The following is a 144179-nucleotide window of genomic DNA, read 5'->3' on the forward strand; positions in this document are numbered from 1 at the left end:
GGCACTCAGAGGGTGTGCTTTGGTTGGCGTTCAACGCCAGCTCTGTTAGCTTATTGGGCGTTGAACGCCCTTCCTGTTAACGCCAGTCCTTCTAGCATTCTGGGTGTTGAACGCCCAGCAGGGATGTCCTTGCTGGTGTTCAACGCCAGCTTCCCTGAGCTGGTGGGTGTTGAATGCCCGGTGAGGGGTTCCTCACTAGTGTTCAGCGCCAGAATAGCTGCCTGGTTGGGCGTTGAATGCCCATGGAGGGGTTCTTCACTGGCATTCAACGCCAGAAAGCCTTCCTGTTTGGGCATTGAACGCCTAGCCAGTTCTCCCTGGCCGGCATTCAATGCCAGCTTTTCTGCCAGGATGGGCATTAAACGCCCAGTGAGGGCTTCCTCACTGGCGTTTAACGCCAGGCTTGCTGCCATTGTGGGCGTTGAACGCCCAATGAAGGCTTCTTCACTGGCGTTCAACGCCTTTCCAATCTCCTCTGTTTTGGCCTCAACCTCCATGGTTATGACCTTACACTCTTCTCTAGGATTAACCTCAGTATTACTGAGAAGAGTGTCTGGAGGAATCTCAGGGGTCCTCTTACTTAGTTGACTAACCTGTACCTCCAAGTTTCTAATGGAGGACTTTGTTTCATTAATGAAACTATGGATGGTCTTAGTGAGGCTGGAGACCAGAATGGCTAAGTCAGAAAGGCTCTGCTTAGAGGTCTCCATATTCCCTTGAGAAGATGGGAATGGTGGTCTATTATTGAACCTATTCTGGTTCCTACCACCTTGGTTGTTATTGAAACCTTGCTGAGGTTTCTGTTGATCCTTCCATGAGAGGTTAGGATGATTCCTCATGAAGGGTTGTAAGTGTTTCCATAGAGCTCTCCCATGTAATTCACCTCCTCCATGGTAGGTTGATCAGAATTATAAGCTTCTTCTTCAAGAGAAGCTTCCTGATTACTGCCAGCTGCAGTTTGCATCCCAGTTAGATGTTGAGAGATCATGTTGACCTGTTAGGTCAGGATCTTATTCTGAGCCAGGATGGTATTCAGAGTCTCAACTTCATAAACTCCTTTCTTCTGAGAGATTCCATCGTTTACAGGGTTTCTTTCAGAAGTATACATGAACTAGTTGTTAGCAACTATTTTAATGAGTTCTCTTGCTTCTATAGGTATTTTCTTCAAGTGGAGGGATCCACCTACAGAGCTATCCAATGAAATATTGGATATCTCAGACAAGTCATCATAGAACATGCCTATGCGGGACCATTCTGAAAGCATGTTAGGAGGACATCTCCTGATCAGCTGCTTGTATCTTTCCCAAGCTTCATAGAGGGATTCACCTTCTCTTTGTCTGAAGGTTTGAACTTTCACTCTAATCTTGCTCATCCTTTAAGGAGGAAAGAACTTAGCTAGAAAAGCATTTACAAGATTTTCCCAAGAGTCAAGACTCTCTCTAGGTTGGGCATCCAACCATAGCTTAGCTCTGTCTCTTAAAGCAAAGGGAAAGAGCATCAGCTTATAGACTTCAGAATTAACTCCATTAGTCTTTACAGTATCACAGATCTGTAAGAATTCAGCTAAGAACTTATGTGGATCTTCCATTGGAAGTCCATGGAATTTGTAGTTCTGCTGTAGAAGAGAGACTAACTGAGGTTTAAGCTCAAAATTGTTAGCTCCAATGGCAGGTACAGCAATGCTTCTGCCATAAAAGTCAGAGGTAGGCATAATGAAGTCACCAAGAACCTTTCTGGGCTCCTCTTGTGGTTCGGCCATGTCCTCTGTTTCTTGTTCAAAACTTTCTGAAAGGTCTCTTCCGGAGTGTTGTGCTCTAGCTTGATGTAGACGCCTCCTTAGAGTCTTCTCAGGTTCAGGATCAGAAGTCAAGAGGGCCTCTTTATCCTTGTTCCTAGTCATAAACAAGAAGAAAAGAAAAGAAAGAAAAAGAAGAAAACTTTCTGTACCAATAGGCAAGAAGCTCCTCCTTAGAGTGAGATGTGAAGAAAGAAGAAGAAAACAGAAAAGAAATAAAAGAAGTAGAAGAAGAATACTTTGAAAATAGGGGATAGAAATAATTAAGAGAGAATGAAAGATGAGAAAGAAGAATAGAGAGGGGGGTAGAGTTCGAATAATATAGATGTGAGAAGAAGAGCAGAGGTATAAATAGAAAAAGTAAATAAGAATTAAAATATTTTTGTTTTTATTTTATTTATTAAATTAATTAATTTTCAAAAATTAAGTTAATTAAATTAAAATAATTTAAAATTTAAATGCTAAATTTTTGAAAATAGATGAGAGAGAAGAGAAGAAATTTCCGAAAATAAAGAGAAATGAGAGTTAGTTAGGTAGTTTTGAAAAAGAAGAGAGAGAAGAAGGGGGAGTGTTTTCAAAAATTAATGAAGAGAACAGTTAGTTAGGTAGTTTTGACAAAGAAGAGAGAGAAGATAAGATATTAATTAAGAAAAGATTTTAATTTAAAATAAGATAGAAAATAAGATAAGAAAATATTTGAAATTAAAATTTAAAATTAGAAAAAGATAAGATAAGATTTTTTATTTTTGAAAAAGATTTGATTCTTTTTTTAAAATTGAAATTTGAAAAAGATAAGAATTTTAATTTTGAAATTTGAGATTTGAATTCTTAAAATTTGAAAATTGAAAAAGATAAGATTTTTGAAAAAGATATGATTTTTATTTTTGAAAAGATTTGATTTTTGAAAACTTGACAACTAAGATAAGATAAGATAAAAATTTTGAAAATTATGTTAAAATTAAGTTAGAAAATAAATTTTTTATTTTTGAATTTTATGATGAAAGAGAAAACAAGTAAAAGACATAAGACTTAAAATTTTTAGACCTAGCACCCTTGATTTTCGAAAATTTTTGGAGGTAAACACAAAGGGAAACCAAACTTAAAAATTTTAATATCAAAACACAAAAAAGACTCAAGAACACTTTGAGGACTAACAAGAACATGAAGAACAAGACTCAAAAATTCAAAGAACACAAGAACATGTAAAGAACACCAAACTTAAAATTTTTTTTTAACATCAAACATAAAATTTTCAAAAAATTGAAAGAAAAATAAAAGAGAACACCAAACTAAAAGATTTGATAAAAGAATTAAATAAAGAAAATATTTTTAAAAAATTTTTGAAAGAAAGATACCAAAAAATCGAAAATTGCAATAAGACCAACAACAAAGACTCAAACACCAAACAAAGAATTGAAACAAGACTCAAACCAAGAACAAAAATTGAACAAAGAAAAGATAAATATTTCTTGTAAAAGGTTTACGAAGAAGTTTTAAAATTTTTGGAATTGAAAAACAAGAACATGCAAGACTCAATACCAAAAATAAGGATTAAACAAAGAAAAGAAAAATATTTTTGAAACACTTTTTTTATTTTTTTTGAAAAATTGAAGGAGAAGAAAATAAAAAAAACTCAACAAGAATACAAACAAAGAAACTCAACCAAAATCAAAGATTAAACAAGGAAATTAAAAATATTTTTAAAAAAGGTTTTTAAATTTTTCGAAAATTTAAGGAAGAAGAAAACAAAAATTAAAAGGCTCAAATATGAATGATAAAGAAAAGAAAATAAAAATTACCTGATCTAGGGAGCAAGACAATCCTTCAGTTTGTCTAAACTCGAATAATCCCTAGCAACGGCACCAAAAACTTGGTAGCATGAATCCCCACACCTTCGTACTGTTGTACCAGCAAGTACACTGGGTCGTCCAAGTAATACCTGAGCGAGTCAGGGTCGATCCCACGAGGATTGTGATTTGAAGCAAGCTATGGTTATCATGCAGGTCTTAGTCAGGCAGATCAGAAAGTTGTTGGATATGGAATTGTATTAGGACTTTTGGATTCAGCAATAGGGATATGTTGAAGGATTGGAGTTGCTTTGTCTTTCTGAATTAACTCCGGTACTACTATCTTCTCTACTTGTGAATGATCTTCTTCTATGGAAGGTTGTATGTGATCAACGTCATGGGCTGTGGTCATTGATCTCCTCTGCTATAGATTGAACGCCATTGGCCGTGGTCATCCAATCTGATGAAGGGTGAAGCGCTCAGTAGTCCATTCTCTTGGCGATCCTACTCAAAATGCCACAGACAAGGTCGACTCTTCCGGATCAGAGGATGCTACTTCTTTGGATTCTAGCCTATACCACGGAGACCTTAATCTCCCCAGAATTCGGCTGAACTGGTGTCCCGAGAAGTCCCCAACGAAGTCGTGGATTAACCATCTAAGAGATGTATAAACATAGCTGTTGGCTCGTGCTTTTCAGTCACGTATTCACACGAACCCAAGTAGACGCGGGTGTTTGTCAAGCACGTTCGTCTTAATGTGATGAATAGAGCTAATTTGTCATATCATCCTATTCACCACGATGAAGATCGGATATACATCTTAAAGATAGATCAAACATAGATCGGAGAAGAAATAGTAATACTTTTATTAATTCATTGGACTCAGCAGGGCTCCTTCCCTTAACCTAAGAGGTTTAGAAGCTCATGCTGACGTGAAAACAATGATGAAATCGAAAATATGATCCAAAATCTCCAAATTACATAAAATAAATCCCTTAAGTACTAAACAAATGACTAGTTAGGGTAAAACAGTTTTTTTAGTGCTAAAATCTACTTCTGGAGCCCACTTGGTGAGTGTTTGGGCTGAGCTTCTATGAGATTCACATGATATGAGGTCTCTTGGGTGTGGAACGCCAGCTAGGGGGTCTTCTTTGGGCATTTGTACATTGATCTCTGCTCTCTGGGCGCTGGACGCCTGGAAGGGAGCAGGAAGATGGCGTTGGACGCAAGTTTTGGGCCTTCTAATCTGTAGCAAAGTATAGACTTTTATATATTGATGGAAAGCTCTGGAAGTCAGCTTTCTATAGCCGTTAAGAGCACTCCATTTGGACTTCTGTAGCTCCAGGAAAGCTCTTCCAAATGCAAAGGGGTCATATCCAGACAGCATTTGCAGTGCTTTCTTTGTCTCTGAATTGGACATCTGCTCCAGCTCCTCAATTTCATCCAGAAATTATCTGAAATTATGTAAAAACACAAAACTCATAGTAGAATCCAAAAATATGAATTTAACACTAAAACCTATAAAAACTCAATAAAAACTAAACAAAAACTACTAAAAATTATATGAAAATGATGCCAAAAAGCGTATAAAATATCCGCTCATCACTCACTTAAAGCCTTTTTTCCATTGAAAAAATAATAAAGATAAACACTAAAGAACAAAAAATTTAACGTAAACCCATGGAGGAGAAGAAGGGATAGCTTGTAAGCTATGAGAACCCAAATTGTGTGCTCACTCCTTACTTCAATTTCTTGCCGTTTATCATTTTTAAAAAGGAGTAAAGCTTCCAAAAACTTGAAATTGGTTTGAACACCTTTGACTTATTCTTCTTTCCCAAATAACATAGTAGCATTGCAGAGAAGATATGGGACAACAGTAGCGATTAAAGTTGATCTGCAATCTTACCTAGCTGCTTCTCTTTCTTCCTTTTTCAATTTTTTTTTAGGGATCTGAGCCATTCATCAATTCTTTGGCTCCAAGTTTTGTTCTTGACCCTTGATTTGTAGCAGAGATTCATAACCTCCCTTTTCTTCAATTTTTTCGAATGGTGAATGCAGGTGGAAGGCATCTTTAACAAGTTAAATAGAAGTACAAAGATGAAAATACTTTTCTGATTCACCCTTTAATTTGATATTTGCTTTTGTGACTTAGCCTCTGACTTTTCTTCTTCTTTTTTCTTTATTACTTGATTTTAGTAATCACCTTTTTCTTCTTGATTTGAACCCTAATCTGAGCTTCCTTTTTTTTCTTGTTCTTGGAGCTAATCACGTGGGTTGGAGAGAGAAGAGAGAGAATGAGTTTAGTTGCTTTGGCTTTGGTTCAGAAGTGAGAGTGTTGCTTTTGTTCTTGAATTATGATCAGCAATTATTTTCTTGGGCCATCAAAGAATGGAATGCCTTTTGGTTTTGGACCTTCTAAAACTAAATTAGTTTGTTATTGGGTCACTTATTTTATTTGGCTTGTTTTTTAGTAATATAAATTTGTGCATAATGAACAAACAATTTACACACAAAATTGGGCGTTTGACCTAAGATGATAATGTTAGTCATCATCAAATTATTGTTCTTATTTTTTCAAACTCAACAATCTCTTTCTTGATGACAAACATTATAAAATAAATTGTAAATAAAATAAATGAGAAGAGTTTATTGAAACTTTCCTTTGATGAATCAATCTTCAAGTTTAACTCCCCCTTTCTTCTATTTTCTTGGCTCTCCCTGAATGTGAGCTTTTTCTTAACCTGTGATTGTCATTCAAATATTAGTATTTCTGTAGAAAATTATACTCACATATAATGCCAAATACCTAAGATTTATCCTTTTGATTTAATCAAACCAATTTGAACCAGTCTGATAAATCAATTTTCAGAAATCCTCAAAATATCACAATTCAGCATCAACCAACCATAAAGCAATTTGAACAATCAGAAAAGTGAACAATAAGCAATTTAATTAATTTTAAACAGTTCTAAATTAGCCTAAAATAGCAGCACCAATTCATGAATTAAACAGCCTAATTCAAATGCAATTCATTTTACATACTTCACTCCCTCTTTGTTATCAAGGAGGTATAATATGTCATGCACACAAAAAATGTTAGGCACAAAGAAATGTATCAATCCAGAGTTAAAGATCTAAAGTCACTATTACAGTCATCCATTAAACTAAAGAGTATCAAAATATCAGAACATAAATATCAGAAACAGTTTTCATCATCGGCAGTAAAAATAAAGAGCTAAACATCAAATACATCATTCTCAGTTTCCAAGATTTCTTTTTCTTCTAGATGAGATAGCATTGGTTCATCTTCCAAGGATTCAATATACGTTAAAAGTACTTCAACTCGGCTTTAAGATTTCCTTAATGAATTCTCATTTTGAATGGCTAGTATCCTAGCTTGCTGGCTCGAGTTGATCATATGCTTGGTCAGATTCACAAATGCTTGTAAGACATCTTTCACAGTGCCATTTACCAAGTACTTGTTGGATGATAATGTACTAGCAGCAGATGAAGGAGGGATGCTTTCATCTTCTTCTTCTTCCAAAACCGTGTTTCTTGTAGCCTTAGTCCATTTCCCCTAGTCTGTTTGACTACACCAGTGCCTTTAAAATATGAAGTTCTATTCTCTTAGGTCTCATTATTCATATCAACACTAAAATACTCGAAAAGACAGGTTAAAAATATGCCAATTGATAGACTCCATGAGGCTAATCGGTGTTGATGATGATGAAGATTGGCTTCTCATCCTCTATATTCAAATGTCGTTCTTGTTACTAGGGGTGGCAAACGGGCCTAAACCCGCCGGGCCGGCCCGCGTAACCCGCCAAAAAAGGCGGGCCGGGCTGGAAAATTGGGACCGCCAAATAGCAAAAGCCCGCTTAACCCGCACCGCTTAAACCGCTGGTTTTGGCGGGCTTTGGCGGGGCGGGGCGGGCTTCCCCGCCGGGCTTAGTCTTTTTTTAGCAAGGGGTATTTTTATAATTTTTTTTACCAAAACCCAACATCCCCAACCCAACTTACAAGAGAATGAAGATGAAAATTGGGTGTTTTAGATTATGTTTGTTTTGTTTTAGAGACAATATTGTTAATTATATTTTGGATTATGTTTATTTTGCTTTGGAAACAATATTTATAATTACAAAGACTTTAATGTTTGTGAATACAAAAATTATAATTTGTTTATACTTTTAGAAATTATAATAGTTAAAAGTAAAAAATAAAAGAGATTTTTTTATATCTTTATATATATTATTTAATAGTTAAAAGTAAAAAAAAAAAAAAAAAAAAAAAAAGAGGATATTTGGCGGGCTTAGCCCGCCGGCCCGCCAGCCCGCCGTTAGGCGGGGCGGGCTAGGATTCTGGGACCGCCTCACTAGGCGGGGCGGGGCGGGCCAGCCCGCCAAATGGCGGGCTTCTGGCGGGGCGGGGCGGGGCGGGGCGGGCTTCCCCGCTTGCCACCCCTACTTGTTACTAACAACCATAAACAAGGTTTCTCCCATCCACCTGCCGCCAATGTTTCGTGTGGACACCATACATGAGTGAAATTAGGGTGGCCATATCCTCAACTTCCTCATCAAGGGCATAAGTGAACACATATTGAAAATGAAAAAACCCGTTGATGGCTTCCTTTATCCTCTCATGATTGTATACTTTTATGAATCCACACACAAAAATAAGTCGGTGGATATAATCCATGGACCACCTTGGTTACAGCACTGGATTAAGGAGTTGCTACTTGAGAGGATAGAAGATGAAATTAAGGGTCATATGTGACGGAGGAAAAATGTTGGTAAAGATTTTTCACAAAAATATCGCGTTGCAAGTATAGTTCTAAACCAACAATTAAACCTCAATCAACGTTTAGATTGTTTGTCACAAATACAAACCAAATAAAATTAACCGAAGTATTCAAACCTCGGGTCGTCTCTCAAGGAATTGCAGGGAAGTGTATTTATTATTGGTTATGAAAAAGCAAATTTTTGGGTTTTGTAATAAGAAACAAAAAAGTAAAATGGCGAGAAAATAAATTAATGACTAAGAACACTCTTAGCAAGGAAAGAGAATTAGAAGTCCTATCCTCATTATCATCGTCAATTGTGATGGTAAATGTGAATTGCCTTCACTTAGTTAACCTCTAACCAATGGAGGAAGGTCACGTGCATACAATTAACTTGAGTTCACAAGTCCTAGTCAACTCATAGTGAGAAACTAGCTTTGGTGAAGTTCAAGCTAACCGGCAATCTTCAATCAGCAATCAACAAAAGACTTTTGATAACTCAAGATTCACTAATTAATCAATCCAAGTCAAGAGCATAAAAATCTAATTTAAAATCCAACCAAGCATTTTATCAAACACTTGGAAGGAATAAAATAAAAACATAGAAAACTAACAAGACATAGCAAAATCTAAGACTAACAATTGCGAGAGGAAACAATAACAACAAATTAAAGAAAGCAATCATAAACATGGAATATAAATTGCATTAATATGGATTAAAGGAAACAAGAAGAATTCATAAGCTAAATTGGCAACATAAAGAAATCAATGAGAGAAATAGATAAACTAAAGTACTAGAACAAATAAAAGTAGAAGAGAAACAAAATTAAAGTAAGGTAGAAATCTGAATTTGAGAAGAAACAAGACGAAAAAACCAAAAACTTAGAGAGAAGAGAGAGCCTCCTTCTCTAGAAAACTACATCTAAACTTAAAATTGTGTATGAATGAGAAGTGAATGATTCCCCCTTCCAGCTTCACTCTGCAGCCTCTAATCTGTATTTTTAGGCCTGAAACTAGGTCAAAAACAGCCCAGAAATCGCCCCAGCAAATTCTGTTTAATGCAGCACGTGACGCTCGTCACGCGTACGCGTCAGCCACGCGGACACGTCGCTGGACTTTTCACTGGCCATGCATAGGCGTCAGCCACGCGTGCGCGTCATCTGTCGCATGCACCAGTCATGCATATGCATCGTCTATGCGTGCGCATTGCTACCAGATTCTAAAATCCTTAATTTCTTGTGTTCCTTCCACTTTTGCATGCTTTCTTTCCATCCTCTAAGCCATTCCTGCCCTATAAACCCTGAAAACACTTAACAAATGTATCACGGCATCGAATGGTAAGAAGAGAGGATTAAAATTAGCAAATTTAAGGCCAAAGAAGCATGTTTTCAATCATAGCACAAAATTAGGAAGGAAAATGTAAAGCATGCAACTTATATGAATAGGTGTGAGAATAATGGATGAAATCCACTCAATTCAATACAAAATAAACCATAAAATAGTGGTTTATCAATATGGTAACTCAACAGAATCCTTTCTTTAATTTGGTGTATTTGTTATATATATATATGATGTAAACTAATGTTTTACCTGTTTTAAAACATTGCCAAGAGGGCACAACTGAAAGAGAAATTGACGAGAATGAAAGAGGAAGAAAAGAATGAGAAAAAGAAGACACTTCTTCAGAAAGTGATAGTGGTACTGACTCTTTGTCTGATTCTGAACAAGACTCAGAGGAGGCACCAAAAACAAGAAAACAACCAACAAGAAAAGTAAAAAAGTAAGTATTATTTTTCGGTGTATTTTGTCATTTTTACTGTGTTTATTGCGTCGTGATTGTTTGCTGTCCAGGATGGTATCCAAAAAGAGGAAGCACATTGTTCAGGATTCATCTTCGGAAAGCCAAACTGAATCTAATGATGAATAAGATTCTAAAATTATCAATGGAATGCTATGTTTTCTGTTTATATCAAAATTTTATGTATTAACAAAATATTTTCAATTTATTTTCAGAAGTGAAGAATTGGAGCAAATAATAAAAGAAAAATCGAAGAAAAAAGTTCACATTCCTACAAAAAAATATGCATTGCTTTCGGGGGTATTTTATCAATTTTGTTGTGTTTGTTTGCCAGATAATTCTTTGCTTTCCGGGATGCAATAAAAAAAAGCACATTATTGAGGATTCATCTTCTGAAAAAGAAACTGAATTTGATGACGAGTAAGATACATTGTATAGCTATCTTTTCTTTTTCATCAAAATTTTATTTGTTAACATAATCTTTTGCATATATTGTCAAAACTGAACAAATACAAGAATTTTTAAGAAAAGAAAAAAAGAAGAAATCAAATGACAAGCATGCACAAAGGTATGTTATTTTTCGGTGTATTTTGACAATTTTACTGTATTTTTGTTGGCTGATGATTGTTTTCTTTCTCAGGATGCAGGAAAAAACGACAGATATACCAAAAGGTGGGCTCCACTCCACAAAAGCTCATTGTGATGCTTTCCTAACGTAAGATTCTTTATTTGATAAAATTTTCTAAATCCTGATATAATTAATTACTCTAGTTTTACTGAATAATGTTTATACTGAATAATATTTAGGTTTAATTACTCTGTTGGTCCCTATAGTTTTACCAAATTTTTAATTAGGTCCCTATACTTTTTTTTCCCTTTTAATTGAGTCCCTACACTGCTTTAATTTTGTAATTAAGTCCTTCCTAGTATAAAAAATATTAGAGTTAACTGAATATTTTTTCGTAAATTGAAGGTACTTATAATTAAAAACTTAATTAAATCTTTGACCGCATGTATTTTGGTAAAAATATTATGTTAATTTTAATATTTTTAACATGAAAAGGACGTAATTACAAAATTAAAAACACTGTAGGGACCCAATTAAAAAGAAAAAAAGTATAGGGACCTAATTAAAAATTTGGTAAAACTATATGGACCAATAGAGTAATTAAACCTAATATTTATTTTATCCTTAGAATTCTGGATGTGAACTTGGCAAGTAAAAATGATCCTGTGTTTCAAATATAGACAGATCAGAGCAGTATAAATAAGCCAAGTGATAACATGTAATTTATGTTTCTATTGCCATTTTCTTAATTCTTGTATTACCATGTTCTGCTTTTGATTTCATATATATATATATATTTTTTAGAAAAAAAATCCTTTACTATTTTATTCAAAAAAAAGGCAGAAAAAAAAAGAAAAAATACATGTATGTAAGTTCTCATAAAATAGAAGTTGTATTTCTACTCAATGCTTGAAGTGTATTGCTGAGATGATTTCAGTGTATTTTAGGTTCGGGGAACAAGAAGAATCGTTAAATGAACCGGCTGAAGAAAAAGTAATTGTTCTTCAGAAAGAGACCTATTCACAATCAGGACCACTCAACATGTAAGTTTTTCAACTTACTTTCAATCTTCTATTCTTCTATTTTAAGAAAGTTTAATAACTTTTTTTTGTCTTCATTATACTTTCACTTGAAATATGTACACCTCTATCAAAGACAACAGCATCAAGCCCTCTATAAAATCAACCAACTACTGCAAAGTCTCCTAGCGAGGAATTTACAGAGGAAACTATTAATGTGTAAGGAATAATACTTTTGATGAATTTGGTTTGTTTTTGGGCATATTTGTGCATGGTTTAATGGGTTACATGTCTTTTATATATAGGTGTATTTAGTTCTTATTTCGGTGTAATTCTTATAAATTGAGGTGCCATTGATATATTTAATTTAATTTCTTTTTGCAATCCTGCAACACTCTACAACCCCATGAACTTGCTGAAAATACACCAACAGAGGTAGCAGCTCCTTCTAAAGTGTAAGTTCAACACAATATAACTCTCTTTCAATATTTTTTGTCTATTCTTATACTATTTTATATGTCACCATGCAGTCATCCACCCCCTCAAGCCACTGCTACATCAATGATGGTTGCGAAGGCAGCATCATTTGTAAAGCATGACTTTCCTGCGCCATCGTTCAGCCTTGGCTTTTCTTAATCGAGTCAGGAAGATACACTAACTCAGGAGGGTCAACCAGCAGTTGAAAAGGGAAAAACTCAAGAGAGTCCGATATTGGTTAAAGAATTAGAAGAGCTGGTAGAGCAGGTTGTAAATACTGGAGTTGTGGCAGCGTTAAATTTTGTTGAGGATAAAAGTCCCTCACGCTAAAAGGTGCAGCCTATGAGCTTTGATGGCAAGTTCAAAACTCCTTCGAGGCAGAGCGAAATAACGGGAAACCTTAAGAAAAAATACTATCTCTGAGCCACAACTCTCAAGACCTATGATGATACAAGCAATAATGAGTGGGACATTGATGAGCGGATATTTAATACGCTTTTTTATGTCAATTTCTTAATGTTTTCAGTAGATTTTGTTAAGTTTTATTATGTTTTAGTAGGTTTTATTGCAAAATTCACTTTTTGGATGCTACTTTGAGATTTTGTGTTTTTTCTATGATTTTAGGTGAATTTTGGGTGAATTTGGCAAGTTTTAGCAAAGTCTGATTCAGAGGCAAGGAAAGCATAGCAGATGCTATCAAATTCTAACCTCCATGCATTCAAATGAGCATTTCTGGAGCTACAGAGGTCCAAATAACATGTTCTTAATGGTGTTGAAAAGATAACTTCAAGGGCTTCCCAGCAATATATAATGGTCTATACTTTTCTTTGGATTATATAGCCCAAAATGGGCGTTGAACGCCCAGACTACCCCCTAGTGGGCGTTCAACGCCCCAAGAGGACCAAGGCTGGCGTTGAACGCCCAAACCTGGCATTCAATGCAACAAGGGGAGCAAGTAAGCAGCATGGACACTCCCTAGTAGGCGTCCAACACCCACTTCTTCAAGTTAGAAGCCAAGCTCAACCCAAACACTCACCAAGTGGGCCCAGAAGTGGATTTTCGCACCTTTCTGTTTAGTTTATTTCACTTTTGTAATTTTTAATTATTAGATTAGTATATATAGGCGAAGATCACCCATGCTTAGGATCTTCAGCCCTTCAGAACACAACACACATTACTTTCTATATAGTATGAGTAATTAAACCTCCTAAGTTAAGGTTAGGAGCTCTGCTAATTCCTATGGATTAATGCAATTACTTTTCTACTTCAATATATTTTTGATTCTATGCTATGATGCATTGTCATTCTTCATCCTTATGAATCTCAATTCTACATGAGTTCCGTACAAGTCTTGACCCCAGATAGTATTGAGCTACAGCTTGAGAATGCATTACGGGTTCCAACAAGTTATCTGGGCTAATTGAGGTAGCTGACATAAAACCTCGTTAGTCAGGGGTAATTGAGGTTCCTGTAGCTCTAAGGGCTAGAATCATAGAGCGTCAGTATCTGATCCGGATGATTCAACCTTGTTTGTGGTGTTTTGAGTAGGATCATTAAGAAATTGAATTGCATGCGCTTCACCCTCTCCCAAATTGATCTAGCCTGTTCGGGTGTTTGGTTTGGACCTGAGGAGATTAATAACCACGACCAATGGCTTAATCACTTACAACTTTGCCATTGAAGGAATCATTCATCATTGGAGTAGTGAGTATAACATGTTAATCCAAAAGAAGAAGCATTTTTGAAACCTTAACTAATCTTTTATTACTGTTTCTACGTGTTATTATTATTGTTTGCGTATGCGCCTACTACAAACAACAACTATCTTTCCATTTGCCTGACTAAGATCTGTAGGATAATTACAGCTTGCTCAATCCAGCGATCCTCATGGGATTCAACCCTTACTCACCTGAGGTATTAGTTGGACGACCCAGTGCACTTGTCGGTTCAGTTGTGCGAGTCACAAATTTGCACACCAAGCTTTTGGCGCCGTTGCCGAGGATTGTTTGTGATTGACAAACTAATAGTTGTCTAGCTCCTTAGATTAGGTATTTTTTACTAGATTTCTTTTATTTTCTTTTCTTGTTAATTTTCGAAAATACTTCCAAAAAAAATTCGTTTTTAGTCATCATTATTTTTCTTTTAGTCTTGTGTCAAGTTTTAAGTTTGGTGTCACTTTGGTTTTCATCTCTTTTCTCGAGTTTTTGAAAATTATTCTTATTTTTCTTTCTTTGTGTTCGAAAATTTCTTGGTATTTTTCTTTGTTTGATTTCAAAATCTTTAAGTTTGGTGTCTTTTAGTGTTTTTCCTTTTCATTTTTCGAAAATTAGTGTCCTTGATTTCAAAATTTTTAAGTCTAGTGTCCATCTAGTGTTGTTCTTTTCTTTTTCTTTTTCAATTTTTTCGAAAATTTTTCGAATTCTAATTTAAAATTTTAATTTGGTATCTTGGTTAGTAATCTTGTGTATCTTTAAATCTTTATCATATCTTTTCTTTATTTAAATTTTAAAATCTTCTTATGTTATCTTCAATTTGATTTTATTTCAAATTTTAAAAGTTTAATATCCTTAGTTATCTTTTTTTAAAATTTAGAATCTTTAAAATTTTAAAATCTTATCTTATCTTTTCTCTTTCTATTGACCTTTTGAATTTCAAAATCTTTATTTAACTTTCTATTTTTCAAAACTTTTTAAAATCAAATCTTTTGTCTTAAATTTTAAAATCTTATCTTATCTTATTTCTCTCTTTTAACTTTCTCTTTCTAATTTTTAAATTTCAAAGCTTCTCTTCCAACTTCTTACTTTTTAAAATTTCAAATATTTTCAAAAGTCAAATCTCTTTCAAATCTTTTATTTTATTTTCAAATCTTTCTTAGTTAGTTACCTGTTTGTTTCATTTTAAGTTTAAAAGTTTGATTCTTTCTAATTCTTCCTTCTCTCTTCTATTTTCGAAAATCTCTAACCCTTTCTTCTCTCTTCTTTTTCGAAAATCCTCTTCTTCTTTTCTCTCTCTCTTATTTTCAAAAAACTTTCAACTTATTTCTCTCTTTATTTTCGAATATCCTTTTTTAAATTAAAAGACATCTTTCTTTTCTTTTCTCTTCATCTAACTCTCTCACAAGGACCTCTACACTCTGACATAGAAAATCCTTTCTTCTTTTCTTCTTGACTTCTCTCTTCTTGTTTATGAACAGGAGTATGGATAAAGAACCTCTCTTTGACCCCGATCCTGAACTTGAAAAGACTCTAAGGAGGCGTCTGCAACAAGCTTAGGCTAGCAGAGCCATAAGGAATCTTACAGGAGCTATAAAACAAGAAGTAGAAGAAACAATAATGGCAGCTAATCCAGATAATCGAGGTGATGTAAGAAAGGTCCTAGGATCTTACACTACACCCAATTTTGACTTCTATAGGAACAGCATCTCCATTCCTGCCATTGGGGAAAACAACTTTGAGTTGAAGCCTCAACCAGTCACTCTGGTACAACAGAATTGCCAATTCCATGTACTTCCATAGGAAGATCCAAACAACTTCCTATCTGACTTTCTGCAGATATGTGACACTGTCAAGACTAATGGAGTAAATCCAGAAGTCTACAAGCTCATGCTCTTCCCCTTTGCAATAAGAGACAGAGCAAGACTATGGCTAGATTCTCAGACTAAGAAAAGCCTAGAAACCTGGGAGAAGGTAGTTAATGGATTCTTGACCAAGTTCTTTCCACCTCAGAAGCTAAGAAAGCTGAGGGTGGAAGTACAAACCTTCAGACAGAAAGAGGAAGAATCCCTCTATGATGCTTAGAAAAGATACAAGCAACTGATCAGGAGATGTCCTCTTAACATGATTTCAGAATGGACCATGCTAGATATCTTCTATGATGGCTTATCTGAGGCATCCAAGATGTCTAGACCACTCTACAGGTGGATCCCTCCACTTCAAGAAGACGCTTGAAGAGGCACAAGAGCTTATAGACATGGTTGCCAACAACCAGTATATGTATACTTCTGAGAGGAACTCTGTGAAAAATGGGACTACCCAGAAAAGAAGCGTTCTATAAGTAAGCACCTTAGACACCATCTTAGCTCAGAACAAGCTCATGTCCCAGCAAATCAACATGATCACTCAGCACTTGAGTGGGACGTAGAGCTCTGAGGCTTACTGTCCAGAGACAATCTATGAGTTAGACGTAGGTGATTACACCTTGACGACTGACGTTAGGATTTTTGCCAGTAAAGAATGTCATAAAAATAGTCGCGTTGTAGATATAGTCTCTAAACTGACAAAAATCCCTTCGTACAAACGTTTTGGTTGTCACAAGTAACAAACCCCTTTGAAATTGATAACCGAGTATTCAAACCTCGGGTCGTCTTCTCAAGGAATTGCAGGGAGGTATGTTCTTATTATTGGTTATGGAGATTGTAAATTTGGGGGTTTGAGAAATTTGGAGTTTGGGCAATGTGCACAGGTATATTTAAATGACAAGTAAAATAAATTAACAATAATAAAATCTCTTGGCAAGGTATGGAGAACTGGAGGTCCTATCCTAGTTATCCTTATCAATTGTGATGAGAATTGGATTCTTCCCCCACCTTATTAACCTCTAACTATGAAGGTAAGTTAAGTGGACAAATTAATTCCAATTTTGAATCAACAATGAGTTTGATAACTCAAGAGTTACCAAGGTCTCAACCAAAGCCAAAAGAGAAAAATCTAAATTATTTATATAATAAAAAGGAGCAATCATAAGTCTGAAATACCTCAAAAATATATTAAATAGAAAATCAATCTAAACATAGAGAGTCATAAACAAAAGTGAGAAAATAAATAAAAATAAAGAACCTGGGATTGAGAGTCACTCCTAAAACTAAGAGAAATCCTAAATCCTAATCCTAAGAGAGAGGAGAGAACCTCTCTCTCTAAAAACTACATCTACTCCTAAAATTGTAAATTATCAGAGCCTCCTCATGAATGGATGCATTCCCCCACTTTATAGCCTCTAATCTGTGTTTTCTGGGCCACAAACTGGGTCAGAAACAGTCCAGAATTCGCTAGTTTTGAATTTTAATGCGCTGATTTCTGTCACTGCGATGTGGCCGCATGGATCACGCGGTCGCGTCGCCTAGCGTCAGGGGAACTATAACATAATATATATCAAATCGAAGCCCCGGACGTTAGCTTTCCAACGCAACTAGAACTGCGTCGTTTGGACCTCTGTAGCTAAAGTTATAGCCGTTTGAGTGCAGAGAGGTCAGGCTGGACAGCTTAGCAATTTCTCCAACTTCTTGCATTCCTTCCACTTTTGCATGCTTTCTTCCCATCCTCCAAGCCATTCCTGCCTTATAATATCTGAAGACACTTAACACACATATCAAGGCATCTAATGGTAATAAGAGAGGATTAATAATAAGCAAATATAAGATCAAAGAAGCATGTTTTCAATCAAAGCACATAATTAGGAAGGCAAATGTAAAACCATGCAAATAGTATGAATAAGTGGGTAAAGAGTAGATAAAAACCACTCAATTGAGCACAAGATAAACCATAAAATAGTGGTTTATCAACCACCATAGAGAAGGTGAACTACATAGGAAACTCCTCAAGAAACTCCAACAACAATCCCTATTCGAATACTTTCAATCAAGGATGGAGGAACCACCCCAATTTTGGGTGGAAAGATCAGCAGAAGCCTCAACAAGACTTCAATAACAATCAGGGTGGAATGAACCAGAATAGGTTCAGTAGTAGAACCTATGAAACTTCTCAGCAACAGTTGGAGACACCCAAGCAGAGCCTCTCTGACTTGGCTGCCATAGTCTCTAACCTCTCCAAGACCACTCACAATTTCATGGCTGAAACTAGGTTTTCCATTCAAAAATTGGAGATACAGGTTGGTCAGCTGAGTAAAAGAATCCCAGAGATCCTTTCCAACACTCTTCCAAACAACACCGAGGTGAATCCCAAGGAAGAGTGCAAGGCCCTCATGGTGGAGGTGGTGACTGAACCTACTGAAGAGTCTGTTGTTGAGGAGCTCAAGGAAATCAGAGCTTATGAGGAGACTGATAATGTTACCTTGCATGCCCCTTTTCTGAGAGAGGAACCTAAAGAATACTCTTCTTCAGACGAGGACGAAGAGTACAAGGAAGAGCAAATTGCTAGATACCTAGAAATCCTCAGGAAGTTAAAGGCCAACTCTTCTCATGCAGAGGCGTTGGAGGAGGGAGATGAGCCTATAGTACTGGCCAAAGAGTGCAGTGCCCTGGTTCAGAAGAAGCTTCCTCAAAATCTGCCAGGTCTCGGAAGTTTCCTGATTCCCTGTACTATAGGGACCATCACCTTTGAGAAGGCACTATATGACTTTGGCTCAAGCATCAACCTCATGCCTCTCTCTGTAATGAAGAGGCTAGGAATTTTAGAGGTGCAGCGTGCCAAGATCTCATTGGAGATGGCAAACAAGTCCCAGAAAAGGGCATATGGCATGGTAGAAAAGGTCCTAGTGAAGGTTGAAGACATTTACATCCCTGCTGATTTTGTAATCCTAGACAATGGGGAGGATAGAGATGAATCCATCATTCTTAGAAGGCCTTTCCTAGACACTGATAAGGCCATTATTGATGTGAAAAGAGGAGAGCTAGTCTTGAGACTACATGAGAATTGTATCTTGTTCAAGATACCCAACCCTCATTCTCCCTCTGACAGAGTTGGTACCACTGTACAACACATAGTATTTCAGCCTTCTCTCTCAGTGCAGAGCTTCACTGAGCCCCCAGACACCAACTCTAAGTTTGGTGTTGGGCAAACATCATCAAGCACTGAGAAGGAAGGTACTAAGAAGAAGGTACCTAAAGGCTGGAGGGACAAGAAGAACCCCACTGAAGGCCTCTCACATGGCATGAGAGTTGTCTTCACTAAGAATCCAGTCGTTTCACACACAGTGAACAGGATCCTGTCTCTAGAGCATGTGGAGCTCACCCATAAGAGCACAGGAAGAAAGTTCATTGTTAGGGGTGAAGTTCTGAGCCCCTAACTACCTCTGTAATGGAGCTGTCCATCAAGCTAATGACGGTAAAGAAGCGCTTGTTGGGAGGCAACCTAACCATTCGCATAATGTTTTTATTAAGTTTGATATTTTAGTTTTTCTCTTTTGCTTTTTGACGTTTGTGATCATGTACAGCACTTAGAACAGTGACAGAGACACTCAGAAGTGGAAATAGAACACCCTGGAGAGATCCCCTTCCTGGCGTTGAACGCCAGACAAGGAGGAAGATGGGCATTCAACGCCCCTCAGGGAGTGAGGACCTGGCGTTGAATGCCAGAAAGGGAACATTCTGAGCGTTCAACGCCCCAAAGGGAGTAAAGCTGGCATTGAACACCAGTCAGGGAGAATGCTGGGCGTTCAACGCCCCAAAGGGGGCAGCAGGCCTAACCATTTGATCCCCTATGGGCGTTCAATGCCCATTTCTGGCATTGAACACCAGATAGGGAGCAGGGAATTCGAAATTCCTAGCCTCTCAGGATAATGGGTCCCACAGAATCTCCACCTACCCCACCTTCTTCTCTTTCTTACTTTCTAAACCTTGAAACGCACACCCTACTCTCCCTCTTCCCCATACACCCTCAACCAATCACATCCCCATCACCTTTTCCCCTTCCCAAAACCCCATAATAATTTCCATCATTCAATTCCCACTAACTCTACCCACTTCAAATTCAAACCATTCCCACCATATTCTTCCCTCCCATCCAACCAAACCCTAACCCTCCCACCCCTATAAATACCCCCTCATACCTCTCTTCATACTCACACCTTCTTCCCACTCTCTCTCTCTTACCTTATACACTTTACACACTCCTCCCCTTCCTCATCCCCCACTTGGCTGAAGCCTTCTCTCCCTTTCCCCTCTATATTTCTTCTTCCTTCTACTCCCTTCTTTTCTTCTTGTTTATATTTACTCAAGGACGAGCAAAGTTCTTAAGTTTTGTGTTGCAAAAGCTTGCTTTTGACTTTTCCATTCCTAAGTATGGCACCAAAGGCCAGGAAATCTTCAAGGAAGAGAAAGGGAAAGGCTCCCACTTCCTCTTCTGAACCATGGGAATCAGGGAGACTCCTCACCAGAGCCCACCAAGATCAATTTTATGCTGTGATGAGGTACAAAAGGGTGATTCCTGAGGTCCCCTTTAAGCTCAAGGAGGATGAGTATCCAAAAATCCTTGAAGAAATCTGGAGAAGGGACTGGGAAATTCTAGCCCATCCTATCTCAGCTATTGGCACACTAATGGTGCAAGAATTCTACGCCAACGCTTGGGTCACGAAGGGGCATGACACTAGTGTGAACCCACAACCCAAAAACTACCGCACCATGGTCCGAGAGCAACTCTTGGACTTCAGCCTGGAAAGTGTGAGGTTGGTATTGCAGTTGCCTCAATTGCAAGGTAACCCACACTCCTACACAAGAAGGATCAACTTCGATCAGAGGTTGGAGCAAGTGCTCGCAGACATCTGCGTAGAGGGAGCCCAATAGAGGCTAGATGCACACGACAAGCCCTACCAGCTGGGTAGGCTTGACCTCAAGCCAGTGGCTAGAGGATGATTGGAGCTTGTGCAACACTCCATCATCCCTACTAGTAACCAGTCTAAAGTGACTATTGACCGAGCAATAATGGTGCATTGCATCATGCTCGGAAATGAGGTAGAGGTGCACGAAGTAATCCCTCAAGAAATATACAAGGTAGCCACGAAAGCCTCCATCAAGGCAAGGCTAGCCTTCCCGTACCTCATCTATTGCATGTGCAATTCGGCTGGGATTAACATTCCAGGTGACGCCCTCATTGAGAAGGATAAGCCCATCACAAAGATAAGGATGGTGAATGTTAAAGAGCCAGCACAAGAGCCTGAGATGTCTCAAGGGATGTATTTTCCTCCCCGTGACTATTGAGATCAACTGAATACCTCAATAGGGGAGCTGAGCTCAAACGTAGAGCAGCTAAGGGTGGAGCACACTGAACACGCCACCATCCTCCATGAGATTAGAGAAGATCAGAGACATTTGATGAAGGAACAGCTGAGACAATGGCGTGACATAGAGGAGATCAAACACTCCATTGGGTTCTCCAGGGGAAGCAGCAGTCGCCGCCATTGAAGTTGTTGAGTCCCATTACATCTTCCTCTATTTTATTTCTGTTTTCACTGCACATTTATTTATTGTCTGTTTTCTTTTCTAAGTTCATGATCACATCTAGTAGTTTGTTCTTTTCTAGTTTATTTTCTTGGTTTTATTTCTATTTTAAGATATCCTTTGTATCCGCACCATGCTTAAAAGAAAAAATTATTTGAAAAAAAATTAGTGAGATACATAAGTTTTAAGTATATCATGAGTTATTCCAATTAATTTGATGTGGTGACCTTCCATTTATCTTCTGAATGTATGAATTAACAGTGCATGATTGATATTGAAGTTGAGTGTATAGACTCTTGAAAGAACAAAGAATTTAGAGAAGTATTATTGACTCTCTGAAAAATAAAAAAATATTAATTCTTGAAGCAAGAAAAAACAGCAGAAAAAGAAAAAGAAGAAAATAAAAAGAAAAAAGAAAAATAAAAAGAAAAAGAAAAGAAAAGCTCAAAAGAAAAATCAAAAGAGCAAGGATCCAAGGCTTTGAGCATCAATGGTTAGGAGGGTCAGAAATTGGCCTAAAAAGCTCAAATGAATTGCTATCCCTAACTAAATGCTTGTGGTGTGAATGTGTCAAGTGAAAAGCTTGAGACTGAGCAGTTAAAGTCGTGATCCAAAAGCAAAAGAGTACGCTTAAGAACTCTAGGCACCACTGACTAGGAATTTAAGCAAAGCTAAATTCGAACCCAAGGGGTTCCCCTAGTTAAGTGTCTGTGGCGTTTATGTATTCGGTGGTAATACGGGAAAACAAAGCGCTTAGAGTCACGGCTAGGTTCAAAAAGGTGCAAAGCACCAAAAGAAGTTGTGTTCAAGAATCAAGAAGAGCTAAACTAAGAGAATCAATAATACCATCCGAATTCTAGTTCCAAGGGATGTAAATATTTCTGAGCTTCAAGGGAAAGTGAGATGCCAAAACTGTTCAGAAGTAAAGAGCTATTAGCCCCACTCAGTAATTGGAGCTGAGCTTCACTTTTTGGTCCTACTTTGTTTTGGTTGCTTGAGAACAAGCAATATTTTAAGTTTGGTATTCTGATGAGCAGATATTTTATACACTTTTTTATGCCAATTTCTTAATGTTTTCAGTAGATTTTGTTAAGTTTTATTATATTTTAGTATGTTTTATTACACAATTCACTTTTGGATGCTACTTTGAACTTTTGTGTTTTTCCTATAATTTCAGGTGAATTTTGGGTGAATTTGGCAAGTTTTGGCAAAGTCTGATTCAGAGGCAAGGAAATCATAGCAGATGTTGTTAGATTCTGACTTCCATGCATTCAAAAGAGCATTTTTGGAGCTATAGAGGTCCAAATGACACATTCTTAACGGAGTTGGAAATCTAACTTCCAGGGCTCCCCAGCAATATATAATGGTCTATACTTTTCTTTGGATTGGACAGCCCAAAACGGGCATTAAACACCCAAACTACCCCCTAGTGGGCGTTCAACGCCCCAAGAGGACCAAGGCTGGCGTTGAACACCCAAACCTGGCGTTCAACACCATAAGGGGAGCAAGGAAGCAGCATGGACACTCCCTAGTGGGCGTCCAACACCTACTTCTTCAAGTTAGAAGCCAAGCTCAGCCCAAACACTCACCAAGTGGGCCCAGAAGAAGATTTTTGCACCTTTCTGTTTAGTTTATTTCACTTTTGTAATTTTTAATTATTAGATTAGTATATATAGGCGAAGATCACCCATGTTTAGGATCTTCAACCCCTCAAAACATAACACACGTTACTTTCTGTACAGTATGAGCAACTAAACCTCCTAGGTTAAGGTTAGGAGTTCTGCTGATTCCTATAGATTAATGCAATTACTTTTCTACTTCAATCTGTATTTGATTCTATTATATGATGCATTGTCGTTCTTCATCCTTATGAATCTCGATTCTACATGAGTTCTTTACGAGTCTTGACCCGAATAGTATTGAGCTACAACTTAAGAATGCATCACGGGTTCCAACAAGTTATCTGGGCTAATTGGGGTATGTGACATAAAACCTCGTTAGTCAGGGGTAATTGAGGTTCCTGTGGCTCTAAGGGCTAGAATCATAGAGCGTCAGTCTCTGATCTAGAAGATCCGACCTTGTCTGTGGCTTTTTGAGTAGGATCACCAAGAGATTGAATTGCGTGCGCTTCATCCTCTCCCAAATTGATCTAGCATGTTCGGGTGTTTGGTTTGGACCTGAGGAGATTAATGACCACGACCAATGGCTTAATCACTTAATGCCTTACCATTGAACGAATCATTCATCATTGGAGTAGTGAGTATGATGTGTTAATCCAAAAGAAGAAGCATTTCCGAAGCATTAACTAATCTTTTATTACTGTTGATATGTGTTATTATTATTGCTTTTTTATGCGCCTACTACAAACAACAACTATCTTTTCATTCACCTGACTAAGATCTGTAGGATAACCATAACTTGCTCAATCCGGTAAGACTATAAGGACTTCATCCCATATCTGGACAAGCAAAAGTTGGCATCTCATCCATTTGTAAGTTTTCGTTTATAAAGCTTCTTAACACAATTCTTTTATTAGGTGTCAATTAAACTAAAAAATTGTTCTCTCTGGCCAAACTTAAGATATTTACCCTAGTTTTCTATGCGGATCATTGGTGGATATGGATGGCGGATGTTAAAAACAAGAAATTTCATGTTCTTGGCCCATTTCACAAAAAGTCTCCTTCGAAAGATAGAACAACACTTAATAAATTTGTTAAAGTTGCTTCTGTTTTCTCTAAAATTCCTTAGTTTCTGTCTGTTGTTAGCAATATAAAAACTCAGTGTAGTTCTTTTTGAAATAAGGTCTACTATTAGTTCATTCGGTGTAATTTGGTATTAAATATAGTCTTTCTTATATTTTGCTTTTTTTTGTTTTAAGAGTTACATGATTTCAAGAATGAGGGTATTTGCCGAAGGACAACCTCTAACGAACAAGGATGATGAAATTGAAGCACCATATGTTAACATTGCCGGGCAACATATCAGGTATAAATCTTTCTGTCTGAGAAATTTTGTGTTTTCTCTTACGTTCTATTTTATTTTGCTAGTTTTTCTTTTACTTTTAGCTTTGATTGTGCCATTTATGTGATGAAATGGCTTGAGGTAATTAAACCACAAAACATCAAAAAGGACAAATATGAATGAGAGAATTGGACACAGGTAGAATAAAAGAAATCAACGGAGTTTAATAAAAGAAATTTCTTTAAACTGTAGGCAAAAGCGGATCATTTCAAAGTTGAACATGCTTCACTGATTCTATTTGATGAAATCAATCGACATAGAGATAGATCCATCCAAGAAAGTGAAGTAATCATATTATCAAAGCCATCTACAGCATTATTGAGTCCTTATTGTGAATTGCATTCAGAAGATATCGACAGTGAATAGTTTGAATGTTGTAGACTGTTAAAAATTGTGTACTAAATCGTCTATTTGAACACAAACTTTCTATAAATTGTATAGTTTGTGAATATTTAATCTAAACTTTTTATAAATTTTCTTTGCAAAAATAAACTTCTATAAAACTGTCTATGCTGTTTTCAAATACTATTAATCTGAATGAATATAGCTTCAACAAAATCCAGAGAAACAAGATAAAATTGACTAATACACCGAATTCTTTTAATAATACACCGAAAACTAGTCAAAATACACCGGAAATGCATGTATACATATTTTTTTGTAAAATTTAACCAGGAGATATGAGAATTTAAAAATTTGAATTGTTGCCCTCCTTAAGTATTGAATTGTCTATCTATTATATATTTAAAACAAACAAATCCCTTCAGATAGTTCAAAACACTAATTTCCAAATAAACAGTAACATGTCAAAATATGAAAAAACAAGAAATATAAAAAAAAGGAAGAGCATGCAGAATACACTGAAAAATATTCATTGGTAGACTGAAATAGTGTCACGCTACACCGAAAAAAACTATCCTATGCTACTGAATCTCCGAACTGATAATTCATAACATATCCATTATATTGGCTGAAATTTGATTGCACTACTGAACCACCATAAAAAGGTTCAATTGCAAAAAATAAATCACATATTAGCAAAACTATTAACAAAAATAAACTCAATTTTTCTTGTTTAAAGAATATCACTTTTACCTCGCTTAGAGCTTTCATTCTTTTTCTTTGAAGCATTTGTAATATGTTTTTTCATCTTTGATCCCAGTCTATTTTTGGGATGTCCTCTTGTTCTCACGCGTCGAGGGTTTGAAGCTTGTTAATATCTTCCAAAGAAGCATCTTCGTGAGATAACGAACATTTTTCCTTGCTTTTGGCTTTGTATTCTTGCATCGCAACCATAGCATTATCGTAAGCGCGGTGCAGAATCGCAGTCGGCTCCTCAAATTCTGATGCAAATTCACAGATATTTTGTGACCGAAACACCAAATCGTCAAATCTCTTGCTTCTTGGCTCCAACAGAGGCTCGTCGTGGCTGCTCTTGATATGTGTGTGCTTCCTCTTTAGGTTTTTACTCCATCGTTCTAATATATATCTCGGTGACACTTTATTTACTCGCTCAAAGCTTAACGCGCTCAGAGAATGACGGCACAATATCCCCTTGACTCGAATAATAAGCATTGGCATTTAACTTCAGCTAATACCCTATCATATGTAACCTCAAACTTGTTGAATGTTGAGTTAGAAATCTATTCTACAACTTTATATACCATGTATCCTAGAGTGGAATGCGTTGATCTTGTGATGCAATTCACCTTTCCTTTGAATTGTGCTTGGACTTTCCTGAACTTCTCGTGAATATACACGTGTTGAAACTGAGCTTCTATTGAGGATTTTGTTGCACATAGTATGATGGTATGAAAATCTGCAGCATCTGATTCTCTCTCTCTGCTCTCTACTTCCTAGGCAATTATCATACAATTTGATGAATTAGATAAGTGAGCTATTGCGCGTAATGAACTTGTTAAAAAAAGCAGGCATGCTCTTGCTCCTTTGCGTGCTTCTCATCCTGGCCCAGAAGTGGTAATCGAGATAAACTGGAATCCATAAATGATGATCTTCGAAAAACTCTGCAAAAACACCTAAATCAGAACTAAAATACACCGAAAAACATGCAATTTACACCTCTACTACACAAGCAAAACACATACTGAAATTAACAACATCACTTAATCCTAATAAAAAAAAACAACATTACCTGAAAGCCACTTGTTGTCCCCAAGACCATACTTCATTAGAAAATCATTCCAATTCCTATCAAATGATTCTTTTGTAAGAGATTTTCAAACAACATGACTCATTTCGTGTTCAATTTCTTCATGTCACTTGTTGCCATTTAATTTACTTGGAATCTTCTTCATGATTTGCCAAATACACCACCGGTGAATTGTTGTGGCCATACAAGCCTCAATAGCCATTTGCATTGATGCACATTGATCGATAAGAATCCAACATTCAAATAACCATTTGAATGATTGAATATCCTCGTTTTTCATCAAAGCACATCCCATAAGTGTTGACTGGCCGTGGTGATTCACCCCAACAAAAGAACCAAAACCAGACTATACCTGAATACGACGACATAGAAACAAAATCGTTAATACACCGAAATAATATCTCTTTACACCAAAAATGATACCAAATACACATAAAGCAGAACAACATATTACCTATTTGTATTGTAAGTGGTATCGAATGAAATAATATCTCCAAAATACTCACAGGAAGCCCTGCTTCTTGCGTCGGTCCAAAAAGCAATTAGTCTGCAAGGTATGTTGGATTGAGCTTTTGCCTTGCTTTCCGTTGCTACCTTCTTGTCTAGGTGAACCTATGATCGCCCCTCTATCAAGACGCGTAGGCACCTCTATTAGAAATGGCTTTCTTCATTTGGTTGTTCCGCGGGATTCGTTCTGTGTGCCTTTCTTTGCCCATTTCTTAGGGCTTAGCTTCATCTCATCTTAGAATAGCTATTCCGCTCGCTAGCATATTCGGTCTTAATGAAAAAGAGGAAAGAGGAGGAAAGTGAAAAGGCAATCAGACTGGCTTACAGGCCAACTGCTTTAATCAACTAATCAACCTCAAGTTCAAGCTCGAAAAAGAAATTCTGATTCTTTTCTTTCATTCTTAATAAGTATTTGCCAAATTATTTTGCATTATCTAGTTCCAAAACATTCCGCACTTCTCTCATGATGTAATTTCTCACATTTTTTTCAATAAAACTTAACTCACGATGACCCCCTGCTGCTGCTGCGACAAATGATTGGTATGTTTTGTTTGGTCTGATTCCAGCTTCCTCGTTATTCTCTATTGTACGTCGTACAGACATGCTCAATTCCATGTGCTGTTTAAGCATCTCTACATTCTTTGCACAGTAGGGATGTGAATGATGCAACACAACCTTCGAAATGATCCAAACACCAACGTCCTTCAATATGTGTATATAAATTCTTGTAGGACAATTTAATCCAACTGAAGGATTTGTCTTCTCAGTTGGAGATATGTTCAATTTCTATTTTTCCTCCCTGCTACATGTAATCAATTGGTTCTTAATTTCATTCCCTTATTATTTGTGCTCCGAATTTTTGTAGAAAAACCTGCAACATTCGAATAATCTTTGTAGAATTTTACAACATCTTCAAGCGTGTTAAAATTCATCCCAACCTTTGGAACAAGCTGCTCATCTACATCGCACAAAAACTGTAAAATACACCGAAAATAGTCCACAATACACCATATTAAAAGCTAGCCTACACCGAAGCTCATCATCAAAAATAATAAAATCAGATTCAGACTCATCATCAAACAGAAACTAAAATGATTCAATTATATATAGAATCATAAACTACAAACAAACTCTATTATCTAGATTCAAACCACACCTCACTACTTGATTCGATTCAAAACAATAATACAATTCACCCTCGTTCAATTGAAAAGTCTGAACCTGTAAATACACCGAAAAGTTTTCACAATACACCAAAATAGTTCTAATATACACCAAAATGAGAAATGTAACAGATTCATCAGAACTCCTACATTACATTCAATTCAAACCATCAACGATGAACAGCAATTTTCACAAGTAAAAATAACATTATTCACCTATAGAATCATAAACTACTAACGAAAATATTAACTAGAATCGAACCACACCTCAACCACTTCATTGGATTTAAAACAATAATCCACTTCGTTCTAGTTCAATTGACAATTTGAACTTGAATCATTTATTATCTTCAAAACTGTTCAAAACTGATTTCAGAGCTTAATTTTAAAAACAAACGTAGAGAACAAAGAAAATTAAAAAAAATGAAGAGAGAAAATGCACAGAACGAAGGAAAAAAAACACAAAAAACATAAACATAGAAGATAAAAAACGCTGACAAAATTTGAAAAAAAAAAACAAAATTCTTTTGAAAAAGATATATATATATATATATATTCGCGCGTTGATTGAAAAATTGATTAGATTAATGACGCGTAAGGTAAATTAGATTAAAGAAATTTGTATAGACTTATATCAAAAAATAACTTATATGTTACTAAAAAAATTCAAAAGTCACGTTGATCAATCTTCTTTAATAACTAAATAATTTGCTTACTTATACTCTAAATAGTCATGTACGCAAAACACACAGATGTTAGACACATGTAAACAATCCATTATAAAATATAAGTGTATTCTATTATATAGTTAGTCCTATATGAAAGAGAATAGTAGAATGGTCTAGTCCCAAAATTATATTGTAACTGATTAGTTTTTTATGGTTCATGTCGTAATCCGTATGTACAGATGGGCCAGAAGAGAGGGATACCTTATCCACTGCTCAATTAAATAGAGAGATCCAATGGACTGGAATTGAAAATTAAACGATGAAACAAACTAGGTCAAGACAAGAAAATCAAGTTTAAGGGAAAGAAATTGCATTAAGATGTGACCAAAATTAATGCTTTGAAAATATACAAAATAAATATTTGGATATACATGCATTGAAGAGATTTTTTATACGCGTAGAATCTCTCACGTTGAAAATAATAATTCTGACATGGAAATAGAAATGGAAGGGATAAGAGAATATTACAAATATTCGAAGTGCTATATTTTATTCCAAGGGTAAGGGATCAAGAACAACCGATTCGCATAGTCAATTCACGCGCTTACTAAACGGGTGTTGGTGTTCGAATTTTACCTTAATTTATTAGATAATAATAAATTTTTAAATTTAAAAAACATAATTTTTAAATTATCGAATTAAAAAATATTATAATAATAAAAAATAAAATAATAAAAAATAAAAAAACTATTTTATTTTATTTTAAAAGATATAATAAAATATATTTTTTATTTTTAATATTTTTAAAAAATTTTAAAATATTTTAACATTTAATTTGTTTTTATTTTATTCTTAACATATTCAATAAAATTTAATTTTATCTATATTTTTTTAACGGTCAATATGTGATTACTATTTTTAATACTAATAATAACAAAATTTTTTAGGTGTTTGCTTCGGTACGACGATAAATTTATACGTACCGATACAGTAAAAATATGGACAAATTAAAACACTATATTTTTTACGTCAATAATTATTTTTGTTTTTTTTAAATACATATCATATCAATGATTTTACTAAATCACCCTTATACTTTAATAAAATTAAAAAATAAATTTTATTTAATTTTTATAAAAAACTTAAATATTCTTTTTTTGTATTGGACAAAAACAATCTTAATTCTTTTAATTTAATCAAAATTCAATTAACTTTAATTTTATAATTTTAAATATGAATCAATTTAAAAATCAATACCAAAATGCATTTCATTATTCATAATTGATTCCACCGTCACCATTGTATCCCTTCGGAGGATTATTCTCCAGTGTCACCAAGGCAGCATTGACAGCAGTTCTCGTGATGTTGATGGAGCCGTCATGTGTCTCTTGAATTTGGCCCACAACTTTGGAGCTTTGAAGGTGTTGATGGCCACGGCGATCAAAAGGTTTGATTTTTGTAATGGCGTTGGAACCATCGCGATGATCGAAGAGAAGATATGGCGGGAGATTGTTGAAGCTGAAAGGGGAGATTGAAAGACTATCAAAAACGTCTTCTAGGATTTGAATATCAAATTTTTCATTATTCATAATTGAATCAAAATAAGGAAATGTATTTTGATTTTAATTTTTAAATTAATTCAGATTTAAAATAATAAAATTAAAGTTAATTGAATTTTGATTAAATTAAAAGAATTAGGATTGTTTTTGTCTAATACTAAAAAAATAATATTTAAATTTTTTTATAAAAATTAAATTAAATTTATTTTTTAATTTTATTAAAGTATAAGGATGATTTAGTAAAATCATTGATATGATATGTATTTAAAAAATAAAAAAATAATTATTGATGCGGAAAACATAATTCACAATGTCGTGTTTTAATTTGTCTATATTTTTATTATATCGAGAGGTATAAATTTATCGTCGTATTGAAGCAAACTCCAATTTTTTATCATTATTTGACAGCAAATAATAACATATATTTTTTTAAAAAAAATAAGAAGTACACCATTTTTAAATTCTGAAGTTAAAATTTTAAATCATAAATTTTAAATTCTCTATTTTTAATCGTAAATTTTACATCCTAAATCTTAAATGTTGAATTCTAAAATTTAAATCTTAAATTTTAAAGTTTTAATTTTAAAGTCTTGTTATATCGAAAATAATATTTTCGATAAAGATGTCATTGAATTCTTTGACAAACCAATGTTCGATAAGTTAGACTTCGATCATTGACAAGTGCCAAAATATTTCGATCAACTTTTAAATACATGTTAGAATTGATTTTAGATTGGAGCCAATTACGTACTTTGTTAGGTATTCTCTATTAATCGATTGATACAAATACGGAAGTCGAAGTGGCAGACTCGACTGAATTAACTGTGTCGAAGAAGAGGTCAGCAATGCAATTTGTTAGTCGAAAAAATAATAAATTGTGAACTTCGAGGTGGAGAATAACTACATTGAATTCATCGAGGATGGTCACTATGACTCATCGAGAGAGAGTGAAGCAACCAAAGGAAGTTAATAGGTGAAGATAGTTGGTGCTAGTTACTGACAGCACTCAAAGAGCGGGAACGGTTACTTATGGATTAATGCACGTGAAAGTTACATTTCAATTGGATTGGTTGAAGAGTCTTATAAATAGGAGAAGACTCAAAGAAATAAGGGTTGGAATCTTTTCAGACTCACACTCACTCACGTCCCCAGCGACTTTCTGAATCAGTCAAGAGTCTTTTTCTTTGAATGGTTCCTTCCATATTTTACTTTTCATTTAAATTTTCTGTCACTTTCTTTTTATGCAATTTATCTTCTTTGCAATGTGATTTTGATTCCTTTAAATTCAACAACTTTTATCCTTTTCAGTCTTTACCTTTTAATTTGCCCTTTACTTTTCCAAACACTTTTTCTTTCTGTAATTTGATTTTCCTTTTATTCAAATCTTTTGTGTTTTATTGTTTATTTCGAATTTCTACAAAGTTTAGTTTTTTCTTCTTCATCATTGTCAAAGGCATAGATTTTGATGCAAATAAAACTGTTACTCACAAAGAGGAGTAGGTTTCGCTCCTAAACCATTAGATATCGAATCACCATCAATTTGCTAAAAATCGACAAAACAAGTCTAAACTCTAAATATAAACTATTGATATAAAATATAATAAATGAAAAACTAAAATTGGTTTAACTGCAAAGAATGTAATATTGCTTAATTTTTTTCAATAATTTTAGAGGCTAAAAAATTTTAATATAGATTTTAGAGGTGTGCTTTATCTGAAAATGGAAGTTTTTGGTGTATATACAGGTGGGTGGACGTTGCAGGCAGGTAACATACTGAATCAACATGCAACCAACGTGTTGGACACGTGACACAATCGCATGCACATGGCACATCCGTTCAACACAAAGATAATGTGTTGTCACATGGTAGATATCCATTTAACACGCAGATAATGTGTTGGATTGCTTTTCTGATACCTCCACAATTTTGTAAGACGCTCTAAACATCCATATTTAAATAAAATATTATTTTTTTCTCCATATCTAAAACATATTTCTGAATTTTAGAACTCACTTGAATCCCAAAAAAAAAAATTGAGAACTACAAACGTTCAAACAATTCAAAAAGAACTTTATTACTCGTTGCTTACTTTTTTGGCAAAATATTTGATGGAACGGTCAAATAGTGCTCTATTTAATAGAGCTTTTAAAAATATTTTAAAAATTATTTTAATTTATTTTATTATATTTAGTAATGAACAATAATATTTTTTAAAATTATTTTTAAACTCCAAACTCAATTAAATAAGTTAATTGCATCTAAATCACTCACTACATCAAAAACACTAATATCTGTTGTCTTTATCTTTGTTCTCAATTCAAAAATAAACAATTCCCAATCAATCTTTATATTTTCTCTTACGCAATACTGTAATAAAAAAACGTTTAAAAATAAATCTTATTAAATTTTTAAATGATAATTATATTATAAAATATTAAAATCACTTAATTAAGAGACTTAATAAAAAAGCTACTCAACCTTATTAGACTTTGTTTTAAGTTTTGTTTTATTTCATATAACTCATGGTCCTTGAAAAATTATCTACGATATCAAATTATTATCTAATTGAAAATACTAATTTAATTCAATCTTATCTCTTTCAAAAAATTATTTTAAACATCTCGTCTTTAAGACTTTAAGAACTAAATTATAAGCATTTTGACATTTATCCCTTACTTGATATAATTACAAAATATATTAATTCTTTTTTACTTAAGTATCATTATTTTATTAAATAAATAAAATATCATTCCTATCTATGAAAATTTTAAACACTAACATATTTACTCATAAAAAAAATTTAAAGTTATACATATAAAAGATGAGTTCTATATGACAAAGTTATCCAAATACAAAAAAAAAAAAATTACTAAAAACCTCAAATTATTCTTTTCCTAACCTTAATCTCAACTTCCTCCACCAAATATCAACCCTCCCTTATTCTTTTCATGAATTTTACCGCCTTCTTCATCACTACCATCACCACCATCACCATCACCAACCATCAGCCTCACCTTCTTCTTTTTCCACTATTACAACCATAAATATGAGCTGTAACACCTTACCACACAGATCTTTACGCTTAAGTCATAAAACAAAGGTGGTGTGGTATTACGACCTCTAAAATAAAAAATATATATATATATATATATATATATATATATATATATATACGTATAATAATTGAAAGAATATAATATTAGAGGAACCTTGAAGGATAGTTGAAGCAAAATCGTGAAATTAAATGCGCAACACTCAGGAATATCGATTACTTGCGTACAAAGAAAGTATAGGTACATATACATATATATATATAATGAGAGTAGAGGGTCAAGGATACAAAATATTCAAACACAAGCTCAGCTTGCGAAGCTAAGGCTGACCGATTACATACATACATAAAAAAAATCCGAGTCCAAAATACACAAAAGAAACCCTAGTTCTCCATGAAACCTCTATGAGGTGCAAAAGTAAAACAAGTTTATAAGAAGAGTTCTATACATATAGATATATATAAACAGAACAAAATATAATATTCCAAAAGTCCCACTTCGCTGCAGAGAACTCCAGACGCCTAGTGAGGTGCCTCTCGACCTGCATCTGAAAAACACAAATATCCGTATGGAATGAGAATCGGAGGTTCTCAGCATGGTAATGGTGCCACATACATAAGATATAAGGTCCCGAGAAAGGCAAAGGCAATCCTAGAACTCCGACACTCAGATTATAAAACTTAAGGATTTAAAACGAAAAACCATAAATGGGGTGGTCCTCTAAGGTTCTTAAACTTAACCAAACCTTAACTAAAACCCTTTCCTTTGCCTTCCTCCAATCCTGCAAACTCTGGTGGAACCACATAGACAAACAAACAGACAAAAGTAAACATAATTAGAGTACAAGGAATGCAAATAGCAAGTATAACAATTAGACATACTAATTCATATAGGCACTCCCAATTAATGCATAAACAAACAAATCAAACGTATGCAGATGATGTATTCCTGCCCTATAGCTGATGAGTCTCATCTATCGGTTATAAAGCCAACCCGACATGTCTGGCTGCTAAACCCTAGACAGTCCCTCGTGCGCGCATCCCCAAGAGTCTATGCATAGCTTTTTCTCATTTATAAATAAATTCTGCTCATTGGGGGAACCTTTCCAGGGTGTTAAAGTGCCCGGTCACTCTTGCGACGTAGGGTCAACAGAGTATCGAGTCTCAACCTGGAGCACGTGGTGGCAGGCTGCTGCTTTTACCCAGGAAAACTTGTATCTTAGATAAAAGAAGTGCATAAGCCACATTATCATTCATATTCATTCATAATCATTCATTATGGCCATAAACATCACATATACATATCTCTGCACTTCTCATACATAATTTACCATATTTCAAGCTAACTTCAATCCTAGGTTACCCCCTTTTTAAAGCTTAATCTCTTCACTATACTTAGGACTAATGCCTAGGATCTAAAAGAATAAAAATAGAGGTTTAGAGGTTCAAAATCATGTTTAAAACACAAAATTCAACTTGCTAAAAGACAGGGCTCTGCGTACGCAAACCATGTCCCGCGTACGCAAACCATGTCCCGCGTACACGAAAGTGTATTTTTCTCAACTCGCGTACGCATCCCTTGTCCGTGTACACGAGTACACTGGACAGAGGCATATGACTACGTACGCGGCCGTGTTCACGCGTACGCGAGTGCCCTATTTGGCCCATGTCGCATACGCGGCACTTGCCCACGTGCGCAAGGGCACCAAACAAAAGTGAATGGCCGTGTACGCAGCCATAAACCCGCGTATGTGCTACCTTCATTTTCCTTAAAAGCTGTTAAAGTGCAGATTTCATATTTCACATCATCAACTTCTGACGTCTATAACTTCTTCTACAAAATTCCGTTTTTCACAAAATTTATACCGTTTTAAAGCTTGTGAAACTATCTTTAATTTAAATCTAATTTCATTCCAATCCAAAATTTGAGGCTCCAGTTATGGACCGCCAAAATTCGTTAAAATCAAGTTTTTCATTTAAAATACCAACCTCTATTTTTACCACATTTTCCAACTCAAACCAACACTCCAAGTTTCCAAACCAACCCCAAACAAACTACACTCAATCTCATCCCTTCTCATTCATTCTATTACAAATTTATATTCATATATATCAATTCCAACCTCAAGAACTTGCAATCAACAAAGATCTCATACTTGTTCATTAAAATAGTATCATTATTCATTCAATACAACACCTCATCAACTATTTACCACATTCATATCATTAACCAACACATCCATTTACCCACATCAAACTCAACACATGGCATTAACTAAACCCACTAATCACGCATCAAACACACAATTCAACTTATCTTAAGTCGTCTAGCCTAAGTTTTCACGACACATTATATATTATATACGAGAAACCAAAATCATATCTTGGCCAATTTCCTCATATAACCCAAAGATAACTCAATTAGGCAAGGTCCAAGTCTCCACCACCAAAATTCAGCACCCAAAGCTCTCACGCAAGCTTCCAATCTTTTCAATTGTGTTCTAAATCTACTTATAAACTACCTAACACATATTATCACATCCATACACATAAAAGCTTGCTAATTCTTCAAGTTAATTTGACCCTAAACATCAAATTAACCAAAAATCTTAACACCCAAAACATAAAATTTTTGAAATTGAAAAATAGAGAATTGAAAATGGAAATGTGACTTTCTTACTGAATTAAGTACTGATCTTTGTAGAGCTCGATACGGTGGATGTATGGCCACAAACGGTGCGACGATCGGAACTCGGAGCGAGAAGTTGTGTGCAGTTTAGTGAAATGTTAGGGTTGGAAGCTCTCCTTCTCTTCCCTTATGATTTCCCAACGTGAAACAACAATGAGGAAGAAGGGGAGGAGCTGAAGCTCGTTTGGCTAAGTGAATTAGTTGGGCCCTTGGGCCCGTTTTACGTCTGGTTTGATTGGTTCGATTCGTTCAGCCCAATCTTAAGTCAAATTTTTTAAAATTAGTGTCAAAATTCTTATTTTAATTAGCTCTATTTCATCAAACTATAAAATTCATATTTCTAATTTTTTATTAAAAATTAATTTATTGACTAATTATTCGTTAATTTTTACGGAATTTACATGAGCAACTGCAAGCAATCAAATCACAAAAATAATCTGATTTTCCTTTTTAGGAAAAAAAACCAAAAGAAGAACTCCGTTTGGGTTTAGGTTCTGGGGAGCCATAAGTGTTACTGAGAAGAAAAGAAGAAAGAAGAGCTATGGAAGTGAAGGGAAGCATTGCGAGTGGGCCTCCAATCCAACCAAGCTACGTTATGCTCCGTGCGAGTAAGAGCACTCCTAAATGTATGACACCATTTCACTATGTGTGCCACTACTGTCCACATTGTCCCTTTTTTTTTCTTTTCTGATTCTTCATATTGGGTTTGCAGCAATGGTGTGCTGTCATTTGATGCACAATCCTCTATCATGACACTTGATGTTGTTAGTTAGAACTAATTATTGATGACTCATTCATAATGGATGGGATGAGATTGTGGCGTTGGTGAATTTTTGGGAATTGAAAATAGAGAAATCAATCAATTTACTCCAATGGTGAATGAAGGATGCAGATCATGAAGGAGGCCGACAACAATCTCATCGGTTCAACAGTGGAATAGCGGTGATTGCGGTTTCTCAGGTAGCGGTGGATTGAAATTTTGACATAGTTGGTTCTGCAAAATCCTAACCCTCTCAACTCACATTTTGGAAAAGATGATTGCAGAACAAGATGAAGAAGAAGGTCAAATGAAACAAGTGTTGCTTCGTCATCGTCATGCTCGATCATCACTATCGTCTTTTCTTCTGTCTTTTGTTTTTTTTTTTTAAAGAAAATCTGAATGCTTGTGGTTTGATTGTTGTTGTTGTTTATGGTGGTGACTGTAGTGTGAAAGAGGAAGGTGAAGCTGACAATTGGTGGCGGTGATGGTGGTGGTGAAGGAGGCGATGAAATTCATGAAAAGAACGAAAGGAAGGTTGAGATTTGGGGGAAGGGGTTGAGATTAGGGTTAGGAAAAGGATAATTTGAAATTTTTTATGATTTTTCAATATTTGGATAATTTTATCGTATGAAACCCATTTTTCATAAGTACAACTTTAATTTCTTTTTTTTCATGGGTAAATTTATCAGTATTTAAAACTTTCGTTAGTAAAAATAATAGTTTACTCTTTATTAGGTAAATAAATTATTTCGTAATTAAATTAAATTAATTTTTTATGTTTCTATTTTTTAAACTAATTTTTACTATATCAATAAATTATTATATCACAATTTTATTTATTTTTTAATTTATTTATGAATAATTATTCAAATGAGCCCTTGAGATTTTTAAAATCAGGCATTTTAGTCTCTCAAATTTTAAAATATATAAAATAGTTTTTAATATTTATTTTCGTTAAACAATACAGTCCCCTCCGTTATTTACTAACGGTGACTGCTGGCGTAGAATGTTAACTCGCATATATGGCAATTAAGTGTGCACGTGTGCGACCTAGACAAATCAATACTTAAAGAGAAGTAACAAAGCAGTCCTAGTTTAAAAAAATCTTAAAAATCTCTAAAAAAATTAAAAATTCTAAGTCTTTTTGAAATAATTTATAACTCTTTCTAAATTAATAAATTTCTAAAATTTTCAGTCTATTTATCTTAAGTTTGATTATTTATATAGAAAATTTTTTTTATATATTTTTAAAATAATCATAAATTAATTTTGAAAAGATAATAATTTTCTCAAAAAAAATAATTTAAAATAAATGAAGCCATATTTATTTTTGACCATGTAAAATATTAATTTAATTTAATTCAATTTATGAGTATCATATTCTATGATTATTCTTTAATGACGAAGAAAAAAAATGAGCTAGTATTGTTTAAAGAAATAGAAAAAATTTTATTTAACATAAAAATTTTTGCATATACAATTGAAAATATTTGTGTAAATACTTATGAAGACAACATTTTAGAATTTATATGCAATGAGAACTAAGTCATCTATAAAGTCAAATTTGTAAATTTTAGTCAACCACAATATCAATGTAGATTATTTACAAAATCCTAATGTGAAGCTCCTAATATATTACAACGTCTGAACAAAAAATGTCTTAGTAAATCCAAGTGTTCTATTCATATTTCTTAGAAAATTTTAGAATTTAGTAGGTGTAATGTTGTACAAAATAAACTTATAGTTAAATTTATTTGTTCAACTACGGTAATTATGCCAAGAAAAAATGGACTTTTTTTATTTTAAAATATTTTTTTAAAAATTTATTTAGTGTCAATATGTTATAATTTTAAGTATATAAATAATGACCTTCATAATACAATGACCTCTTAGATTTAGTTATTATTATTATGATTTTTATATCATTTCGAAGTAAGTATCATATGTTAACGATTAAATAATGTTAATTTTTTATAACATTTTAATAAATAAATTTATCTTTTAGTATATATTTTATTATTTTTTGTATTTTTATTTATTATATATTTTTAATAATATTTTATTATTCTAATTAATAAAAATATTATAAGATTTCGACTTTTGAGAAAGATTAAAAATATTCGAAGGGATTGTTTTAAAATTTTTAAAAATTTTTCTGTGATTGTTTTAAAATTTCTTGAATTTTCTAGGAATTGATTTATATTTTATTCTTAGAGATTGATTTGTCCAACTTGCACATAAAATACTTAACTGTTATGTATGCGAGATAATATTTTAGGTCAACAGTTATTATTGGTGATTAAAAAAATCTGTATTATTTAATAAAAATAAATATTATAGACTGTTATGTATTTTAAAATTTAAAACACTAAAAGCGTTGATTTTAAAAATTTTAGGGTTGATTTGGATAATTATTCTTTATTCATAAATGATTGATTATCCTAAATGATATTGTTCAGGTACCCAATAATTAAGGAGAAGTGTTTGGGGCCAACACATGTTCAATACTCTGTTCCTAGTTCCTACAACACTACACAATCTATTTCTCTTACGTGATCTTCTCAACTTGGTTCACTTGACCTTCTTCTTCTTCTTCTTCTTCTTCTTCTTCTCACGCTAGCTTCCATGGCGAAGCAGAAACAGAGCAGCACTTATTTGCTTTACTCGGCAATTCTTCTATTCACCATCTTCTGTGTCTCCTCTGTTTTGGTTTCAGCTAGAGTTCATCCTATCTTGCAGAGCTTTAACCAGAAACCCATTTTCAGATCCAACTTTCACTCCATTTACGATACCTCCAACTATGGCACCTTTCAACTCAGTAATGGCTTGGCCAAAACGCCTCAAATGGGGTTCGTCATTTGCTGCTTCTCTCTGATAATCTTGCCCTTAAATTCAACAAATTTATGGGTTCTTCAGCTTATCTGAACTTAAAGTTCCTCTCTTTTTCTCTTTCTTATTGTTGCAACCATAAATTACGGATGACCCACATGCACAAAACACGTTCACTTTGATTCTAGTGGTTTTGATCAGGGATTTCATGTGCAGAGGGCATCAAACTTGATTTTTTCATTGTCTTATTTTAATTGCTTTTGAAGCTAGTTGGAGGGGTTGCTTATGCGATGTGATTTGGTTGTTGTGCAGATGGAATAGCTGGAACTTCTTTGCATGCAATATCAATGAGACCGTCATTAAGGAAACCGGTATTGATTTCTTGTTTATACTACTGATAAAATCACAACTCATATCCTTATATTATTGGAAAAATGGAAAAAACAAAAAAACAAAGGTTCAGTTAAGTCTCGGAAAATTTGACAATTGCAAGTGCTATTGAAAGTAATGTATTTTGATGGTTTGAAGGAGGACCAAATAACTCTGCATTATTGCAATATTTCTTGACCTTCTTTCGTAAGCTAGGAAAAGTATTCATCAAAGACATAGTAATAGCATCCATAGTTAGTTTTGCATCCAATTGGATAAAATTTCTTATTTAAGATGGTTTAGAAAGCTCTGATATTTATAAATTATAACTACCAATGGTGCTGTCTTTTTTTTTTTTTTTAACTGCAACACTGCAAGTATTATGGTTATTGCAAATAATATCCGTTGTTTACGTCTAATTGTACTGTTATGTATTTCATCGTTCCAGCTGATGCACTGATATCGACGGGATTAAGGGATTTGGGTTACGTGTACGTCAACATAGGTACTGTTCTTGTATGTTCAAATGAACATTCTGTTGTGTACTAGTTTGATATTTACATTTTAAATGTGCAGATGATTGCTGGTCTTCTGTGACAAGAAATTTTAAGGTCAGTAGAATCTTATCCTATTCCTTTCGATATTACTGGATCAAATTTAGGGTCACCAGCTTGCTGTTAGAATCAGATGAGCTTCCAGTGTGGTCTATCATGATTCTTGACTTTCAATTGGATGAGGAAACGTTGTTTCCAATTGGCCTTTGTTAAGTAAATAGATAAAGCTAGATAGTCCTGTGATATATTGCAAGAAATGGTTATGGTGTTATGTTAAAACTTAAAGTGATACTTTGTAATTTGTCCTGGTTTATTTGGTGTCTTTATTAAACAGTTTATATATGCACTAGCTATATTTCATAAGAACTAAATGGTTTCTTTAGCAAACCTTTTAAGCCAGAAAAATATTGTCTTTGTCTCAGTAAATATATGTTGCTCCTTACTGTTTTCATTGTGGTAATGCAGGGTCAACTGGTACCTGACGAAAAAACATTCCCATCAGGAATCAAAGCTCTTGCAGATTATGTACATGAAAAGGGACTGAAGCTTGGTATATATTCCGATGCTGGGTAAGATGCTTTGCGAAATCAGGCCAGATCTTTGAAATCTTTATAAATAATGCATTCCTGCTTTTAATGTTTTCTTTCCAATATTTTTATACTGCCAACTGTTGATAGGGCGTTTACTTGTCAAGTCCGACCAGGATCGATTTTCCATGAAAAGGATGATGCAGCTTTGTTTGCCTCTTGGGTTAGATTCTACTATTTTATCTTATACTTTTGAAATAGTATCAGATATTCTTCATGTATTAGGGAATTTGTAGATGCCTGAGGAATGAAAGTACTGCATATGGTTATTATATATATCTGTGTATTGATCATGGTTAGGTTCAAATTGCCCCTGATATAAATTGTATCTTGACAACATCCCATTATCTTTCTTAGTAAACAGAACCCATCATGGATAATCACAAATGCCAAATTTGGAAGAGACAAGAGTTTCAGCCATTTAACGAAATACTTTAATTTTCTAAAGAAAATAAATGGAAAACTATGTGTTCCTACTTCCTATATCATGTAATTTTCAATAGTTGTTGCTGTTAAACTTTGTGTTTTGAATCGCTATTCAGTCATCATGGAACTTATCAATGACCTATATCTTCATAGATACTATGTTAATATAGCTCTTAAGGTGTTTTTGGGAATTGTTCTTTCTATACTAAATATTTCATTTACATTATTCATAGATTTGAATTCTTATGTCTGATTTTTTTTAATATATTTTTTGGGGTATTAATTGGAACTTTCCTCCAACTCAATCCTTTGACCAGGGTATAGATTACCTGAAATATGACAATTGTTACAATCTGGGCATCCCACCCAAAAAAAGGTTTCTTCTCATCTTTGACATAGACTAATTGCAAAAGCATCAAAATCAAATACATATAAATTGACTCAACATGGTTCTTTGTATTCCAGATATCCACCAATGCGTGATGCTCTCAATGCTACTGGACGTACAATTTTCTATTCACTTTGTGAATGGTAATAAGGTGTCTTTGTTGATTTTTTTTTATGAGATTAGTTACTCTTAGCTTCATGGGGATTTCCCTACTTCATTTATTTTTGTAGGGGTGTTGATGACCCTGCCTTATGGGCTGGCACCGTTGGTAACAGTTGGCGCACAACTGAAGACATCAATGATACTTGGGCAAGGTTAGTTTCCCGAACTTAGGAATTAGTATTATAGGTGTCACATTTAATATTCTATCAGGATTGCTTTTAGTTCAATAAAATCATATAGGTCAGGTTATGTCATGTTTATGACTATCCATGAAAGAATGCTTTTGCATAATGATTGACTGTACTTTGATATGTTCCCTATGAAATTTCTACATTTCAAGTAGGTAGATACTTTCTTGTGAGTTTGTTCTTCTTGATTGACTGTAAATGCCCTTGAGGAGAGTGTCGGTGCAATTTGCACCAAGGTGTTTTAGCTCGTAATCAGTTAGCATTCCTTGTCTATAATTTCTGCTTACAGGGTAGTTTCTGAATTTACTTTTCTCTTGTTCAGTATGTCAAACATTGCTGATCTCAATGACAAGTGGGCCGCATATGCTGGTCCTGGCGGATGGAATGGTATGCATGCCATCTTCCTTGAAATTTTATTGAAATGGTAGCGCAAACTTGAAGATTTCTTATTCATTCCTCATATTACCACTCCATGACAGACCCAGATATGTTGGAAGTTGGAAATGGCGGCATGACTTACCAAGAATACCGTGCTCACTTCAGCATCTGGGCTTTAATGAAGGTCTTCTTCTTAAATCTTATTTATATGTCGTTCTCTCTTGATGCATTTTTTATATTGTTTATAATCTACTCTTGATAGTAACCCACTAACCTGTGTTATATATGTTGCCACATAATTTTCGAGTAAACACCCAACACGGCCCTTGTCCATTTTCACGAAGGACAAGGCGATCCCTGTCCAAAAAAATGAGACACTTTGGCCCTCAACCTTTTCATTTTAGGGCAATACGATCCCTCTATTAGAAATTCGTTAAATAGTAACGGAAATTAGTTTTGTTTAGGGTTTAGGGTTTTATTTGTGATTTGTGAGGGTTTTAAACTCCCACAAACTATTAATAAGTTTATTTTTGAAAAATTCCTTCCTAGATGGTGGTTAAGTAGAGAAAGGCCATTGTTGGAAATGATGTCGCAAGAAAAAAAAAGTAATTGTAGTACGAATATCCTTTAAAGGAAAAAAATAACATCAAAGAAGAAACAAATAAGAGAACATTGATGTTGATGATATTGGTATTGGTGATGATGGTAGATGAGATAACGATGATGATAAAATATGGTTACATAATAAAAATAGTAGAGGTAGAAGTGATAACGATGAGAATGAAGAAGGTGGCGATAGTAGTGGTCATAGTTGGTCATATTGTTGAAAAGAACTTTGTGGAGGTTTAAGATCTTCACAAAATACAAATAAAACCCTCTATAAAAGTAATTTTCGTTACTAGTTAATAGATTTTTTAATAGAGGGATCGTATTGTCCCAAAATGAGAAGGTGGAGGACCGAATCCCTTTTTGGGACAGGGATCGGCTTGTCCTTCATGGAAATGGACAGAGATTGGATTGGGTCTTTAGGTAGCAAGTAAAGATGGAAAATTCTTCTAATACTTGGAAGAAAAACAAAGGCCAGTCTGAAGTTGTACCTGTGATAATAGCTGTATTCCTTAGCATCTATGTTTGGCTTTAATTTCTTGTGATTGAGTATAAAGACAAACTTGCATGCATCACAAATTACCTCAAATGATACAGCTGGATTCTTCATAAACTAAAAAATTGAACTTGGTGCAGGCTCCTCTATTGATTGGCTGTGATGTAAGAAATATGACTGTTGAGACAATTGAGATTTTGACCAACAAAGAAGTCATTGACATAAATCAAGGTAGTACTTCCTCTTTCTGTTATTCAGAGTAGCCATGTTGATGCATCATGCCTCTCTCTCTCTCTCTCTCTCTCTCTCTCTCTCTCTCTCTCTCTCTCTCTCTCTCTCACACACACACACACACACACACACACACACACACACACACACACACATTGCTGTAGTTTGTGTTATTACTTAATATATTTTTTAGTTAAGTTGTTATAAAGGGTTATATTGTTACGTCACTCTGCAGATCCACTTGGTGTCCAAGGAAGGAAAGTTTATGTTTCTGGAAAAGATGGTTGCAATCAGGTAATATATTCAGTATCAGTGTATCACCTCATGATGCATCTTTCAGTGTGTTGCATCGGTTTCCCAAAGAATTGATTCATATTCAGATGTTGCCTATCTGGATCAATAGACTTAGCAAACCATAAGTTATGCAGAGTACATGATCCTGTCTGGAAACTTTACTAGCTCCTACATTACTTGAAAAAGAATGAAGGGGGAACTGCTATGTTCATGTTATGTGCTGATTCAACGTTAACATTTATATTTTCGTTATCAATATATGTTGCCACTTTGGCAGGACTAATAAGTAATACTTTTTTATGAGAAAGTATAGAAAACCAACATTAGTTAGCCAACATTAGCCAACTTTGTGTTAGGGTTTATGATTTAGGGTCTAGAGTTTAAGATAAACAAAATAATTTAAAAAGAATTAGTTAATGTTGGCGGAAAAAAGTGAATTCCTTAGCATTACTCATAATTTATTCCTATTTAAATCTTAGCATTACCCACCAACTAATATAGAATATAAAGTTGTATATTTGTTATATTCAAAATTTAGTTCTTACATTTTCATATTTATAGGTTTGGGCTGGTCCTTTATCAGGAGACCGGTTGGCAGTGGCACTCTGGAACCGGTGCTCAAATGCAACTACGATAACTGCTTCATGGAATACGATTGGACTGGAATCTGGAATTCGAGTATCTGTAAGGGATTTATGGCAGGTAAGCTTAGCTAGCTGCATGAAACTACCCTAATTAGAGATTCCTTCTATATGTTTGTTATTAACTTTAGATGGTTTTGATCCTATAAATGTTGCAGCACAACACACTAACATCAGATGCAGTGTCATCATTCAGTGCTCATGTTGATGCTCATGATTGTCACTTTTACATTTTCACTCCTTCTCCTTCAGTGTCTCACTCTGTAGAGTAGCCAACTTATGCTTCAATCACCTGAGGGGTATGCTACTAAGTTGGATCCGCTTCTCTTCTCTGCATGTTAAATATCTTTCTTTTGAATTATTGGAAGTTTGAACTTTCAATGTTGAATGTATGCAAGCTCGAATAATATGCGTGCTTTCATGGGGGTGTTAAAAATATGTAACCAGACATGGCTTTTCTGTTAATATTTTACTGGTCAAAATTCACATAGTACAGGATTCTGCCGTCCTTACCTATAAAATGCTTTGCTATGTACATGTACGTTGATACCATATATATATTATGAAAGAAGAATTACTTTGAGTTAAAAAGGGAAATTCTCTTCCTCGATCGGTTTTTATCTTATGTGTATGTGCCTATATAAGAAAAATTGAAAAAAATGTTTAGCTATGGTGGAGGGTGTTATTTACTTATTTATGTGAACAAGTGAGGATTTGTGATGAAATAATACTGGAGGATATACAAGAGAATATATAACAAAAAGTAAAAAAGAATGAAACATTATTATCAAATAAACAAACATCAGTTATGAGTGTATATATATACATAAACAAAAATACTATTTGTATACCAAAATCAGTCATTAAAATTACTCATTAACATATTTGTGTATAAATACATGTGATTTGTCGATGTGTATTTGTATTCTAACATGTATATACTGGTGGTGTGATCCCCACCTCTGTTTCCACGGAGCCATCATGGCCATCTGAAATTCCCTTTCCTTACTTAAAGAAAGATCCGCCCTGAGAAGAGTAACATGAGTGAGGAATTCGCCTCCACTTGGTAGTTGTTTAGCATGTGAACCCCATTCACAGTTAACTGCAGCCAAAGATCAAGAAACGTAACCAATCACCACATAGAAATCTCCAGTATGAATGTATTCAATCTATATCGAATTTTCCAAATTCATATAAGATTGACTAGCCATATTTTTTTAATCCATCATCTTTAATAGACACAAGTTGTTGGAGTAGCATCTGAGCTGCATCAGCAGGAGACTCCGCATGATGACATAACTCATGGACATGATTGATGGTGTCTTGGATATATTCAGTACCACCAATCCATGGAAGCAACATGGAAGGGTGTTGAAGTAATATATAGAAGAGATAATCAGATATCTTCTTGATTACTTCACGTTTGAATTTGCCCTCCTCTGTCCTCAGTGTTATCTTCACCAAGACTAGTGGAATATGTGTTCCAACATGATATCTAAGCACATTTTCTGCTAACTCAATCAGGCTTTCTCGTTGAATAATGCCACCGTAATTACAAGACCACTCCCTCATGTACTCTTTTATTTCTTTAAAAATATATTATTTCATATCGGTATCCACCTCTTCCAATCGTTGATTACGGAGCAGATTAAATTCCAAAGGTAAGATTTTGCTGAACAAGTCGTTTTCATTGCAAGATCTGGTTGTCTCTTTCAAGCAAAGATCCACCTGATAAAATTGATGGAAGGCGAGAAATGGAAGAGTATATTAACTTCAGCAAACAACTGCTCCTCTCTCTTTTGGTTAGCCAACGGAATGTCCAATCAGATAAAGTGATGGCAAAAAAGGCATAAAGCTCAAGAAACATTGCCCCAGTAAACAAAACATATGTTATAACAACATCAACCCTTGGTTATTTTCTCGGAGCAGGAACATAAAAAGGCTATGAACCTGCTTCAGCAAGAATATGAAGAAAAAATTGCAAGATTAGAAGCTGAGATTAAGTGACTATTTGATGATTCACATAAAAAAGTGTCTATCAGTGAAGCTTTTCTGTTTATTATTGATCTCTTTCTGTTATTTCAGGGCATGTCTACATAAGGAAGCAACATATGCATCAAAATTTAACAGCACATAAAAATCATATGCAAGTCCTAGCTAACAGGTTGGACCAAATCCATTTTGAAATGGAATCAAAATGTAAGGCACTTTGTTTTTCCAATAATTGCATTGTTTTTAGTTTTCACATGTTGGTAAAGGCCTGAAGATATGTTTGGACATCATCGTTTGATAGATAATGTTGAGATTCAAGACTCGAGCGAATTCCTGCTGGCTGAGCAGGAAGGAAAAAATGAGTTAAACAAAAAAATAAAGAAACTGGAAAAGGAATGTAAGTGTTAACTGATTCCCCATATCACTTATTCTATCATTCTATGCGTGCATTCTTGTTTTGAAAATATTTTATTTGGTCATAGAGAAGTAGGCATCACAGGCATAAGACTGACATTATTTTCTACTGACACATACCTCTACACCATTTAAATGAGGTGTATGATCTAATGGAGAGTGTGTGTGTCGGGTTTGAGTATGATGTAGAATGAGTACACAACATTTCTCCAAAAAAATAAAGCATCCAAAAATCTAAAGTCTAATTCTACTTGATTCATTAGCATTTTGGTAATAATAATGTCATCAAGAAATAAGAACGGAAGTTTTTCTGAACCCTGCAATGGTAATTTGCAAAGAGAAGTTGGTAGATCAACAGCAAAAAATGACCTCAAACTGGCAAGTGGAGACATTAAAGCAAAAAATCATGAAACTAAGAAAGGAGAATGAGGTGTTCAAAAGGAAGTTATCTCAATTTAATTGGTATAGCATTTGCAGAGCTTTGTTGGTATATACATTTAATTATTGACTAACATAGTTACATCTATATGTTCCTACTGATTCTGCAAAGGATATATTGGCTCAACAAACTAACCTTTCAATATCCTACTAAGGTGAAAAGTACAATTTTAACATATGATTACATGGAACTATATTATTAGTTGATTAAACTAATTAATATCCTATTAAGGTATTTCTAGGTGCAGCTTTCATCAATTGCAGCCAATACTTCGTCTAATCGAAATGGGCCAGGTAGTCTTTCAGTTTGCTATTCTCTCTTTTTCTTTTTCATTTTTAAATGGCAGGTTGATTCTGGGTTAGATTTAAGCTCTATTGTGGTAATTGGTTTTTGATTTAAGGAAGTTGAATTGTACGATTGAATAAATGGTGCAAGGGTTAGATTTAGTTCTAGTTCCAAGTATGGGCGTTGGAATATTTGTTCTGTATTTGAAATTATAAATTTGGAACCTTTTTTTATATTTTGGTCCAACTTTACAATTTTAGGATATGATTCTATTCAATGTGTGGAGAACTTATTATTTTGGTGTCTTTCTACTAGGGGTGTGCATGGTCCGGCTCGGTCCGAAGACCCGGTCCGGTCCCGAATACTTTAAGGGTTAATTTTGTGTGATTTTATTGGGTCTAGGACCGGATAAGGGTCTCAAAAATAGACCCGGTCATTATTTCGGGTCGGGTCCGGGCCATGTCTCGGGTCACCCGAAATCAGCCTGATGGTCCGGTCATCATACACAATTAATATTTTGTGTTATTAGTAATGGATGATGGCTATTCTTATGTGGAATTTAAGTATTGTAAACCTTAATATTTTGTATTATTAGTTATTATAAAACTATAAGTTAATGTTTTATGTTTAAAATGCATAAGATTTTAGACTAATACATAATCTTGTGTTATTTGTATTGATTTAAATATTTAGTGTTATTAGACAATATTAGTATTAATTATGGTTATGCTTTAATTTTAGAGAAGAGTTGGTTCTTGTTATATTTTTCTAACTGAATTTTACCATATCAAACAATAGTTGGAGTCTTGAAAATTTGGATATTTTCACATGCTATCTTATAAGAATGTATCAAGGTAATGTAATGTTAACAGCCCGATTTTCACCCGGTTTTTATCCGATATAATCGTTGCCCGAAAGTGTATAGGTTTTATCGGGTCTAGGGTCGGGTTCGGGTCTAATAAATAGATCCGATATATTTCGGGTCGGGTCTGGATCACATCAAATTCGATTTCACCCGTCCATGCACACCCCTACTTTCTACCAACTTGTAAAGAATTTATAACTATTGTCTAATTATGTATTTTAGTTCTTTTATTAGGATCAACTTAAATTTAAATGATGGCAGTATTGTGTAGCATGGTTTTCTAATTCTGTACACGATTCTTGCTGTTCAATTTGTAGCAATTTTTTTTTAAATTGAATACGATGTTTGTGGGAGTTTAAAACCGCCGCTAAATGAAGTCTTGACTGTTATAAATAAATTCGTGACACCTCAAATTTTAAAAATTTATAAAACTCTCAAAAATCTTTTCTTGGGATTTTAAACCGTCAGAAAATAGGAAAATTCGCATAAAGTAGCCAAAATCTTGTAGTGAATTAAGACTTACCAACTAAGACATCTTGTTTTTTTTTAGCGCCTTGCAGTCAATCTTAAACATTTCTTTATTTTTTTAATTAATTAGAGAATAATATTATAAAGTTATGTGAAATAAATATTAATAAAATACACGAATAATAATAATGATACGAAGGAGAGATAATCAATAATAACAATAATAATAATAATAATAATAATAATAAAAAAGAGTAAACTTCACATAAAAAAAAAACAATATATAAAATAACTAGGTACACGAAAATAAAATATTAAATATAAATATAATAATATTAATATATATTAATTTAAATAAATTTAAGTTATTGAACAATGTATAAAAACAAATAAATCGTTGCACTCGAAATACTTACAAACTGAACATTTGTTCACAAATCAGGTATTCAATACCATAAATATGTATATTTGCATATTTAGTATCTCAATATTTTAGATATGTGTACCCACATATATTTAAGTGTTTCAGTACCTTAGATATTGTTAGACAAAATATAATTTTTATAAGAAAATTATAAAAAAAAATAATTAGTTATATAGTGATGTCTTCATATATAATATTTATATATATTTTAAATTAAATTAGATCATTTGACAGTTGGTTATTTATTTAAATTTTGAAATTCACACGAGGTGCGGAAATGGTTACGGGCCAATCTAAATTTCTCGCAACAGGTGTACAAATGGTAACTGTTAGCTGACATTAGGTTAATCTATAAATAATGCTTTAAGAGCACATTGTAAGGAGTTCAGTTCTTCTTGAAAAATACTTAGAAACCCAAAACACTCTCAGCCCCTTGGCATCACAGAGTAAAATTGGGAATCTTAAGTAATTTCTCTAAACTCAAACACTTGTACTTTACTTTTTTCCAGTTTTATTAATAAAATTCCTCTACTTTTACGTCTTCTTCTCTTTTACGTTTATGTTTCTTCCTTCATCTTCTTTTTAATTTCCTGTTTGTTTCAATTTCTGCAATTTACTTCGCTACCGGCACCTTGCATTTATATGTTTATTTGTTACTTTTATTCCTTTTAATTTTATTTGACGTTACAATTGCGACATTGAGATACCCACGTTTTCTTTTAAACATTAACAAAAATTTGAGTAAAACAAATTGGCACGCCCAGTGGGACATTGTCAATAGATTGTAATTGTTAAAAGGAAAACGAGGAGTTTTGAATTTGCATGTGGTTGCGCAGTGGTAAGTTCGTGCGTCCAGAGCCAAGAAAATCAATGTCAGTTGACATGTCAAATACTTCTGCAGCATCTTCTTCTACTTCCAATGATGAGATTAGAGGAAATGAATCCGAAAATTCTCCTGTGATTTCAAACGCAGATCCTACCTTGCTGTTAGTGAGGCATGATGGCGTTAGCCATGCCCATACAGGGTTAAATGCAACTCACATAAATACCGTGGGGTGGCCCCCATATGGCTTGCCACCGAGGTACGTCCTCCCCCCCTCCCGCAATGGTGACATAAGGATTGCCTGTACCTCTATACTCAACTTTTCAAAATCCTATTTATCAAAATCCATATGGCATTTCAAATGTACCTGTTTCTGGGGTGTCAGGTTCACACATATCACAACAAAATTTTTCACATGCTATTAATACAGGAAATAACAGTGCATCAAATCTACTACATCCACTGTCACTAGTAGGGGTGCACAGACCCGGCCCGGTCCGAAGGCCCGGCCCGGTCCCGAACACTTTAAGGACTAATTTGGTGTGATTTCATCGGGTTTAGGGTCGGGTACGGGTCTCAAAAATGGACCCGGTCATTATTTCGGGTCGGGTCCGGGCCATAGCTCGGGTCACTCGAAGTCGGCCCGGTGGCCCGGTCATCATACACAATTAATATTTTGTGTTATTAGTGATGGATCATGACTATTCTTATGTGGAATTTAAGTATTGTAAACCTTAATATTTTGTGTTATTAGTCATTATAAGACTATAAATTAATTTTTTATGTTTAGAATGCATAAGACTTTAGACTAATACATAAGATTGTGTTATTTGTATTGATTTAAATATTTAGTATTATTAGACAATATTAGTATTGATTGTGGTTATACTTTAGTATTGATTGTGGTTATGCTTTAATTTTGAAGAAGGGTTGGTTCTTGTTATATTTTTCTAAGTGAATTTTATCATGTTAACTAATGGTTGGAGTCTTGGAAATTTGGATATTTTTACATGCTAGCTTACAAGAAAGCATCAACGTAATGTAATGTTAACGGCCCGGTTTTCACCCGGTATAATTGTGGCCCGAAAGTGTATTGGTTTCATCGGGTCTAGGGCCGGGTTCGGGTCTAATAAATAGACCCGGTGTATATTTCGGACCGAATCTGGGTCACATCAAATCCGGCTTCACCCGGCCCATGTGCACCCCTAGTCACTAGGGTAGAAAATTCCAAACCTGTGTTTCCTGACATGACGAGAGCAATGCCTGTTAATCAACCTAGTCAAACCGTGGAATTCTTAGCAAATATTAGGCAACAAATGGATGAAAGCCACCATGATCTAGTAAACATGTTAACTCATCAAATGGTGACAGTTTTAAATCCTCTTTTAGAAAACACAAACACTAGAATTGAACAATTAAATAGGCAAGTTAATAGGATTGATACTGTGGTAAATTTAGAAGAAAATGATAACCAGGATTTAAGATTTGATAATGTCAATCAGAACGGTGGAGCAATTCTTAATTATGATCTCCATATGCCTAGATATGGTCAAAATGCTGATGATATGTTGGAAAGACTTAGGCAAAACAACTTAGGAGGGCATTATAATCTAGCAAGAAATGTCGAACAAGTTTTAAACCGTTTGGGATTTAATGTTGGTTGCTTAAATAGGCTATATTTTGTGTCCACTTTCCCTGAATATGTCCAACAAGCAGAGCTTCCAAAAGGTTGGAAAATTCCAAAATCCCTTACAAAATTTTCTGGAGAAGAAAATGAGTCTACAGTAAAGCATATTGCTTGATATACTGTTGAAATTGGAGAAGCAGCTTCTAATGAATATCTCAAGATGAGATATTTTTCTTCTTCTCTAACAAAAAATGTATTTACATGGTTCTCCAACTTGAGACCAAATTCTATTCATTCTTGGGCACAGTTAGAAAGAAATTTTCATGATCAATTTTTTCGAGGTGAATTAAAAGCTAGTCTTACAGATTTATTCTCTGTCAAACGTGCAGAGGGAGAATCCATTGACACTTATTTGGCACAGTTTAGAAATATGAGAAATAAATGTTTTACTCTGATTCCAGAATCTGAAGTTGTCAAAATGGCTACTAATGGGTTAGAATTTGGAGTTAGGAAGAAACTTGTTAATCAACATATTTTGGATCTTTTTCAATTAGCTGAGAGAGTAAGACAGATGGAGCAAATTAAGAAAGAAAAAGAAAATTTTAAAAAGGGTTCAAAAAAGGTAGCATATGTTGATTGTTTTTCCAATAGTAGTGATTCAGATGAGAAAGAGATTTATATTGCCGAATTACGTGGGGGTCCTCCTTATGTATACAAATCTTTGAAGCCTGTTAAAGGAAAAGAAAAAGTTTATTCTTATTCTAAAGTTGAAAATAAGACTTATTCTTTTGATATTTCTAAGGCAGATCAAATATTTGAGGTTTTATTAAAAGATAAGCAGCTTATTTTACCAGAAGAAAAAAAGATGCCTACACAACTGATGAAATAAAGAATAAGAAATTTTGTAAGTTTCATCAGGTATTTTCGCACACTACTAATAATTGCATCTGTTTCAGGGACTTGATACAAAAAGCAATTGAGGAGGGAAGATTGAAGTTTAGGATAAAACTACTATGAAGGTGGACACTGAACCATTTACTGCTGACTCAAATTATGTTGAGCCATTCAATTTGTCAGTCAACATGGTAGAAGTTGATGCCACAATGGCTAGTGCTAAAGATGAAAATAAAGACCTGAGGATCTTTGAGCAAGACAATTAGCCAGTTTATTCTCGTCCTAGTGAGGATCTGTTAGATTTTTTGTTGAGAATTAAAGAATCTGACAGCACCATCGCCATGTGCCCAAAGTGCAATGTTGTTTTTGACAAGGAAGCTACAAAAGAGTTTGAAAAGTACAAAGTTGAAGAGAAAGAAAAGGCTGAGTTGAGAAAGAAGATTGCTGAAAAAGAAAATGAAACTAACGAGCTAAAGTGGAAGATAGCCGAGGGAAAACAAAATATGGGCGGTCAGGCTCCTTTGAACAAGTGTGTCAACAATACTGGGATACAACCCGTCAACCAGAAGATGAAGACTGTAGTCATGATTGATGGAAAACTTGATGGATTTTCTCAAAAGACAAGAGTTCCTCCCACCAAAATTTCAAACAATAAATGGGTCCATAATGTGAGAAATGTGCAGAATCAACCTACCGCTTTTGTAAGAGGAAAAAACAAATGGGTGAAGCCCAGACCTTTTAAACCCAGGTATTACGAGTCTTAGTTATGGAACATGAATCATGCACAAGATGGAGGTAGTATATATATTCCAAAAAATGTGCCTATTCCCTTAAAGCCAATTTATTCTTGTTATAATCCTAACATGCAGTAGGTTTCTAATTATTCTCCTTGGCCCATTGTCAAAATATTCTAAAGTATTCTCCTTTTATAACTTTTGAGCAAAAAGAGAATATACATGAGTATGTTCCTTTAGATCCATACAATGGACACGGTGTAAATTTTCCTCCTTTGCTAACCATGGCCAAGTCTGCAGAAACAGAAAATTCTTCTAATCACCCTAAATGCAATAAAAATGTAAAGAAGAATCTTGCTGGAAAGAAGGTAATAGTTGAAAATAAGGGAGAAAAGGATGAAGATTTAATTACTGATAATTTTGACACTGGTTTTGATGACAGCTTAAAAGCAATATTTGGTGTTAAGTAACCTATAGCTGTGGTGTCAATACTACCTGAGGAGTATAGTCAAGTCCGGAAAGTAGAGTCATTAGAAGATGATTGATATGATGTCTTTCCTGGAAGTGAATGCTTATTACTAGATGACAACATGTGTGGTGGAAGATTGTTTGAGAAACCTACTGAAAATGACAAGGAGTATTTGCGTCCATTGCATATCAAGGCTCGTGTTGATGGAAGGATAGTTAATAAGATTTTAGTTGACGGGGGAGCTGCTGTCAATCTCATGCCTAAAAGAATGATGGGAAGGCTTGGAAAGACTGAAAAAGATCTGATTAAAAGTAGCATTGGGGTAACAGATTTTAATGGAAGGACTTCTTCTGTTAGAGGTGCGATTTTGCTGTCAATTGAGGTTGGTTCTGTCAATAGGCCAACTCTATTTGTTGTTGTTCCTTCTAAGACTGGCTTTAACTTGCTTTTGGGACGTGATTGGATTCATGGAATGGGTGCTATTCCATCCACTCTATATCAAAAGTTGATTTTCTGGAACAATGATGGAGGAGTGGAAGAAGTTCCTGCTAATAATAGTACATGTTACTATGATGAGATGCATGCGGAGTTCAGGATGTATAATCCTGGAGTCAAGCCACTGATGGTTGACACTAAGGCATTTAATCCTGAAAGTATTGAGATGTGCAAAATAGATATGAATGGTTTTATTTTTGTCCCTAAGGCCGGGGCGGATACGACCTCAGGAGAAACTTAGATGATGAGTTTGACAAGCCAATTGGCTCGGCTGTCAGCCTATATGGCAGACAGAGAAGGGTGCATTGAAAGTGTACCTTATGATTGTATATATGATTATGGTCCTTTAGGTTTTGAAAAAAATAACACTGACACTGTAAAAAAGGTTGAGGTGTAGGATCCTTTGGAGGAAGTAGATATTGGTAACGGTGATTATCCTAAACCAACATATGTGAGCAAGATGCTGCCTGATGATTTCAAAAAGAAATGGTGGAGATTTTGAAGGAATATTGCGACTATTTTGCATGGGATTATGCAGAGATGCCAGGCTTGAATCGTGAGTTAGTAGAACATCAATTGCCATTGAAAGGCAATGTCAAACCTGTCAAGCAGCCACCAAGGAGATTTGCTCCTGAAGTCACGCAGAAGATTAAAGAAGAGATTGAAAGACTTCTTAAGGCTAAGTTTATAAGAACAGCAAGGTATGTCAACTGGATTTCTAATATTGTTCCTGTCATGAAAAAGAATGGAAAATTAAGGATTTGCATTGATTTTAGATATTTAAATTCTGCAACACTAAAAGATGAATATCCAATGCCTATAGCTGATATGTTGATAGATTCTACTGCTGGTCATGAAATATTAAGTTTTATGGATGGATATTCAAGTTATAATCAAATATACATAGTTGAGGAAGATGTGTCAAAAACTGCATTTAGGTGTCCAGGTGCTTTAGAGACTTTTGAATGGGTTGTGATGCCATTTGGACTCAAAAATACTGGTGCAACTTATCAAAAGGCGATGAATAAAATTTTTCATAACTTTATTGGAAATTTTATGAAAATTTATGTTGACGATGTGGTTGTCAAATCAAATGCTAAAAAAGAGCATCTAGAGAATTTAAAAAAAGCATTTGAAAGAATGAGAAAGCATAAATTGAAAATGAATCCCTTAAAATGTGCTTTTGGTGTGAGTGCAGGGAATTTTCTTGGTTTCTTAGTGCAGAAAAAAGGGATTAAAATTGACAAAAATAAGGCAAAGGCTATCTTAGAGGCTGCTCCTCCAGCTAACAAAAAGTAACTGCAAGCATTTTTAGGGAAGATCAATTACCTCAGAAGGTTCATTTCCAATCTGTCAGGAAAAACCAAGGTTTTTGTGCCTCTAATCAAGTTGAAAAAAGAGGAAGAGTTCCAATGAAAAACAGAGTATCAAGAAGCTTTTGACAACATCAAGTAGTATTTGACTAATCCTCCTATTATGACACCTCCAAGGCACGGAGCACCTCTAAAACTTTACGTGTCAGCTTCTGAAGTAACAATTGGTGGAATGCTGGCTCAAGAAGATGAGAATGGTAATGAAAAAGTGATTTATTACCTAAGTCATGTGCTAAATGATGTTGAGAGTCGTTATTCTCCAATTGAGAAACTTTGTTTAACTTTATATTTTTCTTGTTTAAAACTTAAGTACTATTTAATTCCTAGGAATGTTTATGTAATTTCTAAGTTTGATGTTCTTAAATATATGTTGTCTACTCCAATATTGCATGGTAGACTAGGAAAATGGATGTTGGCCTTAGCAAAATTTTCTTTACATTTTGTTCCTGCAAGAGCCGTTAAGGGTCAGGTTCTAGCTGATTTCCTGGTTGACCATCCTTGTATTGACATTGATGAGAGTTTACTGGATTTCGTTGGTTTGGTGCCTTGGAAATTATATTTTGACGGTTCATGCCATAAGGGTGGTGTTGGTATAGGAATTTTAATTATTTCTCCAAGTGGCGAGCCAAGTAAATTTCTCTTTGAATTGAATTATTCATGTTCCAACAATGAGGCAGAGTATGAAGCGTTAATAATGGGACTGAAATTATTATTAGAAAGAGGAGTTAAAAATGTGAAAATTTTTGGAGATTCACAGCTTGTAGTCCGTCAAGTATCACTTGAATATAGGTGTGTTAGTGAAAATTTAAGAAAGTATTTCAATGTGGCTACAGAGTTGTTGAGTAAATTTGATAATGTCATTGTAAGCCATGTTCCAAGGGAGTTAAATCAAGAAACAAATGAATTAGCTCAAATTGCTTCAAGATATAAGATCAAGTCCTCAACACTAGAAAATTAGTAAGGATAAAAGACATATTTATGCATTTGAGAGAAAGAGAAGTGTTGTCATCAGAAAACTAAACCCAGAAGATTAGAGAGTACCAATCGTAGAATATTTAGAAAATCCAAGTCTTAGTGTCGATAGAAAACTTAAATATAGGGCTCAAAGTTATGTTCTAATAAGTAATGTCTTGTTTAAGAAATCTGTTGATGGAAACCTCTTGACGTGTTTGGGAGAAAAAGAAGCGTATTTGGCTCTTGCCGAAGTGAATGAGGGAATTTGTGGCTCCCATCAGTCAGGGGAAAAAATGAAATGGGTGATAAATAGGAGAAGATTGTATTGGCCAACCATTCAAAGAGATTGTATAAATTATGCTAGGTCTTGTGAGGAATGCCAAAAACATGGGAGCCTTCAACATATTCCAGCGTCAGAATTGCATGTTATAATTAAACCATGGCCGTTTAGAGGTTGAGCTTTAGATCTGACCGGGCAGATTCACCCACCTTCTTTTAAAGGTCATAAGTTCATTTTGGTTGGCATTGATTATTTTTCTAAATGGGTAGAGGCTATCCCTTTAAGGGAGGTGACTCACAATGAAATAATTGATTTCATTGAGGAGCATATTGTGCATAGGTTTAGAATTCTTCAATCTATTATCACTGATCAAAGAACAATGTTTATTGGGGAAAATGTTATGGAATATGTCAAGTCTAGGGATATAAAAATGCTTTCTTGTATGCCGTATTATGCCCAAGCCAATGGACAAGTGGAGGCAGCGAATAAAATTCTGATTGCATTAATTAAAAAATACATTGGAATGCAGCCAAGAAATTGGTACCAAACTCTCAGTCAAGTTCTTTGGGCTTACCGAAATTCTCCAAGAGGTTCTACTGGAACCACCCTGTATAAGTTAGTTTACGGTCATGATGCGGTATTGCCAAATGATATTAATCTGCAAAGTATAAGGGTGGCTAGACAAGATGAGATACCAGTAGTGGATTATTGGAATTCTTTGCATGATGAGCTCAATGAACTAGATGACGAAAGGTTGAGAGCTTTAGAGCGGGTGATTCAACAAAAAGAGATTATGTCAAAATCATACAATCGCCGTGTTAAAGCAAAGATATTTGCAGTTGAAGATTTAGTGTGGAAAACAATTTTGCCTATAGAAAAAAAGTCAAAAAACTTATGGTAAGTGGTCTCCAACTTGGGAAGGACATTATGTAGTTGACAAGATTTATTCTATAAACGCCTATAAGATTATTGAAGTCAGATCAGGAAGAAGAATCCCCTCAATAAATGGCAAATATTTAAAAGTATATAAGCCAGGCATACATGAGATAAACATTCCACATGTTTAAGTAGGGGTGCACAAGACCCGGATCGGCCCGAAGACCCGGACCGGGCCCGATGACTTCGGGACTAATTTGGCCCGGTTTCGTTATGGCCCGGTCAGATCCGAAGTTTTAATAGATGGCTCCGGTTATTTATTAAATCGGGTTCGGGCCAAGCTTCGGGTCACCCGGCTCCGGCCCGTTGGACCCGTGTAGTTGTTTACTATTTAATATTTTGTTGTTATTGGTTGGTATGACACTATAAATTATTATTATTATTATGTTAATCTTGTGTTGGTTGTTAACTTTATTTTAATTGTCTTTTGAACTTTGAATGTTTAATGTGTAATTGATAAAATTATTATTATGAAACTTTAAATTATTATTATTATATTCTAAATTATTATTATGTGAATGTTGCAATGTTATGGAATAATTATTTTCTAAAATTTAGAGGTTCAAAAGATGTAGAATCTAATTTTTGGTGATGTCGTGATAAAGTTGATCAAGACCCGGACTTCACCCGGTCTAGACCCGGCTTAAGTGTGGCCCGAAAGTAACACGATTTCATCAGGTCTAGGGTCGGGTAAGGGTCTCACAAATAGACCCGGTCATTATTTAGTTCGAGTTCGGGTCACGGCGAACCCAGCTTCACCCGGCCCCATGTGCACCCCTATGTTTAAGGACACGAAAATGTCCAGTTGAAGTGTCAAAGGAAAAAATAAAGAGCTAACTAATATTTGTAATTCAGTTTGTAAAAGCTAACATGTCCTTGTGATTTATTTGAATTGCAAGTTCCATTAACAGTGTAAAGCATTAAGATTATGAGACAAATATGTGTCCAAAGCATCAATTTAAAATAAAAGTCAATACAGAAAATAATTTATCATTTTGTGAGTGCAGTATAGTACATGCCAACATATAGAACTAAAGTTTAGTGAATAAACCTGTATGAAGCTAGAGGCATGTCAATAAATGCACATTTTTTATTTAATTTGACAGCACTTGAGGCGAATGCACACAAGATGGCATACACCAGTGCAACCTGACATGGATAGATATGGAGGTCATCCCAGATGAAATACAAAAGAGGTCACTGTGATATTAATAATTGGTTTAGTGTGAAGTAATGTAATAACTTCCCAAAAAATAGCAAGTGTCCAATCTCCAAAATCAGGATAGAATGCATACAAAAGCAAGTAATAAACAAAACTCTAAAATTCAAAAAGTGAAGATTGCAGGCACATATTAAAATCACAAAGGTTCGCATAGGAAATACAAGACTAAGTTTCAAAGATCTCCTTCAAGCGAGTAACTTCAGTTTGGAGAGCGGTTTGGAAGTTTCTGTCTTCTTTGGCAGCTTTCTGTAAGGAGAACATCTTCTCTTCAAGTGACTGTAAGGCTGTATTGTTACTGTCAAGCATGCTACTTGCTTTGGCAAATTGAGCCTCATTCTTTATCAAAGCAGCATCCAGCCTATTTTTTACTCCTCTCTTGACAGTCTGCTGTTGTTTCAAGTCTCAAATCTTCTCAGATAGCTCATGAGTCCGATCTTTAGCTTTTGCAATATGGGCAGTCAGGGTAGCTTTGGCAGTCTCAAAAGAAGAGGTGTCTTGTTTCAACTTAAAAAGAGATTCAGTTAATTGTTGATATGATGAGATAGCTGCTTGAGAATCCAGAAATTTGGCATAAAGGTCCTCATAAACCTTCTGCAAGTGAGCCAACAAAGGATCAATAGTCTCAGGATGTGGTGTAGTTGAAAAAGTTTGCAGAATATCAGAAAGTTGAGCCTTAAACTGCGGATCGGTAGCAAGTTTTAAAACAGGTTTGGATAGAATGACACTGAGTTGTTGGCTCAATGGAAGCAGGATGGAATTGTCAACAATCTTGATTGTGGGAGGTGTAGTATGGGGCTGCTCTGTTGTAAGGTGACTTTGAATGGTGGAACAAGATTTAACTATGGCCTTCTGTCTATCCATGCTACATGCATATGCTTCATTTAGACTTTCTAAATCAACCAATAAATCATTCACCACATTAGGGGTCTGAGCATGAATGGAAGTGATTGGTATTTGTTTTTTTGACCACTCATTTGGGGGAATTTTAGAATTTGAAGCTAAACAAAAATACAAAAATAAGTGTTAACATAAAAAATAAAGAAGATACAAGGAAGAGATACTAATAATCAGGCTAAATAACATGTTATACCTTATTGGCATTGACTTTGGGTGTAGGCTTATTAGATATGGGAGCCATCATATTTTCAATACTAGGCACAATCAAAGAAATGGTAGGAGCCACAGTAACCTAAAACAAGAAGTGAAATGAGGACAAAGGTAATTAACGAGATTTAAAAAAAAAATCAGCATGAGAGATATCATCATCATGTAAGTTCTTTAAGATAATGCTATTTTAATATGGAAGATGTGAAAATATGTAAAAATACCTGAGAAGCAAGTTGACCACTGGGGCTAAGAGCATCGACACCATCTTCCGAAGAGAACTTACTCATTGATTTATCACTAGACGAGGTGTTCTCATTTTCCCCTTCATTGTGCTGAGAGATTACCGGTCCATCAAGATTGTCATTGGATGTATTTGATGTGTCATCCTTATCATCACTATTGAAGATGTTGACACTTCTATTTGTTCAAGTCTTCTTTTTACCCGGCGACTTGAGTAATTAAAATGGAATTTCTTTTTTTCTACAAACCTACTAGAAGACTTTCTCAAAGGAGGATTGGCAGCAAGTAGGGTAGTTGTTTTCTCTGTAAAAAAAAATAGTAATAATAATAATAAAATAATTAAAACAGGTGCCATTGTGATATTCTTAGAAGGCATTATGCATGAAGAAAATAACACATAGAGAACCATAATTTTTGAAATCACAATGAGCAAATGATTTAATTGTAATTACCCTTTTTGACAATTGATGCTCTTCTCACTTGTTGCATTACAAGAACAATGGTCATCCTTTGACAACAAGTACTAAAAGCAACGTTAATGGAAGAGTAATAGGTCTTCCACTAAGAGAAGAATGAATATGTGGTCAACTGGCAAGATTTAAAAGGGAATAGGTGAAAATTATTTCTCCGCGAAGCATTATCCTTCTGAATGTGCAACAGATCTTCTAATGAAGTAGCTTTGACATGCAAAGATTGTAAATCTTGAAGATGGTAAGGAGATGGAATGGCCTGAACTAACCCAAATTGTCTAGAAACGGTGTTTGGCATGTAAACCGCTATTCTTAGGTCATCTTCACCTGGAAATCTAGCAAAAGGTAATTGGGAAGTCAAAAACTGCAACCAAATGGTGATACTTTCCTTCTGTGTAATCCTAGTTGGGGTAAGAGATTGCGTCAACCATTCTGGACCGGTTTGACAATTAGCAAAAAGAGTCAGATTAATGTTGTGGTCTTTCTCTAGTAAGTAGTAGAAAGCACGGAAGAAGTGTGTCATCTTATCATGTGAGGCCATTAACTTGTTAGGAAAAACTAAGTTGAGCATATGGTTTCCTGCAATAACAGAGTCTGTAGGACCTTTTTGGGTCAAACGTGGTTGTAGCTCAGATTTAAAAATAGCGGACAGCCACAATTGAAAAAATAAAACAGGACCGTCGACATTAGTGATCCTCTTCTTCTCCCTCATAAGGCCTGTGATCCAATCTAGAGTAAGATATAGTCGAGCTAAGAACAATTTGGCTAAACACAGCCTCTTACCTTCGGCTAACATAATGGCCAATGGGGGATAAGTGATTTCGACTTGAATACTCCGTGCACAGAAAACAACGCCGCTCAACCAATAGAGAAGGAAGGCTATGTGCTCATTATCAGAAACAGGTTCTCCATCTTGACCTTTATTGTTAAGAATGAAGCTCTGGTAGGTGGTGGAAGAGATATCAATGGCATACGCTACTCCTGTGGTCGACTGAGTAATAGTTAAAATTTCCTCTTCCAAGGGAGGTAGATCAGTTATCGCAACTACATCCAGAAGAGTAGGAGTAATCATGTCATATGGGATGTGAAAAGTATGTGAAGTCTCATCCCAGAAATACAATGCACCCCCATTAGTCCTGAATTAACAGTGTAAGAGTTTTTACTAAGTTGAATTAGGTCATATATCCCAATCTCTTTTCACAGGGTCATTTTCTCAGTTTCAACCCTACCTAACCAAGTATGGTAATCTTCAATGTTGGTCTTTGGAGGATTTCTGAATAGCCTATTGTTGGAGTCGAAGTATCCAATGGAAATGGAGTCTTGAAAAGCAACGGATTTTCTTTGAGAGTGACCAGGAAAAGAACTTTTGATCTTATTTGCTACTTTGGGAGAGATGATGGGGCCAATGAAAGGTGAGTCTACACCGTCAATGGTAAAAAGGAGTAGTACCTGAGCTTTCCATATTTTTTATTTCGAGGCCTCTGGTTCAGGAGCAAAATCTTTGCCATTTTTGACAACAGGCTTATCACAAATGACCACTTTAGATGAAGAAAGAGGGCTTGTTGACTGGCTTGAGGTTTCCATAACAATGCAGATTGAAAAAAAAATTCAAGTATTGGGTGCCGAGGTTGTCAACGATCAACAAACAAGCTGTAAAGGAAAAAAATGAAATTGAACTTATATAGGTTTAATTTGGTTTAAGCAGTAAGTAAGGATTTAACATGAAACAAGACTCAATACTGCTTGCCAATATTCATGAATATATAAAAAAAATCCATAAATGAAACATGAAAAAATTCATTATCTACTAGATTGATCATTGTTAAAAGTAAGGAGAATGTGTATATAATCTAAGCAAATCCCTTTGTTTTCTATTGCATTTGTGTAACATTGCTTCAGAGCATTGCCAGGAATTCTAGAATTGCATTCTTCGTTTAAAAATCCAATAAAAAAGTTATGCAAAATCTAAATTATTCCTAATTAATATAGCCACAAGATAGCAATTGTTTCTACTTACATTAAAAAAAGTCTAGTTAAATTAAAATAGATCATATTAGTAAAGGGGTCACTTACTGTTAGAAAGAAGCTAGCAAATATATACACAACAAAGAAGTCTAGTAAAGCATCTCCTTCAGCAAGACCTCGAGGATAAGAAGACAGTTGAATCAGCGGAAAGCAAATTGAAGAAATTCAAGACCTTGATCTTCAACACGTCGTGAACAGGTTCTGGGGCAGCACACAATTTTCAATTAGAGGACATCAGGTTATATTTGTAGATATAATAACATATTACTAAAAAAAATAAAATATAAAAAGGGATAAAATTTCGACATATTTGTGCCAAGAAAATGAACTATCCTTTCTATCCTGTTTTGGGAGCAAAATGGACATATATATACACACGTTTTTTCTTTTCTTTTCTTTTTTCCTACCTCTTCTTTCATACTTGAAAAAAAAAGCAACATAACAGAATTGAAGAATAAGGTTCAACAGTCAAATCATAATTTAAGATAAAGCATGTAAAAAAAATGCTTTTCAGAGTAAGATTTTAGTACTCATAGTCATGAATAAAACAAAGAATATTTTGCATGCCATTTTTGGAATTAGGGTTCCTCTGAATCAACAATGGAAAAGAGAAAGATAAGAATGGAACTAACAGTGAAATCTTACCTGAAATATTAGAAGAGTTAGGTATAGTCAAACCCTTGTGAATAGAGAAACTCACCGTAGTAGATGAAATTTGGGTGAGTGAAAAGCACAGAGTTGAAGAAGAAGCCTTTTGGCGTTCAAACACTAACGTATTCTCTCTCTCACAAAGTATTACAAGAAGATAAGAATATTGAGTTATTTTACTTTTTGTTTAGCCAAAATAAAAATAAATAAATAAATAAAATAACAAAGAAAAGAGAAAGAGTACGAGTACTCTTATGTGCTTTCTAACTGACGTTTCAAAATATCATTCTTGTTAATAAATATTGTTATTATTTATATATATATATTTTAAAAGAAAAAAATTATATATATATATATATATATATATATATATATATATATATATAATAAAGCAATATAAAAAAATAAATAAAAAACAAACAAATAAATAAATATACGTTTGTATATACTTCTTTTATTATTATAAAAAGCAAAATTCTTTTCACTTTCAATCACTGTACGACTTCATATGAAAAATTTTGGGGGGCATTATGTTAGACAAAATATAATTTTTATAAAAAAATTATAAAAAGAAATAATTAGTTACATGGTGATGTCTTCATATATAATAGGGATAAGTATGGTTTTGGTCCCAAAGGTTTTCAGCCAGAATCGAAATCGTCCATCGTCTAATTTTCGATTTAGAATCATCCTTAACGTTTTTTTTCATATTAAAATCGTCCTTTTTATTTTTTTTGGACAAAAATATCCTCACTACTACTAACACAATTACATCCTCCTCCACCCACCACCACCACCAACACCACCGCCACAACCTCCACCAACAGCACCACCAACACCACCACCAACGCCGCCACCGTCCCCCTCTCCCCCTTCCCCTTCCCCTTCCCCCTCCCCTCCCCACCTCCCCCTTCCCCCCACCCCACCCCGCGTCCCCTCCCCTCCACACAGAGAAGCAGAAACAGAAAATCAACAAATTCAAGCACAAATTTAACATAAGCAGAAACAGAAAGCAACAAATCAACAAATCAGCAACAATAATATTCCACAATAAATTTCACAAAAAATTCAGAAATTTCACCAAAAATTCAATTCACAGAATTCACAGAAGAAGAAGAAGAAGCGGCGGGCGGCGGTGCGGCGGTGGGTCGGCGGTAAGAAGAAGAAGAAGAAGAAGAAGAAGAAGAAGAAGAAGAAGAAGAAGAAGAAGAAGAAGAAGAAGAAGAAGAAGGCGGCGGGCGGCGGTGCGGCGGCATGGCGTCCCCCTTCTCTCCCCCCTCCACCCTCCCCCCTTCCTCGCCCCCCCCTTCTTTCTTTCTCTCCCCACCCACCCGCTTCTCTGTATCCCCCTTTCTTTCTTTTTTTTTATTTTATATTTATTTTATATTTATTTTATTTTAAAATTTTATTTTTTTTATTAAAATAGGGGTAGTCTGAGAATTAAATTAAAAATTTTATTTAAAAGGACGATTTTAATACAAAAAAAAACGTTAAGGATGATTCTAAATCGAAAATTAGACGAGGGACGATTTCGATTTTGGCTGAAAACCTTTGGGACCAAAACCATACTTATCCCTATATAATATTTATATCTATTTTAAATTAAATTATATCATTTAACAGTTGGTTATTTCTTTGAATTTTGAAATTCACAAAAGGTGCGAAAACGGTTATGGGCCAATCTAAATTTTCCGCAACAGGTGTCCAAATGGTAACTATCAGCTGACATTAGGTTAGTTTATAAATAAAGCTTTAAGAACACATTGTAGGGTTTTCAGTTCTTCTTGGAAAACACTTAGAAACCCAAAACGCTCTCAGCCCCTTAGCATCACAGAGTAAAATTAGGAATTTTAAGTAATTTCTCTGAACTCAAACACTTGTACTTTGCTTTTTTTCCAATTTTTATTAATAAAATTCCTCTACTTTTACGTCTTCTTCTCTTTTACGTTCATATTTCTTCTTTCATCTTCTTTTTAATTTTCTGTTTGTTTCAATTTTTGCAATTTACTTCGTCACCGGCATCTTGCATTTATATATTTATTTGTTACTTTTATTCCTTTTAATTTTATTTGACGTTACAATTGCGACATTGAAATACCCACGTTTTCTTTTAAACATTAACAAAAATTCGAGTAAAACAAATATATATATATATATATATATATATAGGCATAACGAATTTAATGTCAATACGTGTGTCATTTAACTATAATATTACACACTCATATTATTGTAATTAAATAATTAATTTAAAAAAATGATTTAAACTTTTAAGTTAAAAATTAACCATTTAAAATTTTAAAATTATTCAAAATATGTGCAAAACTTTTTCAATAATGTTGTATTGGTTTGATTTTTGTTTTTTTGAATATGAGTATAAACATTGAGTGAATATTTGATAATTAAAAGAATCTTATATCTATTGAAAATAAGTTATCTAATTTTTATTTGTACAATAATATAAGTATATTTATTTATATTGGATTAAATTAAGTTATTAATTTAAATTATAATTATCTAAATTTTAAATTAAATATTTTGTAATTTTAAAATTTTAAATTATTTAAATAAAATTAAATAAAATAAAAATTATAAAAATCAAACCAACATAATACTATTTAAAAGATTTTGCATATATCTTGTATAATTTTAAAATTTTAAATTGTTAATTTTATAATTTAAAAAATTTAAATCGTTATTTTTTTTCAAATCGAATATGTTATTAACCGTACATAATATTATAATTAAATCGTTACAATAATATACATATTCGTGTTCACTAACATTACTTATTATGCCCATATATATACGTACTGAAATATCTAGATATGTGTATATATACATATATAGGAAATTAAGGCACCTAAATATGCAAATACACGACGACCTAGAGTACTGAATACCCAATTTATGAACAAATATGCAGCTTATATATATATATCCAAGTGCAACCAAATTTAAATTAATAAATACTCTATAAATTATATATTTTGATAAATATTAAATTTTTTAATTTAAATATAAACAATGCCTTTTCCTCTTTCGTTCTCTCTTCGATTTCTTTTTTTTTTTTTTTCTCTCTTTTCTCTTTTTTTCCAATCTTCTTACCCTCAATTTATAACAAACTAAAGGCATGAGTGTAATTTTAAATGCGTATTAAAATATAAAATATATATTAAAAATAAAATTAAAATAAAATATAATTATTAAAGACAAAAAAGGAAATAAAAAATTATTAAAAAATATTAAAATTTATTATTTTTTATTATCATTTTTAGTCAACAATTCAATTTTTTTAGTTTAATAATCTACATCATATTTTTAAATATTAATAACTAATTAATAACTAAAAATAATAAATTTTGATAGTCATCTAGTATTTCTTTTAAAATTATCTTTTATATTGATGTAATTAGTTAATAATTAATTATGTAAATTATTTATTACATTAATTATCATTTAACTTATTACCAATTGCAATAATTACATGTATTATTTATGATTGAACATGTTATTGACTTACCATTAATTTAAAAGTTCTATTATTCCTACACTATTTATGCTTTAGGTCATTGAATCTAAAATTTTAGCTTTTAAAAGTATCAGTAGACAACTTAAATCAGTCCATTTTTTAAATAATTTTATTTAATAATTAATTTTAAATTTTTTAAATTCAAAATTTGAATAATTAAGAACTGATTAAGTAAATTCTAATAAAAAAAGTGTAGAAACTCTTCTCCTTCTTTCTTACTTCCATAGTCGAGCACAAAAATTCTTCTTCTTCTTTTTCATTTTCACAGCCGTATCGTCCACACTCCTTTTCAGTTGGCGCAGCCGCTGCGACACGTAACACTGCGCTGTTAGGTGACATCCCACAACGACCTTTTCATCGCTGTGAAGAAAATCAGAAGTAGCTCCGTCGTCCCCTCTCCTTCGTTTTATTGTTGCACCGCCGCTTCATTGTCCAGGGATTACTGCCCTTCTTCAGGAAAGACTGTGATCACCATCCCCTCTCATTTCATCGGTTTTCTTACTCGCCCAACGTGCCGATTCGTCGCTGCTCCAGTGCGCCGCCAGTCTCGTCGCCATAACCACCGCATCATTGTCTCCTTGGTGTGCCACCTTTTTTTGATGATAGGTAATTTGTTTACCACGCGATCGCGCCATTGGTCCGCTACAAGAACCATCGCCCCCGGTGCCGTTTTTGCTTGTTGAAGGTTTCTTCCGTCCGAGCTATTGTACCCACGCCGCTGATGTCGCAGTGTTCCGCCTTTCGTCGCGTAATTAGTGACATCGCCATCTCGGAAGTGTGCCGCCATTGTTGCCAGTAGAGAGCAAGTCGATGGAGCAATGAATTGCAAAAATATATAAAGAAACATCTATTTAGTATGAGAAAGAAACATCCTAATACTTAACAAAAGAAACGTCCACTTATATTTTGGCAAAAACAATCAGGTACCTATACGAAAAAATATGCGAGTACAATTAAAAAAAAAGCCATACAATTCTTAAAGAAATAGAGACATCTATAATTGTAACTCAAGAAAATTTAAAAAATACATAAAAAAAACATCTATTTAATATAGAAAAAAAAACATCCTGATATTTAACAGAAGAAATATCTACCTAGATCAACTTATTCAATCTATTAAAAAATTGATAAAAATTGGCTAGACCTCTATAATTAATTATCTACGGAATTATAATTTTAAATGTCACAATCGGGTAATATATTGAGGGTCTTCTATATATAACTATAACTATATAAGGTAAGATTGACCTTAGAAAAGATTGTTTTAATTAATGATACGATAATTTTGATTCTCTAATTTAACTACAATAGTATGATATCTTCTATTATCGTATAATTTTGATAACTCGTTAAAAAAATCATATTTGATATGTATTTTTATTTGATTGATTTTTTTATTATATGTAATACTATTATTATTTAATTATATATCACAATAATGCAATGAGAATAATTGGATATATCACAATGAGAATAATTTATTGTTTTTTCCTATATATGATATTAATATTAATATATGAAAACTGAACACTTAAAAATACAAACAATAATATTATTAAAAAGGGTTAAAATTTTGTAAGTCGTAAAGCATATAGATAACAGTATAGAATAAAAAATATAACCTAAAAGAAATGAAGAATTTATTCTAATCAAACTTCTAAACACTTACAATTCATTCTATTTACAGGGAGAATAATTGATTGATCATTTCTTGATGTAATATTAATATAGAAAATTGAATATTTAAAAACATAGACAATAATAAAAGGTTAAAATAATGAAAGTTATAAATTTAATGTATATTAAAACAAAATTAGCCATATGCTCGTGTCATGATGTTGACGAGTCACGCTACACATTCAAATAATTTTATATTTAAGTTTATTTAAGTCATTTAGTTTATGCTGCAGACCTTCGTTTTCTTCTTCTTTTTTCTCATTCTCCTTCTTCTTCTTCTCCTTCTCCTTTTTCTTTATCTTTTTTAATTTTTATTATTGTTATCGTCACCACCACCATACTACCACATCCATCTCTTCTTTTTCCTTCTCCTCCTCTTTCTGATTATTTTTTATCTAAATTTTTTTGATCTCCTCCTTCCTTTTCTTCTTAATTCCTCCTCCATCATCATTATCGTCATCACCAATAACACCAACATTTTATTAACATTTTTATTGATTCTAATTCTTTGTGGTGATCGAATGAATCGAAAATATTATCAAAACAAAACCATTATATAAATTCGAATCCAGAAACACCTGCGTCTCGAATGAACCAAAAATATCATCAAACTGAAATCATTGTATAATACCAAATGAACAAAAAATTGTCCATTATATAGATTCGAATTCAGAAACACTCACGTCTCGAATGAACCTAAAATTAGCTCAAAATGAAATCATTGTATAACACCAAATGAACAAAAAATTGTCTATTACATAAATTCGAATTCGATGATAATGATAACGATGATACGTATTAGAAGAAGAGAATGACGATAACGATGATGATTATGATGATGATGAGGATGGAGGAGGAGAAGGATGAAAAGGAAGGAGGAGACGAAATTCCAATAGGAGGAAGAGGAGGAAGAGGAAGAAGAAGAAGTGTTGTTGGTGACGACAGTAACGAAATAGAAAAATAATAAAAAAGGAGGAGAAGAAGAAAAAGAAGTAGCATCCGAGTGAAGAAGAAGAAGTGAGGGGAGGGAGTAAGAAAATAGAAAAAAGAAACACATAACTTAAATCACCTGAATAAACTTAGACGTAAAATTGTTTGGATATGAAAAATTATCCTATGTTAAAACTAAACTATTTAAATAATATCTAAATTATTCGATTCTATATGATAAATGAATATAAATTAGAGTATTTTTTTAATAAAAATAATGTGATTAAATTAAATATGTAAAATTTATACAAATTTAAACTATTTTTTGTTAAAAAACCTCATCATTATCTGATATCCATTTAATTCGGCCAGATTTTGTAATAACCATATTAAGAGATCATATTGCCCCTTATTCCGTCAATGGCAATACATTGGCATCCTAGATGGTTAATAGCATCTCAAATATTAAAAAAAATTACCATGAGTAAGAAGCGTTTTTTTTAGAATTAAAAAAGAAAATAAAAGATAGACTATTAAACCTGCATAAATCTTTGTATCTTTAAGTTTCAATTCGTAAATTTTTTTGAAAACTGAACCTAAAATGAAAAAAATGTGATTCCATTATATATTTTACTTTAAAGATTATCAATCGAACATAGAAAATTTGAATGCACTGAAATATGATCATGGCGATAAAATTTCGAGTCTCCAAAATTATAATTGCTAAATAATAAATTGAACTATTCTTAAAAAAATTAACTTTATCCATATTTTAATAAGAGTTGAAAATAACAGTCTTAACCTAGTCTTTACACTGAACTCTCACGTAAATAAAATTAGCACTAGGATCAATGAATATAACTTAAGATGAAACTTCATAGATGTGATCTATTATAAATGACTATAGTAAATAAACAATTGTATTACAAAGTAAAAAAAAGAAAAAAATACATTATTTTCGTATGAAATAGTTAACGAAGGTAAAAAAAATGAAAAAATAAATAAATTTTGATTCTAGAATTTACACTCATGTACTGTAAATAAAACACTTTATTTATAATGTTATATAGATATAAAAAAGAATCAATATAATTATAAAAAAAAATGATATAAAATATTAAAATCTATCTATTCTATTATATAAAAATAAGATTTCTGCAGTTAATGATAGAGCTGACGTAGCATTCTTCTAAGAGTGTTTTTCAATTTATTTCTTTCAATTTTGAAAAGCAAATCAATTATAACTAATTAATGATAATTAATTAATTTGAATAAACATTCAAATTTCACAATTTATTGTAATTTATATAAATTGATTAATTATATCAATTAATTAATGTAGTTAATTATATTAATGATTTGATTTGATTTGATAGGAGTAAATATCAAATTATTTTAGTAAATAATAAATATGATAACGAAATACATATGAATTAATTTAATTAGTTTATTTTTTTTAATGATATCTATTTATACGAAATCATAATGTATTTTTTACTCATTCGTTCTCTTTTCTCTCTTTTCTCTTTTTCTCTCTCTCTCTCTGATCTCTTGTGTTTATGATTTTAGGGTACAATTTTTGTAATTTATTTCATTTTTATTTCTTTTATCACTTCTTATACATTTTATTTTTTTTATTTTTTAAAGTTTTTTCTCTATTTTAGTTGCTCATCATTAGGTGCATATTTTTTTCCTTCGAACTTTTGATTAACAAAAGAGATGTGTCTTTTCTACGGTATTTTTAAATAATGTTACTATAATTTTATTTTGTAATATTCTCTTTTATTATGTGTACTTCATGTGTTTAAGGAGTTGAATTAAAGTTATAATATGATATATAAAATTATAGTATGATTTACATTATGCTAAAATATTTGGACATTATTGTATAGATATTTTTAAATTTGTCCATTAAATTCAATCATATAGGATCTTGAAAATTATGCAATTATATAATTATTTATTTTTTCATATAATTATTGTATTGGTCATTTACATTAATGAAACTATTTTTGTTATTAATATTTATAAATATACTATTATCTGTATAATTAATTGAATCATCTTATTCATTTAAGTTTAATTCTATTGAATTAATTATTCAAAATGTCATCGCTATTTCTATTTTTAAAATTTTTTTTCTAATATTATTTAATAATTATAATAACATGATGATAGTTAAAAAAAGACAGAACAAAAAATTTTTTAATGTGAAAATAGGGTAAAAAAATAAATTTATTTAATGTGAAAATAGGGCAAAAAGAATAATATATGTTTTTTTTATAGATAATTATTGTAAGGCATCAAAAACTCTAACAATTATTAAGAATAAATGATCGTTATAAAAACAATGCAAATTTAAATGATATACAAATAAACCATATCAAATATAACGAACAACTTAAAAAAGTTACTTATGAAAAAATATAGTTTATAACATTTATTATTTTACTATTTATTTCAAAAAAAATCATAATTACTTAACAATCTTTATTTTTTAAATTCACTATATATATATATATATATATATATATATGCAATTTTACTCTTTTTTTTTTTATAAAATTCTACTTGTAATACTAATTCTTCTAATGATATAAATGCTAATAATTATATTTTTACTTTTTTATATAATCTGTATATTACTAATCATGAATAATAATTAACCTCTCATATTTTTAATCAAAGTATTTTGATGATAGTTTCTATTTATTAATATTAATGGTTGATTATTTTTTTAAAATAAAATGTATTATAATTTTAGGTTATTTTATAATTAACAATAACGCTTGATTATTTCTTAAAAAATAAATTATATTATGATTTTAGGTTATTTTATAATACATAATTAATGTTCATAATATTAAATTACTCTAAATTTTCTATTTTCTATGGTTAGTAGTTAATCCCAAATTAAAAAGATTATGTTGAATTATTGAATAGTCCAAAAGTATAATTGAGGTAATTAATTTAGTTTATTTGTTTATTAATATATTTGATCAAAAGCACGAATGATAAATAAGACAAGAAAATAATTAAAAAAATTTTAGTAATTACTAAAAATAAAATAAAAAATAAGTTAGAGGTTATTATTTTATTTAAATTATTAATAATTAGAAAAATAGAAGATCGGTAATTATTTTAAATAGACATTAATTTAGTTTTATGGTACTAATTTATTTAAATTATTAATAAAATTTTATAATTTTCAGATTTATATCTATTCAATTTATGTATTTTATTTTATTTTATTTTACTTTAACAAAAAATTAAAACGTGTCTTTTTAATTAGTTTTTTAGGAAGTATAGTGAAACGAGTTATATCAATTATAATTAATATCTATAATTAAACTAATTGATTGTGTTAATTTGTAAGATAAATAACACATAATAAATGATGTAAAATTAATTATAATAAGTAAATAATTAATAAATAAATAATATTGAACCCAAATCAAGTATACTAATTATTTGTATTAACTAATTAAGTATTTTTTTAATAGGCTCTACTAACTGTGCCCTTAGAACATAGGCTAAAAATATTATAAAAAGAAATATTTTATAAAATTTATTAAAAATTTAATATTTTTAAAACGTATCTTTAAGAGACAAGTTAGCTAAATCATTTTTTAATTTAATGTATTTGATTCATTCAACTGTATTAATTATAACTAATTAATTATATTTAATTTGATTTTATTAAAATAAATAATATTTCATCATTCAATATTTTATTTGATTCATTAAATTACATCAATCATAACTAATCAAATATTTAATTTAATTAGAATAGATATTAAATTATTTAAAATTTGTTTGATTCATTAAACCACATAAATATTAAATAATTTAATAAATAATATCTAAGGCAATGAAATAAATGAATTCATTTTATTTAATTTATTATCTTATTATATATATATATATATATATATATATATATATATAAACAAGTATTAATTAATTGATACTTAAATAAAATGAGTATTAATTATTAAGAAGGTAACAAGTTTATACTATGTATTCATTAATTGATAGTTAAATAAATTATTTAAACTAATCACGTATATTTTTTAATTGCTCTCTATTAGTACGGTCTAGTAAACAAAATGGGTATTAATCATTGTAGTGAATGAATATTTATTAGTTTTAAATAAATTCATTTAAAAATATTGAAGGATTCCAATTCTATATGCCACAGTTTTATTTTGTTATTAATGTATATATATTTCTATATTATATATTCTATAATTTCTATATTCTCATATAATATTTTTAAATTTTTTTAGTTTAATTTATTATTTTTAGTCATAAGAATTTATTGTTTTTAGTCATTATTTTTAGACATCAATTCTATTTTTTTAATTTAATAATTCAACAACATATTTTAATTATATATAATTAGAATGTGCTTTTTATCCCTTTTTTCTCTATATTTTGTGTTTCGAGTGTAATGTTTGTAATTTTTTTATTTTTTATTTTTTCTATCTTAATTTTGCTAAAATTTTTTATAATTTTATTTTATATCAATTATTTTTTTATGTATTTTGATTAATAGAATTATTTTATTTAAAGACATTTTAAATTTTTATAATATTTTTATAAAAGTTGATTAATAGGTTCTTCTTCAAAAATTTTTTCTTGAAATTTGTTTAATAAGATCGTATTTTAATTTTTTCTTTTATTTTTTATATTCATTGATTATATTAATCTTCTATTACAATACATTTTTTATTTATTCCACACATTATTTGTTTTACCTTCTTTTACTTCTTTTAATTGTTCTCTTTATTTTATTTTTAATTTTTAATTTTATTTTTACTCTTCATATATAAATTTATTATAATTCATCACATGCATGTTCTTTTTGAACTTAAGTGATTTTTTTTAGGTTATATTTTATCATTGATGATCTATGTTATTTAGTGTGTTTATTTTTAATTTTTTAGTTATCTGTAAATATATTTATATGATTTTATTTTGTCCAGTATTTACTATCGCGTTTAGTAGATAAATAATAAAATTTTCATTTATTGTTACATTGATTGAGTTTGAAGATTTTATTTCTACTTTTATACATTTGTTTATATTGTATAATTTGTATTTGTGTTAGTGACATCACGGTTCATACATTTTAATATTTATGTAACAAATCTTATAAATTATTTTTACAAGTTATAATTTATTTTAGTTTTATCTGGATATTCAATTTTTAATAATAACTTTTATTTATTTATAAATATATTATTTTCTATTTTTATTTATTTATAAATATATTATTTCCTATTTACTAAGTGACTAGAGTAGTTTTACGTTACGAACCAATAAATGTTAGCAATTAAAATGATAAAAAAGACTAGCTAGATGGATATTCACCGAATTACTTATAATTTGGGACTAAATGGGGATCAGTGAAATTTTTGATGGGAACATGGGTCCCCTATCCTTTTCAAGGGACCCGTTAAATCCACGCGAATATAAATTTATTGATTTATCCTCATATATATATATTAAATTTGGCAATCTTAATTCTTGTCTCTAATTTAAACTCTTTTTTTTTTTCTTTCTAAACTTATCCTTAGTCTTGATTTTGTATCTACTCTTCCTTTAACTCATTTTCTCTACATCTTAAGTTCATCATCATATCGTTTAGTCTCGCCCTAAAATATTATATTATGTTATTATGTTGGAAGATATTTTTAAATTTTTTTTAAAATGTTATTTTTTATAATGAATATATTATGAGTTGTGTTAAATTATATTGAATTGATTATTTTATAATTATTATATTATAATTTTTTTTTGTATTTTTTCAAAGAATATTCATAAATAATTGTGGGTATCTGCATTGGGTTTTAAGAAAATGAACCTAATTCGAATTTAGGATCCTAACAATAGAGTTATATTGATCTTACTCATTGAGATAATATTTTGAGTCATTACTGTAATAAATATTATACTATTAAATATAATTATATTTAGTATATACAAAAGTTAGGTATACTTACAATAGATTTTATAATCAAACTAAAAAAATTCTAATTACTTTTTTTTTTTAATTTTAAATATTATATACTATCTTAATAAAAAAGTGAATAATAATAATCACTCACATAATTAAAATAAATCATCCTAATATATATGACACTACATATATCAAGGATTATGATAAATTATTTCTTTATTTTTCTAAAGATAATTTATATGTAAATTAACTGATCTTTATAATATACGATCTATTGCATAATTTTTCTCCTCTTAATATGGATAAATTAATAAATTTAATATATAAAATATAATTTATATTATTTAACATATGAAATAAGTAACTTAAGTCATTATCTAAGACAATAAATATAATAGTACAAATACCTACATATTTATTAGTATTAAAAAATATACAAATAATATAAACATGATTTTTTTGGTAGAAAAACAATAATAAAGATTATTAATTAAATTAATTACATAATAAAAAATTATGAATAATTTTTTAAATAATAATAAAAAATTACTATTTTTACATACTACAAAGTTTATAAAAAAATTTAGACAATAAATCAATTCTCAATAAATGATACATTAGCTCTGTTAAAAAAATTAAATTATATGTTATATATATATATATTATCGATTATTATTAATTTCTAACTCAACTTTTTGGTAATTAAACTTTAAATGATTGGAATTATTAAATGCTGCATTGTAGCTAATTAATTTTGTTTTTGTTATTAAAATTTTTAAAAAGTGAGTTGTTAATCAATTCTGAATTCAAATTTAAATTTAAATTTGTGTAAGAAAATATTTTGAATTTTTTTTCACTGACCAGAATTAATTTTGAAATAAAAAATTATTTTGCACATCATATTATAAGATAGTGTAGTCATTCGTTTTTTCTTTAATGGTAATTATTGTGAAATAAACTGATATAAAAATGGAAAAAAATATATTTACCAATCTAGGAATAATAATTTATTTTTTAATAGAATAAATTATATATTGAATAACAAAAGTTATTATAGTTTTTTTTTACACAAACTAATATACTCAACGACGGTATTTTGGTAATATTACCAAGAAATATTAATCAATCTAATAGCTTTTGTAATGACATAAGTTTATAAGTTTAGAAGTTTAAAAATCATGTCATAAAATATAAAATTTTAACTGGTAACAGCGTTAATCATATTGTTTGACTTCCTTAATGAATATGATACCAGTAAATAAAACTATCAGAGTTAAATTTCAACAAAAATAAATCTCTATAAGTATTGTTATCATCAATGAGAATTGTTCTACTTTCAAAACAAATACTATTTTCTTTCACTATATTTTTCAACTCAGCATGTCGAGAACTAATCCTTAACGGATTGAAGCTCCATTTATTAAGACTCTGCCGCTAGCCAATGAGTTATTTTTAATATTTTAATATTAAAAATAATTAAACTTTGATTTTAATTATAATTTTATAAAATATTTATAATAATAATTATTATATATATTTTTTTATTTAATTTTTTTAATAAAAAAATATATATATTTTTATTACTGTACGAAAACATATCTAATTATTAACAAAATTCACAACGCATAATTAATCTTTAATTGTTAATAAATTTTATCACTAATAATATTTTTCAAAAATAATATTGAGAAGATAATCGTACAAAGACTGGAATTTGGATCCTCTAAAGTTTGAATTTTACTTTAGAGAGTAAAGTGTGATCTTCTACCCTTGAATAGTTTTTCTTTCATATTTATTATTGGTTCCACCTATGAAATCAATGGTGAGAGATTACATTTTACTCTCTAAAGTAAAATTCAAACTTTAGAGGATCCAAATCCCAAAGACTGACACTATAATGTGTTACGTCAGCATATTTAATGATAGAATAATATAATATGATGATTATCAGATTGAGAAAAATTTTTGTAGTCATTTTACTTATTTGACGAATGCTAATGTGGCATGTGAAGAGTAGAGAGCTTAATGCTCCTTAGAAATGCTTTATTATTAGAGGTTACAAATAATTTAGTAATTTTACTTTTATTTTATAATCTTACCATAAAAGATGGTTATCCTGAATAACATGTTATCTTTTTAAATTTGACCATTGATATAAAATATAAAAAATAAAAAATAAAGAATTAATATTTATTTAATTAACAAAGAGTGTAAAAATATAACTTGAATTGGTCCATCATTAGTTAGTATATTTGTTCTCTCGTTAGAAATTTGAATCTACTTATATATTAAAAAAAATAAAATTTTTTTTGTCCCTAATGTTTATATATATATTTTTTTAATTTTTAACATTTAATTTGATTCAATTGTCTTAATTTTTTATTTGTGTCAAAATTATCTCTAGATGTTAACTCCATCTAAAATATTAGGGCCAAAATAAAAAATGTCAAGGGATAATTTTGACAAAAATAAAAAATATTAAAGATAAAATTAAATGAATCGAAAACGTTAAGCACAAAATCAACTTAAACGTTATGAATGTTTTTTAAGATAGCAAATATTAGAGACAAAAAATATACTTTTTCATAACAAAAAACCTATCAACACTCAGCCTCATCCAAACGCGAAAAAAACCTAGAATCACAGTATTAGAGAGATTGGTAATTTGCTACAGTGTGATGAAAGAAGTGTTTGTGTATTCTAAACAGAGTTTTAAGTGTTTAAAAGAACAAATATTATGAATAATGGAGTTTAGAATCTCGATCATCAATATTATTCAATAGTTTTCCTAAAAAATGTTCTCACTGGGACATAAACGTAATGCATATCTATCTCGCTGTTAATTGAAACACCAAATTAGGGCACAAAACTTGATTTGACCTAGAAAAGTAGATTCTACATTTAACACTTTCGAGCATCAAACCATGAAGACCTTGGGTGGCACTACCTGTGCGGTTTTACAACTAAATATAGGTTCAGCAACGAAACCATTATGAAACAGGAACTTGTAATAGTTCTTTTGCAATCCTAATGCATTCTGTCATGGGGCAATTGGTCTTGATTGCATTTGTGGCTATGTGAGACCTGCTTGCAGCATAACCCTCCTGCAATCAAACAACACAGTTTCTAAATCATTTTCTACAACAACAATGAAACCTTATCATACTAAGTGAGGTTGACTATATAGATCAAGAATGTCATTGCTTCCTATCATTACCATGTCTACCGTAAGCAGTAAGGGTATTTTCTACAATGTTAAAAATTTTAATTTTAGGATGGCTATCATCAACAACTTTGAAATAAAGTGAAGTAAAATATATTCTTAACAAAGATCATCCAAAGGAGAAATGCATAACTAATAAACTACACAATGTATGACTTTGATTCTGTTACCACGTTATAGAATACCTGGTGCATGGCATTCATCAAGGCCTTTAGTGATGGAGAATTAATTTTTGCGCGGCTTGCCATCTGAGTAAGTACAACAAAAACTACTGTAAGTTATTATTCTGACCAAATAGCTAAACATTCCTTTTCTACAATTCATTAATAGACATTGCTTCAACAAGAAGCACAAGCACCTCATCCAACTTGATATACCCAAATGGCAACTTAGGGTCACTTTCATCAATCATTCGGTTTATAAGCTTTCCAAGACTGTTTTTACTGTCACATTCAACCCATTCCCACTCCTTGGCTAGATTTAGCATGTCCGCAAGATATGCAGCATCGTGAAGAGGTCCAGTCCAAAGCGGTCCGGACACCACAAGGGAGTTTGAAACCTGAAAATGAAAAGTAATAAAAGATTGCAGAAGCTTCAATAGTTATATAAGTCAATAATTTAAGCAACTGACAGAATGGAAGAGTAAAAATAAGTGTTACATAACATAAATTCGTTGCTGCTACATAACTTACAAAGCATATTCAATAGGAAAAAGCAACTAATATATCTGGAACTTAGGATTCAAACAAACAAACTTCATGAAATCTTATGGAAAACCTGAAATATACCATTGGCATACTGCAAGAGCAACTAATCTGACCAAGTTGATCCCAAGAATATTCATGAGAATTTCCACATTTGTGGCAGTAACCAATATAGCCATAATGCCTACAATAACCATATGAGTTATAAATCAAATCAAGGGAGTAACACAAACAAGATAATTAGATAAAGGTGCAACACAAGCAGAGAAGTACGTTACCTACTGTCATGAATCTTGCCACGATTTAATCTGAGTAAGACTCTGAAAACAGGTCCGTGATATGCATAGTACGAAAACAAGGGAGTAATATGATACCCTAACACTGCAGCCTCCCTGGCAGCTCCACCTATAAGCATTCGCAAACCAACCTCATTCGAATATGGCATAGGGCGCACATAGGCTCCATATGCAGCTAAAGAACTAGCAATAAAAACAGATAGTAGTTACAGAACATGTCAAAACTTGCCTAGTCACATTGAATTTCCCAGAACAAACACAAACCAGGCACTGCAATTTTCACATGTTCATACACAGACACTAAGATTAGTCCAACTTGGTCACAAGATATCATCAAAACCACTAAAACCGTCTCAAACCAGAAACTGTCACATGTTTAAACAGACACCAACACTTGTACAACTATGTTATAAAACATCATCAAAACTAGGGAAAGCATCACAACCAAGCATAAATTCCTACAAATCTATAATTGAACTAGCTAAGATTATGACATGAAAAAATAAAAATAAAAAAACTAAATAATATTAGATTCTTACTGATGGGGACGGTGTCCACCAGAAGAGTATCCATCAGTAGAAGTCACATAGAGCAAACCACCCAGCCTCAAAGCATTCATTGCAGACCTCAAGAAAGATGAATCACTCCCAAAAGAATCAACATCAATGAAATCAAAGAAACTCTTTTGAAGATAATAATCCACCATCACACGATTAGCCTCCAAATGAGTAACCTTCCATCTCTCTCCACTCTCATCACAAGAACCCTTCTTCACCCTCGACAAATTCTCTGCAATCGTGCTTCCATAGCTATCATTCGCATCATTAGCAGCAACAAAATCAGCTTCAGCTTCAACCAAGTACCGAAGCGAACGAACACCGCACCCGCAAAGCGCATCAAGCACGCGCAAGCTCCCATTGGACTTCTTATGCAAGAAAGCGGCGAGTACTCCGAGGTCCCTCCCGGAGGCGCTCTCTTGCCGGTAGAATGCACCGCCAATTTCAAACTCTAACCCCCTTTCGGTTTGAGTCTCACATTTACAGCCACCCCTGAAATTCGGCGCAAAGGTGTTGACTTTGGAGCTACGACACGGATTTTGAGGAATTGAGTTACGTGAAATGCGAAAATGAGATGAGGATAGAGGAGTGAGAATAGCGGCCGTCAACATGGCGGGAAACTGATGACGAAGAATGGCTGGAAGTCTGTGTAACCGTCTTTGTATTTATGTGCGGTTTCTTTAATCAAATTATGACAAAATTTCAAAAGCCCTATGCAGATTACACGTGTTTGTGGATGAAGTTTGGGGTTTTGAAAATCTGGGGGTGTGTAGGTGTTTTTTTTTTACCAAAAAAGGTTCTGTTTTTTGGGTATTTAAGGGAACCAGATGATCGAGACACATCAGATTTCAGAGGCTACCAACCCCGGTGTATAGTTGGTGGGGACCACCGTAACTCTACAGTGCTTTTCAACAATTGGGGGCTTTTGAGTTTTGAGAGAATGAGTTTCTGTGCCTACTAGGGCTTATGATTTTCCTGCTCATTCTGCCATTGGCGATGGTGTTCTGTCGGTGTTTGTTTCAGCTTGAAAGGTGACCGACAGAACAGAAAAGTCATCACCTTTTTTTCTTTTGTGTTTCTTGAAGGTATTACTTTTCTCCCTTCTGCTTCTCTTCACTTCTGCTCTGATGGCTGATCACCTTTATTGAGGTAAGTAAGAGGACACAATGGGGGTTTTCATGGAGGGAAAATTCTGTGACTATATAGTTGTCTTTTTTTATTTAAAATCAGAAGGCCATTAGTTTTTGGTTTTTGGGTGCCATCTCAGCTCAATGTACATTCTTTTATGTTCCTCTCTGCATGGTTGAATGGTTAGTGATCTAAATTTTCTGCATCAAACGTAAGTGCTGAATTTGAATTTCTCAAAATATTGATATCATACCTGTTATGACATTTGAAACCATAACAAGGACCTCCTTCTCTCCTATCCTTGACTCAGCATCTCAGCCATTAATGGCTTGCTTTGTTCTGTGTTGGTTCACTAATAATGAAGGCTTCACTTCATTGTAATATAAAGTAAAGGAACTCACTATTGGAGTTACAATTTGATTTTGATGGTGAATTGTGAGAGAAGTTTTCTGCATGTCTTGTCCATCAGAACTCACCTCAGTTGCAGTCTTAAGTCATGATCATTGTTTCTTCAAATTTGTCACTGCTCTATTTTACAAGTTTTTCCTTCCAATTTTTTTTTTGTTCGTGTATCATGTGACTACTTTTCCTGCATAGTTCTCTTTCGCAAGCATTTGGATTGGATGAGGAGTGATTGATGGTTTGGGTGGGGGCTTATTGGCCGCATTGTGTGACTTTCAACTATAAAACTTTGCATCATTCACTGTAGATTTGACTAACTAGTACTGCTTGTTCTATCTTATCCATCATCCTAGGTTCTCTGGAATGTAATTTGGCTAATTGTTTCTGTTTTGATAAACTTAATTTTCTTGTAAAAAGATCCATGCTTTTGGGGTATGTTTTACTGTTTTATGCGCAGTGATTGTATACAATGCTGACATTGTGTTTTGGTTTTTTCTAGGATTTTAATTTGCAGGATATCTGAGTTTTGGTATTTGCAGCTACCATGGAAAATAGGCAAGAAAATTTGTTTCCCCCATCCTTGCCTAACCAACAACTGCTGTTCTTCGATGAGGAACTATGGCTGATGGCTGAAGAAAGGGCCCAAGAGATACTATGTACAATTCAACCAAATGTAATTTCTGAGGTGACTAGAAAGGAGATTATTGAATATGTTCGGAGGCTGATTAGAGGTTACTATGGAGCAGAGGTTAGAATATTTTGATCCAATTTGCATATTTGTAATTTCCATTGGTGCAACATTGGCCTTTTCTTTTAATCTGTTGCATTTGTGTCCGCCTAATCATGCATTGAATGTTCTTTGATGTCTGTTTTGTTTATGGATGATTGGTTGGTTGGTACTTATATATCCCTTTTTGGTTATCCTATCTTTCTTTTTCTTTCAGAAGCAGTTAGATTCTAGTATGATTTTACTACCCTAAGAAGCCATATTACATTATTTTCTTAATGGATTATTGTTATTAGGTTACAGCAACCTTGTTTTTTTCTCCTGTATGCCGCAGTCTTAATTTATATGACTAAATTGATTTTCTTCAAAATCTAAAATAGATTTTATCCATGGAAGATGAAAGTTATCATTTCCAATTTAAGTCTAGTGATCAATATGATCCTACTTTCTTCAACCTTCCATGTGATGCTTTACACATTGAACTTCCTCAATTAAAGAAATTCACCATTGTCCCCTATCAGCTGAAAGTTTGAATGCGCATCTTCACTTCCTCGGACCATTTGTTGTCTTGGGGATTGGACACAATCTCTTAAAATCATTTGCCTTCAATTCAAACATCGATGATTTTCTTAACCTTGTTTCTGGTTCTAGTTGATGCGTCATTACTTCTAATTTTAAAAGCCTGGACTTTTAATTGCTAATAACAAGTTCATTTATTCATGAATATGCATTATACCAATTTTATAGCATTGGCCATATATGAATGTTTTTCCCTTTTGTGGGCCATGTACAGGTCTTTCCATTTGGTTCAGTCCCGCTAAAAACTTATCTTCCGGATGGAGATATTGACTTGACAGCTCTCAGTCATGAAAAGGATGAGGAGGATTTGGCTAACATGGTATGCAGTATGCTCCAAAGTAAAGGCAATTCTGAATTCCAAGTGACAGACATACAACATATACATGCAAAGGTTAAGGGCAAACTATCTTATTCTTTGTTGTGATTAGAACTTTGAAGTTAATGTTTGTATTTCAAATGCTATCTTGATTTTTTAAAAAACAAACTATCGAATCGAATATGAATCTTATTCATACAATATCGCAAATTCTCAATTTTGCTAGACTTGATTTTGATGTTTGGATGATGGACTGCAGGTCCAAGTTGTGAAATGCACGGTGAAAAATATTGCAGTTGACATCTCTTTCAATCAGATGGCTGGACTTTGTGCTATGCACTTTCTTGAGCAGGTGAAATCTAATTTGTGCTAATTCCCTACTATTCATGTCTAGTTCTTGATGCTATGGTTCTTTGAAATGATTGTTCCTCAACTTTTTATTTTTTTAACCAAATCTGACTACAATTCATTTCTTTTTCCTGTTAATATGGTGACTTGCTAATTCTAATTTTATATTTTTGTTTAAAAACTTCTCAGGTTGACAAACTTGCTGGGAAAAACCATCTTTTGAAGCGCAGTATTATCTTAATCAAAGCTTGGTGCTATTATGAGAGCCGAATTCTTGGTGCACACCATGGCCTGTTATCCACATATGCAGTGGAAATATTAGTTTTGTATATTATCAATCTTTATCATTCATCATTGCGTGGTCCTCTAGAGGTAAATTGAATCTTGAGTAAATTTTGTTTGTCCTGTCATCGCTTCAATTTGCATATATGTGAAGAAGAAACTCGCTGACTGCTACTGTTAGCAGGTGTTGTACAAATTTTTGGACTACTACAGTGCGTTTGATTGGGAAAGTAACTATGTCACAATTGATGGTTCCAAGCCCTTATCTTCACTTCCAGAAATTATTGGTATGTGATAAGCATTATTGGATCATATTAGCAATTGGATTTATATATGACGATGGGATTGTTTAGTTTTCAAGTGTTCGTCATTGATAATCTCAACTCGTGCATGTTGCAGAGACACCAGAATGTGAGCGGGTCGGTTTTTTGCTTGACAAAGAGTTTCTGAAAAATTACAGGGATACGTGCTCTATTTTAGCAAAAGAGTCCGAGACTAAAACTCATGAATTTCCCACCAAGTATATGAACATTTTGGATCCTCTAAGAAACGACAACAACCTAGGTCGTAGCGTCAGCAGAGGTAATATTTTAAGGACTTGATCCTTCATAACAATTTAGGGACTTGAGAAATTTATGTAGATTCTAATATTATCTCATGGAAATTATTGTAATTTGGAGGAATATATACATGATTGGAAACCATGTATGAGTTCTCTACAATTTTGCATACAATTAACAAATGCATTAAGACTTGCTTCAATATCTTTGCAGATGTTTATATCTATTGGTCTCTTCTAGTGTTTTATATATGATGCTTAAGTAACTAAGCTATTGGCTATGGTATTTTATGAATTTTCAAATCTGTAAATTTTCACACTTTTCCTTTGCTTAGTCGTAGCCTTATTGCCTGCAGGAAATTTGCATCGAATTAGATTTGCTCTTTCCTTTGGCGCTCGAAAGCTTAAGGAGATCCTTGCACTTCCTGGGGAAAAGATGGGTTCAGCACTAGAGAGGTTTTTCATGAACACTTTGGACAGAAATGGGAAAGGGCAAAGGCCAGATGTTGAAGTTCCTGTTCATGCATTTGGTACTGGAAGATGTGAAGAACCTGTACTCTATGGAGATTGTGAAAATTACTATGATGCCCTACAATATCTTCAGTTATACTGTAGCTCTCCCAGGCCGTTATCTGCACTTCCAAGCTCACAATCATCAGCCACTCAGGCTGACATCCATGCAGTATCGACGCAACAAAACTGGAATTTGTATTATCAAAGTGGTGCTAGTGTGTATGTACCAATACAGACAGATGTATATGCCCCAACATGTCCTGATGTTTATGTACCAATACAGAATGATGTATATGTCCCTATACAAACCGATGTATATGCCCCAGCACATACATTCTATCGACAGAATGTTCCGCACGCAACTTTCGGCCTTGAAGCAACTTTCGGCCTTGAAGAAATACGGAAATCACGAGGAACTGGCACATACATACCTGATGTGGTACGTTTTTCTTCTTTATCAAACTTTTCTCTACCTATTTAGATTTTGTTAGCTATGTCATCTCTAACAATGTTGAATCTTGCAGACTCATAATTCTTATTGGGATATGCGCTTAAAGGAGAACAAACCAAGGAGACATGCTCCTGTGAATCACCATAATGTGTTACCAAAATCACCTCCGAAAAAGCCACCACCGGAGGAGGTTCATTCCAAAGAAACAAACAGTAATTCAAATATTGTCAAGGTTGCAAATGAAGAATTTGCAATTCCTTCAGGCATGAGTCATAATGTATTGCCTAAATCACCTCAGGAAAAGCAGCCACCAGAGGAGGTTCATTCCAATGAGACACCTGGCGCAAACGGTAATTCAAGGCCGTTTGAGCTTGCGAAGGAAGAATTCCCTCTTCTTTCAAGCATTCACCAAAAAAGCACACCAGAAGTCCAGGAGTCTATTCATTTTACTATCTCTGAGCAGGCCAAGAATTCCCCCTTATGTCAACTCAATATCAAATTCGGAAGTTACGGGAAATCAGAACCGAGTTTGCCAACAATGGATAAGAAGGCGGATTCCAGCGCTTTGTCATCCGAGAGCACAATGATTGTTGTTCCAGGGATGGCAAAGCAGAGGAACAAAGAATGTTCTGAGAGTGATGTGAAGAGGGGCGAATAGTATCTAACTGAAAGATAATTTATAGGATATTCAGAATAACATCAGTTAAGGTAATAGTGGTAATAGTCAATTTCTCCATTTATTTTCTTAGTTGCTGAGATGTAAATTTGGGATAAACTAGAATTTGTTGCTAGCGAGAGTTCAAGGCTTCATAGGCACAAGCCATTGGTATAGATGTTAACCAATTTTGTTGTGCTTCGTTTACTTTTTCATCCCTTGGAACAGATATATATCCCCATTGTCTTATGAACTTGTAAATTATTAATATTTATAGTCAGTTAGACATAATATGTTGGATACAAAGTTGTTAACTTCTTGCTTTCAAGCTTGTCTGCAATCAAAGGCAAGATTTTCTTTTCTTTGATGTGATCATAGGTAAGCTTGGAGAGTGGTAATCTTCGCTATATTTATTTTGATAACCAGTGATTCAGTTTAGTTAATTCATACCTATGTAATAGATCTTTTGTACGCAGTGGCTCAATTCTCTCAAGAGGTATAATTTATTTGTTTCATTGAATAGCTTTTAATTTGTATTGATACTTAAATTCGATTTTAAATATATTAATAGTGTAAACTTTTGAAAATTAAAATCTTGATTTTTATGTCCAACATAATCTTGATTTTTTTATATATATCTAAAAGTTTATAATAAGCATATACTATAGTAGTCAACATTTACAAAAGTATTAAATTATTATTAAATTGTATGAAATTTTAATTCAATAGCTGGATACCATGGATTAATTTTAAGTAAAAAATTTCCCAAGTTTTTTTTTTGTATTTTTATTTTCAGTCCTACTACATATTCAAGTTTTATTGGCAACCAAGTTCAATCAAATTGGTCCAAGTCTAACAAAAAATAGTTTTATTAGTGAAATTGTGTCTTCTCACTAACATAAAAGTTTGTATCCCACACTCTTTAACATGAATACATTCTTCTTCTTTGTGTTTTTTCTTCTTCTTCGTGTATTTCCTCTTCATCGTTGTTTTTTTATTGCTGTGTTTTTTTTTCTTTTCCTCTATCTCTTCTTGATGATTTTGCAGCATTATATATATTTTTCTTTGTTTGATTTTTTTCTTGTTTTTATTCTTATTAAGAGAGTAAAACATGAATAATTATGAGAAGATGAATCAAGAAGGAGAAGATAAACAAAAAAAGAAGATGATGATATGACAAAGAAGAAGAGGAGGAGAAGTTTTGAGTTATTTAGAATTTATCAGAAAATAGCACCGAAACTTTTTAACTGTGACACAAAATTTTCTAATTTTGACATCGAAATTTCTTAACCGTGACACAAATTATTGTTAATAGGGTGAAACAAGAATTATGAAAACGTGAAACAAGATGATTATTATGATAATGATGATGATGATGACAACGACGATGATGATGATGATCATTATCAAGGTTTTGAATTGTACAATAATTTAGCAGAAAAATAGCACCGAAAATTTTTAACTATGATACAGAAATTTTTTTATTTTTGACACCAAAATTTCTTGCCTGTAACATTGAAATTTCTTAACCGTATTATTTTCAACTAAATGTACTTTTTTTTATCATTGAACTACTTGGGTGGTATGAATTCATATATAAGAGGTTTAGTTATTTCTGTGTCATTTACAAATAAATTGATGTATTTTTTGGTTCAAAAATATATTTGAATGTATTTTATTGGTTGAGTGAATTAAGATTTTGGACTCGTGATTCTTTAAATATTTTTTGTATCATTTATCAAAAATTGTTGAGTGAATTAAGGTTTTGGACTTATGATTCTTTAAATATTTTTGTATCATTTACCAAAAATTTCTATGTCATTTTTAATTAAATAGTGTGTTTTGTTTTCATTGAATTTATTGTATGATATTAAACTGAAGAAGAAGAAGAAGAGGAGGAGGAGAAATTTTGAGTTATTCAGAATTTATCAAAAAATAATACTGAAACTTTTTAACCATGACATAAAAAATGTCTTAATTTTAACACCAAAATTTTGTAACTGTGACATAAATTCTTGTTAAGAGGGTGAAATAAGAATTATGAGAATGTGAAAAAAGAAGAAGACACAAGAAGTTTCTTAATTTTAACATCAAGCATGCCACAGGTTCTTATTAAGAGGATGAAACAAGAATTATAAAAATATGAAAGAAGTCAAAAAATAATACCGAAACCTTTTAATTATTTAGCCATGACATAAGAAGTTTTTTAATTTTAACATCGAAATTTCGTAATTGTGACACAAGTTTGTTGAAACAAGAATTACGAGAATGTGAACTGGTTTGGTGAAATAAGAATTACGAGAATGTGAACGTGTTTGATGGAAGAAGAAGAAGGCGTAACATAAGAAATTTCTTAATTTTAATACCAAAATTTCGTAATTGTGACACAGGCTTGGTGAAATAAGAATTACGAGAATGTGAACAGGTTTTTCGTAATCGTTACACAAGTTTGGTGAAATAAGAATTACGAGAATGTGAAGAAGAAGTTTTTTAATTTTAACACCAAAATTTCGTAATCGTGACATAGGTTTGGTGAAATAAGAATTACGAGAATGTGAATATGTTTGGTGAAATAAGAATTACGAGAATGTGAACAGATTTGGTGGAAGAAGAAGAATAAGAAGAGACGACGATGATGATGAATTGTGCAGAATTTATAAGAAAAATAGTACCAAACTTTTTCAACCATGATAATAGAAATATAATGTACTTTTCTTATTGTTAAACTAATTGTGTGATATTTAACCAAAAAAAGAAAAGGATTATGATAATGATGACAATAAAAAAGCAAGAGAAAAAAAAAGAAAAAGAATAAATCGAATGAGAAAAGAAGGAGGAGGGGAAGGAAAAGGAGGTGACGACAACAATAAAGAAAGATAAAGACGACGAAAAACCGTGATTGAGTCACTGAATCGACTAGAAACCATCCAATCGAACCGAATTAGTACCCGGTCGATTTTCACATTTTTGACGAAAACGATGTCGTTTCGTCTATATATATATATATATGGGAAAACGGTAATCCGCTACCCAAAAGACCAGAATCCTAATCCCCTTCCTTGAACACACTATCAGGTAACAACATCTCTCCTTCCCGCTCCTCCCTTACTCCTGCACTTGCTTCGTCCCGCCGCCACCGTTTCACCGCCATCGACGTAACTGTTCGAAGCCGCCTTCCCCACTTTGGGCATCTCCGCCACTGCTCGAAGCTGCTGTTTCCGCTGCGAATCATCTCGCGTCATTTTTCTGTTGCGCAACCGCTGTTCCACTGCGCCGACTCTGTTCCACCGTGCTCTAACCCTTCTCTGCTCCAATTTTGCTATGTGCCACCCTCATCTGCTTCAGTTCTACAACGCTCCACCCTCATCTGCTCCAGTTGTACATACTTGTCGATGATATTGTCATTACAGTGATTTACTAATTCTGATATTATGTGATTTACTGATCTTTGAGATTATCTGATTGTTGTAATATTGTTAATTTTTCATTTGTTATTAGGTTGTTGATAATTTTTTAGTATGGATGAGAGTATCAATTAAGAATCTTTTTGATTCAAATGAAATATTTGGTTTTTTTTTTTGTTATTTAACTTTTGAATTTATATTTGGATAAGATTATAATATTGTGATTGATATAATACTTTTAGTTTTAATATGTTAAAATTTATATTAAATTATAATTATATTTTAATGTATTTATTTATATTTTATTTTTTATTTTATTATAAAATACTTTTTTGATTGAATCATAGTTGAATCGATTAAATCTATAATTAGAACGGTTCGATAAACTAATTCGATTTTTTTAACCTTACTGCTATGACAATCGTGAAAAACAGAAGAAAACGGTTTGTTATAACCAATGTATTTTTTTTAAATTTAAAAAGGCAACGAAGTAAAATTTTATGTGAGAGAAACCGAAAACCGTTAACTAATAAAAAAGGATGTAGAATTAAAGAAGTACAAAATCAATAAATAAAAGAATAACATATTCTCCATATTTTCAAGGTTTGTTGCTTGACCAAAAAATTTATAGGAAATTTAGTTTAATATAGGCATTCCATCTCAATTAGTAAACCCTAAAATTAACGTGACTAAGCTATGCTAATTATAAGGCAAGTCTTTTAATTCTTTATCGATGATACGTAATCTATATTTTATAGATCTTATGACAACTGTGAAAAATAAAAGAATACAGCTGTTATAACTACTAGTTTGTTTTTTTTTTAATTTAAAAAGGTCACCAAATAAAATTTAATGTGAGAAAAATTAAAAATCATTAACTTATACGTTAGAAATAATTTAGAATTAATTAAGAATGACATAATCAATAAACAGATGGGTTATACATCCATGTTATTTTCTATCTAAGTCCATCCAAATTAGTTCAACACCAAAAAATCTAATTTCATTAAATGAACTTGTATTACACGCGCCGAAACTTCCCAAAACATTAATATTCATTCGAGTAACACCCTACCACATAAACTCTTATGCTTAAATCATAAAGTTGAGGTGGCAAGGTATTACAACCTCTAAAAATAATAATAATAATAATAATAATAATAATAATAATAAGGTTTAATTACTCTGTTGGTCCCTATAGTTTCACCAAATTTTTAATTAGGTCCCTATACTTTTTTTCCTTTCAATTGGGTCCCTACAATGCTTTTAATTTTGTAATTACGTCCTTTTCATGTTAAAAATGTTAAAATTAACATAATATTTTTACCAAAATACATGCGGTTAAAGATTTAATTAAGTTTTTAATTATAAATACCTTCAATTTGCTAAGAAATATTCAGTTAACTCTAATATTTTTTACACTAGGAAGGACTTAATTACAAAATTAAAGAAATATAGGGACCAAATTGAAAGAAAAAAAAGTATAGGGACCTAATTAAAAATTTGGTAAAACTATAAGGACCAATAGAGTAATTAAACCTAATAATAATAATAATAATAGTTGAAAGGAATTTTATCTAGAAGCCTGTGAAAAAAAGTTAAGCAAAACGTTAAACAGAAAATCGCATCACTCGCGTAAGCGATAAGAATGAGAGAAGAATTCCAAAGATACATATAGCAAGGCTTCTGACTCGGCTCGCGAAGCTAGAACCGGCCAAGGCAAATATATACATATACATATATATAACCCGAAAGAGTAATCCCAAATATATAACCAAACACTTGTTTCTTCAAGTCAACCTCTAGGAGGGACAAAATACAAAATACAAGGATGGAGAATCTATACACACATATATACAAAGCATAAAACAAAATACAGTAATCCCAGGATAACCAACTTTTCTTGCAGAGGGAACTCCAGACGCTCACCGAGGTGCATTTCGACATGCATCTGAAAAACAACAATATCGTACGATATGAGAACCGGGGATTCTCAATATAGTTAAGGTGGCCACATATATAATAAATAAGGTATCAGAAAAGTCAGAGGCAATCCTAGAAGTCCTACGCTCTTGATTATAAAACTTAAAAGATTTAAAGACGAAAACCATAAACAGGGTGGTCCTCTAAGGTTCTTAATTCTAACTCAACTCTAACTAAAACCCTCAACTATTTTCCTTCCTTTACCATCCTCCAAAATACCACACAGAAAAATAAAGCATATACAAGTAGAATACGGATATAGCAAACAGAACATATAGCAGTCAAACATGAAATAACAAGTAGGCAATCCCAAGAAAGCAAACTAAAGCAAACAGACAAATGCATATGATGCATGCCTTTCCTACTGGCCGTGAACTCACGTGTGGTTAAGTCCCCAGAACCTGACACATCTGGTAGCTAACCCAGACATTTGTCTCTAGGTTGCGCATCTCCAAGAGGATCATAAACGAAGGAGAGTGTCTATCCACATTGAAGGAGTGTGCATTTCCACCTTCTCCTGGAGGATATACGAAGGAGAATGCCTTTCCACATCGAAGGAGTGTGCCTTTCTACCTTGCAACTATAGAAGAATGTGAGGGAAACAATACAAAGGAGAGTGCCTTTTCACTTTCCCCACATCCCCATCACGATAAGAGAGGGAACTTCCATCCTTAACTTGCTATCCGAACACATTTTCAAGTTAACACGCAAGTGGGTTCGCACCCCAAACCTTGCCATCTCGATCATTCTGGCCATACCAGTCATTGGCAGCCTCAACATTCACCCCTAAATTCTAATTCAGTCACATTTTCGCACTTTTCATTCTTAATTTATCATTTTTCCAAGTTTACTTCACCCCCAAGTTACCACCTATTCCTAGCTTCATCTCATTACTAGGCATACAACTAAGATCTAGGGTTAAAAGAGTGAAAATAGAGTGATACGTGCTTCAAATGTTTGTGATATGAAGAGTTCAAGTGTTATTTAGAAGATATTAGTTTATATTTTTAGAATATTTTAATTTAATTTGATATATTTTGATTTTGTTTATTTAATTACTAGATTGGGTCTTATGTTTATGGGTTTTAGGGTTTTCTTTCTTTTAACCTAATAAGATGTTATAAATACCTCCTTAGCTATTGTAGTCGTAGTATAGAATGATTTAGAGGTTTTAAAACCCCTTTTTGGTTTCATGATGAAACCATGATGTAGACAATTGAGGTTGAGGAGTCTCTCTCTTGTTGCATCGGAAAATTAGGTAGAAGGTTGAGGAGTCCCTTCGATTCAATTCCCAAATTATGGCATTGACAAGTTAGATTGAGGAGTCTCTTTCTTGTTGTGTCAAGAAATTGGGTAGAGAGTAGAGCGATTCTCTTTGTACTCAATTTCAATCTATCATTTTTGTTTCTATTTCAATTTTAATGTATCTTTTTATTCAGTTTGAATTCTTATCTTTTTGTTTATCTTTAATTTCTTTATCATTTGGTATCAGAGCTCAGGTATTAGATTAATTTTTATTAATCTATATCTGTTCTTCTTTTATCATAAAAAGAAGTCCAGTATCTATCGCGTCTTTCTTTCAGTTCTTGTGTTCTTATTTTCTATTTATGTTTCATTATTGTTTAAAAAAAAAATAAAAAAAAGCATAAAGTGCAAAAAAAAGAAAAAAGAAAAAGGACAAAAAAATGAAAAAAGAAAAGAAATTATCTTCTTTGTAATTATTGTCCTTTTCATATACTATTTTTTCACCTACAAGATTCGAGGACGAATATTTTTTTGAAGAGGAGGAGAATGATACGTGCTTCAAATGTTCGTGATATGAAGAGTTCAAGTGTTATTTAGAAGATATTAGTTTACATTTTTAGACTGTTTTAATTTAATTTGATTTATTTTGATTTTGTTTATTTAATTATTAGATTGGGCTTTATGTTTATGGTTTTAGGTTTTTTTTTGTTTTAACCTAATAAGAAGTTATAAATACCTCCTTAGCTATTGTAGTCGTAGTATAGAATGATTTAGAGGTTTTAAAACCCCTTTTTGGTTTTATGATGAAACCATGATGTGGACAATTGAGGTTGAGGAGTCCCTCTCTTGTTGCATCGGGGAATTGGGTAGAAGGTTGAGGAGTCCCTTCGATTTAATTCCCAAATTATGGCGTTGACAAGTTAGGTTGAAGAGTTTCTTTCTTTTTGCGTCAAGAAATTGGGTAGAGAGTAGAGTGATTCTCTTTGTACTCAATTTCAATCTATCATTTTTGTTTCTATTTCAATTTTAATGTATCTTTCTATTCAGTTTGAATTCTTATCTTTTTGTTTATCTTTTATGGAAAAGTCTAGGGGGACAGCAATTTCATTGAATTTTGGCCAGCATGTAACCAGCAGAGAAATGTGAGTCATTAGATGAAATCTTACACCAATCTCACACCATTAAATCATCATTGATGGCTATTTGATGGCTACCAATCACAAAAGTTGCTGGTCCCCTAGCATTGCTCATCTTTTATTTCTTTATCATAGAGGTTTAGAGATTGGAATTTGAGCTTTAAAACACAGTTTATTTTTGCTGAAACAGGGGTCACGCGTACACACACGCACCAGGCAAAAATGACCCTTCGCGAATGAAGGGTATGCGTACGCATACACTGAGTTCTGATCAGAAAAATGGCTAAGTCTGAGAATCTGCAGAATTTTAGTTTTGAACCCAAACTTCTGACGCGCATAAATTTTTCGTTTCAACTTACTTTTCATCCGTTCTTCGAACGGCGTAAACTTTACAGACCCAATTTTCATATGAAATAAATTTGAAACAATTTAGGGGTCCGAAAGTTGCGTCATGGCTTGTCGAAGTTCTGCCAAAATCTATTTTTTCACAAAAACCTCTGAAAGACTTGAAGATTGATGGTTTAGAGGTCATAGTAAACTCTTGTTGTAAGTATAGTTACTAAACCAAGCAATCAACCTGTCTTACAAACGTTTTGGTTGTCACAAGTAACAAACCCCTTTAAAATTGATAACTGAGTATTTAAACCTCAGGTCGTCTTCTCAAGGAACTGCACGGAAGTATGTTCTTATTATTGGTTATGAAGATTGTAAATTGGGGTTTTGAAGGTAGTGAACAAGTAATTTAAATTACAATTTAAAATAAGTAAAAGACTGTAATTTAAATAAATAACTGTAAAACACACTTTTGGCAAGGTATGAGAAATTAGAGGTCCTATCCTAGCTATCCTTATCAATGATGATAAAAATTGAATCTTAATTCCACTTTGTTAACCTTTACTAAGGCAAAGGAAGGTCAAGGGATTAATTGGTTTGATCTTCGGATCCTATTTATTTCCTAAGAAAAGATTGGGATTATTGAAGTTCAATTTAATTAACAAAGATAACAATTATCAATCATTTTTGAGTTTGATAACTCTTGAGTTACTGATTTCTTAACCAAGACCAAAAGGAGAAAAGTAAATCTACTGGAATAAAAATGTCTTCAGATGGGAATAACAATAATGTAAATAAAAGAAAGCAATAATAAACTGAAATACCTCAAATAACATTAATTCAAAGAGTAATCTGTAACATAGAAGAATTCATAAATAAAATTGGGAAATAATAAAAAGGAATATTGAACCTGATAAAAAGAGATAATCCTGAAAGCGCATAAAATCCTAAATCTAAATCCTAATCCTAAAGAGAGAGAGGAGAGAATCTCCCTCTCAAAACTAAATCTAAATCATGGAAAACTAACTAATTGGAGACTCTCCTTGAATGGATGCATTCTCCCACTTCATAACCTCTGGTCTATGCCTTCTGGACTTAGATTTGGGCCAAAAAGGGCTTCAGAATTTGCTATGAGCGTTTTCTGTAATTTCTGGTGCGTGGCCTCTGTCACGCGGTCGCGTCATTCGAAGTTTTCCTTGTCACGCGGTCGCGTCAGTCATGCGGCCGCGTCAATGCCTTTTCGCGCTGGCATGCGGCCGCGTCGCCCATGCGATCGCGTGGCTGCCAGTTTCTTCAAAAACTCTGTTTTGTGCTTTCCTTCCATTTTTGTATGTTTCCTTTCCATCCTTTAAGTCATTCCTGCCTTAGAAGATCTGAAACTACTCAACACACGAATCATGGCATCGAATGGAAATAAAGGGTAATCAAAATAATTATTTTTAAGCATAGGAAACATGTTTTTCACATACATCTCATAATAAGGAAGGGAAAGTAAAACCATGCAATTAATATGAATAAGTGGGTGAAGGATTGAATAAATCACTCAGATTAAGCACAAAATATATCATAAAATATGGGTTTATCAACCTCCCCACACTTAAACAATAGCATGTCCTCATGCTAAGTCCAAGATAAAGAGTAAGTTAAGGTTAAAGTGGTGGAATGCCATGCAATGCAATCTAATCTAAATGTAACTACCTAGCTGCATCATGCAATTCTAATTTTTTATTCACTTGTATATAAAGCTTGCATGTAGTTGAATTAATTCACATTCATATATATATATATATATAGCCAAACCTTAGATAGTTGATAAAGTGCCTTTACAATTGGAATGGGAGAGAAAAACATTTTATAAACTTGTAAGACAATTAATAATTTTAGCAGAGATATATGTTAATGAGCTATTGAACCCTCACTGGATTTTGTGTTTACTCTCTAGTCACTCAGTGTTTATTGGGTTAATCACTCTATTCTTCTTTTTATTCTTACTTTCTATAACTTTGTGCTTCATCTAACCAATCAACAATTATAGAATATAGACATACCAAAAATCATGAGGTCTTTAGTTAAGGTTGTAATGGGGTCAAGGTAAAGGTAAGGGTATATGTATAAGGCTAAGTGAGCTAATAAGTGAATCCTTAATTAGTCTAAGATCTCACCTAACATACATACTTTGTAAAGCAAAGCTTCTTTACCTATTTTCCCATATTTTCCCACTTTTGATGTTACATGCTCATGTTTCAATGTTTATTATTTTTATCCCATGTGCATTGCTTTATTTCACATTTGGGAAATTCTTTTGTGTCTCCTTTATTCAACTACTGAAAAATAACACTTTTTTTTAATGCACATGGTAATTCAATTATTTTGATTTCACATGAGCATGCTTCCCAAAAAAAAATTTTTTTTATTTTGAATTATTTTATTCTTTTCAACTTTTCTACCCTTTTGTTTTTATCATCCATGTTCCCAATAGGTTTTCCCACATTTAAACCATACATACTTCCTATCTTAAGCTAACCAAGGATTCAACTTGGGATTTTTATTTTGTTTTTCTGCTTAAGGCTAATATTGTGGCTTATAGAATAAGAGGGGATTTAAAGGTTCAAGGGGACTAACAAGGGTGATGTAAAGGGTAGGCTAATTTGGGATAAGTGAGCTAAAATTAAACAATGGCCTCAATCACTCTCTTGGTATGTATTTCTATTCTATAATCGGACATATAGATTAAAACAAAGTAAAGAACATCAGAATAAAAAAGAAGGACGGAACACACAGGAATAAAAATTTATGGTTTGAATGTAACCATACAATTAAGCTCAAAACTCACAGGCTGTGTATTCTCTAGCTCAAAAATCATTTATCAATTATGTATATCATGCAAGTAAAATTAAAAGTTCCCATTATTCTCAATGTAAAATTTATTTTGAACGGCTTTAAAGTTTGTGTTTCTTCTTGATGAAATGTTGTTAACTAACTAACATATAATGCTATATATACAAGTCGTGTGGATTGTTTCTTATTATGTTCAAGTCTCTAGTTTACTTCCTTTTTATATTTTCAAATTAAACTAAGCTATCTTATGCTAAAAAGGGTAAACTATACTAATTAATCCATAATTTCTATAACTAATAAGTTAGATTGCTACTAAACTAAATGGCTAAAATATGAACTGAAAATACGAAATGCAGAAAATAGAGTATAAATACATGTAAATAGCAATGTATAAGTACTGGGAGAATAAAAATAAAAATAAAGAAAAAAATACAGAAAAATAGCAAAATAAAATGAAAGAGTCTATAGTGGTCACCAAAAGAATACGCCAGAGATGGCGACCTCCCCACACTTAAAATGAAGCATCGTCCCTGATGCTCACTCAAGCAGGGTGTGAAGGGGTGTCATCACTGGAAGGGTGGGTAGCTGGAGTCTCTGTGGTGGTGGTCTGAAGATCTGCCTGTTGCAGAGGAGGTGCTGACTAGATAGGGATCTCTGGGTCTACAGCCTGAATCTGAGGCGGAGCCTCCTGATGTGATGCGGCCTGCTCTGTGTCTGCCTGCGCAGCCTCGCCCTGTGGATGGGTCTCTGTCTCGTGATCATCCACCTCCTCCTTAGATACCTCGGATGGTGTGTCAGGCTCGGAGGGGATGTCGCCAGATTGTATCATCAGCTTCAGGTGCTCATAGCGTCGCTTGTTGCGACGCTCCATCTGGTCAAGCCGTCGAAACAGGCGGTGCACTAGATGATAGACGGGCTCTGGGGCAGGTGGAGGTGCAGTGGTGGTGGCAGGGGTAGCTGTGGAAGAAGAGGGGCCGGCAGATGGTGTGGCTGTCTCAGCAGTAGTAGTGAGGAAAGGAGGTCTGTATCCCAAAACCAGAAAGTTCCTGTTGTGAGGGATAATCTTCTTGCATTCTGCAGCAGGTGGCTTTTCATCAGCATCCTCCCAAGGCACGTCAGCTCGACGGCCTAGCTGTGTAATCAGATAAGGAAAGAGAAGAGTGCCTCGGACGTGGACCCTGGCCATATAGTACCGGATAAAGCGTGGCAGGTACAGGTCCTTACCCTCCATCACACACCATAGGAGGGTGATCATAGCGGCTGGTATCTCAGTCTCGTGAGTACTCGGCATAATGAAGTTGCTAAGTATCTGATGCCATAGCCGAGCCTCATCATTTAAGTAAATTTGCTTGATTCCCTTTGGCATGGTAGTGTTTTGACCCATAATCCAGGGGACGGTCGAGTCAAGGGCTATCCTGGCCTTGCCTGCATCCCAATCAAACTTCATGAAGCGCATATCCTCCTCAGCTCTTTGATAACCATCCAGCTGATCAGATTTAGGCAGAAGTTTCAGAACATCCTCTATGGCCTCTTCAGTGACCAGAATCTGCTTCCCTCTTAGGTTCACTGCATCTAGGGAAGTCTTGAAGTAATTGCAGTAGAATTCCCTTACCCAAGATGCATTGACCTCAGTCAGGTTTCTTTCCAGGAAGAACCAGCCTCTTTGTTTGATCTGATAAGAGGTGTATTGCTGGAGTTCTTCTGGGATCTTCAGAGTCCTCTCCAGGTACAGTTTCCTGGAGGTTGCAAACACCGGATACTTTAGCTCACAGTATCGGTTTGCAAACTTTACTGGATCAGAAGCAGGGAGTAGCTGGTCGGCCTTCTCCTGCGGGGTAAAGTTTTTCTCCCACCAGGAGTCATCGTGCATGATATCCATGATGGACATAGCGGATTCTCCTCTTTTACATTTTCCAGTAGTAGCCTTTGCTTTTCCTTTTCTTTGGCTGGCAGACATCCTGAAAGACAGAAACCAGGATATAAAAAAAACAGGAAAATAAATAGGCAAATAATCAAAAGAAACACAAAGTGGCAAAGTAGCAATAGAAGAGGAGATTAAGTTAAGTAAATGTGCATTAAGGATTGTATAGGAGTTAAAAGTCTGAAAAGAAGAATTCACAATCCAAAATGTAATAGAAGACACGTTAATTAGGAAAATTTATCAGTATGCCATGGTTAGAAGGTTAAAGAGAAAGTGAAAAACCAAGAAGAGAGAGTATGAAAGGTTAGGTTGGTTAGAATTGAAAAAGAGTTTAAGAAGGTAAAATTAGTGAGTTAGTAAAAAGTGGGTAAAGTAAGTGGCATAATAATCATATTCCAAGTAACAGGCATTCACAAATAGAAGCTATAGGTAACTCATATCCAAACAAGGAAATTAAATTGATGATGATTCAGATAGATATAGAAATAGCAAAAATTGGAATCTGATGAGCGGATATTTTATACGCTTTTTGGGGTTAATTTCATATAGTTTTGAGTATGTTTTAGTTAGTTTTTAGTTTAATTCCATTAGTTTTTAGGAAAAATTCATATTTCTGGACTTTACTATGAGTCGTGTGTTTTTCTGTAATTTCAGGTATTTTTCTGGCTGAAATTGAAGGAGCTGAGCAAAAATCTGATTCAGGCTGAAAAAGGACTGCTGATGCTGTTGGATTCTGACCTCCCTGCACTCAAAGTGGATTTTCTGGAGCTACAGAACTCGAAATGGCATGCTTCCAATTGCGTTGGAAAGTAGACATCCAGGGCTTTCTAGCAATATATAATAGTTCATACTTTGCACAAGGATAGATGACGTAAACTGGCGTTCAACGCCAGTTCTCTGCCCAATTCTGGCGTCCAGCGCCAGAAAAGGATCAAAAGCTGGAGTTGAACGCCCAAATTGGCATAAAAATTGGCGTTCAACTCCACAAATGGCCTCTGCACGTGAATTGCTTAAGTCTCAGCCCAGCACACACCAAGTGGGCCCCAGAAGTGGATCTCTGCATCATCCATCATAGTCTACTCATATTTTGTAACCCTAGGCTACTAGTTTAGTATTTAAACAACTTTTAGAGACTTATTTTGGATCTCATAACATTTCAGATCAAAACTTTGTATTCTCTGAAGGCATGAGTCTCTAAACCCCATTGTTGGGGGTGAGGAGCTCTGCTGTGTCTCGATGAATTAATGCAAGTATTTCTGTTTTCCATTCAAACACGCTTGTTCCTATCTAAGATGTTCATTCGCGCTTAACTGTGATGGAGGTGATGATCTGTGACACTCATCACCTTCCTCAATTCATGAACGTGTGTCTGACAACCACCTCCGTTCTATATACGATTGAATGAGTATCTCTTAGATTCCTTAATTAGAATCTCCGTGGTATAAGCTAGAATTGACGGCGGCATTCATGAGAATCCGGAAAGTCTAAACCCTGTCTGTGGTATTCCGAGTAGGATTCAAGGATTGAATGACTGTGACGAGCTTCAAACTCCTGAAGGCTGGGCGTTAGTGACAGACGCAAAAGGATAGTGAATCCTATTCCAACCGGATCGAGAACCAACCGGTGATTAGCCGTGCTGTGACAGAGCGCGTGAGCGTAGTTTTCACTGGAAGGATGGAAGGTAGCCATTGACAATGGTGATCCACCAACACACAGCTTGCCATAGGAGGACGTGCGTGCGTGAATCAAAAGACAGAGGAAAGCAGAGATTCAGAAGACAAAGCATCTCCAAAACTCCAACATATTCTCCATTACTGCACAACAAGTAACCTTTAATTTATGCTCTCTTGGTTATCCACAATTCAACTGATAAACATAATTGACTTCCTGACTAAGATTTACAAGATAACCATAGATTGCTTCAAACCAACAATCTCTGTGGGATTCGACCCTTACTCACGTAAGGTATTACTTGGACGACCCAGTGCACTTGCTGGTTAGTGGTACGCGTTGTGAAAAGTGTGATTCACAATTCGTGCACTAAGTTTTTGGCGCCGTTGCCGGGGATTGTTCGTGTTTGAACAACTGACGGATTATTTTGTTGCTTAGATTAGGAAAAATTTCTCTTTTTTTTGGTTTAGAGTCTTTTATTATTTATCCCTTGTTAAAACACTTTAAATTTATAGCTCAGTTAGTTAGAACGTGGTGTTTATGTTCATGGTAATTGGCTATCATAATTTTAAAACCTTTTTCAAAAATAATTTTTCTATTAAATCCTGTGCCAAACTTTAAGTTTGGTGTTTTCTTGTTGATTTTTCTAAAAAATTTTCGAAAATTTCTTTTGGTTTTCTAAAAATTTTAAGTTTGGTGTTCCTTGGTGTTTTCCCTCCAAAAATTTTCAAAAAATAAGGAGCATTAGATCTAAAAATTTTAAATCCTGTGCTATCTTTTTGTTTCTCCCTTTTCCCTTAAACATAAAAAAAAATATCTTTTCCCTCTATTTTTAAAGCATTTTTTTTCGAAAATCATTTAAAAAAAAAAAAATTTTAAATAAATAAAAAGGTAAATCAATCCAAGTTATATCCCTTTATCCATCATGGACATAAGTGGAATTGAACAGTCCAGGAGGACTCTGGGGTCATATTCTAACCCCTCTACTGCTTCATATGGGAGTAGCATCTGCATACCCTCCATTGGAGTTAATAGCTTTGAGTTGAATCCTCAGCTCATTATCATGGTGCAGCAAAGTTGTCAGTATTCCGGTCTTCCACAGGAAGAACCTACAGAGTTTCTGGCACAATTTTTACAAATTGCTGACACAGTGCATGATAAGGAAATAGATCAGGATGTCTACAGACTATTACTGTTTCCATTTGCTGTAAAAGATCAAGCTAAGAGGTGGTTAAATAACCAACCTAAGGCCAGCATAAGAACATGGAAACAGCTGACAGAAAAATTCCTGAATCAGTATTTTCCTCCAAAAAGGATGACACAGCTAAGGATGGACATCCAAGGCTTTAAACAAGGAGATAATGAATCTCTTTATGATGCCTGAGAGAGATACAGAGAGATGCTACGAAAATGCCCCTCTGAAATGTTTTCAGAGTGGGTTCAGTTAGACATCTTCTACTATGGACTTGCAGAAAGAGCTCAGATGTCTCTAGATTACTCAGCTGGTGGATCTATCCATATGAGAAAGACAATTGAAGAGGCTCAAGAGCTCATTGATACAGTTGCCAGGAATCAGCATCTGTACCTAAGCAGCAACCCTTCCATGAATGAAGAGGTTAAAACAGTAACTGCTGAATTCAGTACTGTAAAACAAGCTGCTGAATTCAATAAGCAATTGGATTTTCTAACAAAGCAGCTAGCTGAATTCAAGGACAGGCTACAGGAGACAAGGATAGCTAATATACATATGGACGAACAGTTTAAGCAAACAAAGCAGCAGCTATCAAGGCAAATAGCAGAAGAATGCCAAGCAGTTCAATTAAGGAGTGGGAAAACATTAAATACCCCACCTCAAGGCATCAAAAATTCAAGAAATGAGCAACCCACCAAAGATTCACCTGAGGACAGTAAGAGCCCAGGGAAAAATAATTCTGGCGCTAAAACGCCAGAAAATGGGTGGAAGGCTGGCACTGAACGCCCAGACCATGCCCAAAACTGGCGTTCAACGCCAGAAACAAGGCAGAATTGGCGTTCAACGCCAGAAATGGGCAAGAATCTGGCGTTGAACGCCCAAATGGGGCAGAATCCAGCGTTGAATGCCCAAAATGGGCACATTTCTGGCGTTCAGGCGCCAGGAACAGACAGTGAGCTGGCGTCTAACGTCACTCCAGCTTCTGACTCTGGCACTCAATTGCCAGTGAGGGATCAGACACACACAAGTGCTGATAACAACCCCTCTAAAAAGGCTTCTTTAACCACTAAGGTTGAGGAATATAAAGCCAAGATACCTTATCCTCAAAAACTCCGGAAAGAAGAGCAGGATAAGCAATTTGCTCGCTTTGCAGATTATCTAAGGACTCTTGAAATAAAGATTCCATTTGCAGAGGCACTTGAGCAAATACCTTCTTATGCCAAGTTCATGAAAGAGATCTTGAGTCATAAAAAGGAGTGGAGAGAAACAGAAAGAGTTCTCCTCACTGAAGAATGCAGTGCAGTCATCCTGAAAAGCTTTCCTGAAAAGCTTAAAGACCCTGGGAGTTTTCTGATACCATGCATATTAGAAGGTGATTGCACTAAGACAGCTTTATGCGATCTTGGGAAAAGCATCAACCTAATACCTGCATCCACTATCAGGAAGCTTGGCTTAACTGAAGAAGTTAAACCAACCCGGATATGTCTCCAACTTGCTGATGGTTCCACTAAATACCCATCAGGCGTGATTGAAGACATGATTGTCAGAGTTGGGCCATTCGCCTTTCCCACTGACTTTGTTGTGCTGGAAATGGAGGAGCACAAGAGTGCTACTCTCATTCTAGGAAGACCCTTCCTAGCAACTGGACGATCCCTCATTGACGTCCAACAGGGGGAAATAACCCTGAGAGTCAATGATGATGAGTTTAAGTTGAACGCTGTCAAAGCCATGCAGCATCCAGACACATCAACAGACTGCATGAAAGTTGATCTCATTGACTCTTTGGTAGAAGAGATCAACATGGCTGAGAGTCTCGAATCAGAGTTGGAAGACATCTTTAAAGATGTTCAGCCTGATTTGGAGGATTCAGAGGACATGAAAGAGCCTCTGAACTTTCTTCCGAAAGAGGAAAAACCTCCTAAACCCGAGCTCAAGCCACTACCACCATCCTTGAAATATGAATTTCTGGGAGAAGGTGACACTTTTCCAGTGATCATAAGCTCTGCTTTAAATTCACAGGAAGAGGAAGTACTTATTCAAGTGCTAAGGACACACAAGACAGCTCTTGGGTGGTCCATAGGAGACCTTAAGGGCATAAGCCCAGCTAGATGCATGCACAAAATCCTATTGGAGGATAATGCCAAACCAGTGGTTCAACCACAGAGGCGGTTAAATCCAGCCATGAAGGAAGTGGTGCAGAAAGAGGTCACCAAATTACTGGAGGCTGGGATTATTTATCCTATTTCTGATAGCCCCTGGGTGAGCCCTGTTCAAGTCGTCCCAAAAAAGGGAGGCATGACAGTGATTCATAATGAAAAAAATGAACTGGTTCCTACAAGAACAGTTACAGGGTGGCGCATGTGTATTGACTACAGAAGGCTCAATACAGCCACCAGAAAGGATCATTTTCCTTTACCATTCATAGACCAGATGATAGAAAGACTAGCAGGTCATGATTATTACTGCTTTTTGGATGGCTACTCAGGCTATAACCAGATTGCAGTAGATCCCCAGGATCAAGAGAAAACAGCATTCACATGTCCATCCGGAGTATTTGCTTATAGAAGGATGCCATTTGGGCTATGTAATGCGCCTGCAACCTTCCAGAGATGCATGCTCTCTATTTTCTCTGACATGGTGGAAAAATTTCTGGAAGTCTTCATGGATGACTTCTCAGTATATGGAGACTCATTCAGCTCCTGTCTTGATCACCTGAAACTTGTTTTGAAAAGATGCCAAGAAACCAACCTAGTTTTAAACTGGGAAAAGTGTCACTTCATGGTGACTGAAGGAATTGTTCTTGGGCATAAAATCTCAAACAAGGGAATAGAGGTGGATCAAGCAAAAATAGAGGTAATTGAAAAATTACCACCACCTGCCAATGTTAAGGCAATCAGAAGCTTTCTGGGGCATGCAGGATTCTATAGGAGATTTATAAAGGATTTTTCAAAAATTGCAAAACCTCTAAGCAATCTGCTAGCTGCTGACACGCCATTTGTGTTTGACACAGAGTGCCTGCAGGCGTTTGAAACACTGAAAGCTAAGCTGGTCACAGCACCAGTCATTTCTGCACCAGACTGGACATTACCATTTGAGCTAATGTGTGATGCCAGTGATCATGCCATTGGTGCAGTATTGGGACAGAGGCATGACAAGCTTCTGCATGTCATTTATTATGCCAGTCGCGTTCTAAATGATGCCCAGAAAAATTACACAACCACAGAAAAAGAACTACTTGCAGTGGTTTACGCCATTGACAAGTTCAGATCATACTTAGTAGGATCAAAAGTGATTGTGTATACTGACCATGCTGCTCTTAAATATCTACTCACAAAGCAGGATTCAAAACCCAGGCTCATCAGATGGGTATTGCTTCTGCAAGAGTTTGATATAGAAATAAGAGACAAAAAAGGGACAGAGAACCAAGTGGCTGATCATCTGTCCCGGATAGAGCCAGTGGAAGGGACGTCCCTCCCTTCTCTTGAGATCTCGGAGACGTTTCCTGATGAGCATTTATTCGCCATTCAGGAAGCACCATGGTTTGCCGATATTGCAAACTATAAAGCTGCAAGGTTCATACCCAAGGAGTACAACAGGATACAAAAGAAGAAATTAATTACTGATGCAAAGTACTACTTGTGGGATGAACCTTATCTCTTTAAGAGATGTGCAGACAAAATTATCCGTAGGTGTGTGCCTAGAGAAGAAGCACAGAGGATCCTGTGGCATTGCCACGGATCTCAATATGGAGGCCATTTCGGAGGTGAGCGAACAGCCACCAAGGTCCTCCAATGTGGCTTCTATTGGCCCACACTCTATAAAGATTCCCGAGAGTTTGTACGTAATTGTGACAGTTGCCAAAGAGCTGGTAATTTGCCTCATGGTTACGCCATGCCTCAACAAGGAATCTTGGAAATTGAGTTGTTTGATGTATGGGGAATTGACTTCATGGGACCTTTCCCACCATCATATTCAAACACTTATATTCTGGTGGCAGTTGACTATGTATCAAAATGGGTTGAGGCTATTGCCACACCCACCAATGATACTAAAACAGTGCTGAAGTTCCTCCAGAAACATATCTTTAGCAGGTTTGGTGTCCCTAGAGTGTTAATCAGTGATGGGGGCATTCACTTCTGCAATAAACAGCTTTACTCTGCCATGGTTCGGTATGGAATTCGCCACAAGGTGGCCACTCCATATCATCCACAAACCAATGGGCAAGCTGAAGTCTCTAACAGAGAATTAAAGAGAATCCTGGAACAGACAGTAAATACCCGTAGAAAGGATTGGGCACGGAGCTTGGATGATGCTCTGTGGGCTTACAGAATAGCATTCAAGACCCCTATAGGGACCTCTCCATACCAACTCGTGTATGGTAAGGCATGCCACTTGCCCGTGGAACTGGAACATAAGGCCTACTGGGCAACCAGATTCCTAAACTTTGATGCCAAATTAGCAGGAGAAAAACGATTGCTCCAGCTAAATGAGCTAGAGGAATTCAGATTCACAGCTTTCGAAAATGCCAAGCTTTATAAAGAAAAATAAAAAAAATGGCATGACAGAAAGCTGTCATCCAGAATCTTTGAACCAGGACAGAAGGTCCTGTTGTTTAACTCTAGACTCAGGCTATTCCCCGGGAAACTGAAATCCCGGTGGAGGGGACCATACGTGATTACAAGTGTGTTACCATATGGTTATGTGGAGCTTCAAGATATTGATTCTGATAAGAAGTTCATTGTCAATGGACAGAGAATCAAGCATTATCTTGAAGGCAACATTGAGCAAGAATGCTCAAGGCTGAAGCTAGATTAAAAGCTCAGCAAGGTCCAGCTAAAGACAATAAAGAAGCGCTTGCTGGGAGGCAACCCAGCCATGGGGCAACAATCCTCTAAGCATTTTGCCCTATTTCTATTTTTATTTTTATTTGTTTATATAGAGTTCATTGACAACAGGGTAAATAATCATTTACAGAAGACCTCGGCACACAAAACAGAGAAAAAGATCTCACTGGCAAGAAAACGCCAGTAAAAGAGCATTTTGGGCGTTCAACGCCCAAAATGGGCATCCACTGGGCGCTGAACGCCAGTAATGATAGCAGCTGGGCGCTCAACGCCAGAAAGGGGCACCCACTGGGCGTTGAACGCCAGTAATGGCAGCAGCTGGGCGTTGAACGCCCAGGAGAGCAGCAATTGGGCGCTGAACGCCCAAAACAGGCAGTGTTTGGGCGTTCAAACGCCAGGAATGCAGGGAGGAGCCAAATTCATATTTTCCACACGTATTTCCATTTTAATTTCAAATTTCATGCTTCAATGCATGATTTTTTTTTACAGGAACATGTCAAGAACCCTGATTTCTAAATTCCATAATTTCTAAAAACCCTACCACAAAAAAATTTTTTAAAATGTATTTTAATCCATAAGCACCAGGCATCTTTGCAAATTCAATCCAACTCTTTTAAAATCTTCTCTGAAAACAAATCCATCTTTCCAAATCCAATCCATATCTTTTTCAAATCCCCATATTATCTTTTTCAAAATTTAGATTTATCTTTTTCAAAAATCTATCATATCTTTTCAAAACTAAATTATATCTTCTATCTTATCTTTTTCAACTCAATCTTTTTATCTTATCTTGTCCAATTTTTCGAAAACCCACCCTCCCATCCCTTTAAATTTGGGTTCGGCCACCCCCTCCTCCATCAACAATTGCACTAGCTCTCCTTCTATCCCTCTCCTTTCTTTTCTTTTGCTTGAGGACAAGCAAACCTCTAAGTTTAGTGTGTGTATCCGAGATCACTAAGATCATGGCTCCCAAAGGAAAACAACCCACCCCAAGAGGCAAGAAAGAGAGCGTTCCAAAACCACTTTGGAATCAAGGGAAGTTCTTATCTAAAGAACATTCAGACCATTATCTTAAAGTAATGGGTCTGAGATCAGTGATCCCGGAAGTTAGATTCGATCTGAAAGAAGATGAATATCCGGAGATCCAGGAGCAAATTCGAATCAGGAACTGGGAAGTCCTAGCTAATCCTGAAACGAAAGTAGGAAGGAACATGGTCCAGGAGTTCTATGCTAATATGTGGCAGACTGACAAGCAAAAACTATCTGGAACTGCCTTCTATGAATTTCGGACCATGGTCAGAGGGAAGATTGTTCATACCACCCCTGACAAGATCAGAGAGATCTTAAAGCTACCTCAACTAAAGGATGATCCAGACTCCTTCAACAGGAGGATGATGAGAGTAGACATTGACCTGGATAAGATTCTAGAGGACATATGTATCCCTGGAGCCAGGTGGACCACCAACACAAATGGTGTCCCAAATCAACTCAAGAGAGAGGATCTCAAACCAGCCGCCAGAGGATGGCTGGACTTCATTGGGCGTTCTCTGTTGCCCACTAGCAACCGATCTGAAGTCACAGTTAAAAGAGCAGTGATGATTCATTGCATCATAATGGGGAAGGAAGTGGAGGTTCATCAGCTGATTTCCACTGAACTCTACAAGATTGCTAACAAAAATTCAAAAGAGGCCAGGTTGGCTTATCCAAGCGTGATTTCTCTGCTCTGCAAGGACGCTGGAGTAAGGATGGGAATAACTGAATATATCCTAATTGAAAAGTCAATCACCAAAGCATCAATGGAGAGACAACAAGCACAGGAGGATCCCATCAAGAAGAGAGCACAGGAATTCCTCCCAGAGATCCCTCAAGCTGAATACTGGGAATATCTTGAGACGTCCGTCACCAAGATACGGGAAGCTATGGAGCAAATAATAAAAGAACAGAAGGAACACAATCAAATGCTGACCTATATGTTTAAAGAACAAGAGGAGCAGGGGCGTGACTTAAGGGAACTGAAGTGCCAAAAGTCTTCTCTTGTAGGACCAAGCACCCCAAGGATCAGAGGAACCCCCGTGCCCCCAGAATAAAGGTTGTTAATTTCCAATTTCTGCCTTAACTCTGTGACAGTGTCCTTATAAAAGTTTACCTTAGAAGTCATATAATAGTAATTAGTATCTATTTGATTTTATCTCCAATTAAGCTATAGTTTATTTTTCTCATCATCATTAAACATGAATAAAATAGTAGATCTTTTGAATAAGAAGCAATAAAATTTCGAGTTTTAATAAGAGAAATTCTAATTAGCTAAATGTGGTGGCAATGCTTTCTATCTTCTGAATGAATGCTTGAACAGTACATTTGTCTTTTGAATTTGTTGTTTAAGACTGTTAAATATGTTGGCTCTTGAAAGAATGATGAACATGAGACATGTTATTGATAATCTGAAAAATCATAAAAATGATTCTTGAAGCAAGAAAAAGCAGCAAAGAATAAAGCTTGCAAAAAAAAAAAAAAAAAGAAGAAAGCAGGCAGAAAAAGCCAAAAGCTCTTAAAACCAAAAGGCAAGAGCAGATAAAAAGGATCCCAAGGCTTTGAGCATAAGTGGATAGGAGGGCCTAAAGGAATAAAATCCTAGTCTAAGCGGCTAAACCAAGCTGTCCCTAACCATGTGCTTGTGGCGTGAAGGTGTCAAGTGAAAACTTGAGACTGAACGGTTAAAGTCAAGGTCCAAAGCAAAAAGAAGAGTGTGCTTAAGAACTCTGGACACCTCTAATTGGGGACTTTAGCAAAGCTGAGTCACAATCTAAAAGGTTCACCCAATTATGTGTCTGTGGCATTTATGTATCCGGTGGTAACACTGGAAAACAAAGTGCTTAATAAAATAGGATACTCAATAAAATAGCTGTGTTCAAGAATCATCATACTGAAATAGGATACTCAATAACACTATCTGAGTTCTAAGTTCCTATAGATGCCAATCACTCTGAGCTTCAATGGATAAAGTGAGATGCCAAAACTGTTCAGAAGCAAAAAGCTACTAGTCCCGCTCATCTAATTAGAATCTGAGCTTCACTCAAAAACTCTGAGATATTATTGCTTCTCAACTTATTAGTCTTCTATTTTATTTGTCTAAGTTGCTTGAGGACAAGCAACAGTTTAAGTTTGGTGTTGTGATGAGCGGATATTTTATACGCTTTTTGGGGTTAATTTCATATAGTTTTGAGTATGTTTTAGTTAGTTTTTAGTTTAATTCCATTAGTTTTTAGGAAAAATTCATTTTTCTGGACTTTACTATGAGTCGTGTGTTTTTCTGTAATTTCAGGTATTTTTCTGGCTCAAATTGAAGGAGCTGAGCAAAAATCTGATTCAGGCTGAAAAAGGACTGCTGATGCTGTTGGATTCTGACCTCCCTGCACTCAAAGTGGATTTTCTGGAGCTACAGAACTCGAAATGGCATGCTTCCAATTGCGTTGGAAAGTAGACATCCAGGGCTTTCCAGAAATATATAATAGTCCATACTTTGCACAAGGATAGACGACGTAAACTGGCGTTCAACGCCAGTTCTCTGCCCAATTCTGGCGTCCAGCGCCAGAAAAGGATCAAAAGCTGGAGTTGAACGCCCAAACTGGCATAAAAACTGGCGTTCAACTCCACAAATGGCCTCTGCACGTGAATTGCTTAAGTCTCAGCCCAGCACACACCAAGTGGGCCCCAGAAGTGGATCTCTGCATCATCCATCATAGTCTACTCATATATATTGTATCAAAGCGTGAGAAAACAGCTCTATTGCCACGCTTTTAAAGCGTGGCGAAAAGCTGAAAAAAGCGTGGCAATAGCTTTTCGCCACGTTTTTTGAGCTACTGCCACGCTTTTGAAAGGGTGACCTATCAAAGGGTGGCGATTGCTCTGTCGCCACGCTTTTTCAAACCTATCGCCACGCTTTTCTTTTTGCCACGCTTTTTGTAGATTGTCACGTTTAAAAGCGTGGCTGTATGTGAAAAATATGGCCACGATTTTAAAGCGTGACAATAGAGGGAGATACGGCCACGCTTTTAAAGCGTGGCAATAGAGGGAGATACGGCCACGCTTTTAAAGCGTGGCAATAGAGGGAGATACGGCCACGCTTTAGAAGCGTGGCAATAGAGGGAAATACGGCCATGCTTTAAAAGCGTGGCCATAGGATTAGATACGGCCACGCTTTAAAAGCGTGGCAATAGGGTTAGATACGGCCACGCTTTAAAAGCGTGGCAATAACAAGAGATACGGCCATTAAATCACAAAGCTCACTATCATTGCTGTCATGTTAAAAAAGAAATTCTACTAAAGTTCACATATCAAATACCCAACACATTTAGAATTGTATCAAAGTTAATATTAATTATTAAGAGCTAAATCCAAAATAAACTGTCTTACACCAGTAATCAAATCATTCCATTAGTAGTATCTTTCTATGATCTACTGTACCATAACCAAAATAATCATTCTAGAGACATCAATTGAAACCTAAAAGGTTGTCAAGAACTATACAATGGCATAGGAAACTTGAACAATACTAAACTAGTAACACAAGGTGTATTCCGAAACGATCAAGGAGCATGAAATCAATCAGCCTAAGCACGTTCACCACGGATGCGGCGAGCAAGCTGAATGTCTTTGGGCATTATGGTGACCTCTTGGCATGGATGGCACACAAGTTGGTGTCCTCAAACAAACCAACCAAGTAGGCTTCAGCAGCTTCGTGGAAAGCAAGGACAGCATGGCTCTGGAACCTCAAATCAGTCTGCAAACATAATAAATCAATCAATAAATAGGAATCATTACATATTTTACAGCAAAAAATAACCCAACACACCAGGACTAAGAACTAGAAAATTTTTCATAAAAGAACTAATCCTATAACCTTGTAGCAACTTCATGTTGTAAGTAGGACTACTGAAGTTAATAAAATAGTGAGCTTACCTGAATATCAATATTATTTTGTTCAAAATCCTCAAATAAAAATTTAACTTCTCCACTAGAATATAAGGGTCATAAATTGTTTCAAAGCCATTTAACATTTGCCAAATTCTCTTATTAATTAAGCCTCTAATATTAAGTTATCTTATAAGACCACTTGCCCGTGTATAATGAAATTCAGATCAATTACAAAAAGGAAGAACACAAAACACAGCACTATCATATGGAATAGTTTCAAAAGAACATGCAAGAACCAAGCATTTAACACAAGATTAGCATTAAACATCATGGTTGAGCCAACAAAATGTAGTAAGATAGATAATAAAAATAAATTAAACAGATATCAAAGGGAGGCCAACCTTGGGTGCTAGATAACAGAGTCTTCTTTCACCAGTGTCAAAGAAAAAAGAAAAATCCGATGGGTCATCATATGGAATATAAGTAGGTTTGAAAGATGCAAAGTTCGCAAGGTACAACCAATTCGAGGATGTAATCAGCACATTCTCACGCTTAATATCCCCTGCAGAAATACAAGTACACTACAAAACAAAATGGGACATGCAATCCCATAATGTTGACATTAGCAATTCAGATATGAAGAAAATTGTACCTAAAATCTGGCCTTGAAATAAGACTCCTTATTAGCTGAAAATCAAATACACTCTGCATCAGGAATGTCAGCGAGCTTTATCTTAGATATCTGCATGAATGCAGAATATTTAACCCAATATAATAGAAATTTCATTAAACTTTTAAGCTAAGAAAAGCACAGGTCACTAGGTCATGCTCCTCCATGAGCATCCCAATCAATATCAACCATTTTTCTTCATGCCTAGCTCAAGTTATGTGTTCACCAGAAGGGAAAAAAAAAGATAGCACATGTTAGTGGCTGACTAGAGTAATTAGGAACACAGTAGGCTGATGATGCAAAATTGTGTGCAAGATTTTAGATGCATTAATAGCACCATTCAAGAAAAAAGAAAATGAAGAAATGAAAAAAGAAAAAAAATCACCAACAAATTAATTCTAGAGTAATGGATTCTGGAGTAGGGTGCCCACTTCTGTAATTAAACTAGAGTAAATAAAATAGGATTTGTCAGAAACACCAACTAGCAAACATACACACAACATGGAAATTAGCTATAGATATACCAAGACAAATCTTTTTTATGCAACAGAGCTGTATTTATTATGTTTATGGAATACCAAATAACCTATTAGTCAATGCACAATTGACCCATAATTAAAAAATATTAAGCCACCTTAATACCCCAATCATATTTCGGCCCTCCAGAATTCTGGCTAGCACTCATAATAAATCCACCATTTGCCTGTTAAAGTATAAGAAAATGAGAAAAATGATTGGCCACTTTCCTCACATCGACAACTGCAATTTTTTGTAAAATTATTATAAATTTATGAAAACTGCTACGCTTCACGATTCACAGAGAACACTTTTAGATTCGTTCATGCTTCATGCAATTACAAAATTCAATTTCCCAAGTATACCGCTAACCAAGTTTCTTTGTTGATCTTTTTTTAACTCCAATTAAAATTGTACTCATTAGTGGTTCAATTTACATACTCAACTGACTCGAGAACTAATTTCTTTTTCCTTCCCAATTTCTCATCCCAAATTATTAGAGAAACAAAATAATAAAAATTAAAGAAATTCAATGAACAGCGTCATTGGAATCTAATACCTCACAAATTGGGAATTTTTGTTGTGGAGGGTAAAATTGGAGGAGAAACAAATATTTTTACTAAAATTTATAAAGAAAATGCATGTGAGAACCTATTTTTATGATATTTTTTATTAAAAGAACTAAGGAAGCAATGTTACAGATTATGCAGTAGCAGGATCGAATGAAAGAAGAAAACAAAATTGTAGAGTGTAGAGTATGTAGAATGAGAAATAGGCACCTCAAGAACACTTATCTCTCTTTCAAGCATATGAAGTCTGCTGATCTCGCGACGCTTCCCGTAAAAATCCGGGTAGCCAGGCGGCGCTTTCGGGTATCAAGCCTTTGGGGATCCCTTTGCACTCGAAATCGCCATTTACTCCAAATCAAAACACTATTTGAAAAATGGCCCCTCAAAAACCAAGAGAGCTTATGAACTACTAACTGAGCTTGTGTCAAGTAATGCTGGAAAAGGGAAGTGAAGTGACAAAAAAGGAGGACAGGCAAATCAGGTTAGGTGTGTGAATGCCTGTCCACATGAAAAGACTGTTCCTCACTCCGCTTAATTCTTCTCTCTCTCTCTCTCTCTCACACAAGGGATGGTGGATAAGAAACGCCCAGAAAATAAAAAGAAAACAAACACACGGTTATCAATTTTAGCATTAACAAATCAAAGCATTAAAGGTTGAATAAATAATGACAATAATAACAACAAATGAATAAATAATCTGAATGATCCAATTTTAACATTAACAAATCAAAGTATTAAAGGTTGAATTTCAGCAACTGCTAATAATATCAATTTAAAATATCAAATATTCGATGTACAAAAGAGAAGGAAAAAAGAGGTTGAGTGAATTGGTTGTTGAAGTAAGGTCTAGAGAGTGAGGGGTTACCATGTATTCGGAGCAGGGGTAACCGGCGGGGAGAATGAGCTCGTCGCAGAGACTGAACTGTGATTCGGATTTGCCGCCACTGTCGAAGCAGTCAAAGGAATCTCCAAAAAGTGCGGCGACGGTTCTGGAAATGGCTGCCAGTGCCGCCAACAACCTCCGCGCCATGCCAGAAATTCAACACATGCACACAAACATCGTTTCTGTCGAAACACAGACCAAATTTTTTCACATTTGATGATAAATTTGAGTTATCAAAAAGATAAATACTAAAAGTAAATGCAAATTGGTAACTCAGAAAAAATGCTAGACATAAAATTAGTCCTTATCATAAATTCAAGCACTAAATTCATTTCCATATATATCACCAATTTGAGGGCAAAATGCAAACTTCCTAAGTTCGTCAGAACATAACATGTATCGTTTTGAGTACAAATTTGAAAATTTTACTGCAAAAACAAGCTGATAGAATCACGAAGCTCTATTTCCATTTTCAATTAACCCTAGCTTTTAAGAAATGTTTTGATTTGGGGGAAATAGGTGAAACTCACGGAAAGTGAAGGATTGAGAGAAAGAGCAGAAGAGAGCTTTGGACGAGTAAGGACTCGATTGCAGACAGAGCTCCATGATTTGCTGACGCAAGCAGCGGAAGTGAACCAACGAACCGGGAGCCTCGCCAGAATGTTCTGGAGAAAGTCCTCGTTCACCGAACCAAAACTTCCACCATTCCCGTTGGCTGAGAAGGCGATAGAGAAGATGAGAAGAGACGATAGAGGAAGGAGGGCAGAGACTGGTAGCGCGGAGGAAGGAAATGCGACCTCCGTTGGCTGACCGACACAGTGAGTAATGAGCGCCGAGGGAGTGCGAACGCCAGCAAAGCGGGTTAGGGGAGACGATGGAGGGAGCGCCGACAGATGAGAGTGTGCAAGCGCCGACGATAAGCTCTGTCTGAGTGTTAGGGTTTTCAGAGCCTTAGTGTAATAGGGTTACAGGCGAGAAGCGCAGAAGTTTGATTAGTGTAGCGCGTTTGGGACTTGGAGTCTCTTTTTTGAGTGGGAACCTTTTCGCCACGCTTTTTTAGGGGTGCCAAACTGCCAATAGAGTTATTGGATATGGCCACGCTTTAAAAACGTACCAAGATCAAAAAATTTTTGCCACGCTTTAAAAGTGTCTCTGTTTCTCTTTATGGCAACGCTTTTGAAGCGTGACAAAAAAAAAGTGTGGCCAAATCTTAAATTAATTGCCACCCTCATAAAAGCGTGGCCATAAACCCCTTTTGCCACGCTTTTTAAGCGTAATAAGAAAAAACGTGGCCAAATCTCTAATTAATCGCCACCCTCATAAAAGCGTGGCCATTGACCACTTTTGGCCACACTTTTAAAGCGTGGCAAGAAAAAAGCGTGGCCATAGGCCTTTTTTCTTGTAGTGTATATTTTGTAACCCTAGGCTACTAGTTTAGTATTTAAACAACTTTTAGAGACTTATTTTGGATCTCATAACATTTCAGATCAAAACTTTGTATTCTCTGAAGGCATGAGTCTCTAAACCCCATTGTTGGGGGGTGAGGAGCTCTGCTGTGTCTCGATGAATTAATGCAAGTATTTCTGTTTTCCATTCAAACACGCTTGTTCCTATCTAAGATGTTCATTCGCGCTTAACTGTGATGGAGGTGATGATCTGTGACACTCATCACCTTCCTCAATTCATGAACGTGTGTCTGACAACCACCTCCGTTCTATATACGATTGAATAAGTATCTCTTAGATTCCTTAATTAGAATCTCCGTGGTATAAGCTAGAATTGACGGCGGCATTCATGAGAATCCGGAAAGTCTAAACCTTGTCTGTGGTATTCCGAGTAGGATTCAAGGATTGAATGATTGTGACGAGCTTCAAACTCCTGAAGGCTGGGCGTTAGTGACAGACGCAAAAGGATAGTGAATCCTATTCCAACCGGATCGAGAACCAACCGGTGATTAGCCGTGCTGTGACAGAGCGCGTGAGCGTAGTTTTCACTGGAAGGATGGAAGGTAGCCATTGACAACGGTGATCCACCAACACACAGCTTGCCATAGGAGGACGTGCGTGCGTGAATCAAAAGACAGAGGAAAGCAGAGATTCAGAAGACAAAGCATCTCCAAAACTCCAACATATTCTCCATTACTGCACAACAAGTAACCTTTAATTTATGCTCTCTTGGTTATCCACAATTCAACTGATAAACATAATTGACTTCTTGACTAAGATTTACAAGATAACCATAGATTGCTTCAAACCAACAATCTCCGTGGGATTCGACCCTTACTCACGTAAGGTATTACTTGGACGACCCAGTGCACTTGCTGGTTAGTGGTACGCGTTGTGAAAAGTGTGATTCACAATTCGTGCACCAGAATCTAAACATCAAAAATGCAGATTAAGAACCAGAAAATAAAAAAGAATAAGAAAGCTTGCCCTAGCATTCATGAATTGGTTTGGTAAAAGCAGAGTAAACCAGAGTTTAAATAGCCAAAACCAAAACATGAATGAAAATAAAAAATAGTTTATAAAAATTTGGGCAGCATTCCGGCTGAAATTGGATTGTCCCGGAAAATAAACAGCAATCAGAATAGTTTATATGAATGAAAACAGATTGCAATTAAAGAGTATGAACAAGAATGAACTTGAAGAATAGCATATGAACATTATTAACATATAGTAACAGCAGAAATGCGAAAATTATAAAACAAGAAACACGAACAGCGCAATTAAACAGGCCTAAATCCACTAACCACATCCTAGGCTTCCTAACAACCTAAAATCCACTACAACATGCATAACTAACTAGCCTAAATATGAGCATAAACAGAAAAATATGAATTAACTACGAATGGATAGAAGGGTGGTGTTCGTCGGAACCTGGTAGGCGAATTAAGGAGATTGGGGCAGAGAGGTGGCTGGGGGATAGTGGCGGTGGCGTCGGGCGCGGCGGAGGAGGGTGGCGGAGGCGGCGGTTGCTGTTTGGAGGCAGGGGCTTCGGGAAGGGCAATGGGGGTAGGGGGAGAGAGGGAAGGAAGGGAAGGGGGGCTTGGGTGGCGGATGGGGGTGCGGCGGTGACGGCGGTGCGGTGGGGTGGTGATCGCGGAGGGGCAGTGGCGGTGGAGGGAGGAAGGAGAAGGAAGAAGAAGAAAGAAGGGGAAGGAGGAAGGGGGGTGGCGTGGCAACGGGGTCTGGGTGGTCGGCGGGGTGGCGGCGGTCGGTGATGGTGGCTGGGTGGTGGTTGGGTGGTTGGAGAAGAAGAGAGGAAGGAGAAGGGTTTGGGGGGGGGGGGCGAATGGTAGGGTTCGCGTGACTGGGGGGTTATAAATTTGAATCCACGCGATCGCGTGGGGAACGCGGTCGCGTGGTTGGGCTGAAATGGTGGTTGACGCGATCGCATGGGACATGCGATCGCAAGGAATGGATTAGGGAGCGAATGACGCGATCGCCTGGGGCATGCGATCGCGTCGCTGGAAATTGTGCGAAACGCACGATTCCAGCGTCGTTTCAGCGCAACTCTCTGTCTCCTTTTGGGGTGTTGTGCAATCCATGCGACGCGATCGCGTCGCTCACGCTATCGCGTGGGAATTTTGTGCAAAATGCACAATGGCCGCACGATTCCAGCCTAACTTTTTGGTCGTTGGATGTTTACGCTGACCTCCAGATCACGCGGCTGTGTAAATGACGTGGTCGCGTGGGAAGTGTTTTTCGCAACTTGACGCGATCGCATGAATGATGCGGTCGCGTCGCACACTCTTTTTTTTTTTGTGCAAAATGCAGAATGCAATGCTAATATGAATGTTATGCATGATTCCAGGTTCAATGAAGTAAAATAAAATAAAAATAAAAAATAAACAAAACAGAATAAAATTAAAATTGAAAAAAAGGAACGATCATACCATGGTGGGTTGTCTCCCACCTAGCACTTTTTGTTAAAGTCCTTAAGTTGGACATTGGATGAGCTTCCTATTATGGTGGCTTGTGCTTAAATTCATCCAGAAATCTCCACCAACGCTTGGAATGCCAATAGCCTCCGGGGTCCCAAACTAGGCATGTAAAGCTTCTGAGCAGCTTCAAATAGATTCTCAGGCTCCCGGGGTGACGAGTGTCAGAATAGATTCCAGGATCCCAAACTTGGCTTTTAAATCCGCCTTCGTCTTGATCTACATTTTCCCATCCGGGCGGTTTAGAAATTAGATTCTCACCAGAATAACCAAACATTTTCCGAGATCCATTTGATAGATCATGATGCCAATCCGCACACTTCGAGTCGAAGCGTGGAACCTTATTGAACCTTGTGCACCAGCTCTGAGTACGAGCCATTTCCCTTTTACTCTTAAAGCCGTAGAGAGCTCTAAGCTGGCCTTCTGTTTCAAGCAAACCATATTCAAGTGGAAAAATAAAGCTAAAAGGTTAAGGATTGTACCCACTTGAAGCTTGTATAGGGTGGTAATGGCCTTGGGATAGGTGGTTCCAGTGGTTCTGTGAGTTTTACTCCCTTGTGCTCTTCTGTGAAATTCTTCACTTCTTTGCAAGATTCTTCAAATGTATCCATGTCCTGATCAAAGCCTTCTATGTCTTCCTCATCACTCAAGTCATAAACGGGAGGTTGGGAAAAATCTACCTCTGTATCATCTTCGTACTCGCTTGGGGAAGATTCTTCGATCTCAGAGAATTCACTCGCAGATGCAAGTTCATTACTAGAAGAACTAGACTTGTGACTATCATCATCAAGAGAATTTGCTTCTTGGGTCATTCCATCTAGTTCTTCATAAGATACTTGCTTTGGGGGTTGTACACTATCCTCCTTAGCATCAATTGTAACGGCCTTGACAGAATTCTCCACAACTCTGGGTTCCCATGGAAGTTCAGCGTCTCCTAAGTCTTCAACCAACTCTTCTTCTTGTATAATGACAGCTTCCTCTGCTTGTTCTACTACGAAGTCATGCTCTGTCTTGTCCACTGGAGTTTCTAATATCTCCTTCATGCTACGCTTTTCATTAGATTGCCCACATGGGGCTCTGGGAGGCCCTTGAATGTTCGAACATCTAGAAGATAATTGACTTATTGCTTGCTCCAGTTGATGAAGGGTTGTTTGAAGTTGATCTACTGTTCCCTTGAGGCGAACTTCTGATTCTCGGGGTGATGGATTTGGACGTGGTACATTGGGAAGTGGTGGTGTTGGGGAGTAATTGGATTGGAATCGGGGTAAATGAGGATTATATGGTGGCGAATGGTGAAAAGGAGCTTGTGAGTGTGGTGGTTCAAGGTTGTATTGAGAGCATGGCCTATAAGCATAGGGTGGGGCTTGTTGGTAACTACGATGTTGTCCACCATGTCCATTACCTTGGTATGCATCGTAGAATGGTCTTTGTCCATGATATCTTGGAAGGTCTTGCTGCCAAAAGGGTTGATCAGATCCTCTTGGCTCCATCCATCTTTGATTGCTCTGACCTTGATGCATGTTCCTGTTATAACTTTCATTCCTTTCAACAATATTAGAACCAAACTCAAAGCGAGAGGGGTGAGAATTCATAGTAGCTAATGAAGATAAAAGAAGAAAATAAAAACAAATAAACACGTAAAAGAAAAATATTTACAATAACCAATAATAAGGCACACGATTGCAATTCCCCGGCAACGGCGCCATTTTGACTTTAGGATTTTTGCCAGTAAAGAATTTTATAAAAATAGTCGCGTTGTAGATATAGTCTCTAAACCAACAGAAATCCCTTCGTACAAATGTTTTGGTTGTCACAAGTAACAAACCCCTTTAAAATTGATAACCGAGTATTTAAATCTCGGGTCGTCTTCTCAAGGAACTGCAGGGAAGTATGTTCTTATTATTGGTTATGAAGATTGTAAATTGGGGTTTTGAAGGTAGTGAACAAGTAATTTAAATTGCAATTTAAAATAAGTAAAAGACTGTAATTTAAATAAATAACTGTAAAACACACTTTTGGCAAGGTATGAGAAATTAGAGGTCCTATCCTAGCTATCCTTATCAATGATGATAAAAATTGAATCTTAATTCCACTTTGTTAACCTTTACTAAGGCAAAGGAAGGTCAAGGGATTAATTGGTTTGATCTTTGGATCCTATTTATTTCCTAAGAAAAGATTGGGATTATTGAAGTTCAATTTAATTAACAAAGATAACAATTATCAATCATGTTTGAGTTTGATAACTCCTGAGTTACTGATTTCTTAACTAAGACCAAAAGGAGAAAAGTAAATCTACTGGAATAAAAATGTCTTCAGATGGGAATAACAATAATGTAAATAAAAGAAAGCAATAATAAACTGAAATACCTCAAATAACATTAATTCAAAGAGTAATCTGTAACATAGAAGAATTCATAAATAAAATTGGGAAATAATAAAAGGGAATATTGAACCTGATAAAAAGAGATAATCCTGAAAGCGCATAAAATCCTAAATCTAAATCCTAATCCTAAAGAGAGACGAGAGAATCTCCCTCTCAAAATTAAATCTAAATCATGGAAAACTAACTAATTGGAGACTCTCCTTGAATGGATGCATTCCCCCACTTCATAACCTCTGGTCTATGCCTTCTGGACTTGGATTTGGGCCAAAAAGGGCTTCAGAATTCGCTATGAGCGTTTTCTGCAATTTCTGGTGCGTGGCCTCTGTCACGCGTCCGCGTGGGTCACGCGGTCGCGTCATTCGGAGTTTTCCTTGTCACGCAGTCGCGTCAGTCATGCGGCCGCGTCAATGCCTTTTCGCGCTGGCATGCGGCCGCGTCGCCCATGCGATCGCGTGGCTGCCATTTTTTTCAAAAACTCTGTTTTGTGCTTTCCTTCTATTTTTGTATGTTTCCTTTCCATCCTTTAAGTCATTCCTGCCTTAGAAGATCTGAAACTACTCAACACACGAATCACGACATCGAATGGAAATAAAGGGTAATCAAAATAATTATTTTTAAGCATAGGAAACATGTTTTTCACATACATCACATAATAAGGAAGGGAAAGTAAAACCATGCAATTAATATGAATAAGTGGGTGAAGGATTGAATAAATCACTTAGATTAAGCACAAAATATATCATAAAATATGGGTTTATCAACCTCAAACCTCAATTTTCATTAAAACCAAACTCAATACTAACACTCTAAACATAAAAACAGCACCACAACCTTTCAATTTAGCATCATAACCCCACATTCTATCAAAACCAAGCATACCTCAACCTTACACACATTTTCTTCCAACATTTTCAATAATAGCATCAAAATCATAATCATTAACATATCCATAATTAACAGTTACCTTCATCACCATCAAAGTTATCATTCATTAGCCTCCTTACCACATCAACTATATTCATACCAAAAGACCAACAATTTATCATTTCTCAATAAACCAAACATGCAATACCAACTAAACCACCAAATAAATTCCAGCACTTATAATTCAACTTATCCTAAGTCGTCTAGTCTAAGTTTTCACGATACCGTACATGTTATATACGAGAAACCAAAACCATACCTTGGTTGATTTTCTATTAATCTCGGAACACCTCAAGCGTTCACCACACCACAAGCTCTACCACTCTAGCCCTTCACCAACGAATCCAGCTTCCAAAGTTCAATCTCTAGCTTCCAATTCCTCAAATGTTCTCCAATCCACAACCAATTTCAATCTAACATCATAATATTCACTATAATTAACATAGATTTTACTAATTCAATATTTCACAAAGGAATTGAGGATGCTTACCTGACCCACAGCTCCAATGAATTAAACCCAACAATATCAGTGAGTTAATTCGAACCTAAACACCAAATTCAAGCAAAACCTAACATTATTACACATTGAATTCGAAATTTGGGAAGGAGAGAACTGGAAAAAAGAAGTGGTTTTCTTACCTAATCAATGACTGGATTTTATAGAGCTCGTCATTGTGGTCGCGTGGCCGCAAACGGTGTGGTGATCGGAGCTTGGAGCGAAAAGTTATGTTGGATTGAAAATCAACTAAGGGTTTGCAAATGGGGTTTCTTCCCCTTCCTCAAGTTTCCAACGTGAAACATAATGAGGGAAGGAAGAAGGGTTCTTGCCTTTTAAGTTAGGGTGAAATTGGATTGGGCCTTGGGCCCGTTTTGGGTCCATTTCGTTCCGTTCGGTCCAATTTTGGGCCAATTTCTGTAAAATTGGTGTCAAAATTCTTATTTTAATTAATTCTACCACATTAAACTCTAAAATTTCATTTTCTAATTTTTCTGATTAATAACTAATTTATTCGTTAATTATTTACTAATCTCTCAGTTTTTACATCTTACCCCCTAACACAAATTTTCATCCTCGAAAATTCCAATTACTAAAGAAAGTAGATGGAAGCGGTCTTCGAATACCTCACCCTTGGAAACTGTCAAAGTCCATCAGGTCTATTACCGTCTTTATCACTGTTCCCAGTTTGCATGTGCCATCCTTTCCACAGGAGTTCACGTAACGGTAGCCATCTTCTCCAGAGCGGCAATAAGAATCAACCGGATAACCTATCTCGCATCCACGAGACGCCATTTGGGTCTTGTCCACACCGAACAGTTGATATTAAGGTGATCATTATTAATATCTAAAGTCAAGTGCTTCAAATCATCAAAGGTAATGCTCATGAACATTTACGCTATATATGTCAAGCAGACATCCTAAATAGCATGTACACACAGCCAGAGTATGCTCAAAAGTACAGTCAGTCCATTCCTCAGGCTCTACAGGAATGAACTGTTCTGATACCATAATGTAACACCCTACCACACAGAGTCTTATGCTTAAGACATAAAGCTGAGGTGGCAAGATATTACGACCTCTAAAAGTAAAAAAAATAGTTGAAAGGAATTTTATCTAGAAGCCTGTGAAGAAAAGTTAAGCAAAGAGTTAAACAGAAAATCGCATCACTCGCGTAAGCGATAAGTATGAGAGAAGAATTCCAAAGATACATGTAGCAAGGCTTCTGACTCGGCTCGCGAAGCTAGAACGGGCCAAGGCAAATATATACATATACATATATATAACCCGAAAAAGTAATCCCAAATATACATCCAAACACCTCTTTCTCCAAGTCAACCTCTAGGAGGGACAAAATACAAAATACATGGATGGAGAATCTATACACATATATATACAAAGCATAAAACAAAATACAGTAATCCCAGGATAACCAACTTTGCTTGCAGAGGGAACTCCAGACGCTCACCGAGGTGCATTTTGACCTGCATCTGAAAAATAATAATATCGTACGGTATGAGAACTGGGGGTTCTCAATATGGTTAAGGTGCCCACATATATAATAAATAAGGTCCTGGAAAAGCTAGAGGCAATCCTAGAACTCTGACGCTCTTGATTATAAAACTTAAAAGATTTAAAGATGAAAGCCATAAATAGGATGGTCCTCTAATGTTCTTAATTCTAACTCAACTTTAACTAAAACCCTCAACTATTTTCCATCCTTTACCATCCTCCAAAAGACCAGAAGATCCACACAGACAAACAAAGCAAACAAAGCATACACAAGTAGAATATGGATACAGCAAACAGAACATATAGTAGTTAAGCATGAAATAACAAGTAGGCAATCCCAAGAAAGCAAACCAAAGCAAACAGACAAAAGCATATGATGCATGCCTTTCCTACTAGCCGTGAGCACGCGTGTCGGTTAAGTCACCAGAACCCGACACATCTGGTAGCTAACCCAGACATTTGTCTCTAGGTTGTGCATCTCCAAGAGGATCATAAATGAAGAAGAGTGCCTTTTCACATCGAAGGAATATGCCTTTCCACCTTCTCCTGGAGGATATACGAAGGAGAGTGCTTTTTCACCTTGCAACCATAGAAGAATGTGGGGGAAACAATACGAAGGAGAGTGCCTTTCCACTTTTCCCACATCCCATCACGACAAGAGAGGGAACTTCCGTCCTCAACTTGCCATCCGAACACATTTTCAAGTTAACACGCAAGCGGGTTCGCACCCCAAACCTTGCCATCTCGACCATTCCGACCATACCAGTCATTGCCAATCTCAGCATTCACCCCTAAATTCTAATTTAGTCACATTTTCGCACTTTTCATTCTTAATTTGTCATTTTTTCAAGTTTACTTCACCCCTAAGTTACCACATATTCCTAGTTTCATCTCATTACTAGGCATAGAACTAAGATCTAGGGTTAAAAAAGTGAAAATAGAGATTTAGAGATTAAAATTTGAGCTTTAAAACACAAAAGTTCATTTTTGCTGAAACAGGGGTCATGCGTACGCGTGAGTGCACGTTTGGACCAGGACGCGTACGCATTGCCCTTCTCGCGTATGCATACACACCAGGCAGAAACAACCCTTCACGAATGAAGGGTATGCGTACGCATATGTTGAGTTCTTATCAGAAAAACGGCTAAGTCTGAAAATCTGCAGAATTTTAGTTTTGAACCCCAAACTTCCGACGAGCATAACTTTTTGGTTTCAAATCATTTTTCATCCGTTCTTCAAACGGCGTAAACTTCATAGACCCAATTTTCAATTGAAACAATTTGGAGGTCCGGAAGCCGAGTTATGGTTCGTCAAAGTTTAGCCAAAATCCTCTTTTTTCACAAAAATCTCAAACCTCAATTTTCATTAAAACCAAACTCAATACTAACACTCTAAACATACAAACAGCACCACAACCTTTCAATTCAGCATCATAACCCCACATTCTATCAAAACCAAGCATACCTCAACCTTACATACATTTTCTTCTAACATTTTCAATAATAGCATTAAAGTCATAATCATTAACATATCCATAATTAACAGTTACCTTCACCACCTTCAAAGTTATCATTTATTAGCCTCCTTACCACATCAACTATATTCATACCATAAGACCAACAATTTATCATTTCTCAATAAACCAAACATGCATTTCCAACTAAACCACCAAATAAATTCCAGCACTTATAATTCAACTTATCCTAAGTCGTCTAGCCTAAGTTTTCACGATACCGTACATGTTATATACGAAAAACCAAAATCATACCTTGGCCGATTTTCCGTTAATCTCAGAACACCTTAAGCGTTCACCACACCACAAGCTCTACCGCTCCATCCGTTCACCAACGAAGCCAGCTTCCAAAGTTCAATCTCTAGCTTCTAATTCCTCAAATTGTTTCTAATCCACAACCAATTTCAATCGAACTTCATAATATTCACTATAATCAACATAGAGTTTATTAATTCAATATTTCGCAAAGGAATTGAGGGTGCTTACCTGACTCACAACTCCAATGAACTAAACCCGACAATACCCGTGAGTTATTTCGAACCTAAACACCGAATTCAAGCAAAATCCAACATGATTACACATTGAATTCAAAATTTGGGAAGGAGAGAACTGGAACTAAGAAGTGGTTTCCTTACCTAATCAATGATTGGGCTTTGTAGAGCTCGTCACTGTGGTCACGTGACCGCAAACGGTGTGGCGATTGGAGCTCGAAGCGAACAGTTATGTTGGATTGAAAATCAACCAAGGGTTTGCTAATGGGGTTTCTTCCAGGGTTTCTTCCCCTTCCTCAAGTTTCCAGCGTGAAAGATAATGAGGGAAGGAAGAAGGGCTGTTGCCCGTTAAGTGAGGGTGAAATTGGATTGGGCCTTGGGCCCATTTTGCCTGGTTTGGCTTGTTCGGTCCAATCTTGGGCAAATTTCTTTAAAATTGGTGTCAAAATTATAATTTTAATTAATTCAACCACATTAAACTCTAAAATTTTATTTTCTAGTTTTTCTAATTAATAACTAATTTATTCGTTAATTATTTACTAATGTCTCAGGTTTTACAATTCGCGCCTTAAATCTGAAACAACGTTTCTTCTTCTTCTTCTTCCTCGAAACCACTACTGGAGTTCAAATCTCTCTCAAAATCTCTCAAACCTCGTTCATGTTCTCTGCAGAAACTACTTTTACTTAAGAATCACGAGAAGGTTTTGAAAGGAAGAAGAAAAAATAAACAAAAACAAGAACAGAGACTGCACAAGGTATGAGAAAAACTACTATTTATTTAAAATCTTACAATCTCGCATTTCTCCTAGTTGGATTTAAAGTTTAGTGGATTGAGTTACTTCGTTTAGTGGATCGACTTATTCTGATTCTAATTTTTTTGTGTAACTAGGGCATACGAATAGAAATGTGTTGTTATTTTCTTTCTGTGATATAAAGTTCGCTTCATTGAAGTTGGTGATTTAGATTCACTTGATTGTTAGTGTGTTCAGTTGAGTTCTTTTGCATGCAGAAATATTTTTCTTACTAATTGAATGTTTATCATGTTTTATTCAAAACATGAATATAGATCGGTTCATTGGAGTTGCTGATTTGATTTACTTGATTGTTATGTGTTTAGTTGAGTTCTATTGCATGCAGAAATATTTTTCGTGCTGATTGAATGTTTAACACGTTTTATTCAAACATGAATGGAGTTCGGTTCATTAGAGTTGGTGATTTTGATTCACTTGATTGTTACGTGATCAATTGAGTTCTTTTGCATGCAGAAATATTTTTATTACTGATTGAATGTTTAACACATTTTATTCAAACATGAATGGAGTTCGGTTCATTGGAGTTGGTGATTTTGATTCACTTGATTAAAATATGCATGCTTGTTCTTGTCGGTGTATTGAGTGAAGTATTGACCAAATTTTTTGTCCTTACAGTAAAAATGAAAAAGATGATGGTGACAAAAAAGCAGAAGCCACGCTATAACGTAAGTGTATATACACATTAAATATATTTATCACCTTTCATTCAAATAAACTCTATTTTGTATTATAAATATATCATAACATACTATTTCAAAACCTTACAAAAAACTCACGATCTCAGATGCCAGACAAAAGCAATAGCGTGGGTGTTAAAGAATATGAGTCAGCAAAAGAAAGATATTGTCGAAGAAATGGGATTCTGTGCACTGGCACATATCCCGAAAATGAATGTCTCTCATAATACTTCTTTAATGTATATATGTGAATACTAATGTAAATGTTATTGGAAATCTAATGTTAATGGAAAATCTAATGTTAATGTATATATCTGGTGGAACTGTCTGGCTGCTGTTTTTTTTCTAGGTTAAAGTGAATGGATTCAGCGTATTTGTATATCACTATTGCAGAAAGCTAATTTGGAAAAAATATTTATATCAGTATTCAGTTTCAGAAACATCTAAACTCTTTGACATAATAGAATAAAGTGACTATTCAATAAATAAATAAGTTACTATTCAATCAAAAATTTAAGAAAGCTAATTTCAAAAATAAAAAAGTGACTATTCAATAAAGACTAACATCAATCATAAATTAACCCTCCTATAATTTCAATGAACCAAAAATTGCTCATACATGAATGAAAATTTATGTTAATAAAAATTGAAACTCCTATAATCCTCTCTGGGATAATTATGTGCATCGTAAATGCTGGAGCTTGACTGAATCATTGATCCACCGTCTAAAAGGTTCAACTGCAAAAGACAAAATAAATCATATATTATCAAAATGCACAAACAAAAAATCGGCAAGTTTAGAATAATTTTTGTAGAAATTTTCAGTTTCTTCCAGTGTCTTGAAAATCATACAAACCTTTGGGATAATTGTTCATCCACAACACACCTGGTTTGCATAATGAACCGAACACATTATTAAAATGAAACCATTGTATAGTACTAAATGAACGGAACATTGTCCATTACATAAATTCAAATTCGAACAACTGTCTACATAATGAACCGAACACATTATTAAAGCGAAATAATTGTATAGTACTAAATGAACGGAATATTTTTCATTATATAAATTCAAATTCGAACAACTGTCTGCATAATGAATCGAACATGTTATTAAAATGAAACCATTGTATAGTACTAAATGAACAGAATATTATCCATTATATAAATTCAAATTCAAACATTGTATATATATAATCAATTTCAAAACACCTACATCTAGAATTCAGAGAGTGCATTCCATTCAATTCAATTCAGTTCAATCCAAATCAGAACACCTGCTTCTAGATCTTAGCAATTGCATTCAATTCAATTCAATTCAATTCAATAATAAAAACCTTGTCTACTTGATTCGATTCAGAAGAATAATCTAAATCGCTCTCATTCAACTGATTTGAAGTTGAATCATTCATTGTTTTGATAGCCTATTGAAATTTGAAAACGAAGAAGATAAATCCACAGACCTAAGAAGAAAACGAAGAAGAATAGAAAAAAGATACTACAAAATTAATATTTATTTGAAGGAGTATTTTAGTGAAGGTTTTTAAAACCTCCACAATACATTTTATTTATGGCAATTTAAAAAATTTCCACTCATAATTAATTAAAATTCAAAAGTTTGAAACAAAAGCTCATTTTCTCTTTTTCCCGGAATGAGAGGCGCTGAGTTAGCTGAGAGAGTGGCTATGAAACCTAAATTTTCTACGTTCGTTCCTGCGATCATTTTCGCCGCCGGCGCCATTACGACTACCTTACTCAACTTCCAGCTTTCAATTCAAAGCCTTCGCGCTTTGCTCATTTATCTCCGCTATGCTCCTTATCCAGCGAGCACTCTCAGAATCATCTTCTGGCCTTGCTGTTCTTCTCGAAGTCGACGGGTGAGTCTTTCTTTAGCTTTATTTTTATTTGTTTGCTTATGACATTTGAATTTTGTTTAAGCTATTCTATTGTTTTATATGTTTGTTTACTTGAATTTCATTGCTGTGTTAGGGTTCTTATGGACGCATACTGAGTGGGTAATAAATTAGCATTCAATAAAGGTATGCAAAATTGAGCTTTGCATCTTGTACGTATAATGTATAAGGTGTAATTAATTATTAATGCAAAATTGAGCTTTGCATTATGTATTATGCGAAATCGAAAGTGTAATTAATTATTATTGTGAAACTCTGTGATGTGTAGCATTTGAGAAGCTTGGGCTTGACTGTGCAAACTAGACTGAACCTATTTATGCAGATCTTTTAAGGTGTTTGAATTGTGAGTGTGTCTGCGCCAGGTGCGCTTGTGTAGAATGGATTTTAGATTAGATTGTTCTCTTGCTTATTTAAGTGACTGAATTTGCATGTATTTAAGACTCTTTGCTTTGTTGATTGATGGAAAAGCACGATCTTGAGTGCTGCAAGTCAATGTCTATGTACTTATGTTGCTTGTTAACCATGCTGAAAATACTCTTTCAGAAAAAGTAAATTGTTCTAAATTCTAAACTTTAATTCAAAATTTTTCTATCAACTTGGGAGATATAAAGAGATGATGGAAGCCTACAGGGAGATGTTGACTTATATTAAGTCTGCAGTGACTCGTAACTACAGTAAAAAATGCATAAAGAGCATTATGGACTATGTCTCAAGTTCAGCTAGCCAGAACTTTGGTCTTCTGTAAGATCTTGAAGGAACTTCACAAATCTTGTCAAAGAGAACCCAACTGTTGGAGGTTTATGCAATAGAAATCCAGATGTACATAGAGACCAAGAACAACACAAAACTCAAGGTCAGTAATTATTTTAGAAAATTACTTTTGTGTACCTAACACCTAACTATCTACCTCACCAATTTATTATTGCTTATTCTGGAATTTGCTTTCAATTATCTATCAGACTTCACTTACTATTTGTTAGTTTAGAACGAATTCTCAAATAACTAATATATATGTAAGTTTTATTCAATGAGAACTAATTGTATCTCTCTGGATGAAAGATGGAGTTGCTTAAACACATTGCAATCTCAGTACCTTGCTTGTTTTTAGATTTTTGAAGTCACTTTTTGTTATTCTTCACAATTTTCTATTTTCTTTAGTTAACTTACTTTAGTAGTTTAGATCTTATAATCTGTGGAAAAAAAATATTTGATATATAGGCAGTGACCCGGGGCTGAATATTAATGCGTAAGCAAAGTGAGGTGTCATCATGGTTGAGCATGGATAATTGAGCTATCATAACCTAATGGACTATAGTAATAAATTTTGATAGGCTTAAATATCTTTCAATTGTTGTGAACTATGGTTTTGGTCCCTGTATAAAAAAAGTTGGTTCAATTTCAAACACCATCTCAATACCTGGCTTGTAGTTAACCTAATTCTGTAGAAAATCTCTTGAATATGGGAGCAGCCTCAGAATTATTCTATATTCATTGATTAGTCATTGGTTTTTAGGGAAGTTTGTTTAACAATGTCTCTTGAATCTCTTTCATTCTTTCTCTCTCCACACATACTCTCATTCGATCTGAGTAATCTAAGATAAAAAAAAGTTAATCCTTGCAGAACCTTTACTCACCACGAACTTGAAGACTTAAGGTCTCTCTTCGATTCGCTTGCTGCCAAGTCTCAGAGCAATGCCCAATACATCTCTCCCTCTGTTTTTCAGGTTTTCTTTTCTCTCTCTCTCTCTCTCTCATGTGTTAATTGTTCAATAAACCCTATAATAATCCCTTCTTTTTCATTGTAGTCATATTTTAGACTCCATGTCCCGCTTGGGGATAGAATGTTCCATTTAGTTACTCAAGAGCGCAAGGATCAGCATTTAACTTTTGAAGACCTCGTTGTTGCTAAGGTCATTTACATAATCATCATCATCTTTTGTTGTTATATCCCTAAATTAGATTTATTTGAAGTTTGATTTTCTGTTTCGCAGGCTACATACAAGAAAGGAACAAGAGATGACATTGAAGAATTCATATTTCGCTTATTGGATGTAAATGGGGATAAATTTGTAGGGAGATAAATTTGCGATTCTTGCAACTGCTAGTTCTATGCATTTTAAAAGTTAACTCTATTTGTAGGTCTGATAATAGAGGAACACCCTTTTTCTTGTGTAAACAATTAAACACTAATGCTGTTTTACTTATTTTCTGATTCTTATTCTTATATTGATAGTTATATTTCTTTATGAATAGGTGAAGTTTAGTCACTTTATATCTTGATGTTTGTTGCCTCTATAATTATTCTATCTCCAAGTAGCGGGATTTCATTCCTTAGATTTAAAAAACTTTGTTGATTTAATCAGCTGATATTACTCCACTAATTCAGTTGAATCTTCTTCGCTTACTACTGCTGCAATTTTATAGGAAAAGATCAATAATTTGGAGTCCGACTTACATAATTCACAGCAAAAAGTCATGTGTCTAGAGTCTAAATTGCATCAATCATTTTATATGATGAGAGCATACCTAATGATAAAGGAAGGAGGAATTTGTGAAGCGCTTGTTGGTTTCTTTTATGCCCGAGAGGTAACTTTATAGTAAATTCAATGTTACAAATATAAGTTTAGATAGAGTAATACTCATTAATAGTGAAGTCTAATTATTAAAATTGAACATGGTATATTTTAAGAGTGTCACTTTAATTTGTCATACTTCATAATAAGATGTGACTCCACTGGTCTTTTTTCTTTCTTAGATAACAGACTGTTTTTAAGTTAGTTAGTTTTCAAGCATCAAAATTCTTATTTTTAGGAAATAAAAATGAAAAACGTAGACATAAGAAACCAACATACACTGTCTCAGTCAAATTACAGAAGATAACATAAACCTGAAATAGGGGTGTAAGGGACCATTATTTAATAAACTTTCATGTATATTTATAGTAAATTCATTTGTTAGGAATATAAGTTCAGATGGAGTAATACTTATTAATATTGAATATAGGTTTAGATGCTCTTTAAAATTGAGTTGTTAGGCTTATATCGAATCATTTTGATGCTTAACTTTACTAAAATTACTAATAACATCCTATGTTTACATATAGGCTAATGATGCTGAAAGTGAGTCTATTAGTCCCTTTGATGCTAGGAGATCAGCTGGTGATAGCAATGGACATCCAAGGACAAATATTTGAAATTTTTATGTAATTAGATGATATTGAAATATTGAAGTTGTTGTTTTATTTTACTTTTTAAGGAAAAATAGCAATAGTTATGTAGAACAATACCATATGCAATTATCTTTGGAACTATTGACATTGAGAATTTTTTTATATATAGAGTTATGTCTTATATTGAGGAATTGTGTTCTAAAAGATTTAGTTTTTAATTTTGATATTAAAAATAAATTTTTAATTTGAGAGTATGTAAATGAGATGAGATTAATGAATGATTTGAAATTAAAATAAATAAATAATTACACGTTTGTGGAGGTTTGAAAATCGCACAAAATAGTTAATTTTTATTAAATTAAAAATTCAATTTGTGAGGATTTTAAATTGCCACAAAAGTTCAATATAAAATTCCCACTAAACACACACAAAATCCCCACTGAATAGATTGTAGAGGTTTTTAAAAACCTCCACAAAAGATCTCGTGGCACTTTAAATTTTGGGGGTTTTAGAACCCTCCCCCCACAAACCACTTGGTGGGGGTTATAAACCTCCACAAATAAAAAAAAACTGCCACAAATAAACAAAAATCTTGTAGTGAGAACGACGAGCAGCAGAGAAAAAAAAGAAGAAGAACAACGCAGCAGCAGAGCATATCCAAAAATTACAATCAAATCGTTAATGTTGAAGAATGTTTACATTGAAGAAGAAGCTTTACGTAATTCTATTATGATAATAGGAGGGGGAGGAGGGTCTGCGTGTATTTCACATAACTTAGGAGAGAGGAGAGGGACATTAACAAAAAAGTGTTTGGATGACTTGATTAAATTTTTTACATGAATGTGAAGTATTATTGATTAATAAATATAAGAATTATATATTCTACTTATTTGCAAGGATTTGTTACTTGACCAAAAAAATTCGTAGTAAATCTAGTTTGATATAAACTCTCCATCTTAATTAGAAAAACCTAAAATTAACATGACTAAGCTAACCAATGTAAACACTAACCTTCGAACAATTCTTTTAACTCTTTAGAATTAATTGTTGTAACCTTCATAGATTCTATGGCAACCGTGAAAAAATGTAAGAATTAATTGTTGTAACCAATGCTTTTTTTTTTGTTAATTTAAAAAGGTCACAGAATAAATTTCATGTGATATATTAAGTCACTACACTATAAACACTAACCAATATAACTTTTCTAAAAATAGTATATTTTAAGAAATTTACAAAATAATAATAAATATTTGAAATTAACAAAAAATATGTATGTTTTTTTAACTAAAAAAATAAAATTTGAATTATACAATTATGTAATAATAAATATTTTTTAGGCTTGATTTTTAGTATATTAAATTATATATCCTACTAGTTGTAAACAATTGACCCTTCCTACTTATTTTTTAAGAAACTACACTATAAACTAAACCTATATAATGTTAGAAAAAACATACAAATATTAGCTACACCATGAAAATTGGAGTTGGTAAATTAGTAAAAATCATAGTGAAAAAGAAAGTAGTTATTTGTTTAAAAAATAATTGAGCATTATTTAAAAACTATATAACTCAAGAAAGTTACAAAATAATAATAATAAATATTTTAAATTAAAAAAACTTATGCATTGTTTTTAATAAATATTTATATATTAATAAATATTCTTGAGATTTGTTTCTTAGTATATTAAATTATATACCTTAATAGTTGTAAAAAGATAGCCCTTGGATTTTTTATTTTTATAAATAAAATAAATGTGATAATTACTAAAATAAATAGTTTAAAAATTATTTATCGTTTTAAATTCCAGGGTCTTATCTCATTTAAAGTGTAAATGAGATGACAGTGTGTGTATCTCGTTTACACTGTAAACAAGATAAGATACGTTAGCTGCCACGTGTATATCTCGTTTACACTATAAACGAGATATATGTGCTCATCTCGTTTATAGTGTAAACAAGATAGATAGAAGACAAAGTGGCAGCAGCTATATAAGGATGTGTAACCCTTAGTATTCTCCACAAACATTTTCTATCCTTTTCCTATCTGGTTTTTCTCACGAAAATAAGGCATTAATGGCCAGTAACAGTCTATACATTGTTATGCTTGTTTATCCCAATTGTCATATGAGAAATGGGGACAATGGGGTGACATTTGAGTGTGAGGATCCAATATTGTTTCGCATCGAGCATGTGAATACGTTGTCGAATTTGAAGAGTTTGATATTGAGCAAGCTCGGTGGTACAGAAGTGAGGGAGATTGGAAGGGTAGCGTATAGCTTGCTGGCACCCATGGGTAACGGAGTCTTCCGAGTTCGGCTATTCCGACTTTAAGGGGACGATCATGTGCGACTGATGTTCGACATCCATGGGAGGATCATGGTGGAGCAGGTAATAGAGCTTTCCGCCAAGGTGGGATATAGTGGTGGTGGTGGTTTGGTACACTCGACCTATGTACAGGACGATCGACTTCTCGCACCACCGCCCATTCGTGTCGCCATTCCAAGGGATGAGGCAGAGGAGGGCGAGGAGGAGTCGGACAAGGATTACGTGACGGAAAGTGCGGACAGTGATTCATCCGATGGTAGGGATGAGGATGAGTTTGTTCCGGAGACACCTGCCCAGACTATGGCATGCCATGTCCTGCCGCCACCTCACCAAATTCCAGCGCTATCGGTAGTGCCAAGTCACTATCACAGTATGGATCTGGATGCCATGCATGAGAGGACTCTATTTTCTGACACGGGTGAAGAAGATTACAACCTAGATGGCGGTGTAGAGTTTCGGATCGGCCACAGGTTCAAAAGCCGAGAGGCAGTGGTTCAGGGTGTGAAGAACCATAGTATTCGCAGGAGTGCGGAGTACCGGGTGATCGAATCGGACCGGTTGAAGTACCATGTGCAATGCCGTCAAGCTGAGAGTTGGTGTCAATAGAGACTCCGTGTGGCCCTTCGGCAGAACCTTCGGCAGGTCCCCCACTCTCCCTCATCATGGAACCAGGACGGGCACAAAGCCTGCACAACAGGGTCATCGTAGACTCTGCACGCAAACTGAAAAAAATGTTACCGGCATAATTAACCATATCATATCCATCTAACTATCGAAAATAAAATATAAAACGAAACATGCACTCACAAAATCATAATATCTTTTATTTCATGACTAACCTCATCGAACCGTAACTGGTTGATCGAAACCCTCCAACGCAGGACCCTGGCCTCATGCTGATCCCTACTCTGCTGCTGCAATCCAACCAACCTGAAACATCCCAAGAAAATAAACGTGCATATCATAAGTAACATACCATATGAGTTGACAACAATATTTAATGCAAATACATAAATAAACATTTGTTACCTCGCAGCCAGCGGATACTGGTAGATCCATCTATCGGGTGGACACCACTGAGAAAATCTCTGATAGATCCAACTCATCAAAAGTGGAGTGCAACCGGCGATGTCCGTGACGCCCTGCTGTGCCGCCGAACAAAGTGACTAGTATGTCCAGGCCAGCACAGCGGAGCCCCAGGGAAGCACCCTACACTGCCCGAAGTCCCATAGAAGCGGTGGCCATCGTATGTGCACCAGGTTGTTGGACTTGTCAGTCATCAGATACCCTCCGATAAGTAACATAATATAGCATCTGTCGTACTGTCGCAGGGTCTTCGGATCGTCTGTCGGGGGCATCTGGCAGACACGATCCCGCAGCCACACAAGCTTCAGCGTGAAGGACTCATTCCTTTGCGCAGCCTGCTGTGCCGCCACCAGGCCCATGGCAGACAGCAGCTTCTCCACCATAGCCCACGTCTCCATGCCGTACCACCTACCGAAGTCACAGAGGCACCCCAACGGGGTTACCGTGTGAGCGTAGGTCTAGGTGGTACACCACGTCCTGCAGGGTGATGGTGACCTCACCCCAAGGGAGATGAAATGTGTGCGTCTCCGGACGCCATCGCTCCACAAGTGCCGAAATAAGGGAATTGTCAAAAGTGAAGTCCCTGAGGGGCACCGTGTCGCCGAATCCGACCTCAGCCAGATAAGGGACGATGGCGTTGGGTGGAGGAAGGGTATAACTCACTCACTGAGGCAGTAGAAGGCAAGGCCTCTGAAAAATTATAAAAAAAAATTCAGCCAGATAAAGGGATGATTATAAATTTTTGTTTTACTGAATTCTTGCTTTTTTTTTTGTTTAGTAATTAGATCAACTTAACATGATACACATCACATTAGATGTTAAGCAAATATTTCTATCTAAACTACATCTACTTCTACTTAACAACATACTTCCATGTTTCTACTTTACACAAGTCTCTAAATTACATATGCTAGTAAGCAAATCCTAATTAGAACGTTATAAATAATAACAACCTACCACAAGAAAAACAGAGTTCCAAACCAATAATTAAGTCATAACATCTTTGCACAAGCAAATAGAATTCTAAATTCTTCCTAGAGACCTATCCCTAAACCATTTAACTACGTACTTGTCACTATAGGACTACCCTAAAAATGGCAACATACTAAGATTCACCAAATAGAACGCAACTAACCTCGAAGTCGGCCGCCCTGGCATAATGCGATGTCTCGTTCAGCTTGTTGATGTCTCCGTCGTTCCCCGCCTGGCGCGCCATCACCGGATTAGTCTAAAATAGGGTAGGAAAGGGTTAAAAGAGGGGAGAAAGAGGTTGACTAAGTCAAAATAGAGCCCGGAACAATGCTGTAAACGACTTATACTTATAGGCACGGACATGCCTTATCTCGTTTACAGTGTAAACAAGATATACACGTGGTAGCTGACGTGTTTTATCTCGTTTATACTGTAAACGAGATAAGACCCTAAAATTTAAAACGGTAAATAATTTTTAAATTATTTATTTTGATAATTATCACATTTATTTTATTTATAAAAATAAAAAATCCGACAGCTCTTCCTACTTATATCTTAAGTTACTACACCATGAATACTAACCTATATAGTGTTTGTAAAAAAATTACAAATATTAGTTACACCATGAGAATTGAATTTGATGACTTAGTTAAAATCACATTGACAAAGAAAATGATTCATTTAAACAATATCAAATTCCCAAATTCATTATCCCTAAATTTATAAAATTTAAATAAAATAGAATGTCAGGATATCACCTCAATATCTAATTCATCCTATATTTTTAAATTTTATTATTAAAATCACCTAAATGATTTAAATGTATTTCAGTTTAATCTTTTAAAATTTATATATTTGAATATTAGATAATTTTTATTTGATTAGAACTTATTGTTTTCATATATAAATTTTGTTGATTTTTTTTTATAAAATTATACACTTAGAATATATGTTAAAAAAATATAATTCACGAAATCACGAAATTTTTGAGATTTTTTAAGAATTATATAACTAAAAAAGTTTATAAAATAATAATAATAATATTTTAAATTAACAAAACTTATTTATAAATTTTTAACTTATGAATTAAATTGAAACTATACAATTGTGTAATAATAAATAATCTTGAGACTTATTTTGTATATTAAATTATAAAATGTAATTTTTGTGAAAAAGAAAAAGTAACCTTTCTTATTTATATCTTAGGTTACTAAACTACAATACTAATTTGTATAATGTACTTTTAAAAAATATAAATATTAACTATATCATATGTATGGGATTCAATGACTTCCTTAAACTCATATTAAAAAAAAATATTCATCTAGAAAAGTATAAAATTCCAAAAGTCATTTATACCTAAATTTATAAAAATTTTAATAAAATAGTTGAATCTCTTGAATTTTATTTATATAATATATTATATTTTTATTTATAAATAAAATAAATATTTTATTTATTAATATACATATTATTGAATATATTTACGTTTTTACATTGTCATTACGCATCACGAATACAGAAACCAAAAAATCATTAAATAATAAATACACATATCGAAGACTGGGAACCTAGGATATGACATAGTTAAAAAAAAGAACATTGTTGTGTATTCGGGATATGCACTATTACATAATTGTATTCGAGATATGCTTATATAGAAATCTTAGCTAGTATATCTAAGATATGTGCATATTTATTCAAATAATTTAAAATATTAAAATAATAAAATTTTTGAATTTAAAATTTAGATAGATATAATTAAAATTGATGATTTAATTTAATCCAATACAAATAAATGTATTCATATGATTAATTAGGAGTACTGTCTAATTAATATTTAAATTTTTTTAAATATGAGTATAGTACATTTATTTGTATTAGATTAAATCATTAATTTAAGTTATATTTATTTAAATTTTAAATTAAAAATTTTGTAATTTTAAAATTTTAAATTATTTAAATAAAATTAGATCAAATAAAAAAAAAATTAAACTAACAAAACACTCTCCGTAATATTATATCAAGTTATTAAATCATGAATTGATTTTGCACAAATATTAGATGGATTTAAAATTTTAAATTGTTAATTTTTTAATTTAAAATTTTTTAAGCATTTTTTTTAAAATTGAATATATAAACATAATTAACTATACAAGTATATAATATGAATATGTTTATTTGTATTGGATTAAATTAAATTATTAATTTAAATTATATTCATCTAAATTTTAAAATTAAAAATTTTGTCATTTTAAAATTTTAAATTGTTTAAATAAAATTAGATAAAATAAAAAATGAAAACAATACAATACTATCTTAAACATTATATCGATGTATTAATTCTTGAATTAGTTTTGCATATATCTTGGGGATGCATTTAAAGTTTTAAATCATTAATTTTTTAATTTAAAAATTTTATATCATTATTTTTTAAAAAATCAAATATATAAACATAATTTATCATATAAGTAAAATAATATAAATATGTTTATTTGTATTAGATTAAATTAAGTGGTTACTTTTAATTATATTTATCTAAATTTAAATTCAAAATTTTATAATTTTAAAATTTTAGATTATTTGAATTAATATGCATATATTCCGGACGGATTAAGATTTGTTAAAAATGTTATTCGTATACTAAAATTATTTATTAATATATTTGTGTATAAATACATGTATAATTATTTAATTTATTTTTAATATATATTTATATTTTAATATATATTTTATAGCTGATGACTGAGATTAATAATTAATTTTAATTTAGATATAGTATAGTCAACGATTTTTATATAATTATATGGCAAGTACTCAATACCCCCATTTATATACAACTACGATAGTTGTATATATTGTAGGTGCAACCGTATTTTTTTAAAACCTTATTATATTCTGGAAACACACAGTTTGTGTACTTAATGCATTTTTAGTCTAAATATTCAGGATTTGTAATGAATATTTAAAATTATAATTTATCTATATAATACACATTTTAATAAATATTATATTTTATTAATTTAAATAAAAAATCCATCTCAACATCATAATAGATGTAAGAAATTAATCTTTTTACTGATAGTACATCTTAAGTTATTCTAATCAAGATAATTTTGATTAAAATATAAATATTAATTATATCAGGGAACTAAATTTGATGACTTAATTAAAATAATATTGACATAAAAAATGATTCATTTGAAAATCTAAAAATTACTATGCCTAAGTTTATAAAATTTTAATAAAATTTATCATAAGCAGATCGATTTCCCCCATACTTAGTCACATCTCACCTTCTTTCTCCTTCTTTATCTTATTTAATTTGTTGCAGATTTTTCTCACACACCCAATCAAACATTTTTCGTAACAAAATAACCAAACTTTTAATGTACACGGTTATTTTTATATGAGTCCTGCTAGAGAGACAACGAGGTATCTATACAATATATACAATGAACTGTTTATTTGGCCTAATATATATTAATAATATAAATTAAACATCATTATCCCTAATTTCTAGTAGCTTTTTGTGATATCTACCTCTAATTTATCCCAAATTCTTTCACATTAACCCTTCATCACCCACCATTACCTACTCTCCAAAAAATTCCATTATTTGTTTCACAGATAAACCTCCCTTTCTCCGCCACCTCGCCGTGTGCGCAGCAACCTGCGTTCTACTGCGAACTGTCGCGCTCCGCCTCCTCACACCAATACCCTCGCCGGAAGAACCTCCGTCACTCCTCACGCGGCCGAACATCCGTGACCTGCAACTGTCAGCGTCGCCGACGTGAGTTGCAGCCCCGAACCCCCGCGCTTGCATCATCCCAGTGCTGCTGCCTGGGTCTTGTTGAATTACTTGAAGAATAAACATCCACGAAAATTGAGAAAGTGAACATCCAAAATCATACAAAAAAAAACATCCAATGTGAACGTGTATAAATCATAACCAGCAATCATCGTCTACAACTAAGCACCCAAGAATAACCATCTATGTTCACAGAGAAAGTGAACATCCGGCGACAGGAAGAAGGCACAAACCAGTTGCGATGGAGGCGCTGGACGTCCGGGTTGCTGCGGTGCTGCGAGCTCGACTCACACAATATGCGCATCCTCCCTAGGTGGCATGTGCGGACAACGGCGCCAGTCGGAAGAGTGTCGGCGCGATGTCCGACGGCGACTAGTAATTGTGGCGGCACTGTACCGACTTTTGCTTTGAGGAGAGAGTGAGAGAAGAGTTTACACTGTATTGGGAGAAGGAGATAATCCTAATTTGATTCTGACAGGAATCATGATTTGATTCAAATTTTAAATGGGAAACTACTCAAAATTAATTAATCGCCATAACTACTCAAAATTAATTAATTGTCATAACTAACGGGAATCATGATTTGATTCAAATTTTAAATTAGAAACTACTCAAAATTAATTAATTGTCTCTAATTTAATTCTAATTTTAATTTAATCCCATTGTACATATTGTATAAAACATACGTTAACTCCTCATACTTTTCCTTTTTATATATGTGTAGATTTATTGTATTTTAACTATAAATACGAATACATAATTATTTTGCATTTCAAAATTCTAAACCCTTAATCATAAACTCCCAACTCTAAATCCTAAATCTCAAATATTAAATTTATAAGATTTTATTAAAATTTAATGTCTCTAATCACCCTCCCATACTCGACCATTCCTCACCTTCTCTCATCTTTGTCTCCCTACTCTATTCTCTTTTTGATAATTTTAGTAGTAAAATTTACGGTTAGCAAAAATAAATTTATATGGTTGAATTTAACCTAATTAACTTTCAAAATAAAATTTACTTTAGGTTTTAATTATTTAATATTATTTAAGATATACTAAATAATAATTTAGAATTAAATATTGTGTACTTTAAACTAATAAATATAACTCAAAATATAGATGTTAGAATTCAAAATTTGATGTATGAAAATTATTTAGCCATAATAATTACCTAATTCTAAAAGAATCTATGCTGACCTGCATAATATTTTTATTCAAACACTAAAAGAAATACGCCAAATATCATTGGATTTTCCATAAGATTTAGTGTCTCGAATTACCATCGGCTTTACCGATGGATTTATGGAGGGTTTTGTTATAGAATTCGTTACGCTAAATAATTACTGGCGGATTAACTTTTTCGACGGTAAATTCGTGGGTAATACTTGGTGGGAAATGCGAGAGAACTGGTGCAAACTTTAGCGTCGGATTTTGTTAAATATTATGTTTTGGTGACACGCAAGGAGTTACCGTCGGATTTATTTGACGGTAAATCCAATGGTAATCAGCTCTAAAATTGAGAGCGTAAACGCGCTCCCCTTTCATTTTGAAAAGTCTCTCTCTCTAAACTCCTCTTCTTCGTTTCTCTCTACTCGTTTCCGCTGCTGCCGCTCTAGCCCCGCCGCCATCGCTCCAGCCTCGGTCTCTCATCGCCGTCTCTCTCTCTCTCTCACAGAAATCATCCAGTTGCCCGTTGCCGTACCGCTGCTGTCGCCATCCAGCACTACCGCCGCTGCATCTCTCTCCATCACTGTGAGGTTCCATGCATTTCCATCTTATATAAATCATAATTTAAATTTTATTTAAATGTTAATTTATGGATTAGTTATATATGAATTTAGGAATTTAGAATTTAATTTTTAGATGCTAATTCAGGGTTTAGGGTTAACTTAGTGTAGGATTTGTGATTTTGGTATCATATGGTAATTTAAGGTTTACTCGTATTTGTTATTAGTTATTATAAAATAGGATTTGTGTTGATTATGTTAGGTTTGTGTTGATTATTCTGGTAATGAAGAAATTAAAATAAATTATATGATTTAGTGTTTGTTTATTTTTACAAAGTTAGATTGCTTTGAATATCTATGAAATGTACTGTGCATTTGAATTGTTTAGTAAAAATGATTGAAGCATCTTGGTGGGTGGATTAGGATTTCAACCCTTGTATGTTGGGTTGGATAGATATTTGGTTTTGATGGAACCCTTGAGGGATAGAGAATTCCGAATTTTAGAAGAGACTCTGTCAAAATTTTTATAAGATTTTGAGTGAAATTAAAAAATTAAAATTATGTTTTCAAAAGTCTTAGAATTATGTTTAGGGTTGATAGATATTTGTGATAATTGTAATATGAATTAGTTTCTCCTTAAAATTCTTATTTTAAGTGTTTTGGGTTATTTGTTATAATTATTTGTTATTCATACCTTTTCTCATATTTATTATAATTATTTGTTATTTCTTGAGTTTATTCTTATGTTATTATTTATTGGTGTTTGTTATGTTATTAATATGTTTACTGTATTGAGTGTATTAATATATTTAGAGTTGGTGAATTTAATTGTGTTTTGATTAGTGTTAGTAATAAATTCACTGTGCAGACATGACAACATGTAGCAGAGGTAGGTCGAGTAAGTCACATGTTGTGGTAGAGGATGGGATTCCACCAAATCTCCAAGGACTTCCCAATCATCGTCCTCTATCCCGACTACCCCGTCGACCCCTCTGACATTACAGGCGGATCCAGGGGACCAGCAATTCATCATGGTCCAAACCCAAATTGCGTGCCTCCTTCTGCTACCCCCTACAGATCCAGCGACGATAGAGTCCGCAGTGGGTGATTCCTCCAGTGCCGCCCCAGCAGGATGCTCCTCCACCAC

At 34.1% G+C, this 144179-nt stretch overlaps 4 protein-coding genes across 6 annotated transcripts; 3 read left to right on the top strand and 1 right to left on the bottom strand.

Moving 5' to 3' along the window:
- Window positions 1-39332: 39332 nt before the first annotated feature.
- Window positions 39333-45720, top strand: LOC112783457 (alpha-galactosidase 3). Its single transcript, XM_025826415.3, has 15 exons — window positions 39333-39829; window positions 40122-40180; window positions 40627-40683; window positions 40755-40789; window positions 41198-41301; window positions 41410-41482; window positions 42063-42121; window positions 42211-42276; window positions 42364-42447; window positions 42806-42870; window positions 42963-43045; window positions 44104-44194; window positions 44430-44488; window positions 45050-45190; window positions 45288-45720. The coding sequence occupies exons 1-15, from the start codon at window positions 39606-39608 to the stop codon at window positions 45399-45401; spliced, it is 1314 nt and encodes a 437-aa protein (XP_025682200.1). The 5' UTR covers window positions 39333-39605; the 3' UTR covers window positions 45402-45720.
- A 12324-nt stretch (window positions 45721-58044) lies between these two features.
- Window positions 58045-58566, top strand: LOC112786088 (uncharacterized). The gene has a single exon (XM_025829508.1). It carries the CDS (start codon window positions 58045-58047, stop codon window positions 58564-58566), a length of 522 nt encoding a protein of 173 aa, XP_025685293.1.
- A 20586-nt stretch (window positions 58567-79152) lies between these two features.
- Window positions 79153-81826, bottom strand: LOC112783407 (uncharacterized). The gene is made up of 6 exons (XM_025826344.2): window positions 81180-81826; window positions 80623-80823; window positions 80429-80528; window positions 79999-80199; window positions 79826-79888; window positions 79153-79521 (listed from the first exon to the last, which is right to left on the bottom strand). The coding sequence occupies exons 1-6, from the start codon at window positions 81806-81808 to the stop codon at window positions 79408-79410; spliced, it is 1308 nt and encodes a 435-aa protein (XP_025682129.1). The 5' UTR covers window positions 81809-81826; the 3' UTR covers window positions 79153-79407.
- A 178-nt stretch (window positions 81827-82004) lies between these two features.
- LOC112783406 (uncharacterized) lies at window positions 82005-87437 on the top strand. Of its 3 annotated transcripts, none has more exons than XM_025826343.3 (9): window positions 82005-82282; window positions 83227-83475; window positions 84248-84424; window positions 84609-84701; window positions 84887-85069; window positions 85164-85266; window positions 85379-85561; window positions 85895-86490; window positions 86576-87437. In XM_025826343.3, the coding sequence occupies exons 2-9, from the start codon at window positions 83272-83274 to the stop codon at window positions 87158-87160; spliced, it is 2124 nt and encodes a 707-aa protein (XP_025682128.1). In that variant the 5' UTR covers window positions 82005-82282; window positions 83227-83271; the 3' UTR covers window positions 87161-87437. The 3 variants fall into 3 exon arrangements, with proteins under 3 accessions (XP_025682128.1, XP_072085925.1, XP_025682127.1); XM_072229824.1 differs by having other exon boundaries at window positions 82140-82282; window positions 83267-83475; XM_025826342.2 differs by having other exon boundaries at window positions 82204-82346.
- Window positions 87438-144179: the final 56742 nt, after the last annotated feature.

Source organism: Arachis hypogaea, chromosome 20, assembly GCF_003086295.3.
Source record: "Arachis hypogaea cultivar Tifrunner chromosome 20, arahy.Tifrunner.gnm2.J5K5, whole genome shotgun sequence".
In the NCBI taxonomy this organism is placed as follows: domain Eukaryota; kingdom Viridiplantae; phylum Streptophyta; class Magnoliopsida; order Fabales; family Fabaceae; genus Arachis; species Arachis hypogaea.

Excerpts from the sequence above, each read along its gene's own strand:
- LOC112783457 (XM_025826415.3), top strand. The coding sequence starts at position 39,606 with ATGGCGAAGCAGAAACAGAGCAGCACTTATTTGCTTTACTCGGCAATT. Across the intron at positions 44,195-44,429 it reads AGTCATTGACATAAATCAAG|ATCCACTTGGTGTCCAAGGA; the intron begins GTAGTACTTCCT and ends GTCACTCTGCAG. Across the intron at positions 44,489-45,049 it reads GAAAAGATGGTTGCAATCAG|GTTTGGGCTGGTCCTTTATC; the intron begins GTAATATATTCA and ends TCATATTTATAG.
- LOC112786088 (XM_025829508.1), top strand. The coding sequence starts at position 58,045 with ATGTTTATTGGGGAAAATGTTATGGAATATGTCAAGTCTAGGGATATA.
- LOC112783407 (XM_025826344.2), bottom strand. The coding sequence starts at position 81,808 with ATGTTGACGGCCGCTATTCTCACTCCTCTATCCTCATCTCATTTTCGC. Across the intron at positions 80,529-80,622 it reads GGCAAGATTCATGACAGTAG|GCATTATGGCTATATTGGTT; the intron begins GTAACGTACTTC and ends TGGTTATTGTAG. Across the intron at positions 79,889-79,998 it reads GGTATATCAAGTTGGATGAG|ATGGCAAGCCGCGCAAAAAT; the intron begins GTGCTTGTGCTT and ends GTACTTACTCAG.
- LOC112783406 (XM_025826343.3), top strand. The coding sequence starts at position 83,272 with ATGGAAAATAGGCAAGAAAATTTGTTTCCCCCATCCTTGCCTAACCAA. Across the intron at positions 84,425-84,608 it reads TACAACATATACATGCAAAG|GTCCAAGTTGTGAAATGCAC; the intron begins GTTAAGGGCAAA and ends GATGGACTGCAG. Across the intron at positions 85,562-85,894 it reads AGGTCGTAGCGTCAGCAGAG|GAAATTTGCATCGAATTAGA; the intron begins GTAATATTTTAA and ends TATTGCCTGCAG.